General features: G+C 41.3%; 4 protein-coding genes and 1 long non-coding RNA gene across 8 annotated transcripts; 3 read left to right on the top strand and 2 right to left on the bottom strand.

The window, feature by feature from the left end:
• The first annotated feature begins 3,341 nt into the window (after nt 1-3,341).
• Nucleotides 3,342-5,829, top strand: LOC139636956 (perforin-1-like). The gene is made up of 3 exons (XM_071505403.1): nt 3,342-3,430; nt 3,639-4,174; nt 4,393-5,829. The coding sequence occupies exons 2-3, from the start codon at nt 3,639-3,641 to the stop codon at nt 5,561-5,563; spliced, it is 1,707 nt and encodes a 568-aa protein (XP_071361504.1). The 5' UTR covers nt 3,342-3,430; the 3' UTR covers nt 5,564-5,829.
• Nucleotides 5,830-8,744: 2,915 nt separating this feature from the next.
• Nucleotides 8,745-15,245, top strand: LOC139637111 (perforin-1-like). 3 transcript variants are annotated; one of them, XM_071505661.1, is made up of 5 exons: nt 8,745-9,245; nt 11,141-11,185; nt 12,888-12,979; nt 13,178-13,713; nt 13,884-15,245. In XM_071505661.1, exons 4-5 carry the CDS (start codon nt 13,178-13,180, stop codon nt 15,037-15,039), a joined length of 1,692 nt encoding a protein of 563 aa, XP_071361762.1. In that variant the 5' UTR covers nt 8,745-9,245; nt 11,141-11,185; nt 12,888-12,979; the 3' UTR covers nt 15,040-15,245. The 3 variants fall into 3 exon arrangements, with proteins under 3 accessions (XP_071361762.1, XP_071361761.1, XP_071361763.1); XM_071505660.1 differs by having other exon boundaries at nt 8,745-9,254; XM_071505662.1 differs by lacking the exons at nt 8,745-9,245; nt 11,141-11,185 and having other exon boundaries at nt 12,630-12,979.
• Nucleotides 15,246-21,415: 6,170 nt separating this feature from the next.
• On the top strand, nt 21,416-24,047 carry LOC139635868 (perforin-1-like). Its single transcript, XM_071503401.1, has 3 exons — nt 21,416-21,464; nt 21,627-22,162; nt 22,668-24,047. The coding sequence occupies exons 1-3, from the start codon at nt 21,423-21,425 to the stop codon at nt 23,854-23,856; spliced, it is 1,767 nt and encodes a 588-aa protein (XP_071359502.1). The 5' UTR covers nt 21,416-21,422; the 3' UTR covers nt 23,857-24,047.
• A 43,297-nt stretch (nt 24,048-67,344) lies between these two features.
• Nucleotides 67,345-85,028, bottom strand: LOC139636578 (axin-2-like). Of its 2 annotated transcripts, none has more exons than XM_071504781.1 (11): nt 84,467-85,028; nt 81,971-82,908; nt 79,319-79,459; nt 76,410-76,512; nt 74,417-74,557; nt 73,394-73,815; nt 73,159-73,308; nt 72,819-73,052; nt 72,585-72,689; nt 71,832-71,957; nt 67,345-69,233 (listed from the first exon to the last, which is right to left on the bottom strand). In XM_071504781.1, the coding sequence occupies exons 2-11, from the start codon at nt 82,795-82,797 to the stop codon at nt 69,107-69,109; spliced, it is 2,376 nt and encodes a 791-aa protein (XP_071360882.1). In that variant the 5' UTR covers nt 82,798-82,908; nt 84,467-85,028; the 3' UTR covers nt 67,345-69,106. The 2 variants fall into 2 exon arrangements, with proteins under 2 accessions (XP_071360882.1, XP_071360883.1); XM_071504782.1 differs by lacking the exon at nt 84,467-85,028 and adding an exon at nt 83,815-84,041.
• An 8,509-nt stretch (nt 85,029-93,537) lies between these two features.
• On the bottom strand, nt 93,538-116,641 carry LOC139636579 (uncharacterized). Its single transcript, XR_011694429.1, has 5 exons — nt 116,524-116,641; nt 116,323-116,404; nt 112,308-112,455; nt 98,784-98,841; nt 93,538-94,724 (listed from the first exon to the last, which is right to left on the bottom strand). It is a non-coding gene; the product is annotated as an uncharacterized lncRNA (long non-coding RNA).
• Between the last annotated feature and the right edge of the window lie 27,538 nt (nt 116,642-144,179).

The following is a 144,179-nucleotide window of genomic DNA, read 5'->3' as shown; positions in this document are numbered from 1 at the left end:
ATGGCCTATGACCATGCTCCTCTGGGTAAATTGTGGGCGTTAATTCGAGAATATTGAGCTCAGGGGCCCTTTGGTCCTTCTACTGCAGAGACTGTTGTGAAAGTAAAAAGGCAATTATGTTCTCAGTGGGAGCTGGACTCCATTAGAGTTGTGTCCTGTCACTGATTCTCTGTATAATGTTTACAGACATATCCTCTTGGCACACATAAAGAACAAAGACTCATGCATACAGCTTTTTGCAGATGATCTAGTTCTTCTGGCCACATGGACCATAACCTCCAGCATACACTGGGGCTGCTTTGGGCCGAGACCAGGATAAGAGACATCACCCCCAAGTTGCTGTCGTGAACAGGTAGCCAAAGCTTTTACGTGTCCCATTGATTTGTGTTACAACCCTCACCTGCAGGGAGCTTATGGAGGCTTGCTCCTATAAAGAAGCGTTCTGTTGTGTACTTCAGTCATCTGATTACTTTATGCCATTAACTTTGTTTTTATTTTTCTCTCCTGTAGTTTGTGCTTCTCCTCTCTCTCCCTCTCTCCGTCCACATTCTGCAGGTATCTCTGTTTCTGGAGCAGCGGGATCCAGATATACCATTACTCATCATTATTATTAACCACTGTTATATGTCATTATTATTGATAACACCATTACTTATACGGCTGTTCCTGGTTTCTCTCTCTCTCTCTCTCTTTTCTCCTCTGTCCTTCCCCCACCCCCTCTTTCTCCTCTTAAACCCAACCGGTCGAGGCAGACGGCCGCCCACCCTGAGCCTGGTTCTGTTGGAGGTTTCTTCCCGTTAAAAGGGAGATTTTCCTCCCCCCTGTCGCCATATGCTTGCTTTTTGCGGGAACTGTTGGGTTTTTCTCGATAACAAAGTAAGGTCTCGGCCTTACCCTGTAAAGTGCCTTGAGATAATTTATATTATGATTTGGCGCTATAAAAATAAAATTGAATTGAATTGAATTGAATTGAATTGAATTGAATTGAATTGAATTGAATTGAATTGAATGAATGAAGCATTATGTTTCCAGTTGTCTGTCTGTCTGTCCCATTGTTGTGAATGCAATATCTCAGTAATGCCTTCAAATTTGGCACAAACATTCATTTAGACTCAAGGATGAACTGATGAAACTGGTCAAAGGTCAAGATCGTGATGACCTCACAAAACATGGTTTTGGCCTTGTGGATGCAATATCTCGTGAACTTCTTGAGGGAATCCCTTGAAATTTGGCACAAATGCCCATTTGGACTCAAGGATGAACTGATTATATTTTGTTGTTGAAAGGTTATAGTTCATGTCACTGTAACCTCACAAAACATGTTGCTAATTCCGACAGAATTTAACACAAATGTCTATTAGGACATTCATGACATTTCATATCCAAAAGGTCAAAGGTCAACTTCACTGTGATATCTGCAAAAAGTATTGCTTTTTTAATATTAAGTACTAATATTCAATGCTGTGCATTTTGTTCAACTTGGCTGGTTGGCGGAGCCACAAGGTGGTATTTATAGTCTCTAAATTTATTTCATTTATTTGTTTTGTTTTTTTAATTTTTCATTACATTACATCTCATTTACATTTATTTGTCAGGGGCCATGTACACAAACATTAGTCTTATACAAACAGAAAAGTTGTAGCTACTGGTTAATTTCCATTTGCAGTCCCTGGGTAGGTACAAACACTTTCATACCAAATGCAATTCATGGCGATGACTCCTTGTGGAAGCCTTTAAGGATAGTCTGGAGACATGTACAACTGGGAGACCCAGGGGTGCAACCAGGACATACTGGAGTAATTATAAACTGGAAGAACTGGAGAATATGGTAGTGGAGAATGACATTTGGGCTACTTTCGCCAAAGTCGGCAGTGGATAGGCATGGATGGATGGATGGATGGTAACTCAAAATTACAAAATTACAAAGTGCATGAGGCAAAATTACTAATTCTTTACTGAATGGATAGAAAGTAGCATTTTGAAGTTCACTTTTGGTTAATTTTAGACCAATTTCTCTCTGTTACAATATGCAATTATGGGACACTGAGCAGTTGCACCTCATAAAGTTAACAATTTCAATTGATAATATGATGAGTTCAAATTCCAGTTTTAAAATACAGTATTGCAGCAGCATACAGTAGCCTATGTTTTAGAGGTATCATGAAAGTATCAGTGTTAAGTTTTACTGTGTCCCACATTCCATCAGTAAAAAGCACAGCGTACTATGCTACGGTAATACATAACTGTACCATTAATGATATTGTATTTTCTTGTTTAATTAGTCCATGTGTTTTGAGATTTGGGCAAGGTAATGCAATTTCATTTATATAGCATATTTAATTACAGGTAAACACAATGTGCTTTACATCAAAGCAGCAAGTGGATGGATATGTCATATCCACCCACCGTCCAAAAGATCAGCCACCCTAACCACCACTGTAGAATAGTGTGGCTCAAAGGGCAAGGAAGGTGGTAGGTAGGCAGATTCAGCAGACAAGGTTTCTCAGAGGTGAAGATTGTTTATTTACAGTGCTCCCCATTTTACATGCAACTCAAGCTTAATGGGAAAAAAACAAACAAAAAACAAACAAACAAACAAACAAACAAAAAGGGCTCTAAAATAATCTTAGAAAATGAACCCATATCAAATTAAATTTTGGGCACGTGTTTCTGGCAGCACTGCCTCACCTCCTCTCCCTGGAGCAGAAGTTGCACTGGTTATATAGACCAGTCAATTGACACCTAACCTGTGTCAGGCTGAACTGTAGCACAGCAGGGTTTCCTATACTTCCCTAATAACCTTACAAAATCAGCCTACATTCGTGGACTACTTTACAACACCTTGACATTTCTACATGGCTCTTCTCTAGTAAATAAACCCAAGGGAAACTCTGTAACTCTCCCAACGATGTCACCATGATATCACCAAGACCATAAAAATTAGGAAAAGCTGGCGGCCACCTCCCAAACACTAGACCTGCATGGTGAGTCAGAACAAAGAAAGGTAAGTAGGAACAAAGGAACCAACAATACTCAAAGCTGCAACATAATAAAAGTTAGTGAAACCAGCTTTTAATTGCGTGTTCACTCAAATCTACTCATGTGCTTGATGTAAACTGTAACATATTGCTTAACACAAACAAACCCAGCACAGTAAGTGAAGCAATGTTACAACTGCAATGGTAAATCAAAGTAAACTAAACACATGTAGAAAATGGTGAAATGAATGTGTACTAGGAGGGACAAGTGGTTTGAGTGAAAGAACGCTGACCCACTTTGTCACAACCACCCCCACCCTACAAAACTGGTTAATCATAAAAGGTGTGAGAATTACATTTACAGTCAAGATCACACCTCCACATGAAAAGTATAACAGAGCTCACATATTGTGAGCTGCTGGACGGAGTGTGCTATCAACAGTCACAGTACGGTAAGATCTCTGAGCTCTCCCCTATCTCTAACTAAGTGTGAAATGAGTAATCTTTGACATCAAATTCTTCTAATACTTTGTCATTACCTTAGTGTCATCCAGTTTATATTGAAATTATACATTCATTGTTATTATTATTATTATTATTATTACTGTTTTTTTATTTTGTACGTACTATTTATCGCCTCTCTGTAACTTTTTCATACAGATGGCACTGCTGTGGCAACTCATGCTCCTGTGCTGGGCATGGAGTCCTCTGTGTCTTACGGCCAGTGTACATTTCATTGGGACACCTGAAGAGTGTGAAAAGGCTCACTTTGTCCCTGGTTACAATCTGGGAGGAGAAGGCTTCGACATCGTCACAATGGAGCGGAAAGGTGCCTATGTTATCGACACTGAGACATGGAAGCTTGGCAATGGCACTTGCAGGCTTTACAGAAACAGCTACATGAATAAGGAACAGCAGAAGGTCCCAGTTGCTGTGGTGGACTGGAGAACCCTCCCCAAGTGCAGTTTAAAGGTCTCTGGTATAGCTTATGATTCGGTCGAAACTCTTGTCAATGACTCCACATCATCTGTGTCAAATGACTGGAAAGTCGGCCTCGATATCCCTGTAGACCCCAGTGTGACCGTGGGGGTTGGTTTGGGGGGATCCCACTCCAGAGATTCAACCTTTGGCATGCAAAAGTCAAAGAAAGACCACTACACCTTCTTTCGCCATTCTGTCTACTGTAGCTTTTATGGGTAAGTATGTGGACAAATATTTGTCTTCTTGCCTTTAAGTCTGAATTTATTTAACTTATTTGTAGATTTGATAACTACTGGCTTTGTTTTAAACTGTTTTGGATAGTTGACAATAATGATCCTAATTTTGCTTAAAACAAACAACATAAATGGTAACAAGTGAATCAAATAGGACTGTGATGCACTGTAACTTTGTATATACTTCCTGTGCTTCACAGCTACAGACTTGCGACAAATCCTCCACTGAGTCCTGAATTTGAAAAAGCCATCAACTCCCTTCCTGCCTACTCACGTAAAACTCAGCCATTGTATCTGGATCTAATTGACACCTACGGTACACATTACATCATACATGTGTATCTGGGAGGGGAGATAAAAGCAATCACTGCTGTCAGTACCTGCGAGACGACCATGAATGGACTGTCTGCTACAGAGGTGAAGGATTGTTTGTCAGTTGAGGCCTCAGCTAGCTTTGCAAATACTGCCAGTATAAATGCCATGACCAAGCACTGTCAGGAAAAAAAGAAGAAATTAAACCATAACCAAAGTTTCAGCAGCACATTCACTGAACGTAACACAGAGGTCACTGGTGGAAACATTGATGGAGCTGATATCCTGTTTGAAGGCCAATCAAATCCTTCTGTCTATAATAACTGGCTTAACTCACTGAAAAACACACCTGATGTGGTCCGATACAACTTAAAGCCCCTCCACACCATACTGCCAAGTGGTCATCCTGCAAGGGCCGGACTGAAGCAAGAGGAGGAGACGTACATCAAGAAAAATGCAGTGTTGAAGAAATGTTCAGAAACCTGTAAAATTGGGCAGAGATCCAGCAAAAGGGATCCTTGTGCTTGTGTCTGCAACAGTAATCAGAATATCAAGTCAAACTGCTGTCCTGCTGGGAAAGGTCTTGCAACATTAAAGGTGTTCAAGCTTTATGCACAGGGTCTGTATGGTGATGAGTGGACTCAGACAGATGGTTCAGTGGAGGTTAGGTATGATAACCAAGTGAAGCGCACTGCCATCATCAGTAATGATGACAATCCCAAATGGAGAGAGACCTTTGAATTTGGACCCATCACCATCAACATGAAAAACAAACTAACGTTCAGTGTTTATGATGAGGATACTTACTGGGACAGTGATCTGCTTGGCCAGTGTTCATTTGATCTGCGTAAAGGGACAGTGAGAGACAGCTGCATGTTAAACCACGGCACCTTTTTCTTCTCCTACACAGTAGAGTGTGCACCAAGTCTTGGTGGTGACCAATGTCAAGACTACATCCCTTCCCCCATGAGTCCCTCTCTGGCTGAGGTCTTCTACACCAGAAATGGGGTCCTCGCTGGAGAGTCAGGGGAGAATTATGCAAAATCAGTTAGTCAGTGAGATAGAGGTCAGCTGCTGATGTGCTATAACATGACGACAAGAAAACTGTTTTTATGATGAATATTTTGCTTGTAGTCGATAGCATTTTTTATCCCCTTAGTTTAAGCCCACTTATCTTTCTTTCTTTTGTTTGAAAAAATAATTAAACATGTTCTCAGTTTTGCAAATTTAATCCAAATATATATTGGACATATAATCCATATTATATACCCTCCTTTCTTCCTTGTTAGTTACAAGATCTGCCAATAAAGCATCAACAAAGACAACAGAGGTCTCTGTCTGATTTAATGTATTAAAAAATGGTGTGTAATTTTGTGGTAAAGGTGTAACATTAAAATGTATAATCGTAAAGGCATTACCATGTATAGAGCATAGTTTGAGAAAGTTGCCCAAGTTTGTAAAGAATATGAACCAATTTGAATATAATTTTAATTGTAACTTTTAAACATTGCATTAAATAAGATGCTATAAAGGAGTCATGCACTATTAGGATTTTTGTCCTCCAATCAATTGGATTATTTAAAGTTAAGAAGGAGGCTGATCTGTTACAATGAACCAGCTTCTACCAACCAACAACACAATATCATGGTTGGACATTTTTGTGTCTAAAAGAAACGCACATGACAACAATGGGAGTCAGAAAATGTGCTAGAACTGGAGGAACTGAAACCCAAAATAAAGGAAGAGAAACACATTTGCATAAAAGAGGGAGGGCAAAGAGTCAGGATAACAAAAGAGAAAAAAAGTCTAGAAAGATGGAGTAACGAGTACATTGTTTTTCATGGGCCTTACTCCTCATGCTGGTATCAGTGGCTGCACCATTCCAGCTCCTTAATTTAAAGTCAAATCCTGAAGACTTTTTTTTTGGTTTTTGTGTTGCTGTTGTGTTCTGATTTTGTGTCTCTCATAGTCTTGTTTTGGTGTCATGGTTGTTTTGTATATTTATTTCAATAAACTTGATGGACCTGGTTGTTTTAGAGGTGTGTCCTGTGGGCGCAACAGTGGATGATTTGAATAAGGAACAAATATAGCAAATCATGTTAAATGGAAAAATAGGTTAAGTAGGAAAAAAGTTAGGACATGATGGTTCTGAGAGTCATGTCAACTAAAAATCAAATCAAATTCAACACACTGTGGCTGCTCTCACAAAAGACGTACAGAAAAGGTTTACTCAGTATACATGTACAACAGGCCGGCGCTGCTACTGGGGGTTAGTAAAGACAGATACTACTGGAAACAACGTGTGTCATGAATTGAAATGAAATACTTTATGTGATATGTGGTAACTTGAAATATGACAGTTTTGGACAAATTATGTGGAAATGCGATTATTTTCTTAAAGCCCAAATGGGGGGAATGTTTTTTTTACAGTCACTTGTATTACAAATGATCATCTGTAAAAATGTGTCATTTCCCATCAGTTACGTTTGCTTAGACCATGGAGCCAGCAGCACCGCATAGTAGAGAAATCTGTGAATTGAAACAAACTGCGTTGCAACAACTAGTCTGTCATGCAACAGGTTTTTAAAACCACAGTGTCATATCTCTGTCCAATCTTTGATAAAACAGCACCCTGTGATCAAAAATAGGCTGTGTGAACTGTGACTCAGTCTTTCTCCCAAACTTCTTAAGAGTTAAAATATAGAACTGCATTAATGCAGACATGATTGAATTGTTTCCTATCAATTCTAGTAATGCAATTGACTTCTTTACTGATGAACTTGCTATTCAAATTGGCATAAATCCGGTTTATCCATGCATCCATTGTTTATATTTGTTTATGTTGGTCATGGTCAAAGGAGGCTGGAGCCTATCCCATCATGCACTGGTTACCCAGTTTCCAAACAGGTCACCAGTCTATCACAGTCTATCACACTTAAAGTAAATCACATTCCCATCTACATATAATGCCAATGGAACTTAACAGCTCTTGTCAATGACTAAACATTGGCTGTGTCCTGTGCAGTGACTGAATTATTGGCCTTGACATCCGTGTAGACCCCTCTGACACTGTTGGATTTGGCTTGGGTGGGTCCCACATAATGCTGTGATGGACTGTAACTTTATACATTGGTTCCAGTTGCCATGGCGCCGCGGATGGCTGCCTCGGTGTGTTGGTGCGCACTTTTTTGCCTTATTTTCTTTATAAATTCAGTTTTCTGCCTTGGTTTCCGGAGCTCTTTCACCAGAGAAGAGCTCATTAACATCAGAGAAACAATTCCAGAAGATTTTTTCCTCCTTTCTCGACTCACCTGTGGAATTATTGGACATTTTGGTCAGAGGTGCACTGACCGTTGCTCTCGCAGTGAAACGCCGGAGGAGAGGAAAACGTGCTGGTGCGCTTGCGCGTCTCCACCGGCGCGGACTCCGCACACCGCTCCCAGGTACCTTTCTCTCCAACGTGCGTTCACTGCCCAACAAGCTGGATGAACTTCATCTTCCGTCCTGTGCTTCACGGAGACGTGGCTGTGTGGATCGATCTGGACTCTATGCTGGAGCTGGCCAGCTTCCAGCTCTTCAGAGCGGATCGCGACACAGAGCTGTCCGGCAAAACGAAAGGTGGAGGAATGTGTTTTTATGCTAACAGTGGCTGGTGCAGAGACGTGACAGTGATCCTGCAGCACTGTTCTCCTGACCTGGAGACTTTCATCATAAACTGCAGGCCCTTCTACTCCCCCCGTGAGTTCACCTCATTCATCCTGGTCGGTGTTTACATCCCACCACAGGCCACAGCAGATACTGTGTGTGGAGCAGACCAACCCGGACTCCTTCGTTATCGTCCTTGGTGACTTTAACAAAGGTAACCTCAGCCACGAACTGCCCAAATACAGACAGTTTGTTCATTGCTCGACCAGAGAGGGGAACACTCTGGACCACTGTTACACCACAGTCAGTGGTGCTTATCCCGCCGTCCCCCGGGCTGCACTGGGCCACTCTGACCATGTGATGGTCCACCTGATTCCCACATACAGGCTGAAACTAAAACTGTGTAAACCTGTTGTTTACAAGAACCTCCAAGAACCTCCAATTGCACCAATCACCAAAACAAATTCCTTGTATGTGGAAACATACTTGGCAATAAAACTGATTCTGATTCTGATTCTGATTCTATATTTATATGCTCATACTTACCTGCTTGCTACCTGCTACTGCAATTATATAGCACTTTACACTACATTCACCCATTCACACGGACATTCATACAGCGCTTTCTTCTACACAGACAGGGCTTCTACCTTACTCATACTCACACGCTGATGGAACAGCCATCAGATCCAATCTGGGATTCAGCATCTTGCCCAAGGACACTTGAACATGTGGAATGGACTAGCTGTGAATCAAAACCTCCACCTTCTGATCAGTGGACGACCCACCACCACTACCTCCTGAAACATTAATGGTGCTGACACACTTGATGTGGTCTGATACAGCATAAAGCACCCTCCACACCTTCCTGCCAAGTGGTCATCCTCCTGAGGTGGAGGAGGGGAGACAACATTAACGGTATTCAGGCTTAATGCAAGGGGTCCGTTTGGTGATAGGGTGGACTCAGACAGATGGTTCAGTGGAGGTCAGATATGATAACTAGATGAAGAGTACTGTCATCATTTGTAACAATGACAATCCTAAGTGGAGACAGACCTTTGGATTTGGACCAAGGATAAGGATACTTACTTGAAAGGTAAGAAAGGTAAGTGTTCATTTCATCTGCGTAAAGAGACAGTGAGAGACAGCTGCATGTTCAATCATGGGTGCACTTAGTTTCTGTGTACACTAACACTCAGTGTATCCTCATAATTGCTGACATTGTCCAATCTACTGAGAAATAGCATACCAGTACATCTACAAGACCCTGGTGATTTATAGAGGTATTGGTGGCTAGCTAACCAGGTAAAAGGACACATTAAGACAAACATGGAGTTGCTGTTTTCCTTGTGTTATGGCAGAGAGAGAGAGAATCAAGATCAGAATTTGATTTCTATAGTCATGTCAATGACACCATCTTCTGGACAAAGTGGCACACCACAGATAGAGACATTGACATCCTACCTTCCCTTTTTAATGTGACATTCAGCTGCATTTCATCTCTGCGCATGAGCACATAACCATGTGAATGTTGCTTCCTGCATCTATGAATCTAGCAACTGACCAACATATTATTATAAAAATGATATCAGGATGTCCAAGTTAATAGTAGTCTCATGTCAGTAGTGTAAAAAAGTAGTCTAGTAATGTTCTAATAAAAAAAAAAAAAATTCTTTACTTCAGAAAGGCCTGTCCTTTAAGCCTTATCTCTAACTGAGGGTAACCGACTTAGTATGAATAATAACACACCTTAACATATGATTTTTACCTGAAAATCTAAAGAACTTTGCAGTATTTTTCACGGCTCTGCAGGTGCAGTGCCTGCAGGCCTTCCTGTCTGGGTGAGAATACAATTCCACCAATCAGAGAGTAGTAGACTGAGGCCTGGGAGGTGAATCTCTGACAGAAAAAATGGTGCATTCTCATTCGTTACTGCTTGTAAAGGTTAATTACTGTGAACTCATTGTAATCTGCCATCCCAAGGTCCCAAATAAAAATGACGCCCTTAGCTTCAGCTGCCCTCAAGTGGCCAAAAAATCAATTACCCCAAGGTCAACCTATTAATCTCATACAGTACCCAAAGACAAAAAATGTTTCAAACAAATACATGTGTTTATTGAAATGTACTAGTCAGTGGTCACATAAAAGCAAAATAACCATATATCCATAAGTATTAATGAGTAGTACAGTAATCTATATCATAAAAAAGACAGATGTAAATGTGCTTCATACGGTGGCCCTGAGAGCTCAATGCACTTAAGAAAACACATGCAAATCGTTAAAACACAAGCAAACTCAGAAAACACTTTGTGCTGCAAATACTCACAACACAACCAAATACACAAATGCGGTGCAAATACTCACAACACAACAAAATGTTTCCAGGGGACACTAAAAAAGGATGAACCTGGCTGGGGCGCACTTTGTGCTTTGTGACTTTTGAAATTAAAAGCATTGAACAAGTGTGCATGGATGTATTTAAATACATTTAGCTGGGTTCATCAATTTTTCATGTCTCCTTGTAACACTTCCATTGTGTTGTGACTATTTGCAGCACAGGTGTTGTGAAATTGATGAAGATATTTTCAGAATTTGTCAATTGTCTGTTTGCATGTGTTTTCTAAGTTGCAGTGCACTGAGCTCTCAGGGCCACCGTAGCAAACACTGAATGTCAGCAGAAACAAACCATCCTCACTATGAAGCCTGCTGGTGGCAGCAACATGTTGTTTCCTTACAACAGGCCCTGTTTGTGAAGGTAGAGAAGGGCAGAAGAAAAACCCTGTGACAACCACCTTATTTTGCAGCAAGATGTGACCAAGTCAAATTCAAGACCACAAACCAATCGCGTCAGTTGCTTGCTGTTCACTTGTGCTCTGATTAATTTTGACTTGTAGAACATGGATACCCATAATGTAATCAGTTATTTGATATTAATATATACTTACTTGATCAGATGTTTTTTTTCACTTTGAATTTATGTCTACTGATCAGTGTCAAACACCGAGGCTACATCCAGCATGTTGTAAAAGAAGAAAAGTGAGTACACTGTACAAAATACTTGCATGCAGTTGCCCACTAGACAATCTAAGTCCAACACTTCTTTGACTTAGGTCTGTTCTGGTCATGACTTTATTTGTCATGTGGTGCTCCATTTGTGTAATGATGTGTGTCCTTTTCTGTGACACATTTTTGTTCACCAACTGCAACAGTGTAATTGGTCTCTTAGCCCATGTGAAAAATGTTGTATGAAGTCTTTTCTGGCTTCTGAGGGAGTTGCATTGTAGGTAATGTTGCTCTATGATGACAGATCTTTTGAAGTGGTCCATGTTCACATTAAATATCCAATAACTGTGAGAAAAATCAGTCAGAATTTTTAAATCACATTCAATCACATTTTTACCAGATTAGTAATATCTAGTAAAATCTGTCTCAATCTCAATCTACCTAAATCTAAATGTTACATTCTCTCCAAAATGCAAGAATTTAAATTTAGATATAATTCAAAAATTATTCAAATTTCAGCAATATAATAATTTTTCAGTGAAACAGAAGGTGCACTGGACACATCTAAGTGTCACAACAATTTTACACAATTACTCATTTGTTCAGTCACTTGGTCATCTTTAAACCTGAGACTGTGACCACTCACATCCCAACGTTTGCTTGGAAAGGAAAGTTTCAGAAAATACCTTTTTGATTTGTAAAAGAACAATTGATGGTGAAACAAACTAATTTATCATTAAGAACTAAGCAAGTTACTAAAAATTCAGAAAACTAGTCTACCGTTGCTGATATGAATAGGGCAGACAAAATATTACGAAGTGCTCTCAGCATCACACAATACATTTCACCAACATCCAAAAAGGTCATTAAGTAAACTTTACAACATTCATGCTTCTTAGCATTTATTGCCAATCTATTGTAAGTGACTGCATCTGTTTTAGCTACAGTGGGTGTACCTAATAAACAGGTGCGGGATGATAGATTGTAACATGTACTTTGATTTAGGACTGATATGTACACAGATCTAACATTACATCAGATACAATCAAAAAGAAACAATTTGATTCAATACTTAGATTTAGATCAAGATTCAGTTAGATTGACAATGTAAATCTAATGTTAAAAGTTTTCAGTCATTTTGATATCATATGTTTTGCATTTTGAATTCCTAGTGTTACAGTCTGTAGATATAAAACTTAGATTTAGCATTTGCGTTACAGTTAATAATTTGTTACAAGAATAAGTAAAAAAGGACTAATTTCACTCCCAACATTGTAAAACAGTGTCATAAAACATGAAACACATTTAACATTGTCAAAGGCTGCAAAGCAACTCGACTACTTTACACTGCAAGTACTATAATACATTACTTTTGACATTTATACTTCATATATTGTAGTTATGTAAAATGAGCTCTGCTTCTCCTGCTGGAGTTGATTGCCCCTGTGGTCAGCACTGTGATCTATATATATTGTGGTATATTTATTTGTACAACTTTGCTCATCACAGGTACTGTACATTAAAGTTGTCATTTGTTCAATCAGCCTTCTTTAGTTAAATTATTTTTGGTCAAATCATTATATCATTTTGGTTACTTGTGTAATGTTAATATGCTACTGCAAAAGCCCTGTTTCCTCATTTGGCATAGAAGGTTTCATCTAGGGTGTAAAGTGAGTAAAAATGTGTGAATGATGCTGCTGAAATATAAAACTTGTTAGCATCAAATATATTACAGAAGCAAACAAGACTCCACCTCCTGGACCTCAGTACTTCAAGTTGAACTTTGTGAGCCGCTGAACAGAGCTTGCTGTTGAGGCTTTAGTTGAGGTAAGACACCTGACACCTTCCTACCGTGATACTTATAGTTTTTGTTGAGTAGTTTCTCACATCAAATTCATGGTATTCAAAATAGCTTGAAGTCAACTGTTTAGTGCCCTTCAATTTGTGCATTGTTCCACTGCATTGTAAATGATTTTTTTGTCCATACCATTTAATCTCCCCTCACTTTGTAACTTTTTCATACAGATGGCACTGCTGTGGAAATTCATGCTCCTGGTCTGGGCATGGAGTCCTCTGTGTCTTACGGCCAGAGTACATTTCATTGGAACACCACAAGAGTGTGATAAGGCTCACTTTGTCCCTGGTTACAATCTGGGTGGAGAAGGCTTCGACATCGTCACAATGGAACGGAAAGGTGCCTATGTTATCAACACTGAGACATGGAAGCTTGGCAATGGCACTTGCAGACTTTACAGAAACAGCTACATGAATAAGGAAAAACAGAAGGTCCCAGTTGCTGTGGTGGACTGGAGAACCCTCCCCAAGTGCAGTTTAACAGTTTCCAGCATACTCTATGATTCTGTTGAAACTCTTGTCAATGACTCCACATCATCTGTGTCAAATGACTGGAAAGTCGGTCTTGATATCCCTGTACACGCCAGTGTTACTGTTGGTATTGGCTTTGGTGGGTCCCACTCCAAAGAATCAATCTTTGGCATGCAAAAGTCAAAACAAGATCGCTACACCTTCTTTCGCCATTCTGTCTACTGTAACTTCTACCGGTGAGTGGACAGATATTTATCTTCTTGTCATTAAGTCTGAATTTATTTGTTCACTATATACTAATAGTAATCACAGTAACTTTGATTGATGTGAAAAACCTACTCAGAGCTATAACATATGAACACTGTTTTTAGCTGCAACTTACCCTTTTGATATCTGTGCTTCACAGCTACAGACTGGCAGCAAATCCTCCACTGAGTCATGAGTTTGGATCAGCTGTCAACTCCCTCCCTTCCTATTCATGTAAGACTAAACCATTATATCGCAATGTGATTGACACATATGGTACACATTATATCACACAAGTGCTTCTGGGAGGTGAAATGAAGGCCATCACTTCTATCAAGACCTGCGAGGCAACCATGAACGGACTGTCTGAGACAGAGGTGAGGGACTGTTTGTCAGTTGAAGCCTCAGCTGGCTTTGCAGGCACTGCCAGTATAAATGCCATGAAAAAACACTGTCAGCAGAAGAGAAAGAAGTTAGGCTCTGGCCGAGGTTTCAGCAGCATGTTTAGTGAGCGTAACACAGAGGTCATTGGTGGAAACATTAATGGAGCTGACATCCTCTTTCAAGGCCAATCAAATCCTTCTGTCTATAATAACTGGCTTAACTCACTGAAAAACATACCTGATGTGGTCCGATACAACTTAAAGCCCCTCCACACCATACTGCCAAGTGGTCACCCTGCAAGGGCTGGACTGAAGCGAGAGGTAGAGAAGTACATCAAGAAAAATGCAGTGTTGAAGAAATGTTCAGGAACCTGTAAAATTGGGCAGAGATCCAGCAAAAGGGATCCTTGTGCTTGTGTCTGCAACAGTAATCAGAATATCAAGTCAAACTGCTGTCCTGCTGGGAAAGGTCTTGCAACATTAAAGGTGTTCAAGCTTTATGCACAGGGTCTGTATGGTGATGAGTGGACTCAGACAGATGGTTCAGTGGAAGTCAGATATAATCACCAGGTGAAGCGCACTGCCATCATCAGTAACGATGACAATCCTAAATGGAGAGAGACCTTTCAATTTGGACCCATCACCATCAACATGAAAAACAAACTAATGTTCAGTGTTTATGATGAGGATACTTACTGGGACAGTGATCTGCTTGGCGAGTGTTCATTTAATCTGCGTAAAGGGAAAGTGAGAGACAGCTGCATGTTAAACCACGGCACCCTCTTCTTTTCCTACGTAGTAGAGTGTGCACCAAGTCTTGGTGGTGACCAATGTCAAGATTACATCCCTTCCCCCATGAGTCCCTCTCTGGCTGAGGTCTTCTACACCAGAAATGGGGTCCTCACGGGAGAAAAAACCCTTGTTTGCCAGTAGTTGAGCTAGAGCAGTAATAGTTGCCTCTTTTGCTTTTACAATGTTGTTTTGCGTTTTTGTCATGTGCAAACTTAATTTCTTTTTATTTCTTTTTCAAAATTGATCACAAATATGTTTGTAAAACTTTCATTATCCAGTTCTCATGTTTTTATTCTTTGTGACATGCATGTTCTGCCAGTAAAGCATTTTCAAAGACAAGTGTGGTGTCTGACTGTATGTTATAACAATCTTGCTTGATAAAACTATTGTCTGATCTTTTGGTTTACATGTACTCATAAATACCCGTAATACCCAAAAGTGGCCTGAAACTGATCATGGTATCTCTTCCTTAACACAACATGGTAACGCAGGTGTAACTTAAGGAAAGGCACATGTCAGCCAAGGAACTAGAGAGGAGGGAACTGAAACCCAAACAACATAAAGAGAAACTCTCTCTTGATTAATAGAGGAGAACAAGAGAACAATGCAAGTCAAGGTTAAACGGTCAAAATAAGAAGGAATTTTTATAAATTTTATGATTCATTGAACAATACATGATAGATAGAGCAGCACATTAAACTTTAGTTCTGTTTTTCACTTTCCACTGTATAAGTAGCTCTGGAGAGTGTGAGATTGTTTAGCTAATACCTCTGGTTTGTGTGCATCCTCAGGACCAGCCCTCCTGAGAGATGGATTGAGGGAGCAAACATTGAGCATCAGAGTTAAAGAAATAACATATTGACCAGCAGCCTGAATTTGCATGATCATGTTCAGAGTGTGCACATCATTGTGTTTGTGTGTGTCTGTGTGTGTGCGTGAGAGAGAGAGAGAGAGTGAGAGAGCAAGAGAGCGAGAGACAGAGAGAGAGGAATCTGCCAAATGTTTCAACATTGTTTTCACACCAGCATGGGTGGGGTATCAGATGACAAGTTGAAATGTGTATTCAGCATTTATTGTTTACATATTTATATGTAAATACATATGAATTCTATCGTCAGGGATTTAAGTCAGTAAGCAAACTGTTGATCCCACCTAAGAGTGAACTGTAGACCTTTGCATGACCTTTGCATGGGGCCCCCCTCGGCCTTGGGCTGGGGTCATCTGTACTATTTGCAGTGCTAGACACACAACTTTAAATTTAACTACATTTTGTAGTAGCCAGCTGGTAGTTCAGCTACATCCATATACAGTGCATCCAGAAAGTATTCACAACGCTTTACTTTTTCCACATTTTGTTATGTTACAGCCTTATTCCAAAATGGATTCAATTCATTTTTTACCTCAAAATTCTACACACAATACCCCATAATGACAAAGTGAAAAAAGTTTGCTTGAAATTTTTGCAAATTTATTCAAATTAAAAAACAAAAATAGAACATGTACATAAGTATTCACAGCCTTTGCTCAATACTTTGTTGAAGCACCTTTGACAGCAATTACAGCCTCAAGTCTTTTTGAGTATGATGCTACAAGCTACACCTATTTTTGGGCAGTTTCTCCCATTCTTCTTTGCAGAACCTCTCAAGCTCTGTCAGGCTGGATGGAGAACGTCAGTGCACAGCCATTTTCAGATTTCTCCAGAGATGTTCAATCGGGTTCAAGTCTGGGCTCTGGTTGGGCCACTCAAGGACATTCACAGAGTTGTCTCAAAGCCACTCCTTTGTTATCTTGGCTGTGTGCTTAGGGTCGATGTCCTGTTGGAAGCTGAACCTTCGCCCCAGTCCGAGGTCCAGAGTGCTCTGGAGCAGGTTATCATCGAGGATGTCTCTGTACATTGCTGCATTCATCTTTCCCTCAACCCTGACTAGTCTCCCAGATACTGCTGCCGAAAAACATCCCCACAGCATGATGCTGCCATCACTTTGCTTCACTGTAGGGATGGTATTGGCCAAGTGATGAGCGGTGCCTGGTTTCCTCCAGACATGACGCTTGGCATTCAGGACAAAGAGTTCAATCTTTGTTTCATCAGACCAGAGAATTTTTGTTTCTCATGGTCTGAGAGTCCTTTAGGTGCCTTTTGGCAAAATCCAGACGGGGTGTCATGTGCCTTTTACTGAGGAGTGGCTTCCGTCTGGCCACTCTACCATAAAGGCCTGATTGGTAGAATGCTGCAGAAATGGTTGTCCTTCTGGAAGGTTCTCCTCTCTCCACAGATCAATGCTGGAGCACTGTCAGAGTGGTTCTTGGTCACCTCCCTGACTAAGGCCCTTCTTTTTTACTTATCTTACTGTAAACAATCTGATTTTCATTTAGCAACAGGTGTTCTTCCTTTTAATATTAAATGTCAAAAGTTTTGTGGTGTTCCTTTTTGAAATTGCAGCAGTGCTTTTAGTCTCAGCTTTGATTCTAATGAAAGGCTGTTACTTTTTTTCTGTGGCACCAATAGTAACCAATATGGGTACAGGTTCATCTGACTCATGATGCATTACTTTACCACCTCTTGCCTACTTCTTCTTAACCACTTTGACCTAACTGTTGAAGGGATACAATATGGTCACAGGTTATTCTCTGAATAGTTGTTTACATGGTGTTTGAAGCTGGATGTGGTGCATTTGTGTTAAGACAAGATCTGTTGATTTGTTGACTGCTGTAGATCACGAGTGAGTGAAGTGTTGCTCATTCGATCTGTTTGTGGGCGTGGATCTGCTCTACCCTCAGGGGAGAAGAAGCTGATATTGTGAAGAGCATCTTGTCTCCCATTTCGTTTGATAACACTTAGAAACATGTTTGAGTTGCTAGAATGAAAATGAGATTGGTTATGTGTGTGGGTGCCTGCAGCAAGCTGTAAATCTTTTATTGTCTGAATGTATATGTGCTCATGCACATACATGTAGATACAGTTTTCTTCTTGTATGCATACAGGCCTGCATGTGTGCACCTACACTCTCATAAGGTTTGATGTATATGCAGTAGATCAATGCATGTGTGTATGTTTGTGTTCATGCATGTTATCACAGGGCACATGCAAGTATGTTCCCTGTGTCTGTATGTATTTACACAAGCACAAAGAGTCCTCTGAGGATCCCAGCCAATCACTTTGCCTCTGTGTATCAGCACACCTGCGTCTCTGTGTTATAAATAGACAGTGGATACATCAATTCCCTCGTGTCACACAGCTCAAGTTCAAAAACTTATGTTTTGACAGAGGGGAGAAGACGTACTCCACAAAGACGGCTGATAAACAGTGGTAGCCTGCCGTTACAGAACCATAGCCATGATGTGTTTATTGTTTGTATTCATTTGCTAACAGCTTAATAAAAGTTAAAATGTGACATAATCTGTTTATGGTTAAGGCTCATATCAGTCATCATTTCATTTTTAAATATAACAATTTCCCCACAGAATATCAGGATAATACAGTCTCTCTGGAGATGGTTTATTATAGTTTCTGAGATACAAATGTCATAAATTTGCATGTAACTGCTGCCTGTCTGTGGTAACAATACGAACTACAACTTTTCAGAGGTCCCAGATCATTTATATGTAATAAATGGAGTAGGAAGATGGAGGATTTCCCTGTAGTACTGGATGAGCTGCAGAAGAAAAGCCTGTCCGTATTAACTTAATCTAAACCTCTTTATGCTCAGAGCATTGTATATTGAAGTTGTAGCTGGATGAGGGGAAACTTATTTAACAAACAATGTACACATTGTGTAGTTTTCCTGTATATATAAGAATGCCTCATATTATATGAGGTGAGTGTGTGTTTTGTATGTAAAGCCTTAATCTGCAGTAACATGTAACAGATATCAAAGAAATGTAGTGAATTAAAAAGCAACATATTTCCCTCTGAAAAGTAATGAAATATATGTAGAAAGCAGCACAAAGTGGAAATACTCAAGCACAGCTACTTAAGTACTGTACTGTACTTCCATAAATGTATCTATTTTCTTTAACAATCAAATAGTTTGCAGTACAGATCTGATACATTATATTTTATTAGCAAGTCTTTCCTGTCAGTTTAAAATCTTGTTATTAAAATTTTGTTGATTTTCAGGTTTGGATCAACTTAACATTGAATGACAGTCAAGCTAAAAACAAGGCCGCTTCTTTTACTTCTTAATAAGTTGGTATTTTGTAAAACCAGTCATGATCACAACATTACTGTAATGTTGTGATCATGAAGAGTTAATCGGGCAAATTAAAACAAGGATTCATTCGTGTATTGCCCCATATGTGAGGGTTAACACCCTATGGCTAACACCACATTAAATGATAAGACTAATTAACTGTCAGTGCTGGCATTTTCTTTGGAATGTTGAATCACCTATGACCGTACACCTGATACAGTGTTCAGGATTTGGAGCTGTGCTTATATAGTAGTATACTGGAAATTTAAAGCTGGTGTCTATGAGAACATTCCTATGCTGGCCCACTGTTACCAATGTATTTTATGTCAACTAGCGGTGATGGAGACAGGGTAGACTACACAACTAGGAGTACGGTGAGCCTGTGGCGTAAAAACCTAGGAAACGTCCAAGAAATGTTTCTGATGCTCCAGATAAAAAAAGAAACTCAGTGTTCATAGGAGCAACAAACAGTGAACAAAAATACTTTAATGTCACTGTAAATAGGAATCTCTGCAAAATAAAATAAACAACTACAAATATAAAGCACAAATGTCACATGATGAGCACTGCTTCTTCAGGGCAGGTAGGTCGCTACAGTGGGTCAGTATCAGAAACGAGACAGGGTGACCAGACCACGGCTAGTTTGTTAGCAAGCTAAATTCAGTAGAAGAAAAGAAGCGATGGAAATAGAAGCAAAACAAGAGTTAACATTAGCATTGCTTTCCACCACTGGAGACAGCTCTTGGCAAGTACGAATGAAGTTTGATGCTGAACTTGCAACATCTCTCCTAGACTGTTAGCTGTTAATGCTAACGTTGGTTATGTAGCAATAGGTCTTACAAATACTTCCTATGAAAGGGATAAATACTTAAATAATTAATGATTTTGATGTAATGAATTTGGATTAATTTGTTTTCCCTATGACATTATTGTCTTTTCTACTGAGTAGTGCCAAAACAAAGACTCCTATTGGCATTTACAAAAATTAAATGTTGTAAAATCATAATTTTTTACATGCACTCAGATCATGACAGTTTGTGAGAACATGTCATGTCAAGCTATGGATATTTTCAGCTGAGCTTACTTATTTACTCATCAGCTTTTTAGAGCTTGGGCGTGGGACTAGCACCCTCAGCTATGGCACACTGGCACTCTGCAACCTGTGAACATAAGTATACTGCATTCACATGAATGTTTTTTTATCAACAGATGTTCAGATGTGCAAAAGGCGGTATCGCCTCTATATATAATTGTCAGAATTAGAGCAGCATCCTGTGATCGTAAAACGGGGTGTTATTGGTGTGAACTCTCACTCTTATTGCAGAACCTCCAAACGAGTAGTATATCTTTGTTTTTTTTGTTTTTTTTTCACAAACCATGTTTATGATTGTTGCATATGCAGCATATCTTCACTGCCAGCTTTAATTCTGTTAAACTCACTACATAACTACAGCTTCTTGAAAGATCTAGACATATTTAATGCATCCATTCATTTTCTTTATTAACTTACTCTGTCGAATAATGATTTAGATACAAGATAAATGATGGAATAAATCCTTGTAAAAGTGCAATAGTGTGCCCATAACACTGTAAAACGTAATATGTATACATAAAACACTCAAACAAGGCTGCTTTCATTTAAAAGATTTTACATATGAAGTTAGGTAAACATGTTTCTTCCTCCTGTAATGTGTTTTGTCATCAGTCTGACTGTAGCTAGAAAGAAGCAGTTCCAAAAACTTGTTTTGTGTGTGATAATGCTACCTGGTCTGCAGTGTCTCAGGTTGTATGTAGGGTGTTTGTTCTATTATTATCTATAGCAAAGCTAGCAGATATAACAGGTAGCACTGCTTTTGCTTGGATTATCTAAAACAGAAAAAGTTTGCTTAAATGGGGAAATCTCTCATCTTATCTCATCATGGCTACCAGCTGATTATATATTGTACTCTTTAGTAAAATATCTTCCATCATTGCATTCCTTCTTGTTGTATGGTTGTAAAATGCATGATGTATGTTGTGTTATTGGAAGGGGCCAGTTATTGTGGATTTGTAGACCTGGGGAGCATTTTGTGTATTCTGTTTATCTGTTTATCTTAGTGCTGCTAGTTTTCCTATCAATCCTGCAATCTCTTTTGGCTACATTTTCAATTATATTGCTTTATTTCATAAAATATGAATATGTCACTGCAAAAAAACCCTTTCGTCTTAGCTCTTATATTAATAAGTGGGAAGTAGGTGAATATAGTTGGTTAAATAGAAAACCTGTTAGAATAAATTAGGTTGGCAGTAAAGACTCCTCCTCCAGCACATTTATACTACAACATTAGTGAGACTATGAAAGCCAGACCAGCGCTTGCTGTCAACAGTCAAGTTAAGGTAATCCACCTGAGCCTTTTCTTCTCTGTTACCATCAGTTTGTGCTGAGTACTGTTTCATCTTCTTTATAACTGTTCAAAACTAATGGACAGTTTGTATTGAAGCTTAACATTTAAATTCTTTTTCCTTGTGTCATTTTTTATTCTTCCATCCTCCACACAGATGGCACTGCTGTGGCAACTCATGCTCCTGTGCTGGGCATGGAGTCCTCTGTGTCTTACGGCCAGTGTACATTTCATTGGAACAAATGAAGAGTGTGAAAAGGCTCACTTTGTCCCTGGTTACAATCTGGGTGGAGAAGGCTTCGACATCGTCACAATGGAGCGGAAAGGTGCCTATGTTATCGACACTGAGACATGGAAGCTTGGCAATGGCACTTGCAGACTTTACAGAAACAGCTACATGGGTAAGAAGAAGCAGAAGGTCCCAGTTGCTGTGGTGGACTGGAGAACCCTCCCCAAGTGCAGTTTACAGGTCTCCAGTATAGTCTATGACTCTGTTGAAACTCTTGTCAATGACTCCACATCATCTGTGTCAAATGATTGGAAAATTGGCCTTAATTTAACTGAAGACAACACCACAGTTTTTGTGCCAATTTATGGAGGTTCCCGGTCCATAAAATCAACCTTTGCCATGAAAAAATCAAAAGAAGACCGCTACACATTCTGTCACCATTCTGTCTACTGTAACTTCTACCGGTGAGTATCTGGACACATTTTTATCTCCTTGTCATTAAAGGACCAGAATTTAGAGGCATCTATAGTCAGAAATTAAGAATAACATTCATAATTATGTTTTTATTAGTGTATAATCAGCTGAAACTAAGTTTTCGTTCAGAATCTTGGAATCAGCCCTGCATATCTACATAGGGAGCGGGTTCTCTTCTACGGAGCCTACCATGTATCACCTCTATGTTTCTACAGTAGCCCACAATGTTCAAACCAAACACAGTCTCTATATGGCTGCTCACTTGGTTGCAATCTACAACCTCACCACTAGATGCCATTAAATCCTACACACTGGTCCTTTAAGTCTGACTTTATTTGTTCAATTCTGAGTAATGGTTACCTTTAATTATGAATTGCTGTGTTAACCTATAACCCAACACTATTCATTGTTCAGAGTACAGAAAATGAAGAGGATGACAATATTGCTGTAATTGACTTTACTATTAACTTAAGTATATGTTCCCTGTTTTCACAGATACAGACTGGCAACAAATGCCCCAATGAGTCATGAATTTGAATCAGCTGTCAAATCTCTTCCTTCCTATTCACATAAAACCGAGCTGTTATATCACAATATGATCGACACCTATGGTACACATTACATCACTCAAGTGTTTCTGGGAGGGGAGATGAAGGCAGTGACTGCTATCAAAACCTGCGAGGCAACCATGAATGGCCTGTCAGTGACAGAAGTCAACGACTGTTTGTCAGTCGAGGCCTCAGCTCAGTTTGCACATCCTGACAGTATCAAGTCAATGATGCAACACTGTGCGGCAAAGAGGAAGAAGCTATCTATCCCAAGTTTCAGCAGTGCATTTAATGAGCGTAACACAGAGACCATTGGTGGAAACATTGATGGAGCTGATATTCTCTTTCAAGGCCAATCAAATCCTTCTGTCTATAAAAACTGGCTTAACTCACTGAAAAACACAACTGATGTGGTCCGATACAACTTAAAGCCCCTCCACACCATACTGCCAAGTGGTCACCCTGCAAGGGCCGGACTGAAGCGAGAGGTAGAGAAGTACATCAAGAAAAATGCAGTGTTGAAGAAATGTTTAGAAACCTGTAAAATTGGGCAGAGATCCAGCAAAAGGGATCCTTGTGCTTGTGTCTGCAACAGTAATCAGAATATCAAGTCAAACTGCTGTCCTGCTGGGAAAGGTCTCGCAACATTAAAGGTGTTCAAGCTTTATGCACAGGGTCTGTATGGTGATAGGTTGACTCAGACAGATGGTTCAGTGGAGGTCAGGTATGGTGATCAAGCAAAGCGCACTGCCATTATTGTAAACAATGACAACCCTAAATGGAGAGAGACCTTTGAATTTGGACCCATCAAAATTGACAAGAAAAGCAAACTTATGTTCAGTGTTTATGATGAGGATACTTACTGGAACAGTGATCTGCTTGGCAAATGCTCATTTGATCTACGTCGAGGAAATGTGACAGACAGCTGCATGTTAAACCATGGTACCTTATTCTTCTCCTACACAGTAGAGTGTGCACCAAGTCTTGGTGGTCAGCAATGTCAAGATTACATACCTTCCCCCCAGAATCCCTCTCTGGTCAACGTTTTCTACACCAGAAACGGCTTTCTTGTTGGAGAGTCAGGGGAAAATCATGCAAAATCAGTCATTCAGTCAGGTGGTCAGCTGCTGGTGTGAGATGATGAAAGGTTTGATTTCACAAATGACATTGCTGTATCTGTTGCTAGTGTCTGTTTTGCTTTTAAATTGTTACTTTTTTCAATTTTTTTATCTTTGACTTTTGTGTGAAAAAATAATTACACATCTTTGTAAGTCAAAGTTATTATTCTTCTCACTTGTATGCTCTAAGATCTGCCAGTAAAGCATCAACAAAGACAAGACTGGTGTCTGTGTGATGGTTTCAAAAATAATGTGTACTTTTTTGTTTATGTCTCAAATAACTGACACTTGCAGAGCTATGCACACATTTTGTTTGAGAGGTGTACAAAAACTTGGCTAATCATAGTTAAGAATTTAGTGCTTCTAAGAGAAAACAATGCTGATGCCCTTTAATTATAACACAGAGAACACAGAAATCCAAAAATGTATTATCCATATAATGTATGGATTTTCAATATCCTACCATCTATTTTAGTTAAGAAACAACTGACTGAAAGCGATACTGATCAGAAGTGAGAAATCTTTCATCAAAAAAAGAGCAGGGTGACATCAGAGGTAAAGGTACAATAAAATAAAATAAAAAAATGAAATAATATCCAAACATCAGTACTACAGGTACCATACATGCGTACGTTTCTTCTTTTAATAAATAAAAAAAAATCTAATCTCTGGCACTCAAGTTGAAGTTATAATAATAAAAATCCATTAATGAATAAATATTATTTTTATTAATATTATTATACCCCACCCATATACCCCAGTCCATATTCACTTGGAAATAAAGTCACATTACAGAAGATAAAGATTTCTGATTTCCAACTTCTGTTTTTACTTCAAACATAGTTCTGGTCAATAAATCAATCACTGTATGTATGTGTGTGTATATATATATATATATATATATATATATATATATATATATATATATATATATGGACAGAAATGGAGTTAACCATGTGTTAAACTGGCAATAAATTGAGGTGATGATATGAACACTGCTTGTCATCATGACTGTAAGTGGTTACAGTTTAATACTGTCACTGTACACTGATACACTGATACAAGGTGTCCTGGTGTAAACAATATCACAAAGCAAAATGCTCGTCCTGATAAATAGACACACATACATACATACTGTATATATGCTGTTCTGCATAATAAACAAGGGCAAAGGAGCAACATCAAAGTATTGAGATCCATCCATTTATCCTCACTTTCCTTTTGCCTGCTATCAAACAATGACCCCCTTACCAGCACCCGTTATTTAGACTCACCCCCTCTTCCAAAACAGGTCATCTTAGTTTTTCAACTTGACAATCTCCTGCTGGCCTGGCTTATCCACACCCCATTCCTTTCTCCTTCCCTTACTCCGAGAAGAAAAGAGACAGAGACAAGGGGATTTGCCTCACGGTAGGTAGCTGTTTTATGTGAAGCATATGAGAAAAGAGAGAAGAAAGGAGAGAGGTTTTTTTGGTGAGGCTTGGCAAAGAGAGCTAGGAGCCCACTTGAGGAGCAGTGGGTCTTAGAGCTGGATGATTTGTTTGGAGAAGCCGTCTCCAGCCAAAAGGAGGATTAGCTCTACACAGGTTCCCATGGAACCTAGGAGAGGTAGAGAGGGCTTTTAGAGGTTACCACTCCCTGGCATGACTATACATTCATGCATGCATGTAAACACACATGCACAAAAGTATGTACACAGAACGCATAAACATGCACACATGCACACACAAGAATATGCAGTATATTCTCATGGATGCAGACACGTTAAGCCTACAGGTGGGTCTAGCTGAGGCTGGTTTGCACATCCAAGTCCTGTGTGGTTAAGTATTCTATTCCCACAATGATATACAGATATTTTGATGTATTGAAAAACCAAACTACAAAATATCACAGTTGGAAATAAACACCTGGGTACATTTATAAAAGCTAAAGGTAAAGTTGAAGTCATGTTTCCAATGGAAGTTCAGATTGGGAAAAAATCATGCGGAGCCAACCTCTCCACCCAGTGATATGGTAGAAAAGATCATTTTGAATACACTGGTGAGTTTTAACATTGCTCTGTATTTCAAACTGGTTCATCCAGCCTGTGAGGCCAGTTGTCCCTGTCTTATTTGAAATGCATGTCTGCAATTATTTTGATAATCAAAATATTTTTTAAGAAAAAAATTTCCTTAATCTCTTACTTCAACTTCTCAAATCTGAATAATTAGTTTACTTCCTGCTTTGAGTTTTGAACTGTTGGTCAGACAAAACTAACTATTAAAACAGGGATGGACATGTTTCACATTTTTAGATAAACTTATCAATCAATTAATTGAAAAAATACTTGGTAGATTAATCCATAATGAGAAAAATTGTTCAACCTGCATCAACTTTAGATACTTGTCTAAGTTACTGACAGAAACAGAAGTTACTCAGTCACATCACAGACAACAAACAGGTTAACTCATTAGTAGCATGATTATTACTAGTATGATTATGATTCCAATATCAATTCAATATAAATTAATAACTCAAGAATCATATTACACAAATAAATATTCTTTTCTTGTTGCCATTTCAACTTCGACAATCACTTGCTCCATTCCAACTCCAACTCCACAGTCTGCAGAGCATTATGGGGAATACCACATCAACAACCATGCCTAAGAGCATCATGGGCCCTGTCTAATATTTCACAGCTATACATTTTCAGAGCCTGAAGACACCAAGAGGATAGGGACACTGATTTGTGAGCTGTGGCTGCTGCCATCTGCTGGACCAACCAAAGAACTGTACTTTAGCGAACTGTCCCAAGTGTGAGCATTCAGCATTCTCAGTTTATAAACCGCAAACTTCTTGTGTTTTATCATTCACCAAAAGTAAAGACAAACTCTTGAAATTGAATTGAAATTTGCAATAAAAGTAAAGATTTCTCACTGTGTCAGAACTTGTTTCCCTCATCACAACTTTTATTGATTGTCTTTGTTTTCACTGAATTTGACAACTGTTCCAGTTACTGGTCTCTAATGACTTGTAGTGTATCTTCTACTTTTCTCTCTTTTTAGATATCCCCAAAGAGGCTTAGTGTGCTTGAGGACTGGCAAATCTTCAACACAACTTTAAGCTAGAATAAATGACATGCCTTTGGTCCTTGATCAGCTGATACTGTGCAAGTCCACAAACAAGAAATTGGTGAAACATCCCTCCACCATTTTCCAGGAAGTAGCTTCGGTAAATTTAAAGGTGAAAACTAACTAACACTTGTTGGTATTGTATTATTTTCAAAATCAAAAAGAAAGTGATAGAGCAGTAGTTTAAAAAAAAACAAAGTTACCCTATGCTCACCAGCAGCACTATACATTTAAAAGAACAGTCAGAGTCGGATGCACCAGTTTACAAACTGAAATAATTCAGATTATATTAGGAACATGGATGTGTTATTGTCTCATTTTGTCTAAAATACATGTAACAGAACCTCCGAACAAGTGTGATGGATGATATTCAGGTCTATGTTTTGTGTATTGTCTTTTACAACACCTGGCTTTATATCAGTTATATAAAAAAAAATGTAAGAATTTATTATATGTACTGTGGTTAGTGATTTAGGTAAATTCCACCACCTCTTTCATAAACCCATTCATCTTAGTGGCAGCTAATGTGTGAGTGAACCTTATTAAATTGCTGTGAAGAAAAGGATGGGACTCCTGTTACACACAAGCCCTTATGTTCTTAAGTATTGTACATGTGGGTATATGACTGTATAAGTGTAGCTTGCATGTCCTATGCTGGTGGACCCCCATGGTGATATCGCCATCGAAGCAGCTGCCACGACTACTGCCCCTCCCACCATCGACTCACCCAGTTGCTGTGGCTGTCCACGGCAACCTGGGAAATTTCTGGTCCCTTTCATCTTCTAGTACCACCCCAGTGGAGGATCGAACAACTGGTAGCACTACTGTCAACACCTCCCTGTACATGCCACGGACAGCTCAGCTTAGCCTTGTGGCAAACATAGAGAAGATTAGCATGCCAGCAGTTCTCTCCCCAAACATCTCTACCAGCATTAGTGCATGCTAAGTCAAGGGCGTACGTCAGAGCCAGCTGTCAAGTTGAGGGAATTCCTAGTGCTTCACTCAAGGTCGCTCCCACCATTAAAAGTAATGGTGCTCTGTCATGGCTCCCACGCTAGGTGTTAACTCGGTATCGCTAACAGTTTAGCTTGGATGTCCTGGCATGTTTGAAAGAGGGTCTTAACTGGTGCTTTACATTCACACAGCGGCGTGTGATCGTCACCTGTCACACAACACAGTGTCTTATGAGGAGGTCACAGCAAAGGCAGGGAGAGAGGAATAGCATCACTACTTTGATAAAGCTATTTAAGGAAAAAAAAAGTGGTTGCAGAGCACAGTTTAAACACAGAAGGCCTCAAGATAACCCCTCGAAGGATAAGGCTGCCAATAGTTTTATTTTCTGTTTTTGTTATTGTCCTATTAAACATTAAAACCAATGATAAATTGATTACTGAAGTATTGTTAATAAAGCTTCCTCCTCTGTGCTATAGAGTTCCACTGTCATCTAAAAACACATCAAAGACACATCAGTGAGTCACATCATTACACACATTTATTACCACGGACATGAGCACTGTAGTTTATTGTGAGTCACTCCCACAGACACCATTACACCATCCTGATGCACTGGAGCAGACACCAGAATACCAAATGCGCACTGATATGAAAAACTGAAACTATACTGTAGATCTGTGCTTTAAAGAATTACAACTTCAGCAGGAACAAATATGTGCAAAGCAATATGTAAGATATACAGAATATTTCCATTTGATGAAATTACGCAGCCATAAAACCAGTTTTGTAGTTTAGGGTTTTACTTTGCTTACGAGGGAAAAAAACGTGTTACTGTGTAAAGATTTTAACTATTGGAACTGAAGCCATATGAGTGAGCACACACATCTACAGATGCACTCACATGTGCATACTTCCACATGCATGAGCACACAATATGAAGCAGCACTGTCTTGGGCCTCTTAAATTCTTTTCAAGGGGAGTTTCTCATCTGGATTTGATCCACTCTCTGTCTTGTTCTTTTGAAAATCTTCATCTTTGTCTTTTTACTTTGCATTAACTGCTAACTTATCCAGTATGTGAGTGAGTACAAAATGTTCACTACCATACTCAGAATCATAACTAAAGGTATTTAAATGTTCTGGCTCTGTATTCACAAAGGTGAAATTCATCACTCTGCATGGAAGTCCAAACATGAAGCCTGTGCAGTAAGTAGGGCCTGAATAGAGTGGGCTGGCTTTAGACAAATTCAACAATTCATGCTGATTTTAATTACAGCCAACAGGGCGGTGCACGCAACATTAAAGGCACAAAATACACAGGCTACATTTCAGACAAGTCGTCCTCTCCCTGTTTCCCTTCTTTATCACTCTCTCAGTCCTCCCACCCTCGGTTGCCCCCTCCTTCACTTTAATCCAGTGGCGGAATTTCACTCGACAAGTGATCAAAGACCAGTCGCACGACGCCAGGTGCGGCTGCAGCTTCAACCGTTGACAGCCACCTAGCAATTCCCCCCCCCCCCCCCCTTCCTTTACTCCTCTCTGAAAAAGAGGAAACCTAAACAAAGCCGGGCGAACTGCTGGGTGTGTTTGAGTCTGTTGAAAAACTGTTTCTGCCCCCCCCCCCACACACACACACACACCCACTCTATTATTTTTTTAAGACTTTATTCTTTTTTTTTCTGGAAAGGGAAGTAGGAATGTTTTTTTTCCCCCCCTTCTTCTTGACAGTGATCTGTGTGACCAAGTCTCCCGTCCCCCTCAGTGCACTGTGTGGTGGCCGGTTTGAGGAGTTCTGTGACAGTAAATTACGGCACTCTTGAGACAGATGATCAGCAGGAGTTGGGGAACAGAGAGAGGATGCACGGCAGGGATTAGGCTTTATTAAGACTCAAGCCACCACGGATGGGCACAACAACACAGCGTGCAGGTGTGTGTGAGCGAATAAGTGAAGGATACGGCACAAAGTATCTTTCTCAACCTATAGGTGGTCCCCCAGTGAAGTAAGATACACATCAGCTCTAATAGGTACCTTGTGTCTAAAAGTATCGCTGTACTTGTTTAGAGATTGTCACCACACTATACTGCTATATACAGAACTGGTTATACAAATACAGTATATGCTGGTGATGTCTTGATGCTGTGCAGACTGACATCAGTCAGGCTGAGATGATGGTGTCATTTTTTTGTTTGATTTTCAGTTAGTCACACATAACGATCTAAAACTTTGGACATCTATGCTTTCAGTAGCACAGATTTGAAGATACTACCTAATTTATAAAACAGACACTTAAGTGCAGATCATGTTATTTACATTGAAACTGGCTGATAACACTGTTAAAATCAGGAGAGACTACTAAGATTTGAAAGTAAAATAGAATGTATGGTGAACAGGAGGAATAGATTTTTGTCCGGCAGGAAGTTGATCACCATGGGAAGGAATAAGATGCTTCCAATAACAGGAAACTTCCCAGGAGCCTTGAATCTAGTGGTGCTGTTGAGGAATGGAGCTTGGGGATGGGAATGTCTTCGTGAGAGGGACACTTCAGATCGGATGGTTTGATTGGAGATTGCTGGGTATCCACCAGTGAGGTGGTGAAGTTGAGGAGCTGGGTCAACCAAATCTTTGCAGAGCGAAAATGCCAGGTGAATGACAGCAGAGAGAGGTTGTGATTGGATGGAAACAAGAATGAGCTGGTGGCTTTTGGAAATAGCGGGAAAGAGCTGGTGACAAGGAGATCGTTTTCTTGACTGAACTTCATAAAGGAGTGTACACAGGGAGATCTGTTCTGACACAACACAGAATACAAGAGGTTGCAGTAAAGCAAATTTGTGATATGGCTGCAATTTCGGTGGGCTCCTTACACTTCTTTCTGAGTTGCCCATTGCCCTGTGTAATCAATGTGTAACTTTGCATATTGCTTCATATTAAACTTGTGTGTTGTTCATATGTAAATGTGTGGATATAGTAATTGGGAGAGCAAGTGAAGCATTGTTGGCCTCCGGCTGTCGTGAACCCCCTCCCAAACACTCTTCAATACACCAACATCAAGCCCACCATCTCCAGCCCCCCTACTCTCTCATGACTAAACTATCCTCTGTCATTCAACCACTGCTGTGTCCAGCTGGAAGCTTTGAACGAGTCCAAACACACATATTGTATCCACGCGGAAATCCACAGCCTGGAGAGAGTTCAGGAAGTAGAGATCACGAGGAGTCAAAAGAGTAACTAAAAAGACGTGTGTTTGTTTTCAATGAAGAAATCTTTCACAGCCTTTAGTCCATCTTCCCATGAACTAACTGCAGCAATAGTGGCTCCATTTTTTCCAGAATACACTCGGACTTGTTTGTGACCATACATACTGTCATTTTGTGTAAAATAGGGATGACCAGTTCGGAAGATTTTTTTTGCAGCTGATGTTGGTCGTTGAACTGAAGTCAGCTGTACATCACAGTTGGTTGCAATTTTTCAGTAGCACATACTTTTATCCGCAGGGACGGTGACGTTACATGCATCACTGCTAACATACATACTTTAGTACTGTTGCCTCTTCGTGGCATTTTGTCACTGCTCACATCTTGAATGAGGAATGAACACGTATCTCTAACCACTACATTCCCCTGCTGATGAAGTTTATGGCATTTGTTTTCTTGTGTCAGTGCAACCCTATCCCCAGACAATGCTGATGTTGTTCATTGTAATTATGGTGTGGTTAAAGGAACTATTTGTACATTTTGCTATTGCTACATAGCCAACGTTAACATTAACAGTTGCTTACATACGAAGAGCTTCATCCATCACTGCATTTAAAATACAGAAGGTTATAATACGCCCTCTGAGCCGCTACTTCTTCTGGGCAGCCTGGATGCTACAGCGACTTGGTATCGGAAGGCAATAAGAAGGGCCAGGCCGAGGCTTGCTGGTTAGCATGCTAAGTTCACTAGACAAAAAAAAGTTTCCTTTCACCGCTGGAGACACCTCTCAACGAGTAAAAGAATGAAGTGCGTTGCTTTGGATACAAGCATCTGCCAAATGAGTAAATATAAGTAAATGTAAATGTACGTTTGATGTTGAACTCAACATTTCCCCATGACTGGTAAATAAACAGCTGTTAATGCTAATGTTAGCTATATAGCAATAGCAAAGCTTACAAATACTGTAGCTCCTGTAAGGTTAAAGAAAGACTGTAGTTTTGGCAAAGATGGTTATGTAAAAACAAAAAAATAAAAAATAAAAATCCTGATTGGCCTCCTGAAAGACAGATGTGCCACAAGTGCCACTTTTCAGTTATTTATTCAATAAATAATATTTTTGGTTCTGGTCCCTCAAATGAAGTTTCATTCCTTCTCTCTGCTGTAGGATGCTGTGAAACTCCACGGACCATATTGCCTCATTTACCGATGACTGTAGCGCACATCATAAGCACTACACAAACAGAAGTACAGCAGGTGGGATGTGTAGGTCCTGGGAGCAAACGTGCTTTTCTGCAGAGTTAACATGCATCAAGATGCCAGCAGAGTGTGGGCTTTTACATAGAGAACAAGTACTGTGCTCTGATGCATATATATGCTGTTGGGCACAATAACGTCTTCAGAACCGAGTTCCTTGCAGTGTATTCAATAAGAATGAACCTCTGCAGGCCGGCGCTGTCGTTGGGCCAAAACTTCAATTAGCTCACTTTGGAAAAGCTGTTGTAATTCAAAATGATACATTTTGTTTAAAAGTGACACGTTTGCAGCCATGTGCTGCTGCATGTACTTTCCTTGCTATACAAAGGTCAAACTATTTCCTGCACTGGCTGTGAATGTTGGTAGTGGGTGAGCTGCAGCATCATCCGTTATGAGCGTTCAACATGTAGGGTAACCACAACACAGACATTACAGTGATCCTCACAATTTTAACATACCTTGTCAGTGATTGACAATTTAATAGACACCATCTATGCTGTTTGACCTGATAAAAACACTTACCTAGTGGGTTAAAAGACATACCATAAATTATTTTCAGGTGCTGTTTGACCCTGGAGTTCAGAGCAGTTAAAGGGGACATGTGCCACGAATTAAAGAAAAGGTTATAACAACCAGTTGAAAGTGAAAAGAAAATGTGATGCACAAGGACTGAGAATGTTGTTGTCCTTTTGAGAAATCACTTGTTTTTCTCTTTCAAGAATTGGTTATGAGAGTAAACCTGACAGAAAATTACCTGATTAAAAGAATATAACTCCAACATGCTGGGTGTCTGAAACAGAGATAATCACATTAAAGAGAATCAAGCAAAAATATTCAGCCAATTCCTTTCAAGTTGATATGAAAATGGATTGTTGCGAAAAAGAAAGAAGGGGGCCAAAGAAGTCTTTTCTGGCTGTTAAATTGGATGTGCATATGACAAATTTCAAAGGCTGTCAAAATAAAAAAAAAATAAAAAAAACGGGGGGAGAAGAAGAAAGGATTGGAAAAAATACATTTACATCATAAATGCACAGGTTCCCTTTCAATGGGCCTCTTCAAAACTCTGTCAGGCTTTTAATGGTAGGCAAGTTCAAAGTGGCACTAGACTCCCACTGCTTCCAGTGATAGAAGTAGAACAGTGTGTGTGTGAGTGTATGTGTGTGCACGTGTGTGTCCCCGCATGTGGTCACACACACAGTAGCATGTGAACTAATACATCTTTCCTCCTGTCCCAGGTCCTCACACCAAACCCTCCTTTCACTATTTCCCACTACTTGTCCTATTATGTGTGTGTTGGTGCATGTGTGTGAGTGCATAAGTGTATCTGATTGAAGGGTGTGTGCTGAGAGGTGATAGCAGACATTTCTTTGTCAACCTCAATTTTCCCTTTCTCTACCTCTGTAGTCACTGTTCTTTTTAACCCCTCCCTTACCACTATGTGCCGCTTTCTCCCGCTCCATCCTCTCTTATTTCTCTCTGTGATCTCTCTGCTTCTGTTTCTCGTGGGTTTCATTCTCTCCTTCCTCTCCGTTTATCCTGGACTGTTTGGTGAGGGATTGCTCGAAATGGTGTCCTGGGGAACGTCACTGCAAACATTCTGAAAGTGCTCCGGATCCCCGTACCAGCCAGCACCATCCAACCAGCCATGCCCCACGGTGATATCCCTGCATCAAAGCCAAAAATCTTCCCCTTTTTCTTTGCCTCCCTCCCCTTTCTCTGTCTCTTTTTCCACGGTGGCACTTCCAGCGGCTCCGAATGTTTAAACTTCATATATCAGCCTCATTATGGAGCCTCAAAGCCTTCCATCGATTCTAAAGGCGCTCATTTGAATTTTTAATCACACGTATGTACGAGTGCTGTGCTCAGCAACTATCCGACGCAAGCGTGCACATACACACCCTCTAATCTCCGCTCCTTCAGCTCTTTCAAAGTGCTCTGCCTCTGAAGTTTTGGAGTTCAAACTTCCACTTAGAAAAAGTCTCAGTTAATATTGCTCCAATGAGTTTGAATATGGAGTGATGAGCGACGGGCTCACAGTTCAAGCTCCACAGTGAGCACAGTGGCGTTGCTTGTGGGCGGCAGGGTGCTTGACTGGAGTTAACAGTAGCATTTGATTGCCTAGCTGAAGTGTTACTTTAGTGTTACTGTTCTCTTTGATGTCAAATATGTAGTTTGAGCGTAGAAAATATTATATATAAAATTTACAGTTATACATCACTCAGTCCCCTTGGTGGATATACTGTAGCTATGTAGGGCCTACTCACGCTCAGTTACCATGTGCATACAAAGTCCTGGCTAAGCTTTGTCACTTTGAGACTTTGTCACTCAAGCAATAACAGGGAGAGGGAGAAAGAATCCTTTAGATCTTCCTGCAAGAAGTACACCTTTGAATCTGAATTTCCTTGCAGAAAAAAGTGCTTTGAAAATCTAATGCATAAACATTATCTTCTTTCCCCCACCCTTCTACTTCTTGCTCCCTACATTCCCTCCCCTCACCTAAAGCGCACAAGCTTCTGAGCGACTTTGGAAGAACTTCCCTTTTTTAGAGTCCTCAGTAACTTAAATAAGAGGCGGTCGGGGATTTGGATATTGTTATGTCTCATCAAAGGCAGAGATCTTCAGCTATCCTCCCTTGCCTGTTCTCTTGCTGTCTGTCAACGCCCAGTCTTCAAGAAAGATGCCTCTCCTCAAGCCTGATGTACCGTAATTTGATATATCCCCCGCTCCATCTTTCCTACTCTGGGTTTTTTTTTTTTTTGAAAATTCTTTGTTAGGGCACAAGCTTGCTCAGGGGAGTGCAAGGGAAGATGTTAGTAATGGTTCAGTCAGTTAGTTATCCTGTTTTATAGTGTATTAAACATAATAACCAATGAAAAAGGTTGCCCCTGGTTACTTTAGCTGCAGCCTATTCATATGAACATACACCAGATCTATCCATTTTTCTTGCGAACACTATTGTTTAAAAGTAAAATGTATGGCATTTTTCATAGGATTTAAATGGTTCAAGACCAAACGTTCTCCGAAATGTTTGAATTCTGTGCTTGCAGAACTGGGTGTGAAAAGGTATTTCTTAATGTGTCTTTCGACAGCCACTTGCTGCTATCTCCGCTGTTTACCTACACACAGCGTGAGCCTTCCTGCTGTTGTCAGTGTTGGCTTTACTGCCTCTCGCAGTCCAGAGCATCATCTGAATGCCCAAGTTCAATGGATCATAATGAAAAGCCTCATGGTAGCGCAAAATCAAACAGGGATTTCATTTATTGGAACCCATGCAGGGACTCCATCTCATTCACTTATAGGCACTGAGTTTGATTCACTGAATACTACCCATATGTTACCCCCCCCACACATGCTCTTTTTCTCCTTTCCACAAAACCGGTGTTCCCCCCCGTAACCCTCTGCCCCCCCCCCCAACCCACTCCCCTGCACCTGCTGCTGTGAACAGCAGGATCCCAGTGTGTGTTTCTGTTCATCCCTCGCTTTTCTCCCTGCTCCCACCACTCCATCCCTCCATCCCTTTCTTTCATGTGTGCTCTGCTGTCAAGCCCAGCTGGATCAGGCCTGCCAGTCTAGTCACATGCATTCTTTGTTGGTGTGGAAACAGGCTGCAATAAACCACTGATGGTAAACTGGCAAAACTTGTCTCTTTTGCAAGGCCCTCTGTCTCTGCAAGACAGTTGCATTTATTTCAAAATGATGTTGGAAAATGTGCGTAGCATCTTTCATAATAACATTTTTTGTCATTATGCTACAGTTATTTTGTTATGCATATAAAACCTTGGTACACGGCATGGTTTTTATAGAGAAGAAATATGTTGTTATTTAGTCTCTCTCTCTCCCTGGAAAGTAACACACAGGTCACCAATGTAACAAAAACGTACCTATTTACAGTACGCAAGAAAAAACTCTCCTGCTGGTTGGGCTCAATTCTAACAATGAAGACCAAAATTGATGATATAAAACACATTTCTAGATCTTTGCATTGACCTCCGATTAGTTTCAGAATTTATTACTGAATATGTTCTTGCCTATAAAGCCTTACCTGGCTTTGCTTCACAGTACCTATATGACCTGCCTGGCCAATATAAACCTATCAGAGCTCTGGCTCCAGGTCGTTCCTAAACCTTAAGTTGATGAAGCAGCTATTGGTCGGAAGGTTACTAATGCTATTAATTATGTCTGTGCTTTTCCTGCTATAATATGCCAAAAGGTTTTCTGTGAAAATGTTTCTTAACCGATGGCTTGAGGTACAGAAGTATAATGTAAATGCACAATGTACAATCGTGATGACAATCACGACCACCTTCGGAGGCACAGAAAACTTACAAATAGCCCCATTTAAAGATTTGGAAACCTGAACTTTCTGGAAGCATTAGTAAAGTATTGGTTTTAAGGTGACTGGACACTTAATTGATGACACTTCATTCATAGCGAGCTGGTGTAGCTTTAGCCAGGCAAAAAACATAGACATGGTGTTAACCTAGCACCTTTTTGCCTGTAGTCTTTGCCATCCACTCTGCCCTCACCTGTACCAGAACTGCCATGACAGCATCTCTTCTGATAGGTCTGTAAACTAAGCTTTTTGTGTCCATTTAATGCAGTAGTGGCATGCACACAGCCATGGAAAAATACACACACATTCTTCTTCAAACCCCAACTTCATCCTAATTCCTCACAAAACATCCACCCCTTTTTGATATTTCATTTACATGCACAGAAAAAAATCAAAGATGAACACTTCAACAATCAGCTATCACTCAATTAGCGCTCAACAATTTCTCTCTCATGCACACCAGAAGAAATGTGTGGAGGGTGTTGAGGAAAGGCGGCAAAGTCTTTGAAAAATCATCTTTTTCCCTTTATCACTTCATCTCATAGCAAAACAATTTCTTCCTATTATCTTCACAGCAGGGGGTCCACTGTCCTGTAAAGGTGTACCGTAACACTTTACAGGCAGAGAGGAGAAGACTCTTTCATTCTTTGCACCTTGTACCCCGGATACATTAAACAGAATCAAAGAGGACATTTACATACCATTTGCGTTTCATGTTTGAGGAGTTGAGACAGAAACAGCGTTCATCCTGTGCAAAAGTAGGGATGCTTTGACTTTCTGAACTTTTGCAAAAAGAGAGACGGGAGGGAGAGGTGACTGAAGGATGGAAAGAGAGGGAGGGAGATGAGAAGTGTTTTTCAATACAATTTTCTTTTGTCATCTTGTCACCACTTCTCCTTCTTCTCATCCAACTTTACAGTGAACATGTCATAAATTAGTGACAAAAGCCTTTGAATAACCCCCCCAATCATTGTCTGTAATCCGGCAGCACGAAACAATGTTCATGTCTGGAGCACTTCATCAGATACTTGTCGAGGCACATTAGCAGTTACCCTTGCCTGACTAATGCATGAGATAATCTTAAGTCCTAGAAAATGAGATCAACATATTGAATTTATCACTTTTTGTTTGTAACACTTAGCAAACATCTTTCTATATATGCATCAGCTCTCAAGCTGTCTTTTAGTCAACGTGTGAATGTGATACATCTGTCTCCGTGTAAAACATGCTCATTGTCATCACCACTTCATTTCATTAATTTGGCTGCTCATGAAGCAAGTCTTCGGATTCCCTATGATCAAATACAGCTACACATCATTCAGCAGAAGACATCCGGGTGATTCTTTTGTGATACGATCATGCTTCGTCCCATGTTGCTCCCCAGTGGCCTTGGTGTTATTTTAAAGGCTGTCATGTATGAGTTGGTGCTCTACGTTCTCCATACGGTGCATACTGTTATGCTTACATCCCTCCAACGGCGATCAACACAGGGGTTCCCTTCGGTCCTGCATTTACCTTATAAGAATAAGACATTTGAATAGGTGGTGCTGAGATGTCTCTCCTTTGAACTTTCAGATGAGAAAATGGGATTCATACATGTGTTTTATATGATTTAAATGAGAACATCGGACAGGGATATAATGTGGACATAGTTTACAGTTTCAGTGAAGCAGAAGACTGCAGAGACACAGCAGCAGAGTAATTCACTCACTCACGGTCTTTAGAGTTTGCTTTTAAGTTTCGTTCAATTGTCAACAGTCTGGTTTCAACTTTATTTGACAGTCTGTTGTTTTATCAGAGGAGTCCATGTTTGCACATCCAAATGTCTTAGTGTTGTGGAAAGTGTCATTTCAGTGTGGAAAAGAAGAATATCCCACACATTGCTCTTACTTAGCATCACGGTTTATTGATCACCCTAATGTTTTAGCCTGTCTAGACGTATGTCAGAAAGATTTTTTAAACAGTTCTTACAACCATGAGCTTAAATAGATATTTCAACCACCCGTCTTGTGTGCCCAGGTGTGGGACAATTATTCTCCTGGGGGAGTGATCTTTCAATAACTGACAGCGATTTGTGTGTATAGGCTACTCTATCATGTTATATCCCACAAATACATACAAGTAAGAGAGAAAAAAAAAAGACATAAATTACAACCTACTGAATAAAAACATTGGCCTTGCACCATAAGTCATCCCAATTCAATCCGCTGTTTTGACTGCAGAAATAAAGAAATGAAGCGTTATGTTCACTGTAATGGTTGAGCTAACTGAAACAAATGTCAAGTCCCTGCAGGTTCATGGTAATAAACTGATGTTAACTTAAGTTCACAGCAGACATTTTGATCTGTCATAGCAGGAACAGTGCAGGTGTTACCAATAACGCTAATGATGGCGTCTCAAGAAGCAAGAACAGTGAACCAACTGACACCAGGTGGGAAGTGATTATAATTAATGCTGTTAATTACACCTGTGCTTTTCCTGCCACAACATCAAAATGTCTCTATAGAGATATTTCAAATGGACTCAACCCAGTGGCTGCCTGGATACAACACGTCCTCCAACCTGGACGGCCATATAAGTCTGATACGACTCATAGGAGTGTCCCAATAGCAGAAATACAAGATATTTGTTATCATTGTAATAATAATACCACCTGCAGGAGTGGCCTAGTAGCTGGCATACCGGTCCTTCACTATTATGGTAACAATAGACACACAAATGACACATGGAATCATTTTTTACAATCTCCTTAGGTAATAGGAAAAATGCTTTTGTTTTCTGCCTTGCAAAGTATGAATGATTGATGTAGTGAATGCAGCAAACCATGATATAACACATGTATGTTTGTAAATTTAACCTTCCAATGCTCTGGTTTCCACCTCCTACTCCAAACAAGCTACCAGTCTCTATCTTCAAGATTCTCTTGAGGACTTATCTCTTCCGAGAGCACCTCCTCTCCTGACACCTAATACCCTAAAATGCCTAACTAGCACGTAGCATGCACGTTCAGTGCACCTCTCTACCTGATCTCTTTCCACTTACTGAATTGCTGTAGATGTAGATGAATAGAGATGATCTTGCCCTCCCAGACTTTGAGTTGGCTCCTGGGAGCTGCACTGTGGCCTTTGCTTCTAAATAGTTGAGACCTAATAGTTGAGATACGTCAAATGTGAATTTCCATAGATGTGGAAAATGTGAAGTATCAAAATATTACTTTATAACATTGTTTGATCCCTCACTGGCTAGTTTTTCATTGTTGATTGCTTGGCAAGCTTCAAAAAGGCAGGTGTTACCTAACATGAACGTATCCACAACTCATTGTACTGCCCCCAGGTGTCCAGAGAAATGAATTAATGAAAGTTTAAAGAAGCAGTGGACATCTGAACTCATCTGAAAAACAGCTGTTGTTCATCATGTTGAGGATGTAGTTTGTATCATCATGTATCCCATCATGCCATGCACACAGAGCTGCATGCCATGGGAATTTGCACCTGCTGTGTATCCACAGTAACCTTGACTCCTCTGTCCTCATATTCTCACATTAGTTTTCTTTCAACATTCAGCACTCTTTGAGACACTAACCCTCTACCCTCCTTTTCCACTTTTCGCAGTCCCCCCACTCCTCCTGTATTTAGCCCCCTGTCTCTCCCTTCACGTTCCTCTCTCCTCCCATCCATTCCTCCATGTTCCCTCCTCTCCCCACCACCCCCTCAGGTTTAATGAAGTCTGCTCTTGTGTAATCTTCCTGCGATCGGGCCCTCTCACCTCCCCTCTCTGACTCAGGTGTGTCCTCCAACAGAGAGCCATTGTTCTCCGGATCCTCCACTGAAGTCTGCCTGGCACAAGCACACACCTGCAAACAACAATGATACCTTTATTCACCTTACACACACATGAACACACACACACACACACACACACACCTCAATGCTCACACAACACATGCAAAGGGGCACACGGCAACTGAATACAGAGAGTTTGAAATCACCTCTAGTTATCTTCAGTGGAGGAATGAAAAAAGAAGAAGTAGCCGGTTGAGGGAAGAAAAGAAGGGGAGTTAGGCGAGGAAAACAGCACAGATAATATTGCCAAGTTGTTGTTTGCACAAGCTGGTGTCATATTTGATTCCATTGGACAGAGGATCAGCTGGGTTAGTGCACAGAGGAGGAGGGAGGGTGGAGCAATGGTACACTCCGGAGCTATGACACCACTGACAACGCGCAGTTCATGTTTAGCATGTATCAGTGACAGACACATAACTCTATTTGCATTCCCTGGCTCATACTTTGGTTTTGTGTGCTCTCAGGCGATGTGTCTCAAAAATCAAAGGTGATCTTTGCTGCACAAAAGCAAGACTGGGGGATTTCCAATACACCTGCTGCAGTTTATGTTTAGGGAAATGGCCAACTAATCCTCTTTTTCCTGTGTCTGCCACTGAAACCTGAAGTCACTTTGTACCTTAGGGCAGAAAGGGGGGGAAGGGACGATGATAACAGGGACAGAAAGGAAAGAAAAGACGGGCAGAATAAGGGGAAAAGCAAAAAAAAGAGGGGGGAAAAGGACAAGGAGCAAAGACAAGATAAAGGGGAAGATAAGGGGTAATAGAAGAAGAGAAAGGAGAGCAAAGGAAGGGGCTCTGTCTCGTTGCTGAGATGTCACGACGGCATCACCTGTTAACGGGTGCAGGCCTGCAGGCAGGGGTTTTAAGGTCTCAGATATCAGTGTGTGTGTGTGCGTGTGTGTGAGAGAAAGACAAAGTCAGCCCTCGTTATGATAGAATTTCAGCTCACCATGTACAGTAAACACACTGTCTTGCCAGAGGATGATGCAGTCACCAAGCAGAGTTTCTCCACCCATCCCTTAGGTAGATGGTGAGTGTGAGTGTGTAGATCCTTCAAATTATAGCTGCACTGATGTTCATATATTTACCATAACAGCCTTGAAGAAAGTAGGTGGATTCAAAACAAGGCAAGAAAACATCTCATGACCCCGTGTACATTGCATATGGCACAGTGTAACTACAGTACACAGGAGTGCTATCATTTCTCTCTATGAGCAAAGGACTGGAGTGAAATTAGGAGAACTGCTTTTAAAAGAAGTTCACAACCTCAGGTTTCCAGATCCAGTTTTTTGCCTGAGCTCCAATTTGCAGTGGGAACACTGTAAAGTTGTATTTTGAGAATAATCTAAGTGGGTTATATGCCTCTCTGACGTTGGAACATGGGGAAAAGGGGTGGGATATGAGTGAAGAGGAGGGGTATAGGTGGGGGGGTGGGGGGTATAGGAGGCCTTTTGTAATTTTACATGTGACAGGAGCGAAGCGAGGGATGGAAATAGAACAATGGAAGAAATGCTGAGCTTCTGAGAAGGCTCTCAAAGACTTCCAACTCAGACGCTGATAAAAGCCCTTCTACTTCATATCCCAGCACCCCCTCTTCTGTCTCTCATGCACACACACACACACACACACACAAATACATGCAGCTCTCTGAAGAGAATATCTTCAAGCTTTGTGCGTGTGCAGCTGAGCGACAGATCGCCAGGGTGTGACAACGATGATGGTTTCAAGCTGGGGAAACGTCTTGAAACAGAGTCACGGCAGTGTCAGATCCTGAACGTGATGTGATGAAAGTAGAGTAAACATGGTAAACATGCCAGGAAATTTTGGTCAAAACTCCGAAAGTGAGCAATACAATAGGAGGATGTGAGTTTCCACACTTGAGCTGACAGTGGACTAACTGTACACTCTCTCTAGAGGAACAGTTGATGAACAGGTGTGGGTCTTTTGGACTGCAATGTGTAGGGAAACAAACAAAAAACACCTGTTATTAGTGCTGAAGTATAAACTTGTAAGTTAAAAAAAGACAGTTCTTTACTGACATATAGTGAGAAGCCAAAAACCTGAAGGAAAAAAAAGATTTTTTCAGAAATCTCACAAGATTTTGTCCTAAAATGTGAACATTTGCTACTTACAAAATTAAATCAAGAAAATACTTTTCTATGCCATGTATTGTGCACATGGTGAAAACTAGAGTGTGACTCAGGTCACATATTTCTGTCTGAACCCGACCAGAGTTCGAGACAGTGGTAACTGAGCCCGACGGTTGAAGTCCCATTGAGCCTGAGTTGGGTATCCACCCTCTAGTGAAGACACAGGTGGAGACAGGCACTAGATCGACATTAAAATGGTGCTTTGGTGAATAAGTGTGTGGTGAAAGGTTGTGCACATATTTGTTTCCATAAAAACAGTTCACAGCTTATTTTAAAGGCTTTTCTTAGAACAAGTCCACTACTGTTTGCTTCCATTGTCTTGATCACATCTTAAACTTTTGCAACAGCCCACTTAAAGTATTGTGTTGATTTTGAGCATAACATTATATGATCTCATGGGGCTGTGTGTTTTCTCATTATTTGCAATTTTTGAGGAAATAACTTGCAAAATATAGTCAATTTCCCATTACATATACATACATATACATATATTACTTTAATAATTTCTCAAGTGTAAATGCATTTAGTTACATAACTTTCAGTTACTCAGCACTGCTTTGTCAAGCTGCCACACCCACATGACCTATCTCTCTTCAACAGTTGCAGAAATGTAAAACCAGCAGTGTCTTTAAATGAGTGCGTCACTTTGCTCCTTTATACCAGACAGAACTGTATGGGTGGGCTTCATCGCTGGTCCCTGTTGGTCATACAAGGTCAGCAACAGAGGATATGGAGACATCCACATCTCCTGGAAATCCCTGCAGTCAAAAATGATGCCTTCTAGTTAAGCCTGCAGTGTTATTGCCAACATGGTGTCAGAGCAGTCTACAATCCCGACACCAGCGCACATGATCAACACTACGTACTGTCTGATATGTTTTATTGTTTATTTTTGATATACTGCATGTACCCAAGACTCGCACTGAACCTGAGTGGATTATCCTGCTGAAATAAACTAAACTACAGTTCAGAGATATTCAATGGCTTTCAACAAATTCATACTTCAGTGCACACAGGTCTACACACAGTAAAACTGCAGAGCTCAAACACCCTTCAACTTTGCTGAATGTAGTCTTACCAGTTGTTAGTGTGGCTAGCTAGCAACCAAGAGGACACAACAGGTAGAAAAGACAGTATAGGAACTAACCAGGAAGATCATAACTCTTTTTAGCAGGCATGTTGCTTCAATCCAGCCTAACATGACCATCGGAGTGGACAAAAGATTTTCACAGAGGCTCCATTTTCCTCTGAAAGTGTGATGTGTTACTTGTTAGTGTGTTTCATGTATCTGGTGCCTGAGAGTGTATTTAGTGTCTTCACTTCATGCTGTTGCTGAAGAATTTTTTTCTCTTCATTTCTTTCTTGGTTCCCTCCTTCTGAACCATGTTGAGAGAGGGAAGCTAATTAGAGTTGCGCAGCCTTGGAAGTTGAGGAGTAGGGGGGATAGTTAGCTGGCGGACTCATGGCGGCTCCCTGTGACATGATTGATTTGGACTGTCACAGTGCTCAGCTGGGTGTCATTGCATGGCGTCAAATAAAGGATTACATCTTCTCACGGTAACGCCCCCCCCCCCCCCCTCGCCAATGCCGCCACCATTGTTCCTCCCACATCAAAGCACAAAGGAAGCACATTAGCATTTTTAATCAGAGGCGAGGCTGGGCACTGTGCAGGCACCCAGTGCTGGATTTTTACTTTAATCTCTGGGCGATCGCTCACCCAAAACACTAGGTGCACACGCACACACATATAGACCATCACTACACACACTACACATTCACTCATATGAAGGACCATGCCGGAGGTTACAGTGTGACCCAGTGGTGGAAAATTAACGAGACCCATCTGCAGTCAGACTTCAATTAGCACTTGAGAGTTTGCCCTCATTTCGCTGGACAAAAGTCTGCACTTTTTTTTCTAAACCTTTTTTTCAGCTCAGCAAACGAGGGCCGTCAGAAGGGCCAGAATGCAATTGTCCTCCTCTGCCTTGTGTATGGCCTCCCTTGGAACATGCAGATGGATAATTAGGGCTATACTCCTGGTGAGAGGACAAAGATGATGCTAATTCCATTCATAAAGGGGCCTTCCGCTAATTACACACAGAGTTGCTCTCTCTACTTAGTGAACAATTGCACAGCTGAGTGGTTAAGGTTAAAGGGAGCAGCGTTCATGTTTGGAATCAAACGAGATTAGCTCTGATTGGTGTGTCCCTTCAGCCCTCTCAGGAATAATTTACCTAATAAAGTACCTGAACTACCTCTCTTTTTTTCAGTCAGTCTGAAAGCAAAAAAAATGAAGTTATACTCTCTGTCACGACTTGGGAGAATAAAAGAGACGAACACAGAGCAAAGGAGAAAGAGTGTGTGAGAAGAAAAATGTTCAAACAACCTTGCTCTCTCTAAACTGTGGTTTTTACGTTTAACCCACTAACTACAAATAATGTACACTACACCGTGCTGTATGTTACTAGTGTTTTCCTGGTCACAGCATGGTTTGGAGACTGTTAAAGTGGCACCAATTAATTCATTTTAGTGAAGTGTAGAGTGTAAAAATTGCTTGAGATAAGTCATATGACACATGGCATTGTTGTGTTAATAAAGATGGACGTAGCCTCTGTGATGTTACCCATAGGTTTCTGAAGAGCAGTTTTGGAGCTCAGAGTGAGCTGTTCCACTGTCACCATCTTGGCAGTGCCTTACTCCACCTAACTCAAGGCTAATCCAAAAATGGGCAAAGAGGTGGGGCGTGTGTTGAGACGAGACCTTGGTGCATACAGGTTTGTGCCAAGAACAAGCTCACCCACCTGTCACTCAAAGCAGCGCATCCTGAATTATGCAGAACTTAAAATTTTAACAAGATTTAAACAGGTGAGTTATATTCAAATTTACCCCTGTACAGTTACATGTTAGCTTCATTTTTCAGCCCTGGAGATTGCCACTTGGTTATGATATGACTGTAAACATCATGTTTAAATTCCTCTTGGTGTTGCATTCAAGGACACTCTGACATCCAAGAATCACTATGGTACAAGCTGTGTTTTCATGAGTGACATTGTCACAGACATACAACAAGCAAACATGGAAGTTGTCAAAAGTACACAAAGAATTTTATTGTTTCTTGCCTTTCACAGGTGATTATTTTGTCTTTGAAGGTACTGACAAAATAATTTTCAAATTACAGTAGAGTACTGCAGAGTATAACAAGAAATAAACAGACATTATTTAACTTTTACTTAGCCTGAAGGTCTCTAGGGACACATTATCTCTTTTACATGAGAGACCTGAGGACAACATGTGGTCAATTTCCAACATTTACAGTTAGTACAATAAAGCAGGGCCTGACAAAAATGAAAGCAATAACATCCTTGTCTGTGCAAAACAATTATATTCATTATGAAACCTTTTTTTGAATGTGGTGTTTGAATAACACAAAGAGTGTTTTCAAATGAAATTTATCTTGTAGACTATTCCCAGGGTGCATAATATAAAAAGACAACTTTGCTAAGTTCTAAATAGACTCTGGGGACATTGAAGATTATCCATCTAGATCATCTGGAATGAAAACACATGATTCATCGGTAAATTGTGATTGATTACGTCTCTCAATAAAGTTCCAAATGCCTGTCAATTGATTGTACTATCTCAGAAAACCAATGGCCAGTGTCAGGGGGTAGGTATTTGACATTACACATAATCAGCAAGCTAATATCAGCACAAATGCTCACACACGCATTAGCTGGGCTGCTCACATTCAGATACCTGATACCTGACGGCTCATCATGGGAGTTTGCAGTTTTACACATTGCTTTACTTATTGACGTATTGCTACCTAATGACCTAGAGTGTCAACTTCCTTTGGGAACATGTCGTACTTGAAAAATCACCACTTTGGCTCATAAAAACACTTGCGAGAGAGGCAAAAGCGTAGATCCCAAAACAATAAAAGCAAAGGAGTTTAGAGGGGCAGCTGGAAGAAACAGGCCTAATCTGCATGATCATCACTCTGGCACGCGCTAGTGATCAAATACGGAAGGGGCTAAATAATAGATCACAATGGGGCTGTCACTGGCTTTTGTTTTGATGTGTGCACTGTGATGAGGCAGAGAATGTGCCTTGCAGTTTAACTTACACACTACTGCTCATCTACAGTAGTGTGGCACATTTGCCCTGTCACCCACCGCACATGACTCGATCTGGGAAGAGAAAGGAGTGGGATAAGAGAGAGCTGTCACACTGAGAGATGATATGATCGCTACTAAAATTAGACAGTGGTAACATTTTCTGCAGAGAGACTGAATGAAAGTGAGCAAACTGAGGCAAAGGTTGTCTCACCCCACCGCAACTGGTAAGACGACTTTGAAACAGTGACTATCATATGTGTGGAAACGAACGAGATAAAAATACAGGAGGGAGCAAACGGGTGCTGATTACAATGATGAGGAAGAGAGAGGGATGATGGGAGGGGAGAAAACAAACTCGAGTCATCGTAGCTAATCGTGTTATCACACTTTGATGTGTCACTAGCGAACACAATGTACTTCTATCATTTATGACTTTTAGTGAACACATGATGGCAGAGGATTACATTTACATTTGTCAGTGTGTGTGCGGTGGGGGGGTGGGGGGGCTTTGAAAAAGATATGCTAATTTAGCCAAGGAGCAAAGAACAACATCAAATATGTACCAGTGAATAGCCAAACGACTTTCAAGTCTTAATATCCTTCAGAAGTGCTTTATCTTTGCACCACAACCTGCATTTACAGCACAAACAGGAAAAGAGCCAGTTGTAGCTTCAAAGCGCTGCTGGTCCATGAGTTTAATTCCAGATCAGGCTTAATAAAGGTTATCAGCTGGACCACTAATGAAACAAAGGCGAGTGCACATATGCAAACAGTGTTAGCATGTTTCGCATCGCCCCCTCTTTCTCTTCTCCTTTCCCTCTCTTCTCCTTTTCCTCTCTCCTTCTTTCATGGTAGGCGTTTGATTTTTTTTTTTTTGCCAGCGTTTTAAGTTCTGCATCAAAGTGACTGGAAACAATACGCGACCCGCCTGACTCTGACTCTCTTCTCGCTCTCCCGCAGTCAGCGTTTGGAATCATAGCAGGGTGGTGCTTGTTTGATAGTTTGATAGTCATTTGTTTTGATCTGCGACTCCTTTGTCTCTGTTTGGGTCTGAAACAATAAGAGATTAGAACCCTAGACTGAGGGTGCAAGCGCAGAGAAAGAACAAATGCTTTCTTTGTTGTTTTCCTTTCAAGTTTTGTTCTTTCTCGCCACAAATCTTGCAATCTTTTTTCGCCTCCGAGTGACTTGCTGTGCTCTTAAAGCCCCCCAAAAAGCCTCTCTCAGAGGGTTGTTATGAGCTCCAGCAATAATGATTTTGAACTGTTGCATACGCAAAAGGTTGCCTCGCTAACCTTCTAGCACACACTGACAACAGGCAAAATTGGTTCCTGTGGTTCAGTGATGGTATCCCAATTACGAAACCATGAACACATGGAGAAGAGATGCAAGATATGAGTATCACAGTGAGGAGAGTGGTAATCGAATGGGGACCATATTAAAAGATCTTTTTCTCTGTCTTCACCATCAAACATCAAGGCAAGAGACAAAGAAGAACAGAAAGAGAGAAAGTGCAGTCTACCAGTGGAGGCCTCGACTGAAGATGAAAGCTTTCTAGGAATCAAAGAAGCCCCATCACTCATTATACCTTGGTGGGATGCCTCAATCCCCATTCCCCATAGTCATGGCGCAGGATGCCACATGATAGACAGAGGACTCCAGGTGAAGGTCAAAACTTTTCACAGTCCTTTTTTAGACTGACAGTGGTCAAACGCAAAGCTGGGGAATCTCAAATATTATGCTTTTCCAGGTTAAAATACCAAGAATTCAAGTCTCACTGGAAAGGAAATGGTAAAAATGGGATTGCAATGTTCTAAAGTGCCCGAAAGTCACTAAAAAACTGCTCAAAAGACAATAGAGCTGAGATTGGTGGCTACAGCAAGGCCTCCTATGAAAGAATCCAGACACAGATATCTCTGTCTCTTCACTCAGAAAGCCCCAAGATAAGGACGTATGGAAAGACAGAGAGCTACAGTGAAGAGAGCAGGAGTTATGGCAGGGTTGGCAGGGAGGTCAGCGGTTTTAATAAGCAGGACACAGAATCTGATAAGGATGTGACTCCACATTGACACACATTGTCTCTCTGGCAATGTGAGGTTTGTCCCGGACAGTCACCTACCCTCCCTCATTTCCTCTCATCATGCCTTCTCCCTCCTCCCCCCACCTCCTCCCCGCTTGTCCCCTCCCATCCCTCTGTTCTTTCGTTTTATCTCTGTGAAAAATAATGAAAGCAAGCACTTGCAACCGCGTCTCTATTGATGTTTGAATACACAACCAGCAGATTCAAAAACAAATTCTAGGATCAAAGTAAAAAAAAAAAAAAAAAAAGGGTGGTGAGGGGGGGTATTCCTTCTTCCTCCCAATGAAATTATGAGTGCAGTGGAGTCTGGGGTGCAGAGCTCATTTGCTAAGACTGTGAGGCAAATAGTCGTTAAAGAATGGCCTATAAGTAGGCATTAAATGGAAATGCCTGCGATTTCTGTGGATTAGCATAAGAACCTTTTCTTGCCAGGCCAGCTAATAATATTCATTTAAAATAAATACATGGGAAACGAATCTGTTTGAAAAGCGGGGCGATTGCACATATTTACTGAAGGGGCCGTCGAAATGAAAGAATGGAGTGCTCGGAGGGATGTGGACTTGCAAATCGTCAGTTCTTTGAAGTTCCAGAGACTGGAAAATTAAAGTCTTTACAAAAAATTAGAGGAGGAGAAAGGTTTTATGATGAAGTGGACTTGTGAGGGAACAGAAGGCTGAAGATGTCAAGCACTTGCAGTTATGTTAAATTAATTTATTAATTTTATTTGCCATAATCATGCCACACCACAGATGATAACCTTTCATCTTTTACCTATGGCAGCAGCGACTTCCTGGTGAACTATGAGGAACTTAACTCTACTGCAATGAGTTTTTGTGCCTGATTCAGCATGTAACGCTAACAAGAGATGTTAAAGTTTTATTTTGTTAGCAAAGTCTTAAATTTTGACATGAAAAAGCGAGTTCTCAGTAGTCCAAACACACGAGGCCTCTGTTGCTCATAGGTTCTCTGTTGCTCATGAGTTCGTTGGCCAAGCCAATTAAAATGACCCCCGTACCCCCTTATAAACAAACACACTCACACATACACACTTCCACAGGGCCTTGTTTATATACCCTGTGTCAGCAAATGTGTCAATGTGTGCCCTGTATGCGCCGGCTTCTAATGATGCTGGCCCATCAGGATGGCCCAGTCAGACACTGACAGCCAAGCGCTAAAGTGGAGGAACTCCAGCCGTTTCTATAGCTACTGTGGAGTTCAAAGGCAGCCATCTTTTTCTGAGCATAACAAGAGAAGAAAGAGGCCATCACAGAGCAGGAGACCAAAGACGACCTCCAGGGTTACACGTCAAACCTAGCCCCCTCGACCCACAGACCCTCACAGCCCCCCTCACTCCATGGTGTGAAGGCATGGTCCCAGGATCTGTGGTTGGACTGTCAGAAACCTCAGATGAGGTCAACAGAGCCAGGTAAAGATTCTCATATCAGTATTATATTAGCCCACTTTCTTAAAGTCAAGGCTTTGAAGTGACACCAAAGTCTGTTGCAAGTATCTCTCATCTTATGTCCTTTTTTCTAAAACACTGCAGTGTCGACATTTCAAGCATCTTTCAGTGTTTAATGTTGAGCCTTTGATTTTTTTTTAAGACACTAATTTTAACATCTTCAAGGGAGAAGTGAAGCCTCTGCATTTGGGTTCTTTTGTCTGTTGTCTTCTGCCCTTTCTCTCTCTTTATGATATGAAAAGATCTTAAAAGGAGAACTTGTTAAAAGGCGGATCTCCATCAAAAGTAATGCAGAATGTGCTTTTTGGTGACATTTTTGCTACTTGGCCATTTTAACACGATGCCTGTCATCCTGGGGCTACTTCTGCTGCTCTCAAAAAGATTTTTTTTACAAAGCACACAGACAAAGACTACATTTCAAGAGGCAACAACTTAGATTGGGAAACCTTTGATATATTAGTTGAACAGATACCAATGCAGACAAAGGCCAAAATACTCAATTGTGTTGTGAAATTTGGGTATTCAGTGTTGAGTGTGGAGGCACACGCCAAACATCTGGTAGTGAAATCATGTCAGTATCAGCTGGGTGAAACTGAAGACATATGGATTTACAAATGATTATTGACGAGGGAGAGGGATAGAGGAGTGAATGTTGAAAGAAAGAAAACAACATTAATTTTCATAGTGAACTTTAAAATCACTCAATCCAATTACAGTATGAAGAATGGGTGCTTAAAGGACAGGTTCTGTCTTTTTTCAGGTTTGTGCACATGGGCTGTGAAAAGAGCCATCCTAATTGGTGTAATAATATACAATGGAAATGGCAGGGATTTTTGAATGCACTTTGTAATTGTACAGACACAAGATGTACACATAGTTAGCATGTTCTAGGTAGCTATAATCTATAGTCTCTACAGTTGGTAGAATGGCTGTTTGTTGTAGTTAAAAACAGACTGCACAAATGTTCCTGCTTTTAAAGGAGCTATTTGTAAAGCTACTGCTGCACATCCAGCAGTCGCATTCACAGCTGTTTACTTACCAGTCTAGAAGAAACATTGCAAGTTCAGCATCAAACTTCATTCCAGACCAAGAGTCTGCGCATGTGTATTATAATGCATGTAATATCATAACTGATCTCAGAATGGTGAAACCTGAGTCGACAACCACACTTCTCTATAGGTAGCTATAGTCAAAGCTACCTATAGCTACCTATAGGCAGCAATAGTCAAAGATCCCAGGATTATCCATAATGCGCAAGTGCGAACATCCGAAAAATGCTGCACCCCACTCTGCTTGACTCGCCCCAGTCTTTGTCAACAGGACATACTCGAGCCCACAGATATGACAGAACTGAAAGATGCAATGGCTGGAAGTCAAGCTAGCTTCCAGAGATAATAGCCAACTGCGACCACAAGAGGAATTACAAGATGAATGCAAACGGGCAATATCAGATCCTTTATGGGACAGAATGCTGTTCTGAGTTGTGAAGAGAGATATTGCTTCCACTTCGGAATCATTCTAATTGACAGTGGCACTAGCAGGATTATAATTTATACTTCACACAAAAAACGCTTTATCACTGCAGGCTACCTCTAGGTTTCCCACTAGGGTTGCCACCCGTCCCGTATCATATGAGATCATCCCATATTTGAAGATAAAATGCTGCATCATGAATTGAATTGATATGGGACACCATTCGTCTCATATCCCGTGCTGTGAATAATGTGACATCAAGTAAAATCAAACTAGTTATAGCCTATAAGTGGATTGGAGAAGTTTATCACATAGCAGTGAACTGACAAGCTCTGTGTGCTGTGAGGAAATACATGTATGGTTGCCCTTTATACATAAAAGTAACCAGACACTGCTGCACCAAAGGCTCACCAGGTAAAGCACAGGTCTTAAAGGTTTAATGACCTGAGGCCATTTGTTGCATTTTTTGTTACCCCCTTGATATTTTTGGGTTATGGACACATAAAAGAGAATTTGTCAGCATTTTGGAATCTTAAAATATGATTGAAAAAGTTAGTATTAAGCAGGCAAGGGATTCCCTCATTTAGCTAAATAAACAAACAAAATCATAAAAACAAAAATTGTATGCACAATGCGTACGGGATTACGACTGCCAGCACCACTGCTAATTGATGTCTATTTTTATCTTTAACTAAGATCAAGCACTGCTCGTCTTGCTTGTCCTAATGGCATGCCACTAATTGACAGTCTTTCCTTTCTGAGCCATAGCAAAGGAATTTCCTCATAGTTGGGTGTAGGTTTGTTGCAATAAACTACACACAATGATGATACCCACTTGATTTATCTAAGTCAAACTCCTGAAGCCACGTATTAGCTTCAGCTAGCTTTTATGCATTCAACAAGGACTGTGAATTTTTTTGCATTTCTTGGAGTGTAGCCAGTTTATGATTGTCTGAAGGTCAATATGGAAAGAATGACTACTTGTTGACACTGATAACTCTCATACAGACATGCATACCAGTATGTCATCTGAGTTATATTTTCAGTCAGACTTGAAAATAATCAAAGTCTTTCCTTTAAATCTTATTTGCCTTCCTTTCTTGGTTCAACCTCAACAACACCCTCTGTAACGGGTGTAGTGCAGCTATAATGTCAGTCTTGTCCCTTTCCCATCTTCCCTTGCCCTCTCTGCTCCTTTTCTCACTCTTTTCCAGCCAAGGATACCAGTTTGTATCTATGTATGGAATCATCAAACAAAAGTGAGCTTCACATCACATCAGGTAAAGAAGGCATGCCTGGGCACTTCTAACAGCCTCCCAAAGATGCCTGTTTCAAGTCCTCACAAGAAGGCTGCCTCTCATTGAAGTTCAAATGGATAGCTCTTGGGCACAAGCTTTCCAGGGGGGAGGGAGGGAAGCTTGCTCACCTCTGTACCAAACTCACACATCCTACCAGGGAGCTACGTGACAGGAAAAAAATTAAAAGTGCAGCTCATGGGCAAAGTAACTGACTCCTTCTTTTCTTTCTTTCAAGTAGCCCCCCATCCCCTTTTATCACCCAACCGCCCTGTGCCGCCCCCATCCCCGCGAGCTGCTATTGCAATGTCAACAAAATTGGGGCTGGGAATGTGGCCGTCTGATGAAAATCAGCTTGCCCAATTGGATTGTCATATTAAAAGAGCAGTGCCTCAGCACAGATTTCCGTATCTATCATTATGAGGACCATTTAAAGTGAAAATGAACTAATCGTCTAGTTATTGGTGCCTTGTTATGCACAGTATGCCCCAGCTGAATGGTGTTTTGCCATGAGGACCTGCCATTGAATAAAGACAATTAAACTACAAAGGGCTCGATTACAACTCTGCCACTTTGATGAGGGAACAATAATTCCACCAATACCAATCCTTATGAGTTCCTCAGGGTTAAACATTTGGGGGAAACAGTGTTAAGCTGTATCAAATTAAGTCAGAAGGGGGAAGTTCATTTAATAGCTTGGAACCCCCGATCTCAGACTAAATATCTTTTCCCATGAGCCTTTGCTGGCTCTGCCCCTCCTCCCTCCCTGCAGTGAGGCCTAATTTTCCTGTTTTTACCGAGAAGATTTCACGGTTCACAAGATCAAAAGCTTGCATAAGCTCTGCGTTTGTTTACATCAGCCTACACCCAGGAAAATAAAGCAATATTGACTATCTTTCTCTTTCCTGGCTCGCACTCATCCGCCATCTCACATGACCTCCCACCTCTGCTCTCTGTATGTGTTGATTCACTCCCAACACTCCCAGATGGAGGACAGGATCAGGAAAATGAATCCCTTTTCTTTTCTCAACTCGGTCCATATTTATGAAGTGATTCCAAAAAGTTTACAGTTAAAGCTAAAGCTACTTGTATCCTCTGAAACTTCCGTCTCCATCCACAAGAGCAGTGACAACTACTTCTCTGTCGCCATGTGGTGCATTTTGACACAGCCCAAATGAGGTCCTTTGACATTTGAAATGAAAAGTGTGACAAGAGGGACAAAAACAACCACCAAATCAACACATGAATAAATAATCTGTTTGCCTTTTCAGTGTCCCATTTCGACAAACCACAGGCCGTCCTTCCTGAAAGATGTCTGTGACTCATTTTGCTGAACTGTTTTGAATGAACATGTCTCTTTGATGTTTGGCTGAGTGTCGGCATGTCTTTATAGTCCTGTTGTTTTATAATTTTCCAGTAATTGGATGCCCTTAAACAATAAATACCAAATATCATTTGAGCAAACATCCTAAACAAACTTACTGAGTATTACATATTGCAAAAATAGTTGTTATGGAAAGTTTTTAAAATGCAGTTGCAAGTGAAAATTACTAAGCTTCACAAAAAGATTTGTTAGGCTACTGCAGTTGCCAAAATAATACTTTAAAACAATTGTATAAAACTGTGCTAACACAACAAACAGAGAACCAAAGAGTATAGTAGTAAATGTGATCTACTTACACAGTACATACAACAAAAAAGACTTTTCCTGTTCCCTCCTAAACCAGACAAATAAATCTCATTGCTGCATTACGTGTTAATGAGAGCTGGAGCAGATGGTTATGACTTTCCAGGGGCAGCTGCTGGGAAATTACCAAAAATGCCAAATAAATTTGACTCAAGAAATTCTCAAGAATCAAACTGCTCTCTTATTCCTGTTTGAACTGGTTGTTTTCTTTGGCAATTTTGGAAAATAGGCTGTATTTTCACTTTCATTTCATTTATCTCCAAGGCAGTGTATTAGCCACAAAATGTCTTGTCCTTTGACATGAATTTGAAGAAATTTAAAGTTCCTCTCCAGACATGTTTTAAACTATGTAAAAATCATCTGCTATGATTGATATTTTGTTTAACATGGTTTTCCCAAATAAAAAGTTTTAGAAAAATAAAAACTGTAAGAACACTTACAATCTGGATCGGGCCTTATGGCCTGCCCACCGCCACTGCTTGCACTAGGTTGACCAGTGAAACAGCAGAGCGTATCCAGATGATTAGCAAAGGACATATCAGAGAGACTCGGCTACATGTTTGAGCCTCAGTCAGGCCAAGACTCAGATGAGGGGTCTGTTCCTCATCAAAATCAGTATCTAGCAGATGTATCAGCATGGTAGCGCAATTAGCATTTTTCATTTGTTAATGTTCTTTGTTAGCTTCTAACTGGCAATGGCTGACACAGTGTTAATGTTTTTTATGAGACTATCATTATTTCACTGCAGTTCTAAGCTGGTAATACTTAGCCATAGCATTGACTACTTTTGCCATGATATGTCTTGTATTATATAAAGAACATCATATGAAATATGAAACATCATATACTCAAAAGGTTAAAAACTTTATTTTCATCTGAGGGGATCTTTGATACTGTAAGCAAAGCTAATGATTATTGGTATAGTATTGGTGAAGCCAAATATTATCAGTGAGAAGTTCAAGATCCAGATTTTTTTTTATAACTGTAGGTACCACATCTATTAGCACAAGATGTGCTCATCTGTTATCACTGTTATTAGTGGTTCATAGTTCTAGCCCACGTTTCTCCTGCTCTGCAGGCTATGTATTTAGCCTGGCTGGAGGCCCAAAACCAAATAATCACATAAAAACTCCAATCTGCGGCAGCATCATGTTTCACAAATGACTGATGAATGCAAATTGAAGCTACATTTGTGAACTTAGGATCACAAAGACGGTGTTTGTTCTGATCTGTGGAATGTGTGAAAATGAGCAAGAGGAAATTATCTCATGTAGAAAATTTGTTGAATGGGCCCCATATTGATTCCCCATCTGCTTCATACCATTTCACCATTATAGAAAAAACACCGTCAAAGCTATTGTACATTTACTGGTTATTGAAATTGTTGATTCTACAAAGAGCTAAATAATCATAAAAATACTGTAATTATACAGATTACAGGATGGAGGACCCAGATGCTGAAACTCAGGCAAGCAGATCCAGTTGGATGACTTGTCAAGGAGAGGAGAAGGTAACATCTCACATGTAGCACATACAAAAAGTATCCAAAAAGGAAAGGCAGGCAGGTCTGAGATGGGCAGTGTGTCAGAAACAGAGGCGGCCTGAACAGGACAAAGGAACCAAAACCAGAGCATGCCACAGGCAGGCTGGCTAAAGTGCTGTAACAAGCTTGGGACTATGTCACTTTTAAATGTACAAGAAGTTAATTCTGTCTCAATAAAATGTATGTTAGATTTTCAAGTAATAAACAGGCCATACCAACTCTGCTGTTACTGTTGCTTAGGTTAATCTACATACTAGCTGCCACCACACTGTAATTTCTGTGGTGTGTGAAGATGATATGGATGGTAACATTAGAGGAAAATATTCACAAGTTGTGTAACTCACTAAATGCCTGTTTCTGTGGTATAAGACGTCACCCCTGCCGACCTCTCTCTATAGCGGCACACATTAGCAGCTGTGGGTTCTGATATTTTCAGTCTTTTGCTTTATAAGATGACATGTTTCCTGTCATCTCCATTCCAGTACTCTTCACCTCTCTGAGCCCTATAGAATATAATGCACCAGTGTCCTGTTGCAGAGCCCCCTTTGCTCAGCAAAAGTTGCATAGTCCTGCTTTAAGCAACACCGATGATCTGGCAGAGGACAAGTAGAAATGAGCTGGTAGTAATACTGACAGAGCTAATGGTGAAATTGTAATGTGGCTGAACAAAGGGACAGAGAGGCAGCAAGGACATATGAGGACTGAGGCAGATATTGTGACAGAAACACAGCTACTGTGTGGAAGGCTCGCACTGATTTTAAATGCAATGCAAAACTTCTACCAGGAAGCAAAATTTTGTGCTTATGCTTCATTTCAGATAATGAAATACATCACTTAAAAGATTGCTGGCTCTCCTTTGAACAGTGTTTAGTGACACTGTCAACAAGGACAGATGCAACCTGACATGCCAGGACATGCCAATCAGTAATTCTCCACAGAACAACTGGGAGAGTCCCAATACAGTTAATGAACCACCACATTGTGTTTTCAAATCCTCCACCACACTGATGCCCTATTTTTTCTTGAGTCCAAAACCATGACATAACAACCCATTGTACACGTTTGTACTTCATTTAAAAGCGAGTTGCATAACTGAAAGCTTTTCAGACATCAAGACCATCTGCAGTAAAATTATTTGAAGTCAGGCCCTCCAGAGCGTTTTGACCTGGTGATTTGTACTTTGATGTTTAATAATCACACAGGGAGAAATCAACCAATAGTGAGATAGAGATATTGAAATAACACTTCAAAACAGCCACAGGAGAAGTTACATTTTAACTAAGAGGTTTAGTTTAGTCCATGAAACTTAAACCGTTAATCAAAGTATTATTGGTGAAGTACAGTAGCTGAAGGGAAAGTGGGTAAAAAGTAAATCAAGTTGCATCACAAAATAACATCTGGAATCACTGACTGATGATATTTTACAGTGTAAGAGTATCTAAGGGTGTAGTTTTCCTCCATTATAAAATCAGGCCCACAGGTTCAATAAATTCACACACAACCTTTACCTCCCACAACCTGTGGAAATTACTAGGATCTCAGACGGTAATACTTCCCACAGTGTATGTAAAGTCTGGTTTTGAGCAGATTACAAGCCAAAGGTGCGTGAAACAGAATGAAATCCCCCCTCCCCTTACGCCCACTACCAACCCTACGAGGTAATTGGACAACCACCGACTCATGTGGGTAGGTGCTGGCACACCTCGGAGACAGAAGAGGAGGAAGGGGGAGCAAAGTACTTGGTTTTGGTTCTCATGAAGGCTTTATAATGGTGAAACCAGTGCCAGCAGTTGAGGTGCCCAAGGCGTACAGAGTTAAAGAGTTACAGCAGGGGAGTGTGCACCTTTGAGCCTTGGCCAGAGACACGGAGAATGTGAAAGAGTTTATTACTTTATAGTGAGCAACTATACTCACTTTACAATCAAACATAATCACATTAAGTAAACGTCGTTCAAAGGAGCAAAATTACAACTTTTCTGTTTCAAACATGAGAAAGTTGAGTTCTTGTTTTTATGTACAGTATAACTGTGTACATAAAAACAATATATATTAATGTAAATATCTGATTTTAAGGAGAAGCCTCACCACTGCCTGGGGAGGAGTCAAATTTGAAGATGATTACAAGAACGTATTTCCCTCTGCTCATCACAGGAAACAAACAGTCCAGCTCTGAATTTAACTCAACAAACAAGAACCATATGCCTGTCTTTCTTCTCCCGTCATCCTCTTCCACCACCCTCTTTTCCATGAGAAACATGTAAATACAAAGACCCAGAAACACATGTGGTTAGTCATAAAGCTGCAAGCCCCCCCCCCCCCCCCCCCCCCCCCCCCCCCTCATTTTTATTCTTCTCTCTGTTCCGCCCCCAGCCTCAACCTCCTCACCCGAGAAACAAACCCGCAAGACGATGGAGAGAGGGAGAAAACCTAAGGAACAGGAAAACAAAAAAAAAAAGAATGTTAGAGAGGATCACAGCGTTGGGAAACTGACTTAATTGCCTGTGTGTGAAAAGCAAAGGAGAAGAGGGACAAGCTGGCGACAGGGAGGCAGCAGAAAAAAAAGACAGAACTGCTGTGGGCTCCTGCAGACTGCAAAGCCATTTCCTCACAATGGTGGCCTCTTGTCGTGCCAGGGGGGCCATGTTGGCCCATCAGTAAGTGGCATGTGAGATAAAGAACACAAACAAGGAAAGACAGTGCCACTACAGTACTCATTAAGACATGACTGAGTTGTCCATTAGCTTGTCGGAGGCAAGCAGATTCCCTCGGAGGCTGCCATTTTGCACTCACAACTTTCTACCTTCTTATCCGACTTAGTCCCTTCCCATCATGATGGCCGATTAGCCTAATCGTTTGTGCTACAGGGATGGTTATCTTCTTGGGTGTAAGATGAAAATGGCTTGCAGCTGGGTTGTGTACAGCTCAATCTCTAACAGGTGCTGGGCTCTGTGGGTAAAGAGTAAACAATGGTGGCTAAGCCCCGAGCTTTGCCAGGCAGAGCATCTACGATGGGAAACAGTCGTGCTTGAGGGCTCATGCACCCACAATCCAGGTGGTTTTCAGAGGTTCATTTAGGCATGTGTAAACTCTTGGTGTGGTTTAACTTGCTTTGGATGGTTAAAATCTGTGAGGAAAAAAAGGAATGTTTAGATCATTTTAGCCACTAAAGGGTGATCTGGTTTCCATCTTAGCTGCAGGGTAAAAGACCAGCGATAGAAAACTGTTTCTTCATAGGATCATGAAATAAGATATAATATAAATGCATACTGCTCATATATCACTATATTCACGAAGTTGATGAAAATCCTCTTCCCTCTTTGCCTCTCCTCTTTATAGGACTCCAGTTCTGCGAGAGTCACGTGACCACATCACATGACAGAGACTAGTTTTTATCCCAGTGGTTCCTGGGAAGCCTCCAAACCAAGAGTGGCCTCACCACTTTTCCCACAGCCGTCTGGGGAATGGACTGCGGACCTGAAGGTATGTGTGAGGCACAACACTGAAGCACTATGGCTGTCTTAGGATAAAAGCACAAAGAAATTCCCCAGTTTCTAAAAAAGAGCCCAGTTCAATATTGTCAGTGGCAGCCACACCCAAGCTTGAAATGTATGGATGACAATGTCTGGTTGCTGCTGCAGGTTCTTTGTGGTTTATGTCGGGGTTTAAGTCTTGGAGCATTTTTGAATCAGCTTGAGCTGTGATTTGGGACATATCTTGTGTACATAAATATGTGAGTTAATCACCGCTCAGTTTGTAGCATGCTACATTCTGTTCATCTTAAATTAGTAAAAATGTTATAATATGCAGCGTCAGAATGTGTAGGTGCACATGTGCACAGCTAAACTAAAACAATTTCAATGTGCACCTTTGCTTTATGGGTTGAGTTGAGCTAAACTAAAGTGATAATTTTATGATTGTAAAACAGACTAAACAGCCAGCTCCATATTGCAGGGTATATCCACACCCAAAATCAAACAAATCTGATTATTCCTGTATTTGAATGGTTTCTTGATACTTGATTGAGACTTGTGTTTTTATCTTGACCCCTGTTGTCTTTTACACTACTGACAGCAAAGCAATATTTTTAAAAGGGCTTATTGAGCAACTAAACCAAAAAGACAACCAGAATCACAGAAGCAGCCTTTATCTGTGGTGGATTTTAGTTTTCCCTCTTGTCCATGCCACCAACTTATGACTAGACTTCCAGGGCTTCAGCGTGGTGCTGGTTTATTGGTCTCATCTGTCCCAGATATAACTTTATGACAGGAGTATGTTTAGCTTCAAAGCCTTTTCTGACCCCAAACTCCAAACCAGTTCTCTGTTTGCATACCAAGCTGCCCGCAATGTAATGTGGGCCGACGTGTTAACAACACTCAAGGTTGCCATATCTTGACACATTAACATACTTTCTGTATGTACAATGGCCCAGAGGGAGTTTGGTTGAAGCATTCAAGTGAAAGAAGACAACGCCTTAATCATATTTTTAGAAACGCCGCTCCCAATATTCAGGATGGTACAAGAAAAGACAGGAGTTTGATGGATTCAAAATACACCACACACCCTCCAAACTGAGGCCACAGGCGAAGCCTTTCGAGGGACTGCATTCCAATGGGTCACTAAGGAATGTGGACAAAATTGTGTTCCATGACAAACTTGTGTTATCAGATCATTTGGCTTTTCTGAGGTTCTAAACAATGGCGGTCCGAGTGGTGGTCAGCGTAGACCAACTTTGGGCTGCATGGCATAATTCTATCTCTGTTTCTCCTCTTGAGATCTGAGAAAGATACCGTCCTGTGGTGTTTACTGACGAAAGAAGACTGCTAAATGGAGCTGTGGTTCACCGATCTGTAAATATGGCCCTTGCCAGCCAAATTGTTCCCCTTGTTGACAGTGGTTTGGGCCCAAAGCTCTATCTTGCCCAAAGAACACAGGCTTCCCTTGGGGGTGGTTTGAGACCCGACAGGGGGTAGTTAGACAAAATAGACAATGCTTATCCACCACTGACACCGAGTTGGCAGAGGAAGAGAGAAAGAAAAAGAGACGGATGGATGCGCCCAAAATAAATGAACAAAAGTTGTCCAAAAAGAGTACTCTTAAATCAGAGCAGAGAGGGCCAGAAAGCTACTTGATACTTTTTCTCTTCTGACTTCTTATGGACAGTGTCTGATCACTGTAGCACAGAACTGTTAGTCATGAGATAATCAGTGTTATCTGCAGTTTCTCAAGAAATCTGCTCAAAATTTGAGCGGGAAAGTTCATTTTACAGCTTTTTAAAGGTGTAGAAGACATTCTTATTAAATATAGACAGGGGATTTGATATCTCCCCTAAGGTTCAAGATTTAGGGCACATGAATTCCATAATAGATAGTCGCTCTCTGTACATTCAGACTGAAAGCAATCAGAACGTCAAAGTGACTGGAAGTCATTCATTTTCTATGTGAGCCGGCGTCTCTTGGCAGCAAACCGCTGCATACCGGTAGGTGGCGCATCTTGAGCAGTGGAGGCGTCAGAAAAAGTTGAAGTCCAGGCAACACTGTGGTAATGAGCTATGACATACTTTAGTGGAATGTCGAAGTGCTCCGGTCTGGAGAACACTAGAAAACACAACCCCATAAACTTTTGTTCCCATCGAATGTTTGTTCCCAAGCACAATGGAGCAGATTTTGATAAATACAGCGGTGGGTTTTCGATGTGCCCCTGTTTGCTCACAGAAAAAACAATGCATGGACAAAAGTGTTTCAGGTGACTTGATGAAGTGTAGCCTATAGTATATTTTGTGAAAAAAGGAGGGAATTTAGCACTAAAGTAACTAGCACTGAACAAACTTGCTAGCTGTCTCTTTCATCTACATCATGCACATCAGCTATGTCAGAGCACCCACGAACTTAAACAGCATCCTTGACAGCCAGCTTTTGACCTGAACGTATGGTCAGTATCGAGATCTATCTATCTATCTATCTATCTATCTATCTATCTATCTATCTATCTGTTATTATCCTCATATCTTGTGCACATCATCTCAGAATGTCAAATTTCTTTAGGGTAACGTCAGTAAAAGGAGGAGAGTTATGTACTTGCTCAACAGGCATAGATCATGCTAGTCAGGGTTATGTTGAATCTAGATATTCCCTCCAGATAGCAGATACCCCCTCAACACCCTCATACACATCACCCTCACAGCAGAATGACAGAGAAACAAGATAGTTCAGGGAAGCTGGAAAGATGAATAAACTTGACAATACAAGAGAAGGGGAGAGTGGGTGAGAGAGACAGACAACCAGACTGGAGTAGAGAGAGAGAGAGGTAGAGACAGAGAGAGAGAAGGAGGGATCTCCAGCAGTGCCAGCCGAAAAGAGGATCAAGGTGGTTTTGGATGAGTTTCAGAGGTAAGCTGTGGTTAAAACCCCTAGCTTGGACTGTTCACACGCAAATGCCAAGCCCCACCACACACATCATGAAAAAACATTCAGGTGTGTTTTGTTCAGGTGGTGACAGGAGAGAGGATGACATCCACTGTTTGGGGTTCGCTTCAAGAATGAAAATGCAAAATTATTTCCAGTATCCTTCCATCATGTGGAGAAAATATTCTCACATTGCACTTTCTGCGATTCCCATATACTTGAATTTAAAATCCACTAATTCATGTGCAAGTTAACAGATCATTTGCATTGCATAAATGTTTCTTTCAGTTCAGCTCAGCTTCTTCAAGTCCAAACTGTATAGTTTAATGAATAATAATAGATTTAAATAAAAAAACATCCATTTGAGGATCAGATACCAGACACCAGTCGTAATGCAAACACTCTTGAACTCTAGAGCAACAACTTTGTTTGCCCCAACTAAAGCAGCGAGCAAATACAGTGTTGTGTTGCCCATTTTGTAATCATTTTCTCTGAGCCGTGAGTGGTTTGCTTCTTAAGTCAGTGTGGCCAACAGTGTCTGATGTGTGTCAGAACACCCACACCTGTTGTTTTCTTCATGAAGTCTTCGGCTACTGTAGCCTGGCTACTTCTGTCAGTATCATGTGTGCTATGTGTGATGCCTGCTATCCTCAAGTGTAGCAGAGGGAGGGACATGAGTGACAGAGGATGAAAGAGTGTCATGAAAGAGGTATATGGCTAAGCAGAGACAACATGTGCTTGAAATTTTTATGCAGGCTTAAAGACAGAAAGAATGATTAGGGCTGTGTGGCACCTTCTCCTATCCACTTGAGTCTGCAGTTATAAATAGGCAATAGGGTGCAGAATATCATTTTTATAAGGTGATGATATGTCAGTGCTGTGTTTACAGCTTGTTATCCTTCACACGAATGGCCGAAACAAATCAGTTTAAGGGGCTAAGTTTTCTCTGCCACCGAACGAGGATACTTGCTGGGAGTGGGTGGTGGTGATTGTTGCTTGACATGAGCTTCAGCTATCATTGCGTTTACAATTCCCTCTCTGAACAGTGCTATGTCTTCAGGGCTGATCACAGGCTACAGTGAGTCACTATTGGAAAGTGACGAGATGGGTCAGTAACACATGATAGAGACAAGACATAGCATTGGTGGTGATGTCCACTGCTGAAGACAGCTCTTGATAGGTAAAAGGAATAAAGTTTGATGCTGAACTCACAATGTTTCTTTCATACTTACCAGTCTGGATGTAAACAGCTGTTAATGCTAATGCTGGCTATGTAATGATAGCAAAACCCAGCTCCTTTAATGGACTTTTAGCTTGTTAACAGCAACTGTCAAATGTGAACTGGATTACTTGAGTCAGTCTAATGTTTGTAGCAGGTTTTAGTCATTTGACTAGCTTTTATTTAGCTTTATATGCTAAATCAAGCATGGACAACATGCTTTGAATAACAGATTGCATTTAGGATTCATTGTAACCTCAATTATCATCCATCCAATATTTGGATAAAATTCTGCACAACATTTTCTTAGAAAACCAACAGTCTCAGTCGTGAGGATGAGGCACCACCTAATGTATTGTACTTTGAAGTGCTTGTGACTTAGAATGACACTGATTTAAATCATCTGGTCTTTTAACCTAAAGGTTTAACACTGCAGTGGCCTCCTAATCACTGCCAGCTTCCAGTCAGTCAATTTGCCCATCCTCTCCATTACTCACCCTTTGGTCAGTACAGGAAATAAAAAGTGAACAGTCCAACAAGCTTTTCTCATTCTCACTTTCCTTGTCTCTGTTCAACCCCTCTATCTGGCACCGGGTTCCAATGTTTATGCATTTACTGAGATTGCTGGCGGGATTGTCAGAGAAAAAGGAGGGTTTATTTATTTTTTTTCTTTTCTCTCTTTCTTTTTTTTCCTGTGCAATCTCTTGCCTTCAGAAACCATTAATGCCCATTCAACATCAACATCAAGGCACAGCTTTGATGTCTATTCTGGCAACAGACCTCTTTCTTTCTCCGCTGCCTGCTGCTCTCTCTCTCTCAGTCTCTCTCCTTCTCTCTATCCCCCTTTATCCCTTCCTCTTCCCTTCGCTCACTCTTTACGGTTACTGTACAATCAAATAATTAAACGGATTGTCGACAAAATGATTTTACCTGGCAATTAAATATGCAAAGCGAGTCGGTAGGATGTGTATGAGAAGGCGATTAAAAGGGGCCCGCTGCAAATCTACAAAGGCTTCACCAGCACAATAGGCAGCAGCCCCTGCCTGCCTCGCACACTAGCTTAGCCTGGGGAGTGACTGGTGCCTCTTTATACCAGTCTCACACAGCCATGTTTACAATAGCCTCAACCATGCTATGCCAATTACCACAATACAAGGAGAAATGAATGCCACTGTTTGGAGAAATGACAAGGATGAAGGTAGTGGGATATGGGACATATAAGGCATATGCAGTGGTGGGAAACAAAAGCGTACACTGCCAAAAAAAAATCAAAGTTACACCATAGAAATGTTCTCCATTGATGAAAAGGCACTGTGAAAGAATTGTGTGCGTCAAATTAAAATTTAAGTTTAAGGAGCCAAAAGCATCAAATGGGAAGTTAAGTTTCTGTGAAAACAGGAACTTATATGTAACCTGCAATGTACTTCAACAAAGCACCTACTAGGACTGGAATGCCACAGAAAGGCTGAGGGAAGATAGTGAGTGAAGGGGTGAGGGTGGGCTACTGATGTGCAAGAGAGGGAATGCGACAGTCAATGTCCATCTATCAACACTTTGCTGGGGAAAAATGCAAGCAATTTTCCTGGATAGGTTTCCCTTCAAAGCCAGAGCCCCAAGAGGCTGTAAAAATAGAGTTGGGGGTAGAGGAAGGGAGGGCAGTGGTGGAGGGGTGGAGGGGTGGATGGTTACACCTGCCCCATTCCAAAGAGTTCAGCAGAAACTAGCTGGTTCAGCCTGATTAAACCCTACTCTTTGTAAAGTTAAGACCATGAGGGAAGTGATTTCAAGGTGTGGGGACTATGTTATGCATTGAATATATGTTGAAATTTTACCACTCTGCGCCTTTGATGAAGAAAAGCTGGGAATTCTGCTAATTGTGGTGTTAAAATACAAATGGTTCTGCTGCAGTAATAATTTGTATGTAAAAAAAAATGAGTATATAGACAGTACATGTACTGTAAGAAAGAGAAAAACCTACAGTATCTCATAGATGGGACAAGCATTGGCAACCTGTCTGTTTTTCTTCCCTTTTTGCCATATTGCCAGGAACAGCTATCAGGGGAGAAAGAAATGAGAAAATCATTTTGTGGGAAGTGAAGGCTTGTCAGTAATGACTGTTGTTATCTTTGTTACGTGGTTACCTCTGCTTTTTGCCAATTGCAAGTCTCTTTTTATGTCAACAGTTTGAACTGAGCTGTACAAGTGAGAGAGCCTGCATGCGGCAGACAGCATCGCGCTCCCCCACCACCGAATTATTTCCTGGTATTAAACGATTTTCTCCCCCCACTGCTGAAATAAAGCCAGATAATTGAGGCAAACATGGCTGAGCCCTCTGATGGGGAATGCAGGGTGCTTCATTAATGTTTTTGTTGACTGTCAGTAGTGCTGGTCCTCATTGCTCTTTAATAGGACCAATTAGCCCATGCCCCCATTTCCATGCTTAATGTCTCCCATTTAAGTGTTGAATACAGAACCTGCACATTTAACCACTGAGGGGCTGTAATGCATCAAAAGGTTGCATGCTTTAAGTGATTTCTGTTTACACTGTGAATTAACAGCTCACATTGGATTTAAACTGGAATTATTTTTTCAGGTTCTTGCTCCAGCTGTTGCAAATTTTTATTCATCATAAATAAAGAGTCACCTCACCTCTATCATTAGTCGTCATTGCACTGTGATCACAGCACTACACTACTGTACTTCTTTAATGGTGATGACAAGAACAACATTTGACGTTCTTTATTACTGACAAAGACATGAAGGTCATAGAGAAGGCAGCAAACTGTCAAGAATAATTCTTGTGAATATGTAACAACAGTTCCATACACCTTTCCTACTTTGCAAATTCTGTCACTTTCATTATAAATCACCTTACTATAGTGTGGTATTGTTTCCATGATCCAATATGTCTTATTGTTATTGTTTAAGTTTCACATTACTGAACAGCTGATGTCTCTTACTGCGTTTTAACTAGCAACACACTTGTTTAGCTGACTTTTACAGTATTCCTTAAAAAGGAATGTTAACCTGAACCCAAGCATGATATCATTAAGATTATTTTTAATAACCTTTTTGTCCAGCATGTAAGGTCGATCTGAGAACATTGTAATTATATGGTATGCATCTTAAAGCCATGAGGACACTGTGAGGCTTGATGTTAAACACCAAACTGGCTAACACAGGTACTCAATCCATAAGCTTTGCTTTGTTTGATTTGTTCTACTATAAAAATCTTTGTATCTAACATAATATGTTTATACATTACTAGGTGTCCCAGACTAATCCATCTTTATGGATTTCTTCCTATTTAAAATTTTTTTGTGGGCAGTATGAACTGGAGGTAATATGAAGTATCTTTGTATCATGAAAGAGACAATTCCAGGCACAGCAGCTTTCATTTGAAAAATATAAAACTTTAATAAAGGCTACATCTCTCAATAATTACAATAATTATAGGTCCATGTAAATCTTTAAATGAAACTCTTTATATAATGTATAATTTACAGTTTAGAATGAAACAAAACAAAAAAGGCCGTGGTGTAAAAACAAAAACAAAAAAAATCATGATTACAGGATATTATTAAAAGCATAAAAATATCTTTTCAACATAAAACCCTTCTGAGAATCAAGGGATATATATTAAAACCCTGAAACAGGGTAGCACATGGTATGGCATCCATGTAGGCACAGGTGCTGTACTCATAAAACACCAGCGATGTGTGTTTGATGTATGTATTGTTTGTGAGTGTGTGTACTCTATGTGTGCATCACATGTGTCAGTATCCATACTTCAGAATGCATAATTACAATGTGTACAGGAACTCTGCTATATACGATGTTACTGTAACAACATTCAAGGGATATCGGAGCCATAATTCTTCAATGTTCACTTTTTTTTTTTTCCTTTTTTGTGTTTTTTGACACGCTAGCTGACTTCCTTGAGAAGTCATCCTCAATGACCCAAACTGGTTCTTGTTAGCACAAGTTATTTCGGTGTGCGGGCTGTAAACACTGCCATTATTAGATGGTACAACCTGTGCTTCAGGTCTCCTCTGTGTGTATCTGTAACTATTTTCACCCCCCTCCCCCCTGTGCAATGTCTGGTTTACAAACAAAGGCACAACAAAAAAGATTGAGCTCTGTCGCCGGACTGAGAGAAAAGAGAGGGAGGAGGAAGAGAACGAGGGAATGGAAACGCTAGTGTGACAAACTTAACATTACAAACTATCAGCAGCATTTAAGACTGGGATTGCCCATAAGGATAGTGGAGGGAGTGCGCCTCGGACAAGACCACTGCTAAGGTTGTTATTTTGGGTCAGACGGGGCTACAAGGCTATGGGAGGTGCTAGGCTAGTGTCACATCCTTTTGTGTAAAGTAAAAACAAACAAAAACAAACACTAAACAATATCACCACAGTATTCTCCCAACATTCAAAGCAGCTTGCCCATTGGCTGGAAATAGGGAGAGGGAGGAACACAGGTTTAAGAAGACTTGGGAAGGGAAAACAGGGAAAGAAGTGGGTTGTTTCAATAAATACTTAATAAAAACTTTCAAATCATAACAAAAAGCATCTATATATATAATACATGTATATATACATATACGCATGTATGTATATGCACACGTACAGACGTTTTTGTAACGATGTTGGAGTGTAACGTTAAGAGCAGGTTGGTGGCACTGCATCTTCGGCGCCTGCTAGTCCACTGCACACGGCCAGGGAGCCGGTGTGAATGCACCAGTCTCTCATCACATCACAACAAAACAGTCATCTACTTCTTCAGTGGTTATATTCAAGAAGAGGCTGGGTCCTCCTCTTGATCATCATCATCATCCTTGCATTGGCCTTTAAAAGTCCATCATTTCATTCCCTTGTGTTTCTAAGGCTGATTGGTTGAGAAAGTCAGGGAGGGGCGGCCCTCCTCTGGATTCGGTTTACTTCATTGGCTCGTCTTCCTTCAATCACTCCTCTTGTGCTGGATATATTAACTCTGTTTAGCTTAATATTAAGAAATAGAAAAAAAAAACAACAACAAAGGAGTCCAGAGTGTTTTCTGTTAATTACATAGAGTCTCTTGCTCAAGTTTTTTAGGGACAGTTTAGCTTTTGGTTGGGCAGGGAAGGGCATCAGTTGGCTGGCAACAAAGTGGCTTCTAGTCCATCCTTTCCACCTTGCCCAGGACCTTGCCCTCATACATTGGCAACACTGTGGCATCCTCCCACACCTCCTCGAACACAGCACCACACTCAAACTCATCACTCGCCTTCTTGAAGTAGTACCTGAGGAAGAAAGACAAAGAGAAATGTCTGTGATTAGAAAATGTTGAACGTAGGTGTAAAAAAAAAAAAAAAAAAAAAAAACACACACACAAAAAAAAAATTGAACTCAAACGAAACTTGACAGAGTGGCAGCAGGAGTGCATCTGATATATTTCATCGTGTTTTAAACCGCTTTGAGGCACCTACACAACTACTTCCATATACATGCTTGCGCACAACTCCCTTTAGTCCAAATCAAACACAAACACACACACTCTGAGAGCCAGAAATGGATCCTGCTCAAAACAACTTAGTCATAGCCTTCAATGCCATCCCTGCACACTTCAAAGGCAGAGCCTGACTCCACATCACACCGCTGCACAAACAGAGCTGAACCCTCCGTTTAAACACTCCCTGTGATAATTCAAGCTGCTAGAAACAGCCTGTATGTGTGTGTATGTGTGTGTGTGTGTGTGTGTTCATCCATGTGTGCTTGTCTCCTCATCCACTTGTTCATCTTGACTGCTGGCCATTCTACAGATGCCTATCTGTCCTGCAAGGTCTTATTAAAGTTGAAGGGTTAATTAGAGGTTGTCTTAAGCCCCCGCCCCCTGCTCTCTCTCTCTTCAATAGTGCCCCCCCCCCCCCCCCCCCCCACCTCTCTCTCTCTCTCTGTGTCTCCATGGCTTCTAATTGGGCTGGCTGTCAAATGAAGGGCCTTTCTGTCACAAAGGTTGACATTTCAGGTGCCTGAGAGTCTGCCTGTAACTGCAAGACCACACTCCGCTACTTGCACATAAACACACACGTCGCATGTTTCTCTCCTATACACACTCTCACCATCACAGACACATGTGCACTTTGGGCAGTTTTCCAATCACCAGCCGAGAACAGAGGGGAAAAAGAGGGAGCAGGAAGAGAAGAAAGCGGATGCAGAGTGGAGGCCCTCCCTGGCTTGGTGACTGGGTGTGATAGGTTGGATGCAGGCCGAGCCTGAGGGGGTTTACCCTGGGAAGGGGGGGGGGGGGGACTGCTTAGACAGTCTCCTGGAGGTCACGGGTCACCTAGCCAGCCCACTCTTCTTCTTCTCTCAAGCAGAGATAACTGCCAGGGTTAGCTTGGTCCCAGTGACTGTGAAGTCTCCTGGAGCTCCTAATGATTTCTCCTCTCTACTTTAAACCCAGCAAAAGATCAGCGGGAGGGGATTTAATGATAAGCTTTGTAATGGAAAAATGCCTCATTTTGCCCATGTGTGCCTGCGTTCAGAATACAAAAAAGGGGGGAAAAAAGCTCTGTTTTATTGCTCAGCTCAGAGTCATTCAAACAACAGAGGGGCATACAAAAATGTACACATACTGTTTTATTTTCCATGTTGATTGAAATTACACACAAACAAAGGAGGAGGCTGCGTTACCACGGCTGCAAGACTTTCTACTCAAGTGTGCAGGGATGTGACTTGTTTAGTGATATGGCATTTCACCAAACTTCTCCCCTGTTGTCTATGCTTTTCTGTGCAGGATTTTGTCGTTTAACTTCATTAATATTAGATAAATAAATGCATTACCCTCCTTAATTTAACTGGCTGGATTTTTTTTCTTCAAAATACTACATTTTCACTCACAAATAGTTCAAAGTCATCACTTTGTTTCAGAGAGTGAGACAGAGAGAGACCGGGGGAGTCTTTCCATTGGAACATGTTTTATGTGGCAGGATTTTTCTCTCTTCGCAACATCTGGCACCAATATCATCTGGCAGAGCCACAGCATACTGTTCTCTGCTGTACCGCTGCCATGTCCAAATTAACCAACTCCACACATTCTGCTGCCATTGAAGCCAGACGCTTCATCCACCTCCTCCTCCTCTCTTGCTTACTGAAGAGTTATGGGATAGCAGGGGTGCAATGACTTGTTTGCAGGCCGCCTTCTCTCTCTTGCCTAACAAGCAGATGTGGCTGTAACCTAATGTTGATGTCATGGGCATGCAGGCTTTATGCCTTTTCAGTGGCATACAACCTACGCAGTACTGGAACAGTTACTTGATAAAGCAAGCCTGGACTTCCTGGACAGTGGTGCTCCCAATTTGAATTTAAACTTATTGGCCATTACATTTTAAATTTCCTTACAATTCCTTTCTTTCTTTCTTCTGACATTGATTGGAGGTATTTTCACTGTGTTGACTGCTATTGGTCATCAACAGAAGAAGGTGCTTGCAGCATTTGATTTTAATGTCTGATGCAATAGTGTGGAGGCCTCGCAATGGTCTTTGTGCACAAAATAAAATGGCCCAGGCATCAAAGCCATATTTATTAAGGCTGCCTTACCATGGAAATCAGTACCAGATGTGAGAACCCCCCCCACCCCCCACCCATACTCCCTCTGTAAGCTCTGAATACAGTGGATCAGCCCAGTTTCTTTTCAACTATCGGGCTCCAGGATTTCACACTCCCACTCAGCAGACAAGGATATACAGTACAATAACAAATGCACATACACACACATTAATACATATATACAGGCTGCTACAGCACCAATCTCATCCAAGCAGGTGTGTATAAACATCTACCTGAGTATGTGATGGTGCACTGTGATCTGTGTGCTGTTGTCAGTGGGTCATATTTACCGGTAGTTGCCTTTCTTGCTAAGCTGCTCCTTGAAGTGTCCCAGGGTGAGGCAGTGGGTCTTCATCATGCTGCGATAAGGTATCTCTTCACCACAGAAGAAGTAGGTGACCACTAGTTCCTTAGACCTGAAAATGCAAAATGAAAAATGGTGTTCAACAGCTGAACTTGTAGGAGGCAGAAGTCAGGGTGTTGAATGTAGACAAAGAATCTTTTGGAGTATTATTAATTAAGGATGCCAACAGACAGCTGGCTCACCGAGGGTCATCCAATTAAAACTAAAAGAGGCCTCACAGTCAGGTGGTTGCAGCTTAACATCAAACACCAACCCCTTTCAACAACACATGTATGAAGGGGGCTGATAAATTTGAGTTACCAGGGGCTACTTAACACATCTTTGTTGGGTTCCAGTGGTGAGTGTGTGTGTTGGGAGACTGGTGGGTAGTTAGGATTCTGTATTAAAGCATGTTTAATCTTAAATGATTAAAAAGCAAGAGAAGAGGAGTTCAAAGACATAGCTATGCTGACTCACAACATCTCTCTTTGAAGGGAAGAGCAAGAAAAATCTGTGAGGAAGAGGGCGAAAACACAAGCTCGGAGAGAGAGGGAACATTAAAAAAAAAGTGTCTGAGGAATGCAATCTGGAAAGCTAGAAAGCTAGAGAGCAGTTGAGAAAGAAAAAAATGAGCAATAGAAAGAAAGACAGGATTGTGTTATAGAATCAAGAAGAGAGAAGTAAAAGAAGACCCCCGTACTCGTCTGCTTGGAGTCCAGGGCTGGCAAGAGGGCTTCCTACAGTGGGGAAGGCAGCTGCTGGATGGCTCCTGTCTCTCTGAAGGCTGCTGGCTGCTGTTGAATGCCTGTCAAAATCAAAGATCAATCACTAATCAGTACACACATCAATCTGAAGAGAAACCGCTAATGTGGTCAGTAAAGTGAAAGATGGGGAAGATGTATGATTGGCAGTTTTGGTGTTTGAATTCACCTACCTCTGTTTTGGCGGCTTGGAAACCTCTTCTAGTCTGCGGCAGGCCTCCTCTAGCTGTGCCAAGGTGTTGGGCGGGGGCAGGGGAGGCATTGCTGGGTCCTGGATGAAAGGGTGGCCAGGGTGGTGACCACGGAGGTGAGCCCCACTGCCGATGCCGCCTCCACCCCAAGTGTAGTGAGTCCGACCGGGCAGGGTCTTGGAGTCAAGTGGGCTGGACTTCTTCAGGCCTTGAGTGCTGTTAGGATAAAAAAAAATGGTCAATATATAAAATGAGCTGTGGCCTCAAGACTCAAGAGTTTTTTTTGGTGTAAATGATGTGGTGATTCCTGGAAGACACCTACCTGTGTGGCTTGTGCTTGCCCTGCCTCTCACTCTCCAAGATCCACTGCCAAACATTCTGAGAGCGATCAGTGGCGTCAAGGGGAAGGCGTGGAGAAGAGACACCCTCATCTGTGGCCTTGACTGGCTGTCTGGACGAAGTGCTGCAGCGACTGGAAGGAGAAGGAGAGGGGGGTTAGGACCAGAAATGGACCAGTTTTACCAGTGAAAAAAACTGATGTCAGCAGTAATACTCACGCAGGGGTGAAGTCAGAGTAATTGGTGCCCCCTGGAGGGCAGAGGCACTGCACGCGCTGAGCCGCCTCGGCCTCGATCTGCTCCTTGGTCTTTGGCCCAGCATGGTGATGGTGGATGTAGTGATGGTGGATGTGCTTTGTGGACTGCTTGCCTGTCATCAGAACCTTGGCGGCCCCAGGATAAGCACCGAAGAAGGGCCCGTGGCCAGAAGGCACCACAGCACCCGTCCGATCTGGGGAGTGCGAGCGCGGTGAGTGCCGAACCACGCCTGGTGACTGGCAGCCAGGTGTCTTCAGAACACGGGATAAGTGCTCGTCCAGAATAGCCTGTGGGTCTTCCTCACACTGACTGCCAGATGGGAGAAGAGGGTGATGGAGGGAGGTGTTGCTGGCAAGGTCACTGCTCTCCTCTCTTTCCTCCTCCTGGACAACAAAGAAAACAAAACAAAAGTTATAGCAATTGACAAAAAATTCACACAAAGTCACATTTGGGAAGAGGAGGAATTTATGTCTCAACTTACACCAACTTATATCTATCGTACTCTGAAGTCAGTGAGAGCAAACGCCTGGATAACTTGATTTGAGTTTCCTTTTTGCCGCACTGTTATCTTCACTAACAGGCTTTGGGTGCACTTCATCTATAATGCAGAGTGTGCCTGTGCTTCACAAAGAGACTGGCAGTACACATACTCAGTAAACGTGCCACTGGAGAGTAGCTAAGTGCTAACTATTTGAAGGAACTTCAAGTGTGTCTAGAAACATAAGTTTGAAAGTTCCTCCAGATGAAATAATGGAGGACAGAGAGGAAAAGGGAAGATGTAGCTAAACCATGACAGACTTTCAAATCCCTTGGTCTTTTCCCTGTTCTTCGACATGCTAAAGCTGGCATACGGGCTTTTGTAGTGCAATATGGAACCATCGTCCCAAGCTAACTTGGTTACGAGTTAGACTTTCCAAGTGGCAGCCGTGCTTACTGTAGGTGGAGGTATTGGGCTGTGTGGAACACATTTGTGTGCATGCGTACCTCCTGAATCTGCTGCAGCCTCTCCTCCAGTGAGCTCATGGTGTCCTGCTCTCGCTTCAGCTTCTCCAGCCTGGCTATGAGTTGGGCAGCAAAGGCTGAGGGCTCAACAGGGGTCATCTCCTTAGGCAGCCGGTATGTCCTCTGCAGGGTAAGCAACACAAGGGGAAGGACACTTTAGAGTGTGTGTGTGAGTGTAACTGCTTAGTGTTTCTGACAGATGCAATATGGCGCATTAATCCACTGCCCTTGCCCTAATCCTATCTTGTTCCAAAAAGCCTGCTACTATTCCAAAAGGCCTAATCCAGATGCCCTTGCCCTCGAGCTAACCCAAACCTTCTCCGCCGCCCATCCCTCCCCAGATCTTCTCATGCCCAGTGCCCTTGGCAGTGCCAGGCTGTTGGGCGAGGGGGAGAGAAGGGGGTAGTGATGGTGGGGTAGCAGTTGGTCTCGCTCGGAGGGGAGGCCCCCTGCCTGCACCCTCTGTAGCCCGACCAAGCCATCAGCTAGGCAGCCTCTGAAGTCAGCACACTTCAAAGGGCCCTTGTCAAACATCAAACGCACACTAGGGGTGGGAGGGACACGCAGCTTTAAATCTCCGAATAAAAGCCAGATATCGACAGAGAAGAGAGAGTGAGGAGAGGAGTAGAAAAGGGGAGAGGGGGACAAAATTAACAGCATGAAGAAAGAGGAAGAGGATTGAGATGTGCGTTTGTGAAGTGGCAATAGTGGCAGGGAGAGAAGGAGGGAAAAGAGGGAGGGAGAGGATAGACGAGTCAAATACTGAGAAGATCTGAGGGGAAGTAGTAATTTATTTCCTGGCTGCATGCAGGGCAGCTCAGAGGTACTCTGGTCACATTATCCTCCTTTTTCTTTAACTATATGCGCTGGTTTCTCTCTCTCCCTTTCTTACTTTTTTGTTATTTGGCACACTGGCTTTCTTGATTTTGACTCTTTTTTTGTTGTTCCTCTCATCTCTTTGTAGACACGATGAAGGGAAGAAGAAGAAAGGCAAGCGGAGCTGCTGGCAAAGGAGCGCCAGCCCTGCACGGGGCCCCTGCTGCCTGGGGCTGGTGCATCATGGGAGACAGAGCCATCTCCAAATCAGGAGGGAGACATTAAAGGAGTGCAAGTGGGAAAGGAAAAGAGGGAGCGATTGAGAGAGAGAGAAAAGACACAGAAGAAGAGAGAAAAAAGGGGGAACAGACAACACTGTCAAATACATGCACAAACACACACATACAACTCTGCCACATACACATACCTGTGTTTGGATGTGTAGACAAAAGAATTTATTTCTCTTTTCTTGCCTCAAACAGACCCACCTCCTAACCTGTGCCAGTCTGTTCTAACCCAGTTCCTTAAACCTTCAGCAGGTCAACAAAATCTTGAATTCAGCGCACATACACTGTCTGACCCAAATACTAATAGCACCAGATATCAGGGTGGCAGTAGAGGAAAGCGGAATTTAATAGTGATGTGCCTCTTATTCAACCTCTAGGATGTAAACAGTAGTTTTGGTAATAATTAAGCCAATTCAAAGAGTAATCTTAAAGGTGGATTCACCATCATGTCTATTACCTCTGCCATTACCACAGCAATCACTGATGCACAAAAACCTATGAAGTTATGACACTTTGTGACACACTACAGTTGCTGAGACAGAATACAGAGATGACTACACAAGTTTATATTTACAGCCCTACAGAAGCGACTGGGACAGGGGAAAGGAGGGGCTTGAAACAGCTGAAGAAGAAGTGAAGTGGTATGCAAATCCTGCCTTTCATTTACCCTGACTTTTATATGAAAACGAGCGGGGGAATGAAATATAGTATTCTGTCACAACATGAGCTCTGAAAAAAAAAAAAAAAAAAAGCGCAACTCCTCGAGGGAATCAGGACCCAGTTGTCTGTCAGCGTGTAAAAGTTTGAGTTCAGCAGATTACAAAAAGGGAAACACTAAGACAGGAAGTAGAACTTAAGGAAGTAGGACTCACAGGAAAGTGGGGTAGTGTAACCTGGCCATTGATCTTGACACTGCGATGTATCTCTCTCTGGATCTGCTTCTTGGTGCCCAGTTTGTATGGAGGGATTCCATCTCTGTGAAAACCAAAAAGGTATTACACGATTACAATTGGTTACAATAAAATAAAGAAGTGAAAGATCACTCAAAAGATCATTATTTATAATTAACTGATCTGTTATAACCAACTATCTAGTGGATGTTATTTTTGATGATTTTCTGCCACTCATCAAGCAGGTCACAACACTTCCACACCAACAGTTGGTGCATTAGCACCAGTAGTCAATCCCTTTGGAGGCAGTTTATCATTGAAGTGACCGGCAAAGCACCACCGAGTAACCACCCACTAACCACCCACTAGGCACATTACAGCTAAATCAAAAGGCCGGGAGCCCTTGAAGCCAAGGCAACAAAAACACACATAACAAAACACACCAGGACAATGGGAGAGATATGCTAAACATCCCTGTGGGCTTCAAAAGAAGAGCCCCACTGATAACATTACATCAGTCCTTGTCAACTCTGATAGTGCTTGTTTAAAAAGCAGAAGAATCGGCGCTAACCACAGTAGCTGATTAGGGTCAGAAACTACAACAGGTTAAAGCAGTCTAGCAAATGTGATGTAAGTTTTGCTGGCTTTGTTGCTCTGATATATTAATATGAAAATAGAGATGAAGCTAGGAATACTAGTAGTCTCCGCACAATTAAGCATTTATTCTGGGAATCTTATTCTCCATTTTTCATTCTGTGTCTGCTAGCTTTTCCAGTCAGCTGCCACTTAAGCTGGGCCAATTATCTTGGCCGTTTTGGCTGCTCAGAAGTGTCTGACCTAGCCCAAACGCTACTTTTTCTGCTGCCTCTTTGAAATCTCACACTCATGCACATATGCACCCGCTGCCATCTTCGTTTGGCAAGCGCTCTGCTGTGAGCCTCTGATCTCAGCAACATCAAAAGGCTGGTTTGTAAGATAAGGTAATGTTTGAAGTTGGTGCAGCAGCATTCCCCAGCGTCCAAGTAAATCCATAAATAAGATATAAGCAAAAAGAGAAAAAAATACCCCCACCCTTTCTTCCACCCCCCCTTCCCAAATCCTCCTCTTCTTGTTCTTTATCTGGGAAATGAGATTCAAATTTGCTGTGTGCCTGTTAACCACTATAAAAGGACACACTAATCAAATTGTTCCCTTAAATGGGAGAGGAAGAAGCTGTGTTTTTTATTTTTTATTTATTTTATGTTTTTTTATTAAAATCAGTTCAGGGTAGAGAGCAATGAGAGCTGGGGACAAGGACAGGAGAGATCTCTGTGTCAAAGACCTTGGTGATAACTGTTAAAAGATGACTTTGACACATCATGCTTTTCAACAATGAACCCTTTTTTTTTTCTTTATTCATCTGGGTGAGTTCTGCAACTAACATTTGACAGTGATATTGTCAAAAAGAATCAGATTCAGTGCAGTCACACTGCTGATATCACCCGAGTTGCAGCTAGCCTCTTGCAGGCCATACTACCAAAATCGATGTTTCACAAACTGTACCCTTGAGACTACAAGCCATCATCCCTCAAGGCGCAGGAAGAAACACAGGAAACTCTTCAAAAGTAAAACTCAACAGCCCAGAGGAGCTTGTGCAGAAACAAGAACCTCAAAATTAGTGGCAAAACATCATTAACAAACAAAGCTTGCCAACTTCCCTCTCACTAACTATGTTTTATCATGTCCCAACTGTTCCCATCCTGGTGAACCATGTGACGGCTGGATGCTTTGTCCAGGTTGGGGAAGAGAAAACAGCCGTGGACTCTTTCATGGCTTCATGGGCCCTTACTTTATGGGGATCTCCTATTCAGTTGTGCAAGTCATTTTCAAAGCAGCCAGCCACCCTCTTATCCCCCTAAGCTCCCCTCACCTAACAATAGGCTGAAAGCGATTCAGTTAAGCCCTTTATACTCCATGCACTTTATTTTCTCACTCCCTAGTACTTTGAGCCTCACCACTCCTGCTATTGGCTCTGGAGGCTGGAGGAGAGAAGCTGTGGAGGGCTGGGTGGGTGGAGGTGATTTTTTTGGGGGTGTCTTAGTGTGGTCAGGGGGAGTTCCTTATGCCTTGTCCCAAGGTCTAGAAATGAGTAACCCCTGTGAAAGCCTCGCAGACACATGATCTCAGCACGCTGCAGAGGCCAGTGGCAGGAAACCGACCCACCATGTGAGTAAGCCTCCTTTCATTTGGTGCCAACATTTTTCAATGAGTTTGTCTTGAGGCCCGAATGGCCATTTTCCTCCCCCTCTCCTCCAGCTCTTCAAAGGGAAAAAGCGATTAGATAATATGAAAAAAAAAAAAACAAGTCTGTTGTGGCAGAGGGGTGGGATGGATACATTTCAACTTTGAGGAAAATGAGGCAACGCCCCCACCCACATCAAGACGTTCTCATTTTTTCTCCCTTCTCTCCAGCCTGTAACGCATCAGAATATACTTCAAAAGGTCTTCAGACATAATGACTTTCCCAGAGTTATCTCCCTGGAGGCCACAGCAACAACTACACTTTAATAGAATTACCTGGAGTCAATCATAGAGGATAATTAAAATACATTACAGGCCATTATTTTGCAACACTGCAGTCCCCTGGCCCCAAGAAAAGCTGAGTCTGTAAAACTAAGAGGCCAAATATTTTTCTTCACACCCCTCGCCTTTTTCCTGGAAAGGTGTTGACTGAACTCTAGTCCGGGCACGTTTACATACTATGGAAATAATAAAATTCACAGAGCTTCGGCCAGGATCAGCTGAATGGAAATTAACCTTTTGGAGTTGCTACATTATCTCCAGAGCAAACTGGGTACAAATTAAACCGACCAGCAAACTTTTCATCTCAATGAAAAACTAAAAACACTTACACACTACTGTCCGTCATGGACATAGAATCATCTGTCGTTGCATCGCTGGAGATCTCACTGTCGTTGGCACTGGTGGCGGGGGCAAAAATGTAGCCAGAGTTGACAAAGTAGGGGCTGGCAGGGTCTCCTCGGCGATGGGACCTGTAAAAGACCCAGGAAGACATGGTTTACCGTGATGTTTGCTTGCAGTGACACAGTTGGGTTAAGTTTATTTGCTTCGGTTTTCTCTTTCTATCATATCTTAAAAGCAAACGTGACAGCTTAGAGTTTGTTTAGCTGGTGTTCTCTGCAGATTTCTGTAATTAAGAGTCAATTTTATGAGACTTTGGGGCCTGAAGAATGTGACAAGTGTTGGAGATGGAGCCATGTTTTTTTTTTTCTTTATCTTTCTTTCTTTATCTTTTTCTTTTCTTTTTTTTCTTTCACCTTCCCTTTTATGTTTGTGTGTGGACGGGGGGGGAGTTCAGTTGTGATCATGGTGAAGTGGGTGAAGTGAGCAGCCTTGTTGTGTGATTGAACAACAGCATTTCCTTTCCTTCTCTCTTCTTCTATCTATATACCATTACTCCTGCACTTTTCCTCTCTGCAACCCCACTCACTCTCTTTCGTTGGAGTGTTTTCTCCTTCACATTCTCCCACTTCTATCTCTCTTTCTCTCTATCGTCCAGTCTGGGGCCCCTCCTTTACCACTCTCGCCTGCTTTCCTTTCTAAAGTCTCTCTCTCTCTGTCTTTCTACTCTCTCCTGCTGTGTTGCATTCCTGTTCCAGTAGTGAAGGGGGTGGACAAGGAAGAGGGAGGGAAGAAGAGGAAGGGGGAACTTGAGCTTTGGAGAGGGAGGGAGAGATGGAAAGGGGGAAGGAGGGCCCCTTTCTTTATGAGAATGCCTTCTGCCGGGAGTGCTGAGAGGAGAACCCCAGCATGACTAAAGCCGTAGGCCCCAAGCACAAACCTGACCTTTGGAAGGTCCGCGCAAAGAGTCAGGTATTTAGCACAGCTGGGCTCTCTGCACCCCCTGCTCTCTTTCTCCATCTCCTTTCTTCCTTTCTGTCTTTCTTCCCCCTTCCCCTCCTCTTGTCTCTCCCCGTCTCCCTCCAAAGCATGCTTAGTCTGTGTCAGACAGATTTTCTTTTTCAAAAAGGAGAGATAAAAGCGCTGGACAGAGGAGAAAGAGGAAGGAAAACACTGACACACACACACACACACACACACACAATCTAAGGCAAAGTGGTTTCGGTGGTTGAAGCTGCAGAACTGAGCTGTGGATGTTTTGTTGTTGTGTTTTTCTATCACTTTGGAGTTGAGTATTGGAGGTTTCTCAAAAAGAGGAGAAAAAAAGGAATCTGTGCAGTGGTAAAATTAGTTCCACATGTTTGAGATGGAAATTGGTTGACCTAAAGAGATGGTGAGGGGCAGGGGGAAAGGGGGAGAGCGCGGGTGATGGAACGGAGAAAGAGGGGGCTCTCTCCCTCCTGCTTTTCTTTCAGTGAAAAACAAGAATGCAGGGGATCACACCAGGAAACCAGGAGATGCCCACATGTCAACAAACCCTGTGCTTATTGGTCCCGAACTCAATGTGATCACTTTGAAGCACGAGTTAACTGTGCTATCGTGTTATCTGACATCTGCTCACATGAAGAATAAAGGATCCTCAAGGGAGTGTTTAAGTTGAGTTACTAGATTTAATCAATTAGTTTTTACGCTGTCATTAAAAAGTCATGCTGGAGACCATTTTAAACCCTAGTCTCCCTAAATGTTTAGTTAGCTTGACAAGGAAAGTATGGATTATCTAAAAATTGCTCCTTTCCTACCAAAACCAAATATCAAGACATTGTCAAACCTCTAAGTAATAATTGCGTCCAGATGTGAGGACAAAGCAGTTGAGTGAAAAACTTTTAAGTGCCCTTTGATGCAGGCTCGTGCATAAAATCCAGTTTTTGAAAATGTTCCTGGCTTGAAAAGATTTCAGCTGTTGGACAATGTGTGGGATGAGCTCTTAAGATAAAAGCCCAAATGATTTCCACAAACAGTTCTTCTTTCATCTCCGACCAAGAGAACAATATCTCCGCTTGGCATGAAACTGACTGCACAAGTTCTTTTAACTCTGTACTAGCATTAATCTGTGTTAGGGAGATTTCTGATGGTATACAATAACTATATGGCATAGTGAGCAGAATGAATGAAAATACAGCGTAACTTTACAACAGCATCAGACTGTTTCATGTAGCTGCAACAGTCATGAGACTTGGTGTCTGAATTTGTGCCTGAACCGGAGGAAGGGTTTCAAAGCACAGGAAACTTGAGCAAGCCAGCAGAGGGCTGCCTGCAAGACACCATTTACTTAAAAGGAAGGCTCAGATCCATTGATGTTTTGTACGCACCCCGCCCCTCCACCCCTCCAACCCCATGGCTAAGTGCAAGGCAGGAGGGCACAAATATACAGGCATGTTCCTCTGAGACCCTTTGATTAAGTGCCTTTATCTCTCTCTTCGGCATTTGTGAAATAACTTCCAAATGCCACATATTCACGGTAGTTTAACTAATGAAGGAATGGTGATCATGAGAACAGCAGTCTAATCAGTACTCAAAAAAATCAACATGCACTAAGATGCACTAACACAGCCATGCACTGTTGAGGTGAGCGCTGCTCCTACCTGCAGCTGTTTTCCAGGACTTCGGTTGCTGTCCGGATGGTAGCGGTAGCCCTCAGGGTTTTCGCAGACAGTCCAACCACAGACCCTAACGTTTTTGCCTTCAGGTCATTACAACTCCATTCCTCTTCCTCCATGAGAGGAGGAAGGTATCCGCACATCAGCTTGAGACTGCCGAGACCTCCGTGGTTCATGTACGCTGCGTTCTCGCAACCGGTGCGCACGTATTCGAGGTATATGTCAGAGGTCAAGAACATCTGGTACGCATTCTCTTCCATGTTGGACTGAATTTCCGTCTGTGCCTGGTCAAACATTGCAGAATCTATTAGTTGTTTCTTAATACTATCCCTTATGAAGGTCTTGGTGGCGGGTTTCAGCTGCTTGGCGACAATGCTGTTGTTCTCGATGTACCGCTTGAAAATAACTTTGGCAACTCGCAACGTTTTGGTATCCTTTAAGTCCATTTGCCTGAAGCCGTTGCAGGCGAACCAAAAGTCCAAAGTGTCCACGCAATTCTCCCGCTCCAAAAAGGTCCTGAAGAGGTGAGCGCCGTCTTGGTCGCCCAGGAGAAAATGCAGAGACTTTGTCCACCGGACTAGCGGCGAGTCCGGGGACGCGCTGCCCTCTGGCTCCCCGAGTCCATCCTCGTTCCTCCGCGGTGTGGAGCCGGAAGGCGCGGCGGCGGTATCTTTAACCTTGCTCTGGGCTCTCATTTTGGCAGATCTGCTGGGGTTGTAGCATGACGCCTCTCCCTCCTCCCCCGGTACCGGAGGACGAGGAGCATCTTCTCGGAAGCTACTGTTGATGTGCTCCGTAAGCGCCCTGCTCATGGCTCCAGCTCCGGTTGCCGTGTGAGAGTGCCGTCGTGCCTCCACTGAGCTCCAGCCTAATCCTCCTCACTCTCTAAAAGCAGCGGGGGAGCTTCTTAGCTCCTCTTCACTCTGAAACACAAAGTATTGATCTAATCAAAGCCAGATCCTGCTGAACTTCAAAGAAAGACATCAAGTAAACAGTCCCCTTCAAAAACCCTCGCCGGGTTCACAGAGAAAGGAAATATGAAAGGCTTTTTTCGTTTCATTTATCTATTTATAATCTAAATGAGAGATCAACTGCAGCCCACATTCTCAGCGTGCATTGATCTGTCACATCAAAAAACATTTTACAAGAATAATCATCTCGCACAGCCTCACTCCTCTCCAAAACCGTATTCTCACAACTGTGGCTTACACGTGTTTTCCTAACGAGTCCATGTCACAGGCTTCAACTCCAATTAATTCCCAATCTGTTTCGGACGCCCGTACCCTACCCCTGTCTGCATCATACACACACGCAGACTCGTTTCCACTCGGAGCCTACACTTGTCCTCACCGTCCCAGAAATGCACAGACGAGTGGAAAAGCATCTGATCTTCACCACAATGACCTTAAACGTTGCGATGTACGAGGGGTAAAAAGCCCCGCGGGAAAAGCTAGCCGCTCATGCGTAAATGTAAGTGATCAATCGTCTTAATATCTGCCCAAGAAGGCTATTACAGCACATTAATGAAGTCACAGCCCCGGCAACGTGTCTGAGCTGCCGGAGCGGCAGAAAGACTTGATATATTTGTGGTAAAACCTCATCCAGTGCCTTTGTGATTTTAATCGGAGCCTCAGCGTCAAACCACAGAGACTGCAAACGTTGTCGCAATGATGTGCAACTAAAACGGCATAAACTGTGTGGTTGGCACTTATAAATTCGACATCATAATTCATACAGTCTCAACAGACAGTGTAACTCCACAGCATTATACAACCGGTGCTGAAATACAATGTGTGAAGGCTGGAGAAACGTGCGTAAAACAACATTACCATCGCAGGGCAGATCGAACCAGAGTGAAACCTGTTAAAAAGTTGAACTGTTACTCCATTTTCAGTAGAGCCGAATACACTCCAAAACTCTCCAAACAGTAATCCAGCATAATAAAAAAAAAAACCGACGACGGACTAATTCAAGCCTGTGCCGTGCCACATGTGTCCAATCTCGCTGCAAAACAACCACTGTAGTTTAATGTACCCTGTCCCATTCAACAACTGACCTCAGAGTAGGCAGGCTCAGTCCCTATGTAGATCACTGGGGGTGTCAAAATCTGGAGGAGGTAAAAGAGGAGGTGGAGGAGGAGAAGGGGGGGGGGTCTGACTGAAGAATACATCCCACTTTTTTCCCAGCTAGAAGACTCACCACCCGACAAATATTCGTTTTTTTTTTTTTATCTGGGCTACACATTCATACATTCATACGCGCACAACACACACACTCACTCACTCACTCTCCGTCTCTCTCTCTCTCACACACACACACACACACGCGCGCGCACACACACATAAGCTTCTTATCTATCTCACCGTATTTCTCGCCCACAAACAAGAAACATAGCCCGCATTTCTCAACTTCAAAGCTCAGCAGCAGCACATCAAAGCGGCCAAGAGAGGGGGCCTGTGGAACAGCTTTCCTACAACTTACCATCCATGTACCGGGGTAGCCTCACTGATTAGAAGACGTGAAAGTAAAGTGGTCCAACAACAGGCTGCGCCTTAAACCGCCCCGGCGCTCTTCTCCGTCCTGTAATGTCCTATCACATCGGACGATTTGAATGCAGCCGCGAATAAAAGAGAGAAGCCTTTCGCTGTCGACTTTTCTCCTCAGGTAGTGTCTCAAGAAGTCATGGCAGGCGGTAGGAATCCTCCGGGCTGTTCGTACACCAACTGGGCTAAGGGTTTAACTGTGGACTTCAAAGTAAGGAACCGCTGGTCTGGTCCCGGAAGATGCATAAAAAACACAGCGTTTCATATCCGCAATAACCGACGAAATAAAACAAAATAAAACACGCTAGAACACAGATGAAGGAATAGAAATGGGCTCAAATTGCAGCCAGTGTTTTGTTTAACAGTTCCTCACACGCACACTCACGCGTTTAGACGTGCAGTAATGTTTAATAAACTCTTCTCGACAGGGAAAAGATTTACTTGTGTGCCAGGACCTTATCAAAGACAGGCCATCTAGAGCCAACTCCCTGAGGCTTTGGAGCGTCAGAAGTAAGTGATCTGCCGCGCCAATAGCGTTATTCTTACAGTCCGTCTGTTACTACACAAAGTTTCAACAGGAACACAAAGCAAACAAAAGCGATACTTTTGTTGCCTGTGGCTTTACCGAGTGACAGGAGTGAGTTAAGTCTGTCTTCCTAGCTGAAGAGAAGCTATTATAACAGGATTTACAAAAAAATGTTGCTCTGTATTTATCTCGAGTTGTACAGCAAGATATTTCGTTAATATTTCTGTACTGGTATACAATGTGTAGAGAGCTTTATCTGTATGTCTTCCCTGTAATATTCCTACCTAATTACAGACTTATCAGAACGAGGGGAGTGGCAGTGATGACTTTGTGGCAAAATATAATTTTAAACAATGTCCATAATTTTTTTTTTTTTTTAAGTTATAGCCCTGATTTGGTAATCCTATATAGAGTGTAACTGTCAAATAATTTACATATTAGTCACAGGGTTTTAGCAACAAAGATGTCAACCTTACACACTTGCCAGTTCCACATTCGGGGAAAATGGCACAGCATGACATTATGATTGAAATTGGACAGAGAGCAAAGGCAAGAGCTGTTCTCTAGTCTTTTAATTCACATGACTTCCCTAATGTCATTGTGACAGAATCTTAAAGAGTGGGTTAGACGGTGATCCAATCCCATGGTACTTCAAAGGCTATATTGTCCCTTTGATGTTGAAAATCAACTTTAAAGGAGAATATAATTATATAAGTCAGAGGATTCAAATTCACAAAACTCTCATGATGGTACAGGACAAGGGAACTAATGAAATCCAACTTCTCTGAGGTCCCCAAGTGGTGATTAATTCATGTCGAGTTATACATTGAGAAATAAGCATGCTATGTAGCAGTTCCCATGTGGATTTATAGTTGTGTCAGCAACTTTAGTCCACATCTTTACACTAGGCCACATGGTTTATCATGGCATGCAATTTCATCCAGTATCATCTGGATTGACACTGTTGACTGCTGAGTAAGATTGTTCAGTGACTTATTATTTTCAATATACATGTTAAATACTAAAATAGATAGATGCAGGTTTCCAACTTGTACATTTTAGTTCTGACATATTTTGCTAGGCAGTTCTTGCGTGGTGCAGCTTGCTTACAAATGTATGTGCAGTAGCATACATATTCTTGTTTTCTTTGTAGCCTATAGCAGAGGAGTCCAGTTGATTACATTGACATCCTGCCAACCACTTCCTGCATGCTGTGAGCTTGTCTGATGATTTAGTCCAGCTTATTTCAAATCCCATCTTTCAAGACATTTTCACTGCAAGGTGTCACAAACCCATATGACAGCAGACGGTACAGTCGTCTGTCTGTCTGTTTGTGTGCATATGTGTGTGTGTGTGTGTGACAGTGTGAATATGAAGAGGTCATTCATAGCCACTGTTTATACTGGAGCGTTCTGTAAGACAAACATCGTTGCCACAAATCCAAACAATCCAGCACCCAAGATGCACAAAAAGCCTCCATAGCTTTGCGAAAGGGAAGTGCCAGCTGTCTGTGAGACAGAACACAAAGTGACAAAATAGGTCAGCACCATTGGCACCGTGATGTTCAAGGGGCACTCGCCTGATCAGCAAGGCCCAAATTAAAGCAATGAAATATGTAGCCATACTGTTATCTGTGCACTAACTTCTTTAAAGTCTGCTTTGAAAGGGGAACTGAGATATAGAGGGGTTATAAAATGTAATTTTTGAAGTGCAGGACAATCTTAAAAGCAGGATATTTCACATTCAGGATAAGATGTTATCTTCACTCAAATTAAATTAGGCCGCACATATTACTGCAAAAGAAAAAAAAAAAGAGTCCACAGACAATTCAAGTTTTGCTGACAGGCAGGGAGCTTCCTTCATGCTTTGCTCCGTCTGCTTTTAATGACATGTAAATTTGGGGCTATTCAACTATTCAGGATGTGTTTGTTTCTAATCCATTTTCTGCAACCAAAACTTCTGTGATCACCAAAGATATAGAAAAGTACAAGTTGTTGTGTTTTTCAATTCATTGGAAAGTGTCATAAGATCCTAAACCCATGAGACCACACCTGTTGACCCTTGAATGCCCACTCTTGTGTTTAGTAGTGACAAAAAGGAGAGGGGGCTGTAAAGTAGCCCCAAGAAGCCCCCTTTTTGATGTTGACCCTGCCCTGACCCCTTTGTTGGGGCCCTAACCATTTCACAGGAAGATCCAAATGTTTTAAAAGCACAATACAGGACGAGAGTACCGCCACTGACTTGCTATGAAGCCCCAATAAAACGGGGTGACCTGGAGGCTAATTGAGAGCTTGTGGTTGGGAAGAAATTAAAGGCATCTGGTGTATCACTGCAGACTGGAAATGAAGCTTCTCTTTAATTAGAGCCTACATTAAAGGCCCAGAGAAAGTATGCATTTCACTGCTGTCAGTACAGGTGTCACATCAGGATACATGGAAAGAGAACTTTGATTATGGGGCTATGAAGGAGAAAAACTCTTTTTTCTTTCTTTCTTTCTTTCTTTCTTTTTTTCTTTCTTTCTTTCTTTCTTTCTTTCTTTCTTTCTCTCTTAGTATTGTACTGCAGAAGTCTTTGATGGTGTATCATTAGTTTCATCAGTCAAACAGTAAGGCTGTGTTCTCCCTTTTTTGTTGCTTTTTTGTAAGAACTTTTGGATTTGCATCATATCACAACCCACTGTATATGATTCCACAATGCGAACAATAAATTCTGTACAGCCCGTTTTATCGACCTTTCATCCGCTCAAATCCTACACTTGTGCTGAAATAGCACAGAAAAAAAAGAGGAGAGGGTGGATAATTGCAAATAACCCAATATTTGGGAGTTCAAAGGCTGCGGTGGGTTTGAGTGATAATTTTGGCTGAAGCATCACCATAAACACTAATAAAATTAAGTGCGTCGGAGGGAGGAGGGGGCGTGGCCAGGCGTCCCTTTGAACAGACCCTGTGATCAGTTCCCCCTCTCAATTAGCGTATTGTCCACTTCTCCTTTCAGCTGGGAGGGAGGGGGCAGTCTACCCCGTAGCTTCCCTTTGAAGTGATTATCCCTTTATCTCAAGCCTGAGCGAGGAATATCTTGGGGGACAATGGCAAATTAAAGCCCATATGGAGAGAAGCGTGAATGTCTGTTTGTAGGCTCAGAGAGAAATAGAAAAAAAGGAGTGACAGAGAAATAAATAGTGGGGAAAGAGAGGAAAAAAGGGACAAATAGCATCATTCTGTTTGCATGAGCTGAAGGGTGAGTGGTAGATGTCAACACTCATCCAAAAAATAATTTAGGGCTCGTGCCTGAGTTGACACTTGTAGCAGAGTGACTTTAGAAAAGCTAAAAGAAAAAAGAAGGGAGGGGGAGTGTATCTGTCATGACAGATGGAGAAAGACGGAGAGGGAGGAATAGAGAGATAGACAGATGAGCATGAAGAAGAGAGAGGAGTGCAGTTGTCAGCAGAATCAGATGGCGGTCAGGCAGACAGGCTTGAAGAAGATACAATTAAAGTGTGGAGTTAAGACGGGCTTTGAAGTCGGACATGGTGCATAACACCCTTAAAGTTTGAGAAGCCAGCCATTCATCCGCTTGTTATGGCTTATTAAGACCATTCCTTATAAAAGGCCCAATTTGAGAAAATAAACTTTAATTTCAACTTTGGAAAAAGTCTTAATAAACCAAGAGTGACAACAATCAAGTTAGGTTTTCAACAAGGTTAAAAGAAAAAAACAAAGAAAATTGAATGGTCATCTTTTGAAACTTGAGAGAGGGATTTGCGAAAGAAGGTGTGGGGGTGTGTGTGAGTACTGAAGATGAATAATTACTTTCTCTTCCCACTCTCCCTCTTTTTTCTTACAATCCTGTTTTTCGGTGGCTTAAAAGTTTAATAATGTATAGAAACAATGTCTGTGATGCTTGGCCTAATCCGTTTTGGCTTGGCAAACCTTTGTGGTAACTGAAACCCTATCTGATGTGAGCAAATGTTTGCCAAGCCAGTCCACACAGACAGACAAAGTGTGTGTCTGTTTGTCCGGCTGTTATTCAGTTTTTCTAAGCTGCAGGACAATATGTACAGCTGAAAAAAACAACCTCTGTACACTGCAGAACCATAGAAAAATTACAGTATATCTATAGTGTAAAGACTATTGTTATACGCACTATACTATACTATACTATACTATACTATACATACTTTCATGTGCGTTGTCCTCCAGCAGTGAATTCTCTGTGTAATTATGTCAGTTGTCGCTGCAGTAATTCCACTGAAACAATTTCATGTGTATTAAATATGTTTGTCAATTTATCATGCTCAACAAATCAAGTGATTCTCATTGTGATTGTGAAAGCGAGAGAAATGTGTGAGTGTTCACTTTGAGCTCAGTTAACCGTCCTTAATGAGGATCAGACAAATGATGTAGAAAAATGCTTGATATGAAGTAACAGTCAGGCCTATTAGAGGCTGAACAACACTTGTTACAGTCCAGCGGTTTAAACTGGCAACAGCTAACTGGCTGAGGCGCAGCCTGACAGCAAATCCATGCACTGATAAGGGAAACGAATTGGCCCTATTGATCAAATGTTTCAGTGTTCAACTGTTAACTTCTGGAGAAGTCAGCAGCAAGAGACACCATAAAACCAACAGGCAGACCTGACAATGGTTCATTGTTTGAAATGCAGTCTTTACAACCAGCCCTTGTGATATCAACATATCCACATCCTGCCAGTGCTAACCCGCTCCAACAGAAAAATGTGGGGGACTGCTGCATCCACACACACTGTCAAAATCTGTGGATCACTGTGTGGTTAGCATCAACTGGACAACTTTTTCATCACCTGTTTGCATTAATGCATGGAATTTGCTTTTATTGTCACTCCAAAGCCCCCTTTTCCAATCATACAGTCTTGCACTTGAGTATTTCACAGGGCACAACAAAAAAACTCACAATCGCAGGATTTGAGGTGAGCATAACTACCAAAGGGGGACAAAAAATGCAAACACCACATGAAAAAGGACCTTAACTTTGAAGAAAGTGGACCACCATTAAAAGGCAGCTATGCTTGCAAAATAAAGCTGAATGCCAATTAGCAGTTTGTGTCAGCTTTAAAAGCTTAAAAAGAACTGATGGGTAACACTTTTATATAGAAATTTCCAAAGCAATTATAATTTCTTCAGGGGGAAAAATTGTTGATTTATTGATTATAAATGCAACAGTTACAATAGTAAAACTCCAAAAAACCAACCCTCCCTGCAGGCACATGGCTGGCCGCAAACATCATTACTTTGATATTTGGTTCAATGTAGTTGACACATTAGGGTGACCGAAATTCAACTTCAGGACGTCTAGCATCAATTTTACATAGAATACTGACGACAGCTGACGTTGATATTTTGTTGCTTTTAAGTTGTGTTGTTAAGTAACCAAAATCCAATATCTTCCAAATGTCTCAGGCCAACTCAATCTTGACGTGTAAAATTCAGATGTTCTAGCCCTGAGCAAAACCTAACTTATGCGAAATGTCACAATGTCAGTTAGCCAACGTTGGGTTTTGACATCAACCCGATATTCATTTCCAACCAAAATTTAACATCTGTCCAATGTTAGAGTTGTTAGAGTCCAACTTATTTCTGACGTTACATTGACATCCAGTGCCTGCTGCTGCCAGACAAGAATCTAAATCTACAAACCCTAGATCACAATTGGTGACATAGTTTTTTTGTCCATTGCCATTTTCTTTTTTTTTTTTTTTCTCACTTTCTACAATATGTGCACATGGTGCTATGGTTGAAGGTCCTAAATGAAAGAAGATATATTTGAGGTTTTAAGTGGCATACAAAGACCAGTTTTACATGTCTTCTCCTAGGCTTCTCTCTGGAGCTCTAATAACAGCAGAAGAGAGGCTCTATTGTGACATCACAAAGTTACAGAAGTCCTGACAGCTTGTTTTAAGGCACACTTTCACAGCTGTGTTAATTTCTCCTTGGACTGAATGCTTTGATACTTTCACAATATTAATATAGAACCTGCTTTATAATAAAAAAACGACATGAAAATCTTGCTTTATACAATATGGGACCTTTAAGGTTCAAATAGGATCATGGATATAACAAATAATAAAACACGTAAGGTTAGGAAAAGATATTGGTTGCAGTTTTAAAAACAAACATTTTTGCAGGTCTTTGTCGGGAGATGAATTCTAGTCTCCTACATGAAAGTCAGGCTTGCTGTACACCCATATACCACCCTGACCTTCTTTTTTTAAAGAGCACACTGCTTCCTGCATTGGCACTGAATGTTGGCATTGGTCATAAATGATGTGGTGCAGAATCCTCCACTATGGACAAAACACCGACACCGCAAACTGAAACTGTTCTGAAGTTAAAAAAGTCCAGTTCTCTGTATTTTCCACACCACCTTTTTTCACGGCAGTGTCATGACTGATAAAGCAGGAAACAAAAGAATGAGTGATGCACTTCTATCTCCTGCAACTGTTGTTGGGTCCTTGAGCATGGCATCCATTCCCTAATTTTTCCTGAAAATTTGATCAGTGGCTGAACTCTGTAATTTTACTAGGCAAGTCTTTTTGTTTCTGAAAGTTCAGCAAAAATTGTTTTGGGATACAAAAGAGAAAATTTGAAAAAAAAGAAAAAATAAATAAATGTATCAGACCTGAGAAATGTAGAACCATGAGCCTCTGATTGTCATGCTACAGATGCAAATTATCTCATTGAAACAAGGGGGAACAAATGTGCTCATCATAAAAATCATTATTTCTTTATTGTAGCTGTCAGATGGCACATGAGCTGATTACCTCCCAGTCATGTGTGATGATGGTGCGTCATGTTTAGTTACCCTAACATGTGTACGGCCTGCTCCACCAGCTCCTAACTGTTTAGATTTGGGAGCAGCTCTCCTATTGATTATTTGAAATATGATTCATTTACAGAAACATGCTCATTCATAAACATTACACATGCACTCTTTCTCATTTTTTCCTCATACTGTTGCTGAATGCTTCTGTTCATGCTAATATGCATGAAACAGCATGTGCATGTCTAAAAGATGGTGACTTTTTGCAGTGTTTTATGAACGTACAGTCTGCAGTAAACCATATGTTACCTTAACAGACCTAACAGCAAATTCAAAGGAACACATCAACAACAACAAAAGTGCTGAATTTTGCAAGGAAGTTAATGAGTACTCATGCAGACTCTCAGGGTTTTGTGTGAGTCATAGGCTACACTTTTAAGGCTGACACTCTTGACAGTCCCCAAAAGCATCTCATACTAAATCAGAAACTGCAATTACAAAGAGAAGCAGTCTCAAAGCTTAATTTGTAGCATTCTACAGTTTTCGGTCAGAAGCCACAATGACTGGTGGGTATACACAAAATGTGATAAGGAAAACTTCCTGGTTTTAAAATGAAATTGTGATTTTAATGTTGTGCAAATGTTGCAGTGAAAAACAAACACTATTAGGAGCTATGAAACAAAACAAAAAAACTGCAACTATAGACAGGGCTACTGTTTCTCTTAAGGGTGTGCATGCACAAGGTAGTGTACATACATTGCATGCACATACATTGTGTGCATGCATGCATATAACCTACTTCTGGTGACTTTTATGAAGTCCTAAACTCATGTTTGTGTTCTTTCTTGCTCTTGATTGGGACAAAGGGTTCAAAATAGCCACTGTATGGTTAAAATCCTTGACTTTATTCTTTGTGGTTATGATATTTTTACAAGATGAAGAGTTAAACCCACCCACTGTGAATAAAGGAAGTTCTGGATACAGCAAAAGAGAGCAATCATCCAGGACCTCAGCTCAGGCCAGCTGCATATTGTTCGTTTATTCCTGAGAGAGTTTCTAAATCCATAACTAAAACTAAGATAAAAGTGTTTTGACCCTATTGTGGGATGTTTCCCAGTGTCATGCAGCTACTCAGCAGGTGTGCAGAGGGAGGGTGAGTTTCAAAACACACTGCACAGCAGATAGGCAAAGAGGAACATGGCAACAAAGCACTGCTGCTCTGCACTTCACTGACTGTACTGACAAACGATAGGGAAAACATTCCCACAGAGAAAAAAAAAAGATGGAGAGACGGTGTAGAGCAAGCAAAGAGAGATGTACACTGAAAGATGGAGAGAGAGAAGAGAGGGGAGGAGGGTCAAAGATGAGAGGAAAACAAGGAAAGACAAAAAAGATGGATGAAAGGAGAAAAAGAGGAAATATCCTTCTTTAACTCATGCATTATGTCTTGTCTATATGTTTTAACAACAGGGAATCTGGGATCAGAATTTACTTGTGCCAAAAAACAAGTGAAATTTGAGCAGAACACCAGAAAAGGGAGAACAGAGACAGGTACAGACATAATGATGCTGGGGGTGGAACAGTAATGGAAACACCTGTAGAATCAGTTGTTAACAAGTACACAGCCATACAACACTACATTTATGAAGCCAATAATTTTGCTAAGCCAATGTCAGCAGTGGCGATTTAGCTAGTTTAGTTATCTGTTTTTGACTCTGAAGTTTGTGCCTTCGATTTGGATTCTGAGTCTGAAAAGTGTTGTCCCCACCACACAGTACATATTGATATGGTAACACAACTTAAATACAAAAATACTGCAACGTAAAGTTTAATCATCGAGTCTAACACACTTTGGTATGGAAAGGTATGGAAAGTTCCAGTTCACACATATGGACTCAAACACTGGAGATGTGACAGGACTTATTGTGAACTGAAGCTGAAAAAACTTGCAACATGCAACACACAATTACTCAAAGATTTGAAAGTCGAAAGAAGTGAATGCAGTGACAACAGGGCGACAGACCCATAGCACTTGTTAAACAGAGGCACATTGCTGTTTTATTTACTCAACACTAACTGTGTTTAAACAGAAATGAAGAAAAGCTGATCATTGTAGTCAGTGATGTAACAATTCTAAGTTTTGGGGACTTGAATAGGGAAAATTATGAATAAAAACACAACACTCCTGGAATTAAGCACTAAGCAAATAACTACAGAGCTGAGCGCCCTTTCCTGTTCACTTCTGTTGAAGCCCGAACAACAGACAAACTCAAGCTAGTGTTTCCTGTTTCATTAGGGTTAGGGTGATCTTTACAATTCACTCAAATCACTCAGGTCAAGATTTATTTATTACCCACATCAGAGACGCAACCTCACGTCCTTTATTGAGGCAGAGTGAGGATAAATTTTAAATATAAAACATGATGTGACACTACCTTAATTAGAGACTCCCTGTCTTAGGTTCTGTATTTGTGAAGGTAAGGGACTGAATTGAACTACCGTATATATCTATTTCCATTATTTTGTCCACCACCTGTAAAGAAACAAAAACTAAAAAAAAATCCAAAAATGACAGAACAGGGGAAGGAAAGAGAAAAACTGCAATCAGAAAATAGTTTTCAGTTCCAATTGAAAACTAAATCCATTGTCACTGTCCAGTACATTTAGAAACACTACAAGACCATTCAGCCAAATGATTCCTCGAAACATGCAAGTATTTCAACTACTGGGGAGTCCTGAACAGTAGGGCAGGAGAATAACAAAGACTGTGGGAGTGAAAAGGTCAACATAGTTCATCAGGCCTTGTATTAACGAGTAGCACCACCTTGGAGTTGAGCAGGGAAAGGCCGCCAATCATCACTGCTCCTCGAGTGCTGCTGAAATGTGTCAACAAAGCAGTGTGAGAGGAGCATGCTCCACTGTTTGCCCTCCACCACCTTAAGATGATGGAAGGAAGGAGTGCAGAAAGAGAATGGTGAGAGAAAGCAAGTCCCCAACCCCCCCCCCATCACCCCCCCCCCCCACCCCAATCCTCCCTCTCAGAATAAAATCCGGTGCCATAAAATGTAAGAGTGGGCAAACAGCTCCTCCCCAGCTTGTCGGGGAGTTTGTTTTAAAGTGGAAATGAGGCTGATGGCGCACTTGGCGATTAGCCCTGCGGCTAACATGAAAGGAGAGGAAAAGACAGCTGCTAATTTTCTCCTTTGACCTTTGGCTCCCGCTGGTATTTCATACAAACGCTGATTTATGGAGGAGCCTAACAGCTCACTGCTACTGGAGGGATTACCGTAAAAGAAAGAGAGGGAGGGGGTGGTAACCTCTAGCACTCACAGTATCTGGATTCATTCATTTCATCTTTTTGTTCCTATCTCCGTCCTTTTTACTTCATATGTCCTTCTCCTCTCTCCCATATCTCTGTCGATTTTACGTTGTTTCTCTGTCTGTATGCCTTAGTGGATTTCAAACTCTTTATCTTTTTCCATCTTTATTTGTAGTCTGTTTCTGTCTGCATGTGTCCCTCATCCTGTCTATCCTCTCATCCTCCTTCTTGTGCTCCCACTTTCTCTATATTTCCATTGTGAAATAACCATTTACAGCACATTAGGTATATGTGTGAATCTCTTCTTTGTTGTCACACTTGTCATAGATTATCATTACAAACTAGCCATCTAAAAACAAACCCAGACATCCTGACGCCCTGTGGTGCAAAAATGAGAAAGATGACACCCATTTCTGAGCGGAAGCTCTTTCTCATGTGCTGTGCAGTGCCCAGTTGTGAATATGAATACAAGTTGTGTCCCAGCACTTTAGCTGCAGGGAGATCCCATCACAGTCAGTTTCATGCAAATTCCATGTCTGGATGGATCCTGTGTAAGGGGGCCCTGAAAATGGCCTCTGGGGCTACAGAACCCAGGAAGTATAGATCTGCCTGCACATTCCCTTCCTCCCCTCCTCTCTATTATTGCCTCCCTGTTGTCCCTCTATTGTTCCCTAAGTTTGTCAAAGGGGGACAAAGGTGCAGTGAACAACTTAAAAAAGACAATCACTGGAAAACCCCACTTCAAACATTCATTTTGGATTAGCTAGCAAATCACAGCATGATTGTTGTGGTTATGCATTCAGTGGAGTTCTTCAGTCCCAATAAGATAAACAGTTATATTAAACTAAAACTGTGTTTATATGAAGATCGACTGCTCCAGATACATATAAATGTTTCACTTGTAGCAGTGTGCTTAAAATAATCTTAACAACTTATTTAGCCCTCAAGGCTGATTTGTCTTAAAGTGAGGAAAAAGTTTGATAATGCAGTAAAAGTGGTTAAAATGGTTCTTGCTGCTTCCCCTTTTTTGGCTCATAGTGTCCCTCTGGACCCAAGAATAAATAATATTTATTGCTGTAATTATTGTTAGTAACACTTATAACAGATATGCTTCATTTTCAACCAATACAAATTTTTCAGTGTATTGACTTGACTGTTAGATTGTGATAAATGTCTTATCCCTCTGCACATAATATTCATAATTTTATAAATGAAGTGTTGACTTAAAGGATGTACACTGATTACAGTGACAGTGCCCTCTAAAGAGAAACATCAGAATGACTGAAACACCCAGGAACCAGCTGCTGCACACTTTATCTCCAATAGGTTTTTTTTTGGCAGATGCTATTTGCACCCAGGTGGATAGCCACTGTGGCTATTCACACTTGCCGTTTCATTGGACAAGTTCTGGCAGAATGGCTTTCTAACAGTTGAGTAATGTTATCAAAGGGTCTATTTTAAAATAAGTAAGTACCAAATTTTGGGGGCTTTGTTTAAGAGACACTGCCCTTAAAATATTTATGTACGTATCTCTGCATGTCAATGCAGTTTTGGTTCTATTAGACAATTTCTAAATAAATAGGCATGGGACAAGACCTGAACTAACATGAATTAACATGAAATAAGTTTTAATAATCTCAAGCTGTTGTTAAGTTACTCACTTGCTTTAGGAAAACAACATTTTTGGACTCATTAACAGACAAACTATAGGAGCACCCCAGCAGCTCACCTGGTGGAGTGCATACCATTCAAATTGAGTCCTTATCATGGTGGCCTGGGTTCTAGTCATCACCATAACTTTACTGTCTCTCTCTCTCACTTTGTAGTAAAGGCAAGATGCTAAAACAATAAAACATAAGCGATACTCTAGGAGGAATAGACAATATGAGTTGTTAAGATTGATGCATGCTTGTGTTAACAATGGTTTATTGCTCTCATACAAGGAAATTCCTTAACATTAAAATACATTACAAAGCCCAGTTTTTCAGGGCAAAACATGTCAGTAACATACAAAATGAATAATAACTAGGAAGTGTAACAGTCACAACAAGAGCTGCTTGTCACCAGTCAGACGCAACAACCATGACAAAACTTGAAGGCAGATGTGCAGCACGCTGAATGGAAGCAACTGAGGATTTCTATAATCATGCCACAGCTCTTCCAGCTAAAAGAAAGAAAACTGTATTTTTGGGCTTTTGGACTAGAAATGTGAACATGAAGGATATGCACAACTTTCCAAAGCTGGATAAAAGAGAGCCCTGGCTGTCTAAGTGATGAGCTTTAACTTTGTCATATTCACTGAGCAAGACAAACATTTGATGGACTGTGGCCAGGGTTATTCTGCATTGATATGCAACATTTCCTGGTTCTTGACTGTGACATTGCAAGGCAGTAACACTTATTAGCATGTTTAGGTTTCCATCTCTCGGTGTAATTACAAATAAAAGACTTGGCTATCTGGTTTGCAGCTCCCAAACATCAACTAAACCATCAAATATTATGACAACCATAGTCAATATAGTATTATGGTGGGATTTGTTTCTTAAAGAGAAAACTAGCAAATGCAAATGAATAAAGTAGAAACAGTTTAAATCAATTATAAAGCCACTTACCATGACCAGTACTCCTATTATTACCTATTATAATGTATATATTAGGATAAAGCAGTTGCCAAAATGAAACTTTGCAGCCATGTTCACACACTGCTTGGTTTTAACTGTATGTCTCTCCACCCTTTGTTCTCATCTTCTCGGTTTCATTCAGAGGTTCAAGCAGGTTCATTAACAGAGCAATTACAGTGGGAAAGAGGACATCCATTAAGAAAATGCCAGTCTCTGTGTGTGTATCTGAGCATGTGTGTCTGTCATCATCATGTAAATGTGTGCATGCACGTGTTTGCCTAACCGCAATCACAATGCATGTGTATCAATCACTCCACTGTGGGTGACGACGAGGAGCTGTTTGTCTTTCTCATAAAAGAGAAAGGGATCAAAAGGGCTGGTCTACCAGCTGGACCTTCAATCACACTGGGACAACGTGACTTTTGAGCCCCGGGCAGCTGGAGCTCTGGGGACTAATGGTGTGCCTGTGTGTGTTGCACCCATTTAATCAGGGTCCCTGCACAATATCTCTTTCCAAATTCCATGTTTATCCTACACTTAAAAAGCTAATTGTGGTTTATTACAACATGAATCTTATATTCATTAATATTATCAGTTATCAGTTATCTTAAGCAAAGTCTGAATCAAGAAATATGTCTAGAAACAGGGAATAGAAAGCCAGATTAGCCAGATTATATAAACTACTTTACATGGAGATTTATTTTCGCTATCCATTTATCTGCCAATTATTATTCCATTAACTCAATTAACAGATTAATTGTTCATTCTATAAAATGTCAAAATATATTGAAACAAACTCATCATAATTTCTCAGAACTTTTCTCAGAGTCTTCAAATGGTTTGTTAAATCTGACCAACAGTCCAAAACCCAAAGACATTTGACTTACTAACAGAGATGTGGGGGGCTTGAGTATTAAATCCTCACATGAGAAGTTGAAACAAGCCAATTTTTGGCTTTTGTGAAAAGCACATTAGAGGCATAAACATGAACTTACCCTTTTCTTGATATGAGCTCTATTCGCATGATGTTTCCTCCAAAACATGGGCTGACACCTTTGAGAAATAAACACAAAAGCTAAATTATTTCCATGTAAACAAAATCAAATTACAAATCTTATGATTTATAACTTTTAGCCATTATCATTTACTGAAGCAAACACAGGTTGTTCCCACACTGACGCTCATTTGTAGTTGGCTGTGTAACCCAGTGAGGCTGTGGGATCATCTGTGATATGGCACAGATGAAAATACTGGCTGCATGTTGTCAAATGAACAGGAATGCACGAGGTTGTGCAACCCGAGTTCAGCAGCTACTCAAATGAGATGAGAGTTCAAAATCTTTGCACATTCTTGCTCAGGCTTTACCAAGACATAACTTAGCTTGTTTCCTCCGTATTTTCAAAATGTCACCCTACTTGCTTTTCTGCCTGATATAAATCACCTCTCTGCTTCACAAAGGAGGGTGGATTTTACCTTGGTGTGTGTGAGCGCAAACATGTGCATATGTGGGACAGTACAGATGTGTGTGTGTGGGTGTGGGTGTGGGTGTGTGTGCGCGCGCGTGCATGCAAATGTTGAGATCAAGGCTGCCGCGAAACATGACTGCAGAGTTTTAAGATCTTTGCACGCCTGTCAACCCTGCCATGACAGTTTTTGTCAGTGAGCCTTGTTCGCACTGTCCCTTGTTCTGAGAAGATCGATTTCTGCTTTTGAAACACAATGATTTCCTCATCAAGTAGAGACAAAGATGATCAAGAGCAGTGCTTTCCATGGTGCCACCGTAATAGATGACCATTCATTTGTAACTCTGGGAGCACATAGGCTGGTTTCACACAGAGTTGTTAGCTGATCTGTCATCTGTCCACATACATAAAAAACGTAATATATGACATATATGTTCCTGTATCAAGAGTGATGTTGCCATATATATCACCTATAAGTGGGTTATATTATTATCACATATATCAATATATGAAGATATAACTTTATAACATATATGAAATATCCATAGTAAAATTTGTACATGTATATATATATGATATATATAAGTATGATTTTTATCATATATGACGTTGCAAACATGTATGTTAACAATTTATATTTAATTTATATATGTAAGTTTATTAAAACAACATACATATCAAAATTCTTTTTTTTAAATTAAATTATTTAATTAATTTTTAATTAAATTCTTATAAAAGTTTAAACATGTCTATCTTCCCATGCTGGGAAAGACTTTTGGAGCCCACTATATATAATATCAACATATACTGACAGGCTTTGGGATGGATATATATTTATGTAATATATGTCTACAATATAAGGACAAATACATAAACATACATATTTGTATGGGCTACACATATATGTCAATATCTGAAATTATTCCAGTTTCCAATAATAGGTTTCATATATAATTTTCATATATGTTGTATGTGCTTTTATTTTATATGTACATATATTTCATATATAGACATTCAATAATCACTTTACATATAGGCTATTACATTAATGCATGGGTCACTGGCCATCATCACTCCAACCGGACCGAGGAAAGAAAGACAGTCAACACTTGTTTGTATAACAGTGAACAAACATGACATTAAGTGTTTGGGAGCTGCTGATGACAACATCAATCTGGTAGGAATCAGTGTTAACATTAGCAAGCTAGGTTAACTAGCTTCCACTTTCTGATTATAATATATACTTATAACACAATGGGGTCGCCCAAATGTTGAATGTTGTTAAAGCACAGATGTCCTACTGGTATAAAATGGTATATAACCAATGGTATGTGGGCTTGTTAAACAAAAGGGGGAAATGTCTTGTATTGGTGTTCATAGGCTATGACCTGCTCCTGTTAGTAGAACACCATGCGGAGTGGACAGTGCATCTTCCGAACCAGTAATGCTGGCCCACAGCAGTCAACTGCTGGCATGAGAAATGCCCACAAGCTTAAATCCTGTTTCCACATACTGTATATGTCCCAAAAAGTGTTTATCATCTTTTGAAAAATGGAGAAAAAAATACACAGAAGCAGTGAGAATAATTCACATTTTTGCTTGACTTTAATTTAATAAACTGTATCAAATATTACCCTAAAATCTGAACTGATAACCACCCATATTTAAATGTTTCAACATGAAGACATTACTGAGCTGAACTTGAACCTGGTTGAATGCAGTGTGCCTGGGGAGAGATGTTACAAAGATGAAACCAACAACTCTTTGACACATATGTGTCTGTTTGTTAATGTCTGTGACATGCTGTAAGTAATATAACCTGTTGAGGATGCTAAGAGTGGGTGTAACTCACTCAACATCACCCAATCTGCTCCTGGTCTTTTCTAGGAATCAGTGGGTAAACGGGTTGTGAGACAAGGTTTCGAAACCACAGATCAAAGGAAGAGGTGTGTTACAAATGAAGTGAATTACAGTGTAGGAAAGAGATAACCGGTGTGGCAACTGCAACCCTGCCAAAAACCTTCTTATAAACTCCTTCAAAGGGAGAGGAGAAGTTGACGCAACATCTAAATATATCCCACTGTGTGTTTAAGAGTTCTGCCGTTACCTTGTATGTCCAGTTTTAGTGGAGGACTGAAGGATTATAATATGTCTTCTATGGATTTAGAACATTTTTGAAGCCAACACTCAGGCAAACCTTTCAAAGCCTGTTGTGTAATTTCAAAAACGCATGGTCACCAAAGTAAAACTTAGAATAGTGAGAAGTTGGTGGAAGGTTTGTGACCCTGCAGCAGTGATATCTAAATGCATGGAAACAGCTTGGGAATGGTTTCAGACACATTCCTTAGGCAACCTCAAAAAAGGTTGCTTTTTTTTAGTCTCTTTGGAATCTGAATGATATTTCAGTCAAAAGGCAAGAGCAAAAGCCTGTGGTTGTGTGGGTGAAATTCGGATACCATCCAACGTTCAAAGCCTTGAAATACATATGCCACACAATGTTAAAGCATTCCTTTTCACAATTTACAATGCATAAACATGATGGTTTACAGAGGCCCAGGGTGATTATTTGCACTGAGGTCTAGTTTCAGCTATTTCAGGCTTTCTTGAGGCCACCCCACAAAGTGGTTCTTGAAAGTGTTAAACCACTGGCCCCCCAACCTTGGTGAAAACAGTACACTGACTGTTTAGACTTCAAATATCCAACACAGATTGTCCAGACGGCACAAGCTACAAAGAGCAACTCACGCCTATATGAGACAAAAATAAACTGTTTGGGCTTTAATGTTGTTTAACTGCCTTCAGTGTTTCACATGTTTCATATTTTTATGAATGAGACAGGTCTGCGTAACATTTAAATGTAAGCACCATTTTTGTGACAGCAATATATTGTTTCTGATAAAAGACGTGACATATGAATCACAATACTCTTTAAGATAAAGTCTGACAAGTTGCACCTTAAAACTCAACCTTGCTCCGGGTCATGTATTCATGGCATCGTCTTTCTGCATATACAGAACATGAACTTACTGTCAGCAGCTCTGATAACACAAGAGAGAATGTACCAATTTCTCATTTTTCAAAAGTTGTGAAAAACCTAAGCAGAGCAGCATCTCCACAAGGGCCCCACTGATCTTGAAAGACTGTGACTTCTCAGTTTGCATTTGATACGGTGTCTTTTTAGCAGCCACACGAGAAAGCCAGTTACGGGAAAACTGCAAAAGGGAGAGACAGGACGAGCTCCTGGGCCTTCAGAAGTCTTGTCAAAAGCTTTTCCTTTCTATGCTTTGTCCCACCGATATTCATCTTGCCAGTTGAAAAGTGAAGACGGCAAAAACTTCGGGCTTGAAAAGAACTTTTCAACTTCTAAGAGGCACCTCGCAACAGGATTGAGTATTTGAAAAAAGAATAGAAAAAAAGCCTGAAACAGTAGGAATGGAAGGGACTTCCAGACTGAGAGGCATGTTAAAGAATCAGATACCGCATTTGGAAAATGGAGCGAAGATGAATATGGCATTGTCCTCTGGTGAAAAGAGAAACCAGACACATACAGAGTGTGTTGATTCTGGCGTGCTTTGTGTGCCCACATCCCTAAAATTAATGTGACATATCCCAATAAATATATACTTAAGCTTTCTATATATCCTCAGTCTAAATGTGTCTGAGTATGTTTGTGTGTATGTGTGTGTGTGTCTGTGTCTGTGTGTGTGTGCACGCAGGAGTCCAATGTAGACAGATGTAATAGAAAGAGAGAGATTGCGTGTATGTGTGTGTTGTGATGTGCATATGTTTATGTATTAGTGACAACCATCAGTAACACCTTGTTAGACAGAATTCTTCTCAGAACTGCCGTCCTGCAAACGTGCCGTTGAAAGAAAAGTTTAATAAAGTCTGAACACCGTTTATTTTATCTCAAAGATCAGTGAGGCCTTTCAAAATTTGCCGAGCAAAAACTTTCACTCCACATCTTTTTACCTAAACTCTACTCGTCTCTCAAAAGAAAGCTGACTTCATCACCACACCTCGAGAGTTTGACGAAAATGAATGCTAAGCTCTTGAATTCTTTCTTTCTTTCGCTCAACGGAAAATGAATAAATGATATTCCTCCCTTTAATCGACGCACTCAGCGATAACAAAGAGACTTTGAGACACTTTGAGGACACCTAACGATCAGAAGCATCAGGAGGTGCTCTTCGTTTTCGTTGACGGACAGGCAGATCAAAAAGCAAGCCCCTTAAATGCTTCTACCCACTTTAGAATAATCTTGCTTTTTCCCTCTTTCAAGCACAAAGTGGGAAGAGAGAATAATCGTTTCATCTTTACTCTCTTTTCCAGTTTCAAAGTTATTTTGCCAGTGATAAAGCGCTCTGTATTGACGACTTCGAAGGTGCCTTGTCTCTTGAAAGAAGTGACATTTTATCTATATATAGTGTTAGAGTGTGCTTCAATTTAACTTTGTCTGGCACAGAGCGCGTCTAGTGTTGATGTGGCTGACAGCTGCTGGTTGAAAGACACGGGGAAAGAACTGAAGATTCAAATGAAGTTTTGCCATGACGACAGGGGCTTGATGTATGCTAATCAATCGATGGGGTAGAAAATATGCTTGCTGGTGGAGAGAGAAAAGGGAAAAAGTGTGAGTGACAGAAACTTGTCAGACAGCACTCACCGAGATATCAAAAAGTCGCAAAGTTTGCGTCGCCACACAAGAGCCCAAATCGCATGTGGTATATGCTACAAAAGCTTTGAGTTGAAACACGTTGCATTTGATATAAAGGAAGAGAAATTGGGACAATTCTCCATATGGTGTGGCAGCAAGAAAGATTCTTCTTTTTTTGACAAGAGAGGGGGGCAAGCTTTTTGTCTCTGTGACACCTATGGTGAATTCCTGAGAAAATTCTCCATCTTGGTCTCTCTGAATTTCTTCCACCCTTCAAAGGACACGGGCCATAGGATGTTAAATTTACATCACGAAAGACCCTGAACTGTCCCAGGAAGTAAAGGTATGATGGATGATCAAACAGGCCCATCAGAATAAATATATTAATATCTAATAAAACAGATTGTGGGAGACAGACAGGACATCTGCTTTACAAAATACTCCACTGAGGCTAAAAATATTCCTTTATATAGTTTATCAGACTTGTTTAGAGGCTCGGTAATCTCGTAGCCAGATGCATACAAGTTTACCACCTTGAGGCTGCTCTCCAGACTACCTGACATGCAGTGTTTGGGTAAAACCACAACATCAGAGCTGCTGTTCATTTCAGCTTTCAGCTCAGAAGCCGGAGCTTTCATAATGCAGTAAAGAAAAAATCCATTCCAGATGTGGATCCCTGTGGAATTCCAGGAAACGCACACCATCTCCACTGATCTGTTCATCCCCATGTATGTCTCATATGTGTCAAAAACAACAGGTTAAGACAACCAAGACAGTGAATAATGGCAGAAACATGCCACTCTGGACTTGTCATGTTCCATGTCTTAAATGTGGAATTATCAAAGTATTTCTGGGCTCCACTCTATATGGAGGGTCTTAATTGCATGCTGTTAAGCTGCTACATTTGAAGATTTAATCATGTGCCTTTCTGTTAACCAAAACAGACCCACATCATTAAGACAAAACAAACATGGGAGTGTCATAAAATTTTTAAAGCCTGTAGAGGAGAGTGAGGAGACTCAGCTTTCTTTTCCTTGAATGTCAGGGCCACAAATGTTCTTCAAAACTTAATATTAGAGCAATAAATCCTCACGTACTAACAATCTCGCTCATGTATAGAATCTCTGACTCATATTTACTCATACAGAATAGATGTGCTCACGTGCTCATGCACACACACACACACACACACACACACACACACACACAAGGAGCTGTGTTATCACCAAATGTGATTAACACTGTAAAACGATTAGCATCAGGGTATTTATTCAAATCTAGACATCAAACGCATTCTTTCTACTGTTTTATCTCCACAGATCACAGAAGTTGCTGTCAGGGGAGAAAGGCGCCTTCCGATCAGCTCAGCGTCCAGCGCGGTCGGCCAAACAAGGCCTGCGCTTTCAGCACAACTCTCTCGCTCTCTTTCATCATTTACAGAGGGAGCGTGCCATGCCAGCACTGGCCTCCTCTAGAACAAGGTCGCTCACTGTCAGGCGGACAATGGACAGTAGAGCCGGAGGTGGCAGTGGACTCATTGTGATGGGTGATGTCACCAGCATCAGACCCTGACACTGCCAGACACCGAGCAGAGGGTTGACGGGTCAAGAGTGAGGGCAGATGGTAACAGTGACACGAGGCTGGGGACATGAAGGGAGGGTGTGTGTGTCTGTGTGTGCCCATGGTACAGCTGAAAGCAATATGCCCTCTAGATAAGCAAAATATACACAGTCATGCACAGAAACAGAAGGAATGAGGGAGATCCAGAGACAAAAGATGAGCTGTTGAGCCGCTGCAGTGGTGATGCCATCTGATAAAACAATCATGTGGATTGTAAACTTCACTCAGTGCACAATCCTGAAAACACGACAACAGTTTTGTCACCCTATTCAACTCTCACTGCAGAGAAAAGCAGTTCACAGTTTTTCCAGGTGTTATAATAGTCACTTCACTAATATTCTATCTAAGAGCAACTTAGCATAATAATTAATACAAAATATTTAAACACTTTCATTTACTGATAAATCATCAGGCCTAAAACATGATCTATTATAACCATTATTTATATTCACTATGAGGCAGGATGGGTTCAAAATGTATTTTTCCTCTTTCCACTTTGTCTCATATAATACAAATAAATCATGATTCTGAGAGTTTATTTTCATAGTTATGTAGATTTCAACCACAAACAGAGCAGTGTGAAAATGCCAGATACTCTTGAGGACCACTAAAAGCATTTTAAATCAGCTGTTAGGGGCCTTGCATCAGATTCAGGCCCCCTAGTGGTAATTTACTGTATTATTACAATTCTGAGAGTTTAAAAGTCAGTCATGTTGCTTTGACTTGAGGGAAATTTTTACAAAAGTGTGTTCTTATTCTGCTACATTTGATTTTAACTGAATACAAATGATGTTGGTTTTCCATTTTTAGAGGAGAACATGTGTAAACTGCTCACCTGAAGAGAAATTTTCTCAGTGAGGACAAGAATCATTTGGCCTTGTTGTGTTGTATCTCAAACACCTGTTAAAACTCCATGGGAACAATCACATCTAGCATTGGTCTGGTGAGTTAAAAAAAAACAGTGTAACATTAGGTTAAAGTAGCTACTTTGTTCTTTTACTTAATGGGACATTCCACTGATTTTACAGAACGGAATTTGATGATGTCATACCGATGTCATCAGAGGTTATTTCACTTTGAGGCTAGAGACAATTAGCTGTTAATATGTCATGGTTTCCATGACCACAGAGAGAGAGGAGGGGAAAAGAATCAAGACATATTATCAGAGGTTCATTCATTCATTCATTAGCCATCCTTTTAGGGTCCGGGGGGGCTGGAGTCAATCCCAGCTGAGATTGGGTGAGGGTGTGGTGCACCCTGGACAGGTTGCCAGTCTATCACAGGGCTGACAGAAACAAACAACCATTCACGCTCACATTCACGAGGAGAACATACTAACTCCTCACAGAAAGGCCCCGGCCGGCTGGCAGGTTCGAACCCTTGACTTTAGATGTACTTTTTAGACTAAGTGAATAGGAAACAGTTAAACTAGATGAAAAAGACTTGGACGAGCTTTATATTGGGACTTTATTCCATCAGTTGTGTCCACAGACGCATTACACTGGGATGATCCACTGTCAGGCTGACACTTTTTTTTCATGTCTGACTCCCCACGTCTGTTTACTGGGTTTATATTTACCTGTGCTCCTGCTTAAATCAAATATCAGCTAAGTCCAGTGTTTCTACTACTTTCCATCAGTAGCAACATTTAGTGGACAAGGTTTCTGCAGTATTGTAGACACCCTCAAGAATGTGAAACAATCTTTTTATTCTGTCTGCTGATTCGCAAATAGAAAAAGAGAACAAGCGACACACTAACAAGAACACTGTCAATATTACAACCATAACAAACAGTGTTTCTGCAGTCTATACCTGTCTGGAAGAAGCAGTCTAAAACACATCCTCCTACCTATTCATCCTACACCACAGTCCCTCCAGCCCACTCCATACCCACTTTCTCTTTCATAATGTGTTGTTTTAGTCATTACAGACACTACTTTCATTCTTCTAATGTTATAATGTTACAATAATGCAAGAGGGAGTAAGATGGGTGGGGGTTTATTTTTATCTTAAGTCAACCACTGTGTTAGTACAAGTTCAAAATGTGGTTTGCAGTGGATACTGACAATGACATTTAAGTTTTGTTGGCAGGCATCATAACATACGAACCTGAGAGAAACAGTTCCTTAGAGGACTGGTTTGGCATTTTGGAAAATATGTGTATATATGTTTTTGATACCACTTTCATGTCTCTTCATCAAGTATAACTTAAACCAGGAGACATGTTAGCTTAGCTTAGCATAATGATGGAAGCGGGAACAATTCCAATACATAACCCCCCACACACTCACACACACATAACACCACAACTTATCCGTTTTTGTACAGAGAGCAAAAATGAAACCCAGTTATTTACCCAGTCAAGAGGAAAAGATGTTACTGCTTTTTCAGATTGTATCTGCTAGTGGATCGGAACGCAAACTATTGCCCAGAACAGTAACCACTTTTATATTTGTGCACCAGCTAGGTATTTTCACCTTTAAGACTGGGGCCAGAGTTTTTCAATGAATTATTTTGTCCTTTCTGATACATTTAACTGGAGAAAGATCTTGTAAAACAATGGCTCTCTACATCTGGCATGTATACATATACATCTGACATCAGTTGTTCAGCAAATATACCCCAAAAACATATGTTTACGTTCAAATGAAAAAACGAATGAAGTGGTTGTAGGAATGATGACCATCAGGAGTAAAAAAAGGAAGTAATGTGATGTTGTTACAGAGTCACAAAGTCTGCAGAGGAGGAAGTTGGCGTTGGTCGAATGGGTAAACAATACACTGGACTTTAACATGGGAGATCACTATTTTGCTTCCTGTTTCCTACCAACAGTCAACTTTGGTTTCTTTTAACCATGACCACAATCATTCCCTAACCAAGTCGTTTTTGTGCCTAATCCCAACCAAACCGTAACCACAGTGGTGTTAAATTTGAAAACAGGTTTATTTTTCCTTGGTTTTGGAAGGCACTGACAGATGATGTTGTCCTGCCAGTAAGGGGGCCAGATCAGAGTTGAGGGGGCAACAGTGTATTGAGTCAGTTTTCAGTACAGTTTCTGTATATAAGGTAAAGATAAGATGATAAGACAGAGTACGGTGTGATCCAGTCGATGAGTGGAGCTGACTGGAGGATTTCCTCTGTCAGAAAGTCTAATAACCAACAAATAAAAAAAGGAAAGACATGACAAAAAAAATGAAAGAGTATGATGTTAAATGCGTGAGAGATTGATGCATAAAAACCAAGCATGGGACTACCATTTATATCATTTATCTATATATGACATTTCTCAGTTTGTTAAATCTGTTAAAAGAGACTGAAACCATTTAACATTTTCAATGTTTATGATGCTGCAGACAAATAAAAGCAAAGATGCGGGATGTCTGCTATGTAAGTCTTCAATCTTTCATCTTATTTTTATACAGTTGCTTCAGCTGTATAAGCTTTCCCAACTATGGAAACACTACTTGTGTGTATGTGTGGGAACATCAAAACAGTTTTAATTGTGGCTAATCCTGGACTAAGATTATTTCTAATGGGAAATCTTCAGTGGAGATGCTTCAGCTCAACCTCCATCTGGGATTATTGTACTCTTTCATTCACAGTCTTATATCTCAGTGTGCATAATCAGCCTTTCGTGTCTTGGACTGCCATTAAAAAAATTTAAAAAAATAAATAAATAAATATGATATATATGGTTTAAACACTGTTTCTGGTGTACCTCCCCACACGCACACACACGCATGCACTTGTTTATCTACTGTAATGTGGTGATACTGTAACCTTCCTGGATGTAGCCTAGTGTGAATTTGAGATGTGTTCTTTGCTTTTTTTTTTGCTTTTTTGGAAGGGAACATGAGGCCTAGGACGCCCATGTAGGTCAAAAACAAATCCTGCGCCTCAAGCTGGGAAGCCAGAAACTTCTTTGAGCATCTGAGGGAAAGGAGCAGGAGCACTGAGTTTCTTCCAGGTGCTGCTTTTCACAGTGGTAATCCTGCCACGGCGTGACTGTGATTTTTACAGAAAATCTCTCCAAACAGGGCCCAGATGGTGGGAGGTAGAGGCACACACATACACAGAAAGCACATTCATTCACAGACGCACACACATACACACACATGCACACACACACACACACACACACAAGACAGACACAGGCGTACACTTATAAAGTACAAAGCTCACACACACACACACACTCAGACTAAAGGTGAGAACTGACTTGTTGCTCCTGGGTGGTCTCTGTGTAAAGATAAGGGCAGGCAGGAATAAAGCCTGTTGGTTACATTGAGGCACAAGTTTGGGACTGTTTCATTATGTTCCTCTTTTATACACATGTGGAATTTCTGTGGCAAAAATATGAGCTTGTTCCTTTCTAAGTTTAGCTGCGATTACAGAGGGCTTTCTTAATGACAATGAGTCAGGACTGAAGCTGTGTAAACCTCCTCCTCGGCTCTATTTCTCCTCTCATCAGCTCTGTTTGTGGAGGAGTTATACGTGTCCTAATACGAGAGACACCTCTGCTTTGTAGCGGCGTTGGTCAGGCATAAAGATCCTGACAGTGGTTAGCATGTGGAGGATGTGGATATGGAGGACGTTTGAAATGAAGAGATAAAAGAGTTAATCTTCTACCGTTCCTAAACCGATTCCCTCCATAGCTCCCTATTTATGTACAAGGAAAGAAAGAAAAAAAAAAACTTGCTCCATCTCTCCCAGCCTCTCTCCATCTCTCCCTTTCTGTTTCATGTGGTTACTGGAACAACAATGTACATTCTGAGTGCTAGGCCTTTGATGTTGTTGCATTCACCGAGCCGTCTTAAACCGGAGGAGAAAAAGACGCAGGAGAGATTCTGTGGTGTGCTTTTGCTCTCTCTCCCTCTTTCCATCTCTCTCTCTCTCTCTCTCTCTCTCTCACTGGCAAGGCATCTGACATCTCCCGGCAAAAGACAAATTCGGTTTCGCCTGTTAAGTCGTCAGTCAAAGCTGTGCAAGATTTTTTTTTTCTTTCTTGCTCTCTCTCTCTCTCTCTGCCTCTTTCTCTTCCTCTCTCTCTCTGTCTTTGCTTCATTTCCGTGGATGCGGTGTTGTGAAGGCCGCTTACATGCTTTTCAAACAATAACAGTTCAGCCCCCTCCACCCCACCCCCCCCCACCGCAAGTTTCCTCTCTGCCAGAACCCTACACATGCCAGCACATCCTTTAGAGAGCCTTGAACCGACAACAAACGCTAAGCATTTTCACTGCCGAGAGAAAAGAGGGGCCCATCTGCAAGCCCCTGTGTAATTAAACTAGATCTAATACTGTTATATGTTTCTCTTAGTGAGGAGGAGCCTTTCAGGGGCCTCTTTCGCACAGCAGTGAATAGCTGTTTCCCAGTCAGCACAAAGCCCTGCACAGAGAGGAATAAGGCTATAGGAAAAGGACACTGCAGGTTTTTTAAACTTGCTTTTGCAGGCCTCAGAGAGTGTGACGTGCTGACCTCAAAGAGCCCACAAAACTGTGATGATGAATTTTATCCTGTCTCTGAGCATCATCATGTCTCGTCACAGTCACTGAAGCTTTTAGCAAACATTACTCAAACAGGAGTGAATACAGCGTTTGTAGGGGACTAGTTTCATCTGCAGATTTGGTGCTAGTGAGAATTTAAGACACCTAAACAGTGTATTTCAGACTGACTCAAAATAAAGTGCAGTGTGCACAGGGTAAGGAAGGAGCCAGTTCAATAATGTGGCTCATTTAAAGTTATAATGTAACTTTTACCACATTAAAATGTCTAAAAACAACTAGACCTATCTTTTATGTTTGTACGTACATTATCACAAATGTTTCTATTAATTGTTCTCATCATATCTCAAGTGCTCCTGCATCAGTGTTGCCAAAAGCATCAAAAGTGACTTTTTATTCAGTTTTAAGCCACATTTTTAAGATACGCTTGTTACACCTTGGTCATTTTCAACTATATATTTTAACCGGATGAAAGATTTTAGTTGTCTGGATCTAAAGTTTAAGGGAAACAATGTAAACAAAGGTTTGCAGTCTCCGCTCTCAGCCCCTCTGAGACGCACTGTGTCCACTGAACTGTGTTAGTGAATCATTGATTTTTAACATGAAACTGCTTTATTTGGGGTTTCTACCAGTTTTAATCCCCAGTCCCTTTCTTATGAGGAGGACAACTAATTCAGCTGCTTCTAAAAATCTCCTGAGCATCTGGATCATAAGTTATCAGAGGAACAATCCAAACAAAGGTTAGCAGTCACAGCTCCCTGACGTCCTGTGTCCGTCGTAAAGCGTTGCTGAAACACTGACATTCAGTGTTTTTAATGGTTATAATCACCTGGTCTGTTTTGGAGAGGAGGTGACAGCTCCTGGTAAAAACCTCCTGAGGGCAATGGTGGTGAAGACAACTCCCATGATCCCATGCTACATCACAACAACACCAAACGCCATCTTTTGTTATTGTTTTGATTGAGAGAGTCCTAGCTGCACAAGTTACATGCTGTGCATTCAAATGTTTCTAAGGGATTTGTTGACAATAACAAAAATATAGTCATTCATCAGACTAATCCTTTAAGTAATCTGATGATTCCAGGAAAGCAGTAACCTGATTTCTGAAACATCATCAAAACAAGAAACAGGCCTCCTCTAATAGGCTGATGGTTTAAAACTGGCCTCATAGCGAGCCAACTCTTTTCTACGACATAACAGCATCACTCTGTTGTTCGCAGTTTAACATTCATGTCGTGATGTTAATTGTATTTTTTACCACTACAACCTTTTCCAACTCACTGTTCCATATAAGAGAGAGCATGAAAACCGACATCCTTCCAGTGCCTCTGTCCATCACCTTGGCAGAAACACATCACATCTCAATCTCCCTCCACTGCGGTAGTCCGCTCGTCATCGGTTCACCTCCACCCTGGCGTGGCTGCGTATACTGAAGGCAGGAGGAAAACATGAAAGAGACAATCAAACGCAAGGCATCAGAGCTGTCATTGGTGCCTGCAGAATGCAAAGTGTTATCAGAAATACAGCTGAACCTGATCCTCTGGTGCTCTGTCCTTCCCACAGGCAAAGTTATCCTCTCAACTCACTGCGGCTTTCAATAACACACAAACAACAAAACAAGGCTGGAGTCGTTAGCTTCAGAGGTGGCTGCATGTTTGAATATTCAGACAACATGAGTCTGCTAATGGCGTGATACATATACCTGTTCTAAGGAAAGCTGCTGAGGGACAAGAAACACAGGACCAAATGCTGATAAAATGATGTGTATGATTTTGTGTTTTTACTTTAAAGCGTCCCTGCAGGCTTGTATTTTTAGTGTAGCCTTTTTAATTTCATGGCATAGAAGTGTAACGTCAGGGTTCCATTTGTGGTGGTTTGGATCATTCTTGGTAAAAGAAACAGCAGGATGGAGACATATTAACTTTTTAAGCAGCAGTTGACTTTACTTTACATCAAAACCATAACCCTTCCTGTCTGTAAGTCACATGTTGCTAAACTAACCAATCAGAAGCAAGAAGGACTTAGACTGAGGTAAATAGGAGGAAAACTACAGCGATAGATTCAGGAGGTTATTGTCACTGTTTTTAAAGATGCACATATAAATAGTTGGAATTGGAAATATAATAATTGTGTAAACATAAATATTTAAATAATTAACTGTATAAACACTGTAAATATATTTTTAGTAAAATAACTCGAATATAGAACATGAATTAGCATGTAAACCTTAAAGAGGCATCAAAGTCATGACAATCAACTGAGCTGAAGTTGCTCACAGTGCAGTAGGCCTGTAGCCCCTTTGAAACGCTGAACACAGTGGCACTATTGTCACAATAAAGGGGAGGTGTGAGGATGTGCAGATAGAATGCCCAGAAGCCGCAAATACCCCAACGTCGGTGCAGATGAAAGGGCCCCACCAAGCCAAATCATTTTATCAGCCCAAACAGCCTCTCGTATTGTGGAATGCCTCTTAGACACCGGGTGTTGAGATGTCACACCACTAATTGAGAGTCACAACAAGCACCGTTGTTTGGCCCGCTCCTCCGCTTGTGTACAGCTACTGTAATCACCACAATAATTTGGCTCCCCAAAACATCAAATGGTGGTGTGGAAGCTGCAGGAATTTGCATTGCACCCTTTGATCTAGGAAATTTAAACAAAGCTAGCTCTCACTCTGTGAGCGGCGTGAAGGTTGCAATGTCCTGCCCTCCTTTGTCTGCCTGTCACTCCTGCCTCTGCCTAAACCACCTCTATTTTTGTAATTATTTTGGCTACAAGAGCAACACAGCGATAAAAATCACACATTAGAGATAAATATAACCCAGTGTTGACCTGGGGGCTTGTTTCTGTATTACACACAAATGGAGACAGACATCGTTTTGGCGATATACCAACAACAGTCATGATGATGGTGGTTTACGCTTCACAGGAGTAGCATCTTCTGGCTCCGTGAGTTAGTGTGGACGTCTGAACTACAGTGCATAAAGTCACTTAAGATGTCTTGTTTCTAGGATGGGCAAAGTTGGATTTACACAAACTCATAACACAACTATTTAACACTTATCCTGATCATGGATTCGTCACAAATGCTTTTAGGTTCAAATGGACAAGATTAGTGGATTTTCTCTGCTGAAATAATCACTATAAATTTGGACCAGTAAAAATAAATAGTCTAATAAAGTGATTGTATATCATTTACCAACTCAAGAAAGTAGGTGTAGTTATTCTGTAGTTAGTTACTTTTTAAACGAGTAAAATTGACCATGTTTAACATCTCAGCATGTTAGCATGCTAACATTAGCTAATTAGCACTAAACACAAAATACAGCTGAGGCTGATAGAGATGTCATAGGTTTGCAGGTATTTGGACAAATTAAAAACTTGACTTGCTGATGCTATAAAGGTCAGGGAATCTCCAAAGTTATTACAATTCATCCTGAGGGAAACACAAATGTTTCAGCAAATGTCACGGTAATCCATCCAATAGTTGTTCAGACATTTCATTTAAAACCACAAATGTCAGCTTTGTGTTGGCAGTAGATGAAAAGTCATTGGTTCACCAAAGTCATTATGATCAATCCACTGGGGACTATAATTGTTTGCACAATATTTTGTGCCATAATGTTGTCAGAGATAGACAAAGTATAAAACTTCATTATTTGATTCAAAGTATAGATACCCAGCTCAAATATTACTTGAATACAAGTGAAGGTTTTTCAGCCACATCTTTACTAGAGTACTTACTTTTAAAATACTTAAGTATTTAAAAGTACATTTTTTATGTAAACGCATTGTTGTATTGTACCACATTTACACAACTTAATGACCCTGAAACAACCTACTAACTGACTGTTGAAGCTGTAGAATAAAAAGTGATAGAATATGATACAAGGACTGTAGAAAATTGTCCCAAAAACAAAATTGTATCAACAAAAGACAGCTATTGTTATTTGTCATATTTCTTTTTTTATTGGCGGTGATGACGTTTTTCATAGTAAACATGGACTTAAGATAAGGCCAACTGTAATCTGGTGAAGAATTTTCTGCCCCATCTTTATTTAATGTAACCACTGTTAGGCCTCTGCCAGGTTCAAACTGAGCTGGTCAAAATGCAGCTAGAACAACATGACTGTGATTGTTTTTTTTCTAGTGACAAACATAGTGTATGGTCTATAACATTTTCAAAATAAAAGAAAATGTATTCCGCTGACTGAAAGCTCTGCTTAAAAGTAATGAATACTTCATGCTACTTGCTGCAATGTTTTTTTGCTTTTAAGTGTAGTGGAGTAAAAGTCATTTGTTTCCAAAAATATATACTCAAGTAAAGTACAGACACTCAAAAAAGTAAGTACAGTACTCAAATAAATGTATTTTGTTACTGCCCACCCCTGACTGTTGTAGCCATTTGACAGGACAACAAAAAACTTTGACCTTTTGATGGTGTTAAATGAAAAGTAGTCAACGGGATTCATCCTCTGGGCACCATGAATGTCTCTATAAAATGTCACAGTGATCCATCCAATAATACCTGAGATATTTCAGTGTGGACCTAAGTGGTGGACCAACAGACCAACAATGCCAAACATAAAAAGCTACAGATACAGTAATAAATGATTAACTGAGCTTCATCATACAAGAGAATTCAATATGGTCACCAAAGTTACTTCCTTTTCTTCGTGACATAATATTTTTTTAATCTCAGTTGTGAGCACAGCTCCTCATTTGCTCCCCAGAACAACAAGCACACAGGGCTACAGTAATCAAACACAGACAGATAAAACACGTGTACCTGTTACCTCAGCTTCTACTAAACCCACTGAAGGGGAACACTTGACTCTGATTTCATATCACTGTGAGTCTGTGAATGACCTCACAGACCCCCCTCCTTCCCTCTGTGGCCCGCTCAGTAAGACATGCAAGCTTACTCAGCCAGGCGTACTGACGTTTAATCAACAGCAATTAACCCTAGCCCCGTTCACAGGCAGCAGATCGAGGAGATAATGAAGACGCCACTGTGTTTTTTTGGTTTTTTTTTTCACACCCTGCTTTTGTCACCTACACACTTCTCTCATGGCTGACTGACAACAGAATGCGATCGAATGGCTCAAGGAACGCGTACCCTCGATGTCACTGTGGCTGCTGGGTCAGCGCAAGTGAGGCTGTGATGTCGGAAATAAGATAAGTGAACAAAGTGGGAGGCTGTGGAGTTAGATTTTATATACATCAGAGGACAGGAGCCAGTGGTGCTGATGTGCAACAGATCTTGTTTTGTGTGTTTTGATTCCATTTCTCTTACCTTATCGGCGAGATAATGGAGTTCCTGGACCAGTCCCTCTGCTGCATCTTGCTCCAATCTCACTGTCAGCCTGCAGACTGACCTAGAAAACAAATAGGCACAAGACACATCCACACAGTGTTACGGCCTTCAAGCTTGAGACAAATGTATTTTGCATAACAGAGCTAGCAGGCAGATCTCAGATGGAGTTTTGGAAACCACCTTGTAATCTTGATCAGAAGGACGATTCAAGTGTCAGTCAATCTCCCCTGTGAAAAGCAGGCAAGCTTGTTGGAGCCTTCAGCGTAAAAATAGCATGGGAGATAGGACACCCCTGCTCTACCCCCACAAATGACCTTTTTGCCCCTTGAAGAGAAAATGTCTACATCAAATGCTCTGAATTATCTATTCAAATGCCTGGAAACAATCTTTGGACAATGACACATCAATCAAATGTTCCCTGAACCGGGGGTGGTTGTTTATATAAATGCTGTCCATCTGGGGCAGAGATCTCAGCAACGTTACAGCTCTTTTTCTGTGGGGAGATGGCAGAAAAAAGAGAGAAGGAAGTTCATAGAAAAACTTAAAATTCTGCTTTTTTTCTCTCTCTCTCTCCTTCTTTCTTTTTTCAAATCCCAGCGTGAATGTGTCGGCGAGCTCGTGGTATGCACCAAGATGAAAAGTAGAGGCCATCCCTTTGAAATCCTCCTCAAGTCAAAATTACCATTTCATTTCAACTCCAGCCAGGAAACGGAGAGCGGGGCCACTGCTAACTGCTTTGGGCATATCGTTATTTATTGTGTGTAAACTTTGGAGGAACATTGTTGCCTGGGAAAATGTGTTGTGTGGGTGGTGGAAGTGAGCAGTTGGAGCAACCACAAAGGGAGAGATCAGGCCTATTTTCTCTGTAGGAGGAACACATAAAAGTGAAAATAATGCCCATTATTACAGAAAAACAACATCAGACTTCTTCTGCACATAATTTTCTAACAGCCAAGAAGTTACCACTGAAGCTAAACAACCAACCAGTTGACCCTATTTAGATGCATTATCCTTTTTTTCTGCTCTTTTAATTAGTAAGACTCCTGTGTTACGTGGATCGTTGTCTGAGCTGGAACTAACTGCTTTTTCCAAAGTGGTCACATTAACTCTGTCATGTTGTTTTATTTAGTTGGCTTTATTTACCTCTCCACAGCAGGGGTTTGCATCACTTGGAATGTATACAATGGACCTGCTTACAGAAACCTATGCTTTTTAACATTGCTACACTTTGGTTAATCTTTACAAAGCAGCTGGAAATCAAATCATTTTCAAGTGCATGTGCTTGGATTGAGCCAGATAATAGATCAGGAAACATGGAATCTTTCCAAATCTTTGCATTCCCCTTCTGTGATCACTGATTGCTTATGATTTCCTGTTTTTTCACATTTACTTTATGAATTGTGAAAATGAAATGAAAATATGTGTTTGTTGCAGTGGTGCAGCATAATAACGATCAGATTGTATCAAAAATGGTTATATTATATATATATATATATATATATATATATATATATATATATATATATATATATATACTTTGGTTGCAGCCATACATCATTAGGCAGTTGCAGTGATGCACTATCCAATACCAGTCACACCTTGTTGGCTTGAGAAGTGGCAGTATTACGTTTTTAAATGACTCCTCCAACAAGCACAGAGGCTGTAGTCAGCTGTGACTCATGTTCGTTAAAACCTTAGACTGCATGTAAAAATGGACGTAGACTCCGGGTCTGAAAAGTGAAGCCAATGCAAAGTGGCTTAAACCTCCGTTCTATCTAATGACCATCAGGGGGCGACTCCACTGGTTTCAAAAGGAAGTCAGATTGTATTTCTATGTTGTAAGTCTATGGGAAAATAGCCCTACTTCTGACTTGATCTATTACCTCTGTAAACGTTTTATTAATACTGTAAGTTCATCACTAGTTCAAGTTTTCTTCAATACAACATGATGTTTGTTTTTTTTAATTATGGTCCCATTTAGAGGAAAATAGACCATAAAGCATGCAGGGTATGCATTAGGGTGTGATTCACAGACTGTTCTCCACTCGGCAACCTGCCTGACAATCAGGATAGAGTACAGAGCAGGTCAGATCCACCCCTTACTCCTCCTCAGCTCCACCTTCTCGTCCAAATATTGAAAACGGCAGTTCACGAACCAGTGGGTGATGTCACTTTGGGTTGCCACTGGTTAAAACAAATTCTAATGATGATAGGTTTTTCACAATTGGAAAAAAATCATTGGTTGAATGATCAATGAGGAAACTAGAAAGGGAAGTTTTTGACCAGTAGAACAGCAGAGGATCAGTGTTTCTAATGTGCCAAGCAAGGGTCATGCCTGTACCTAACCCTAACTCTAATACCTAACTCAGTTGCTGGTATGATGTCATTATGACTATCTACAGGTCTTTTCCCTGTCTGTTTTTGCTGGGAGCTGCGGAAGTTGCATGAAAAATAGGCAGTGTGTCTGCGTGAACCCGTTAAGATGGGCACCGCAATGAAAACCAAGACGTTCTGCCTTGCACACTCCACGCAGCCAATGTGTTCCTGGCCTAACCCTAATTTATCCCTACTGTGGTTTGACAAGTTTTGTTTTGGACGTTTATACATGAGATAAAACCGCTGCCTGTATTCTCTATGATGGCAGACTACAAACTTTCACAGGCAGGTTTATCATGGTTATCAGCTTATGAGATCAACATGAAAAGTTTTATCTGTACCTAAAACTGCACGAATTGCAACAGTGATGAATGGAGAATATTCATTATTGTAAAAAACTTGATTATTTTAGAAATCCTCTCTGTTAGCTCAGAATGCAAAATTAGCTGTTAGCGCCAGTGATCTGGTCAGAGCTTTGGATTTAATGAAGGCTGTGGATGGTTTAACACTGAAGCTGCAGGGATAAACACCAGTTTTAAGGTAAGACAGCTCACACTGTTACTGTACGTTTAAGGACATTTAATGGACATTTTTTTTAGGCTTCTGTGTTTGACAAAAGTTTAGATTTTCAGTTTGGTAAATCAGTGACAGCTGACAGAGGAGCAGACTAGTGGCTCTGGATGGAAACTGTGTCACATTGTTATGCTTATAAATTTTCAGAGAATGATAAACAGGTGGGCACAGTCTGTTTTTGTGATCCTGTGAAGCTGATCAGTGATTGTGATTAAATCCTGCTCTGACACAGTTTGTCAGGAGTGAAGCTCTGCCTGTTTACATTGCAGTCAACTCCAGTATGAGTTTTTGCATTGTCTGGCAGATTATTCAGTGCCAGGTACATTTTGAAACAACATGAGAATGTGAGTTTTTTTTTTATACTAACGCTGTGAACATGCAGAGGTCATGTCTCTCTACCTGCTGACTTGTCTATGTGTATCGTCTCATTTAGCATTATCACTGCTGCTACCTGCTGTTTCTCACTGGTATATGTATCGCGTAATTTTTTCTGAATAGTGACAATGTCCATGTGTAAGCTGTTAGGAAACGTGCACTCTACCCTGATGCTGCACATTTCCTTGATTGTTTTTAAATAGGGAAACTCCTCTGTAGAGTCAAATGTCAAGTGTGCAGAGGGTGAGTGTTTGATTCGAGGTGAAGTATCACTTTGATGCTGAATAAATCAATATTTTCACATAAGCAATGAATCAAGTGATCATTAGTGATGTAAAAGGTATCACTCTCACTAATGAGCCCACACAGATTTGTCTCTCCAGTCACTGTGCTCCTCAGCGCTATTGACTTCTGTGTCTTTTGGTTCAGTGTTTTGGTTTTCTGACCCAGATGCTGTAGAAAAACTAACTGTACACCACCTGCCACACCAAACAGCAGAACTAAAAAGTTAGCAGCTGTATCAGGTGAATAGAGCATTTAGCAGGTTACAAGTCAGATAACCAGACCTAAACAGAGAGTGAACATTGGATCATTCATCCAATGATTTATCACTCTGAGTCATTAGTAATCACTGTTCAAAGAACTGTTATACTAAACAAAAATCTCAGTGCTAGCACTAGTGCTGCATTAGCATAGAGCAAGAGCTCAATGTAAACTCACACATCTGCATAATACACATTAGTGATAATTCTGTCTCATCATGTTGTTTATCACACATATATCACATGTCTAAACATGAACACACACAGTTAACATAAATGAAAATATGATTCACACCAGTCATCATTTATACTGTAAATATTGTGTAGTTTTTCACATGTGTGATGGCTGTTATCATAGTGTTTAATAGAATGAAGACAACAAGGAAAGGGTGTGGACAGAGCCGAGTTGATTCACGGCCGGCGAGGAACCAGCAGAACTTTGTTGACTGTGTTCTCGTCTAACAGAAGAGTACGTCTAATCTTAAACATATGGCCGAAGCCGGGGATACATGCATGACAGCATGCAGAGTGTGGAAAAATACTGCTGTTGTCTTTTTTTTCTCTCCTGAAAATTTACATCCGCTCCTTTACGCCCGGGATGTTTTTGCTGGTTTCAGATGGTCATGTCTCTTAAACTTATCTAAAAAAAATACAGCAGTAGTTGTAATGCAGGGTAGTTGGTTGATTCCCTTAAAGCAAGGGATGATAAAAGGAAATGCTGGTATGTCATAGCAGTGTGGCTCAGGCTGTATGAGTACAGTGTGTATTTCTATGCCAGTAAATTGTAATTGTATTACAAATGAAAACTGTATTGGAAAAAAGAAAAGCTCCTATAGAGAGTTTTTTTTACATGCTCTGCAAGCAAAGACTTTTCTCACTGTGGTCTTTACACATTACTTGTTACGACTTTAGTGAAGTGAATCATAAAAAGGTCTGTAATTCAAGAGTCCAGCCATCCTGCTCCAGCTCAGTAACATCATCCTGGCTGTCCTCAGAGAAATTCTGCAAACGTGTCAGTTGAAGGAGTTGAAAAGCAAGCTGGGTGTTGCATATATATTTGGACTAGAGGGGCTTGTTCATTTGTTTTATCTATCCCACTTTTTGTGTCCTCCACCTCCATTTATTTGTATTGGCCTCAGCCACATCAGACTTGGCTGTAGCACTTATATATTTAAACAGGCACTGTTGAGGGTAGGGGAAGTGTTCGACTAAACTAGCCGGGTTGTCTCAAACATTTAAACACTATTCTGTCCATGGGGGCAAGATGTTTACCTCAGCTGGTTCTGTTCCCGCTGCACAGGCCGCCAGTCCCTCTCAGATCTGCACTCTGAAAGAGCAAAGGACACAGAGAGTCAGTGAAGAAGAGTGTGCAATAGGTGTAGAAAGAAACAAAGGACAGGGCAGTTGCAGGAAGTAAACAAACTGACCGAGAGAAACACAAGCACAAGGAAAAGACAGATGGAAAGGGAGTCAGTCGCACAAGACTAGATCATCTTACAGGAAGCACACCCTGATACTTTAGCCACTGACCTCTTGCATACAGGAGTGGGGGTGGAGGTGACAAGGGTGCCGCAGGCCCCATCTGCATGGCTTGTCCCCGGCTATGTGGCCATGTGCAGCACCTGGCCCCATGCCAGCGCCCAACGCCCCTTTGTGATGGCCAGAGTGGCCGGTTGGGGTCTGCCTTTGATCCCGGGCCAACTATTCATCTCTAAAGGAAGAGGAAGAGCAACAAAAAAAAAAGGAGAGAGAGAGAAAGATAAACAGAAAAATGGGGGGTGGGGGAGGGTGGGGGTGGAGAAAAGAAAGTCAACCTCTGCTGCCAATTATTGGAAAAACATCAAGGTCTTTTTCTGTCTGTGTAAAGAGAAAGAAGAGAAAAGAGGGAAGGGGAGGGAGAAGAAGAGCCGGTCATTTGATGGCTCAGCTCAGTGTTAGTTGGAGGATTGTGGCGAGTTGAGGCAGAAGCTGACCTGCAGGAGGTGATTACAGGTGGAGAGAGGCATTTGTCTGGCTGCTAAGACTCTCTTTCACTTTTTGGTGTGTTTTCTTTTTTTTTTTCCTGTATGCCCTTTTTTTAATCTTTGCCTCTTACACTATCTCTCTCAGACTCCCTCTCTTTCTTTTGTTGTCACCATCCTTATCAGTGGCTTTTTTTCTGTTAGCACCATGTGCTGTTAAACCAGTTCACAAGGACAAATAAAGGTCATTTCTTTGTCTCTGTTGAGGGTGTTTCTGTCACTGTCCGTCAGTCTGTCAGCTTCTCTCCTCCCCACTACACATACACATACACATACTGTATATGCACACAAATTAACCGTGTCACCAAAGCAAGAAGCAACCGTGAATGACAGGCTGTATACAGATGAAGCATGTCAGACAAATGATGAGGATGTCATGACAACAAACAGAGGGAAGGATTACAGTGTTGTCAGTAAGCAAGACACATTTTAAAGCCCGTGAAGAGCAGAAATAATCACATAAATGATGCAGGTTACACCACCACAGTAACTCTAACTCGGCCTAACAGGCTCAAGGCTCTGTCTTTTTATTCCTCTTTTTTTCTTATTCAGGCAAGAGTTTGGCTCCATGTACATGTTCTTTTTCAGAATAAATTCTGCTTCACATCACTACTCAATGCTCATCATAACTTTACAAATAATGGGGTTAACAGACTTGTTCTGTGTAGTGTTACTTCTGTCACCACCTTTTAACCTTTTTAAGGTGTTGTCATGTTCAGTCGTCACAGTGTTACACAGCCTAAACTCTTTACAGGATCATCTTAGTTTTTTTTTTTTTTTATGTATGTATGTGTTTAATCCTTTTAATCACCATCCCTGCACATTTCAATCTCAAAATTCTTTGCTTATCCCATTTAGTGGCACCAGCAGGATTATATTTCATAGTGTGCACAAGACCGGCCTGTCCGCTTGTGGGCTACCTTTAGGTTTCCCACACATGCACAAAGCAAGAGAGAGAGAGAGAGAGATTGATTCATGTTTTTAGCACTGAGTTATGATGCAACACCCTAATTAGCCTGCCACATGCATTTAAAAGACCAAGGCCTGAAAAACTGCGTCAGCCAGCTGAATAATAGGCTAAAGGTGTCCTATTATATACCATATTGAATATCCCAGAGAAAAGTGCAGTAATAGTCGGCATTAAGCAGGAAATGGATCCCCTCATTTAGCTAAATAAACAAACAAAATCATAACAAAGTGTACACACAAGTGTTTACAGGATTAAGGCCGCCAGTGCTACTGATCCTATATATATATATATTAAAAGATAATTCAAGTTTTATTAAAATTGGCTACTGTTATTTTGATAGTTCTGGCCATTATTCCCACAGGTTTGGATCATACTGGAGTCACCAAAGTAGTTTGATGTGATATGGTAACAAAGGTATATAAAGAACCCTTAACATAACAGCACCTGAAATTTTTTTTTTTTTTTCTGATCTCCTGTGGTATAAAATCGCACGTCACTGCTGTGATGTAGCAGGTGTATTCCAGGACCTGGTGACATCACCGTTGGTGTCTGCCCACACCTAACCACACCCATCAGTGGAGCTGGGTGTAGTCAGAGGTTTAACAGGCTTGAAGCTAAGTTACTCTTTATTTCTTGATTTGTTGTCCTTATCCTGAAACATGTGTTGAGCAGGATAGTTAACAAAACTGTAAGTGCATTTATGGTGACATGCGGTTATATTACTGCAAATACAGAAATATAATCAGCTGACATATTCACTTCTAGTAATATATTTATCATAAACTAACACTGGCTGATCCTATGGGACGACCTAATTATCCTCTAATCTAAACTGCTTCATCTGGGAGTAAAACCCGACAGTGGGTTCATCTGAAATGTTAGTTGTGCAAAACTACTACAGGTACAGTACAGTACATGTTCAACCTAAACCTTCATTCTTTATTTCAAAGACATTTGACTAACCTGCCAGTTTCTTGCTCCACCTCTTTTTGGTGATGTTGCTGTGTTCCCAGATCTCATCTGTTCACCTGGTGAGTACAAGTTTTGTCGAAATATCCAATAAAGCTGTGTTTTATTTGATATTTGTCAGTAGAACAGTATTTAATTAAGGTTAAGGATTTTTATCACAATGGTTCCAACATATTAAAACACAGAGTCTTTGTTCTCTGTGTGTTTGACAGCAGCTGGACAGTTACTTTACATCCAGCTAGTTGATGTAAGGGCCCTAAACACTGTTCATGTGCATCACTTGCCTCCTCTCCTCTGCCTTCGTCCTTGTGGACAAAGAGCCAGAACAGACAATAGCACATGCATTGATCACCAAGGACGACTTTCTATTGCTCTCTCTCCCTCAGCCTCTCCCTCTCCCTCCGTCTGTCTCTGTAATTTTCCTTTCATGGCTGTTTTTCTCCCGAGACCTTCTCAGTCGACAAGAGAAAACACAAACCGAACATTAAAACGCCCTGCAGCCCTTTAAACACTTGTCATTTGTCCTTTGTACAAATCATGGCAAGAGTTGCTATAGACTTTTTTTTTTTTTTAACAATTTTTGTTTCATTAAGTTTGCTGGTGAGACGGAGAGAGAAAGAGAAAGAAGAAAACAGACAGAGAGGGAGAAAACCACAGTCAATTATGAGTATGGGGGAATGATCAAAAACGAGCCGTTTAAAAATCCAATTTGCCACGGGGGTGTAAGATAAGAGATGATTGAAGGACAGTCAATGTACTGTGGTTCTCTGTGGACATATTGACCAACGTAAAGACTTTTTTTGAGAGAAGACAGATGAAAGGGATGAGAGTTTGCTTGGATTTTAAGTCCACAGTTTAATCATCAGGGATGAATATGATTTTTCTATAATTAGCCTGTGAGTATTTTCTTTGCGGCATGTTCTCTCTGTGTTTGCAACATGTGAGTGCATGTACTGTGTCATGTTTCTGCATCACTTCTCATTGTTTAAGTGTATGTACTGTGTGTGAATGTGTGTGTGAGGGTGTTCATTAGATTCCCAGTACCTGCGTCCAGCCATGGGCGTTTAATTCACTGAGCAGGCCGGGGCATTATCACACACTACCATCACTAATCCCCATGGAATGAAACACCGACACTTTGATGTCTGCCAAAGAACACTGCTGTAGTATTTGGAGGCGAGACCGCGCATCACGTAGAAACCGTAATTAACAATCTATAGCTGGACTGGAGCCAGGCGGAGCGTTGGAGGTACAGGGAGGGCGGGAGAAGAGAAAACAGGAGAAAGAGAGAAAGACACTGGTGGTATATCGCCAGAGGCAGGATGGTAAAGCTTGAAAGAAGGGGCTATATGTGTGAGTCTCTAAGTATGTGTGTTTGTATATATATATATATATATATATATATATATATATAATGTACATATATAGGGGTTGAAGTAGCTGGAAGACATACCATCAGACCCTACCAATGTGGAAGTGTTTCTGCAGTGATCAATGCTGGACACACACAGTGACACACACACACACACACACACACACACACACACACACACACACACACACTGTAACAATGTTGTTGTCTCAGTAACAACCTGCTCAGATCTCACAGAAGACAGGATGGTGAAGTCAGTCCTGGACAACAAAATGAAGCTGAATGGCTGATGGGCAGGAAGAATTCAGGTCCTCCAACACCTACTGGCACTCAAACAAACACACACACACACACAAAGCAAGATTACTCATGCCACCTACACGCATTCTGGTGAGAAAATTATATCAGTGCCTGCCAGTGTTCATCACAACACATGAGTGCGTGTGTGCCTCACACACACACACACACACACACACACACACACACACACACACACACACACAGAGAGAGAGAGAGAGAGAGACTATAATACATATACCTCATGTAAGAGGATAAAACACCAAAAAACCAAAGACTTTCATCAAAGCAAGTGAGAAAGGATGTCAGAGATTTTTTCTAAAGATGAAAGTGAGGGATATTCTCTCATTTCGGCTCATCTCTTCCTCTCTCTCTCTCACTCTCTCTCTCGCTCTCTCTTTCAAAATCCTTAAAGTATCATCCATGTTTCTATGACGAAGACAGAGACAGAGAGAGAGAGTGACAGAGAGAGAGAGAGAGAGACAGAAAGGGGGGTAAAAGTTATTTACGTCCCACGCTGTGTTATGTGGTCTGTCACTTCTCATTTTCTCCCAGGGCTGTCCAACTGGAAGACTTCAGTCAACTCTCTCCAAGCCTGTATTTGCTGAGGTAATTACAAAGTGACAGCTTCAAATCCTGTTCCACACAGACACACACACACACACACACACACACACCAAACATGGGTTAATATGTGAATGTGGTTGTGTGGCCTTTCAAATTCTGAGCTGACTTGGGTAAAACCTGAGATGCACATCTCTTATTTCATTCAGTCAACAACTAACTGCACAGATGACCTTTAAATGTTCCAGTCTACACTCATCAGAATCCCAAAGTCTTCAGTGATTAATAATGCTGATAATTATATAATGTTGGCAGGAAACTGAGCTGGAGAAAAAGGTTGGTTTTTTTTTTTTGGCTATCTGCATTCCCCATAAACCATATGTGGGATGAAAACACACACTCACATACACACACAAACACGTCCACCTCCCATATCCACTGAGAGGTGATTGTAAGAACATCTTTGATCTTTTTTTTTTCTTTTCTTCTTCAAGGAGATGCATTGCCTGTACACATAATCCATGACAGGCATAATGTGATTTGGTAGTATCTCTAAATGGCAGGGAAAACCAGTTGACAGAAATTAATAAGTTACTGCTGCAATGAAGGAACAGGAGGAGGAGGGGTTGGGAGGAAATGGTGGAGGTGGTGGGGTAACCTGGCAGCAAAACACACAGATCATCAAATTATCTTTTGAGGCATATCGTCATGGTAAAAGTCACATGCACGCTGAGCTCAACCTGCCCTATCTGCAGCCGTGCATGATGCTGGTCTGTCGTCTCCAGTTTGGATCATTACTCCCAAAAAAAAATGAAGGTGGGAGATGTCACAGGCTCGGTGTTATGAGCATGCTGTAGACCTGTGGGGACCCTGGTGCCTAGTTTCTGTCAGTTCAGTCCAGATCCACAGAAGGAAGGCTCACACATTGCTCATTGAGATCAGCATGATCACTTCACTAAAGGAATCACAGCAATCACACTGGATTCACTTGCAAAAGTAACACACACAGAGATCTTGCATGAACTGTTTGAAGAAACAGGTGTAGATATGACAAATACATGCCCTTCAACTGACTGCGTTAAAGCTAATGCTAAGATAAACAAATGCAACACTATTACACTAACTATTAGTGACTAAATAAGCAACAATTACAGCCACACCTTGCACTCGAAAACACATCTGTGACTAATCTGCTTCGTCAGAGCTTTGTGGGTGTGATTCGATCAGATTTGATTGACAGCGACAGCAGCAACGGATTGGACATGACATCATCTTTTTCCAACTGAGCTTAGCCAACTTAACACCTGTGAGACAAAAGAGAGGAAAGTCACAAATACAAATCTCTGCTGTGAATTTCCAACTTTAGTAAAACTGTTCAATCCATAAAAACAAACTAACTAAATATTACTATTACTATTACTACTACGACTACTACTAATAATAATAATAATTCTAGTCTGATCAGGCCGTAGATCTCATATTTTGTGCTTTTCCCAAACCTGAATCCAGACTGGAGAATCATACCCAAACCTATCTGAACTAAATGAGTCTGAGATCAGTTCCACTCAAACTGTTACAGTCGGTGCAGTCACACTGTATTCCTCACTCCCACTGGAAGAAATCTATTTTGCCCATGTCACTACTACATCGTTAGGGATAAGCAGAGGACAACTTTCAAGCCTGACTTGATGCCTTATTGCCCTTTTTGCTTGGACGTTAGATGATTCTTTGCGGGCCAGACGGATGGTCACAGTCATGCTTGTGTGGCTCCACCCACCCTTACATTGCTTTCCATTTTCCCCATGTAGGCCTACATTGTTTCCTAGCAACAGCAGTAAACAGCTACACTTTGATGAGTAAAGCATTACGTAAATGTACCACAGATCGGAACAACAGTAAACAAGTGTGAAAACAGAGCAGAAGGGGTGTGTGTGTATGTGTGTGTGTGTGTACACGCATACTTTGTCCGCATGTGTGTGCAACATACACAAGTATGTTTGAATGTTGGTGTGTGGCTGTGGGATGCCTGCACTCATCAAGTCTCAACATCTGGATTAGATTTTCTGTCTGATATCTATAAAGACACAAATAAATAAACCAATAATATGCCAAACTTTATCTCACTGTAGAAAAATTCAAAGGGAAAAAAAAAATACCAGGATCCAGAGCATTTCACAGAAATAAACGAGTCAACCGTCAAAGGGATTTTCAAGGTGGCAGTGTTGTTCATGTCCAGTGTGGGGAACTGGGCCAGATGTGGCTTTATGGGTTGCTGTTGGCTTGAATATGAGTGTGTGTGTCTGTGTGTCTGTGTGTACAAGGGAGAGAGCATGAAAGAGAGCCTGACAGACACAGAGACAGAGAGAGAGGGATGGAGAGGAGAAAGAGAGTGTGAGTGAGTGATTGAGGGAGGTATGTCATGCTCGCCAAACCACTCAGCAAGAACCTGATTTATTTGGCAACTGCTAGCTGGTGGTCCGAGTACAAGAGGCCACCTACACCAGTCTCTGACCTCCGACCCACTTCACCTTCTGAAATGAACTCAGCTGTCCTTCCTAAATCTACACCCAGACAGGAGGGATGAGCTGTTATTGGGGAGCACACACTCACAAAAACCTGCCCAAAAACACACACATGCTTGTAGCAAACGCATGCACAGGTGTGTGTGCATGTACCAGCAACACATAGAAATACACATATTAAAGGAGCACGTACATAATACTCAAAGTATTTAGAAGAGAAATACAGGCATCTTTACATTGTCTCTGTTGTTTTAAAGGGACGTCTTAGATCCAAAATCATACTTCCTCACTTAACCGTAGTTTTATTTATTTATCTGCATTTTATTTTTTTATATTTTGAGATATGTCCTTTTGTCTCCACCCCTCCACCTAAAAGTGAATTTAATTTAATTTCTGGTGCTAACAACAAAATCAACGGCAGCTTGTTTTTTCAGGAACAATTTCCCCGTTTCTCTGGATAATCCACAGACATCGGTGTGGGCAGTTTTCTTTGAAACCACTTCCTGGTTCTGATCTGTGACCTTGAACACACACACTTACAAACACACACACTCTTAACTCCATCTGCTTACACATAGATTGACCCCTCTCTCTCTCTCTCTCTCTCCCCTATCGTTGTTTCCATGCATTTAAAACTTAAAAATATCCCAGCCGATTGTATTCTGTACATTTTGTTACCATGGTGATTGCCATGTGGAGCAAAATGAGTGTGTGCACATGTCTGCGTTCGTGTGCCAGTAGCGGTGCTATCAGCCAAGCACAGAGTCTAAAGCTAGTCTAAGAAAACAAAAATAAAAGGAGGAACATCCACTATCCCCTCTCTCTGGTTTCCCTTTCCTCCTGCCCTCTTCTTCTCATCTTTCTCATTCTCCATCTTCTCATTCATTTCTGTCCCTCCCGTCTCCTTCATCCATATCTTTCTCCACTGCCCCATTCCTTTTTCTCCTGTTTGCCTTCCCATCTTCCAGCTCCTCCCTCTCTGCACCAGCCTAACGTATGCCCACCGTTGCCCTCCAGCACCCCATGGCAACAGCCAGGAGAGGGAGCGAGGAGGAGAAAAATGAAGATTGACAGGAGGCGTCTCAGAGGGTCTGGATGGGGGAGTTTGACTGCATGTAGTGATACTGAATGAAGAGCCAGCCTCATCTGGTCTGCACACTGCAGCATCACGACACCAAGATGTCAGCTCACACCCCACTACCACCAGCAGCTTGAGAAACCAACACACACCACACTGGACCTGACTTTAATGAGGGGTGCTCCTCTGTATGTGTGTCTGTTGCTGTCTTCCTTACTTCAGTTTTTGGCTTTTTATGTGTGTTTATTTGTGTGGTGGCGTTTGTGATGAAGGAGGATTCATGTTTTATGTTTGATGGCATCCTTCCTTGAAATATGTGCATGTGTAAAAATATGCCGTTGTTCGCACACCTCAGTAAATGTGTGCATACATTCTGCGATGGATAGATATTTCAATTTGTGCGCATTCTTGTGTGTCATCAAATTAGATTCATATTATTCTGCCATATGATGTTCCCTCCTGTTCTGTGTACACACATAATCACACACATATGCCATTCTCTGTGTGTGTGTTTGTTTATGTTTAAAGCCATGCAAGAGTTCATTCCCACTGATCAAGGGAGCAAAAGGCTCTTTTATTCCAGGGGTGGTCCCCATGTGCAGCCACCACTCTGGGCTGATCAAGGGCAGAGCAGCAAGGGAGGAGCAGCCAGCAGGGCCTGGTGAGTCTCCTCATCCAACTGAGTCAGCTTGTAGAAACAGTGGATCTCAGCAGCCTTTTACACAAAGGTAGGGATTACCAAAGCCACAGAATGATATTGATTGATACATTTCTTCCTGGTTTCATTCTGTTAGGTGATAATATACAGCCTCAGGGAGTTATTTGAGACAGATAACAAAGTGCTGAAACAGATAGGGAGAGAGAAGCATCTGCCAAAATACAGGATCTGAACACCGATGTAGACACCTGGCTTGGGTGTTAAAAGATGATTTTGGTTTATTAAAGCTTGGGTCTGATTTTAGTCATTTTTGTCAGTTCACTGTGCTGACTGAAGTAATTGCTTAGATTTAGCAACTCAGCAACAGTTTAACAGGGTAAAAAGACAGTGGTGAATGGTGAGATAACAAGACTTGATAACAAGCCAACAGTTAAAACATGTTTATTTGGAGGTAAAACGGAAACTGAAACTGTGATAAATGTTTACAATGAAGAGCTTGAGTAATAATTTCACAATTTTAATGATGACTCCTCATTAGCCTTCATTTTCTCTTCCAATTAAGTTTTGCTATCCTGGGGGTCTGATTAAAATGTATGACTGTTGAACTTCTTTTAATCTCAGTATTTTATCTTAGTATTTCAGAGAATAAGACCCAGGTTATTAGAAATTGTAATCATTCCTTAACATGTAAATTGATGTTTTGTCCATTTGGTGCCACTGCAGCTTAGCAGCTAAATGTTCTACTGTGATCACCAGATACACTTTATGGGATGGCCATTCTATCCTCTTGGCTTTTATTTTGAAATATTTGGTGCCACCTGACTACCTTTCTTTATTATTCAATTCAACATGGAAAAGTGAAAAAAGGAATTTGCAAACACACAAAAAAAAAAGTTTCTTCCAATTTTATGTTCATGTTGTTTGTTCTTTTTTCTGACCACAAAAATGGAAAAACACCTGTTTTTTTTCATTTTCTGGTTTTTGGTTTAAAACCAAAATATGAACTGCAAAACATACCCTTTTCACTGAAACAAGGTTGATGTGAGCAGTGAGAATCAACCAAAACAGTAAAGTGCTGTAAAACCAAAGCAATAGGCTTAAAGACACTAAAATGCTCTATAGAGCTGAGGGGAACAGGATTTGTCCCTTGAAGCATCTTTCATTATAAACATAGACATTTTTCTCACTGTTAAAGTAAAAGTATTGATTAATCCGGCTTAAAGAGAAAAGGCAGGACAAGATGAGAAAAAGAAACTTGTGTGGTCATGTCTTTGTGGTGTATGTAAAGAGAGAAAACCAGGTATCCCAACTGTAGAGGGATAGAGAGGGATAATGTGGCTCTGTGTTGTCAGTCCCAGCTTGACAGTCACATTGAAGACAGTGGATGGTGTGTGTATTCCGATAAGCTTCTTCCAGGAAGTCCTGTGTTTCCTTGGTTGGTAATTACCTCTCCTGGAGACTGACCAGGGTGAGAAATAAATCTAGACATGTGTGGACTGGATACTGGGAGATCTAGAGGGATGATGGCTTTAGCTAGTAGTAGAGGTGACACACACGCACACATGAACGCACATACACATAGAAACCTTATTCGTCAGTCTACCTGGTGACAAGCAGAAAAACAGGGATTTGAGACAGGAGCTTTCTCCTTAGCCATCTGATAAATTCCATCTGAGCAAGTCCTGCAGCAACATGAAGTCTCCAGCCTGCATACGTGTCTACACCTCATGTAATGTATCCTCATTCTCTGCTGTTCTAATACTTGTAGCACAGTGCAGCCATTGAGCTATTTGGTCTGATCACTTCTGATACTCCATCTCTCTCCTCCAACTTCCCAATCCCTTCAAACTTGTTTTAATGAAAATACATTCCTGAGTTTGGCAGATTTAGCGGATTTTCCTCCCACTCTCATCTCTCCTTCTCTCTCCAGGATTTTGGTGGGGTAGGGGGGGGGGAGTGCTCAAGCTCCAGCTCTAACAGTGGCGGCAGCAGCCCATTTTAAGAAGTGCTGACGCCAGAGCACTGAGCATTTGTGTGCATTCAAGGAATGAGGAATGCATCTCCAACCAGCTTAGAGAGAGGCAAAAAGAGGTGGAGAGTCAGGGATTGGAGAAGTACAGTAGCTATGATGGGGGGATAAGGAGAAAGGTATAAATTAATGTAAATAGAGGATGTGGCAAGAAATAAACTAGTGCACATCCACACTAAAATGTTTTCATTTTAAAAGCAGCATTAAAACAAAAACAAAGAAACCTGTTTCAGCCCTTTACCAGAAATGATAACACACCTGAAAACACGAGCATATATGACCATTCATGTACACTGGCCATGCACAAGCTGGTGGAAACATTAAGTAGATTGTCTACTCTGCAGTTGCTTAGTTGCACAAAATACTACAAACAAGGAACAGTGAAGACAGTTGTAGTGTTAAAATGCGGAATTTCACTGCACAACAGCAACTAGCAAAGACAGCAAGGTCAATAACACTTAACGCATAACGCAGTAACACATTATCCATGTTTCTTTCACCGCTGTTAGTTGAGGCTGATAAGACCCAATCTGGGGGTTTTCAAACTAAAACGGGGCCAGCAGCATTTCCAAAAGCTTTTTTTTGTAGGTGCTCAAAATCTCCAGCTCAAAATGGATGGCGGGCATAAACGTACCGAAGAGATGTGTTTTAAAACTAAAATGTATTAGTGTGTTAGTTTTACCATTGCTAAATAGCATTAGCATTGATAGCTATTTACTTGCCAGTCAAGAAGAAACGTCTCAAGTCCAGCACATTCCTTGATTCACCAAGAGCTGTCTATAGCAGTGGAAAGCAGCCCTCTTGTTTAGCTTCTATTTCTATGTCTTCTTTTCTTCTTTTTCTAGACAGTCTTGTCATTTTTCAAATAACCGAGTCACTGTAGCATTTATAATCTGTTGTCTTGTAAATGCAACAATGGCTGAAGCTCTTGCCAAGACTCGGTAAACAGTTTTGAGAAAAGGAAGTTGAGATGAGAAAGAAGTGAGGGACATATGCAACTGTAATGCACCTTTACCATCAATGCAGTTTTGCCCAGGTAAACAGTATTCTTCTGTTTCTGGACACTGGTATTGAAACCTGGTTAAACCTGGTTTAATTGTTCAGCTCAACGTGGATTTAGAGGTCCAATTACTGCAAGCATGCTGGATGGCAGGTCATATTTTTTGTTATGCTCTATCGAGGCTCCTAATCCTAATTTTGTTTCAGGATGATATGCAGAAAGAAAGAGTTCAAATTCATATTTGGTGCTAGGCAGGGTTATGCTCTGCAGCATACAGAATATATCACAGTTATTCAAAAGGGTATGACGGGTGACATATGGTGACAAAGTGGTGGGGGCCAGATCAACCCACAGACATTCCCAGACCACAGTAATCCACAGCAGATGATGCCTGACACACACGTGTGCTCCATGAGGACAGTGGCTTTGTTGGAAACCATTGTGGCTTCACAGCCATGATCATTATTTCCTGCACACTGATTTGCCATACGTGCATCTGTAATGTATTTGTAATTCCTGATATCAAGGACTGTGGTTGAATTTCTCCCATATCTGCTTTAAGATCATGTGAATGTGCATACACAACTGAGAAAAACAAAATGTCACATGATCAGCCACCTGCCAACGATATTCCCTCTGTTCAACTGATGTGAGGAGTGACAGCTATCTCCTTCTCCTTTTAAACTCGTTCCCTCACCCTCTACAAACTCCACAGGATCCATCCATCCATGCATTCATCCATCTATGCATTCATCCATCCATGCATCTGCATGTGCCAATCCTCAAAACCTCATTCACGGGAATCAAAGTGTTTAAGTGTTCACCTCCTGCACTGCTGGGAGTGGTAGTGGAATCAGTTTCCAAGGAGGCTTGGGTTAAGCCTCACAAGCCTTAAGTCTGTTCACAACCACTGGCATGAGGATACGACAGGAGGAGCTGTCACTGATAAGACTGGTCGCACTAATAGAAAACTGAAAAAAGGTTCATGGAGAATAGAGAACTGTGGAATCAATACAACAAATGAACAAATTAAATTAAATCATGAGCATGTACAAAATGACATCAACAATTGGAATGAAATAAAAATAATAATAATAAAAAATCATTGAACAAATGAGGAGATACACAAACTAACAACACAGTTTACACCTCACACATTCAAAACAAATGCAAAACAAACTTGCAATGAGTCCTGTGGGGGCTTGGTAACTGAACAAATGGGAAAGGAGAGGACACTGAAGATCACTTGGTGTCTCTCACTGTTGACTGTGGTCCATTGTGTCTGCTCAGACTGAACAGTCCTCCGCTTCTCCAGCTGTCCCTTGTCATCCTTCAGCGTCCTTGTCTCTCCACTTCAGACAACTCTGGGCCCTGCAGGAGCCCTGGGTGCTGCCGGCTGAACCATCTCGCCGACAGCTCTTTCCCATGGCTGGCCACCGACGCCTCACTTTGTATCCTGGAACAGACAGGAAGAAGACATCACCCCTGAAGGTAAGCATGGGAACATTTCATCATAGGGAGCACAAGTGACAACGGTGGTCCAAAACAGATAGATATATTCTATTATTCACAGCCCAGCAAGGGCGTCAGATCTCCCCTGGCGATCGCTACAGAGACTGGTGTCAGAGGTGACATCAAACAGACAAGGGCTCGGTGACAGCCGCCGACAACGCCATCGTTGAGGTAATTCCCAGGTGCCCAGGCAAGGGTTCCTACTCTGGAGGCACCAGTGGGATAAGGAAAGGTCACTCGGCAACACAGGTCAAAGCTTTGATCCAATCAGAGGAAAAGGGAAGGGCTTTTATGAGTGAGGGGTAGAGGGAAATGGTTTGCTGTCATTTTCTGTTTCAGAAGCAAAGCATAGAGCCAAAGGGAAGCAGGCAGTAGCAGCAGCAGCCCAATCATTATTTAATACACAGCTTGCTTTGGATGCTTCTGGACCAAAACACAGGATGGAAGCAAAACAGGACCCATGATAACCATGATTATTAAACTGCATTTTTTATGAGGCCCCTCCCGATTAGAAAGTCAATTGCCGGTTATGTATTCACGCAGGCAGTGAAAAGGCACTGAGAGAGTGACCCTCAAGCTTGACCTCGCATGCTTTGAACTTTTTCTCCTCTGCCCCCCTCCCGTCTCTCTCTTTCTCTCTTTCTCCCACTCTTTCTGCCTGCACTTGGTCCCCGGGAATGAATGCTTTGATTTGGGCCGTCCAGCTGCATAAGTAAACCACATTACATTTTAGGAATGTAAATAGCAGAAAGTGCTTTTGTGAAAAATTCATTGGATGCTCCCGGCTGGACCACATAATTATTTAGAGAGCATATGTAAATACCTCTTACGATTATGGAGGAATGCATGCAATTTCCCTTTCAATGTCCTACCCGGTCATTTGGTCCGGAGATAGGAGGTCACAGAGACAAAGTGGGAAACTATAGAAACGCTTCGCAGCACGGCAATGAACCACAGTGAGGGAGGTGAGCTGTTCAAGAGATCCAAGTGCTCTTTGGACCCCATACAAGACCCAGTGTCTATTACTGCAGTATTATATACATCCACAGAGGACCCAACGGGTGCTCCAGGCTGACACAGCTGCAGACACACTATGATATCATTGCAACTTAATACCATTCATCAGGGATTTAAGAAATAATTTGTCAGGACTGTCAGCAGAATGCTTCATCATCCCGTTCTCTGGCTAAACAGACATGTAAAGCTAGAAAACATACATGTGTTTGTGCACGTCAGATACAATTCCAGACAAGATAACTCTGATGCACGCATGATGTGCTGAGCTGTGTGTATTTTTTGAAAAGATCAAATGTATACTTTACACTGCACACTACATCTGCCATATGAAGAAACATGGCTATACTCAGATTGGCTGCCATCGCTCATCACTTCCTCCTCTTTGCGAACTTCACACACAGACAGGGCTGACTTCCTGTCTGTCTGGAAGATTGCCTGTCTCTGGGGAAGGGGACATGTCTCTGGAATGACAGGACTGCTGTGTGTGTGTATGTGTGTGTGTGTGTGTGTGTGTGTGTGTGTGTGCGCGCGCGCACACATACATGTATATTCATCTATCTACAGTAAAATATACAATGATCCTGCTTTGCCAAATGCAATCATTTTTGAATCTCTTCATGCCCTTCCCATGTCCTCCACCATATATTGCGTTGTTATGCAGACCAACAAAGGTACTGACTCTGAATCCTCCCCCCATGATCAAATGCAACAACACTGACAACCAAACATCTCCTTAGCCAACACACAACATCCCCAAAGGTAGGCTGATATGATATGTGCGAATATGTGGATAGTCTATGATCTCTTTCTCTGTCAAACATCAGTGTCTTCTCCCAAGACAAGAGATAGGTGACAAGACACAAAAACACACTCAAACAATAAACAGTGTTATTGAGGGGGTGATTGAGGAATAATAATTAATGACGAGCATGCAGCAGGAAAAAGATGCTCTCTAAAGACTAGCCTGCTGTCCCCCAGGGGAGAGAATGGGGCTTCAATTAACTGACAGGCAGATGTATTAGAATTTCTATCATGGGCCTTGGTGGGCAAGTGAGATGCAGGACTACAGTGCTTTGAAAACCAGTGTGGTTTCCCCATTAAACATGTCCTCTAGGTCCTTTGATCTGCTGGGTGGTATGTGTCCTTGGAGATACGTGTCTGCTTCCTCAAAGCTCTTTGTTGCCAGCACCTCATTTTCCTGCACTGAGTTTTAGTGCTACAGCAACAACAAGCTCAGCTGCATTCACTGTCAGACAACAGAAACAGCACATCCACATCATGTGACACCAGGTGATTTTAAACATGCATGTTGCTAAGCACAGTAGTGATGCATGTGTGCACACTGCAAGAGCATGAATACAGGTGATATGACCATCTCCGTACTGAACATATAGTCTTATTTTACTATGTTTGTTACAGCTTATATGTATTTTTTGATGTACACACAAATGCAAAATGTCATTTAAATAAGACACACTGAAATGAAAATACAGTTCATAATATTTCCTTGCTTTCCTGGTTACCTCTTTAGCTTTGCTAATACCACAAACCTAGCCTGGCTCCAGACCACTGAATCGCCACCCATATCTCTTTTTATGTCTCATGTTGTAACCACTGACAGCTTTTCAGTCCAAATTCTTGACCAATCAATGCTTTGTATGGGGGGGGTTAAGAAGGGTGATGTCATCTTTCCTCATAGATAGCTGTTTCTTCTCCCAACAAGAAACTGGCTAACATGAACACCACATCAAACTGAATAAATTCAGTGAAACCGTCTGTTTATTGGACTACTATTAACCCTGCTTTCACACCAAAAGGTTAGTCCTACAGGACCTTGCATGGAGCAAGACTAGTATTTTTAAAGGGGCTTTCATTTTTACATGTGAAGTTACAGTTTACTTGTCACAAGAGGTACTACTCAGCTTGAGAAAACATGTGTATAATGTCTCCAATAACCCGGGAGGGTCTACTAAAAGACACTATTGAGCTGCATCACATGAAATATATGTTCCTGAAATATATGTTCCTGGCTGAAGAAACAGCCTGGCCAATACCAGCCATTCAAATTCCTGGTATCTCAGCTTCTACTTTTTCACTTTTGACCATTTTGACTCCCTCAACTTTATATAAGTGCAACACTAACTCTAACTGCATGCTGGGGTATCTCTTACACAGATAGCAAAATAAATCCAGCCCATACTTGGCCCACATGCTGGCCCTGTCAATACCATAGGATAACAGCCGGACTCTGCCCAGATGTGCAAGTATATGGGCCAGACTTGGGCTGAGGATCCAGGCATATGTTGGGCCAGAGGTTTCAATTTGCTATCTGGGTAAAAGATGATAATAAATAGTGTGGCTGCACTTTTTGTCCCAAAGATGCTGCTATGTATGACTTGAATCCAATGGCACTGATGGGAGGTGAAAGTTGTGGTGCTGATTTGGTAAATGGACTGCACTTATATAGCACTTTTCCAGTATTATCAACCACTCAAAGCGCTTTACAACATTCACTCACACATTCATAAATCACACCCATACACAAGGAACAGCCATCAGGGGGAATTTGGGGTTCAGTATCTTGCCCAAGGACAATTCAACATGCGGACTGGAGAAGCTGGGGATCAAACCACTGACCTTCTGATTAGTGAACGACCCGCTCTACCACCTGAGTGAAACAGCCGTCCCTTTCTGTCAAGAGCTCAATGGTGACTGATGAATGTTATTTTTGCCGCTTTGAACTTCCAAGGAAAAAAAAGAAAAAAAAACATATGATGATGGAAATAACAGATTACAAAATTAATTTGTGATTGTTCATAATGTTATCCACAGAATAGTTTACTGCCTTGTAAGGTGGGCATGCTTTATGCGTGGAGCTTCATTCTATGCTCTAAAACCCATCCATGCTTATGTATGTGATGTAAAACCTGCTATAATCACCTATAAAGTCTCAGGAATGATAGCTCATGGGGCAAAGCCAAGCAGCCTCTTTGCCTCTGCCAGAAACCCCTCACATGATCACTGACGTCAGCAGGCGTTCTCACCAGCCGGTTCTCCCTTGAACTGCTGGGTCAGTTTCCTGTTAGGCCCTGACACAATATGCATGAATGCTCCATCTCGCAGCACTGCCTCCCTGTGAAGTGGTGTTCAGGTTACATTCCTCCCAGCTAAAGCCCTTGGCCCTCCCCAGCCACAGCAGATCTGTAAACTGTTTACACTTCACTTCCCACACCTGGAAGAGTTCCAAGGCAAACCTGGAACGGGGCCCACAAGAAGGAACCAACAGATAGGCCCTTAGATTTCAGCAGGAGAGGAATGATTGTGTCTTGGGCTGGAGTGGAGTATTGACTCACCAACACCACCAGACTCTCTTTTTCTCTCTCCTAAAGGGAAAGTACAAGAGGAAGTTTGAACTGGAAACAGATCCATGTGCTCAACAGTCTGCTGGCCCACAAAACTAAGGTTCAGTGTGCTCTCATCATATAAATATCTCCTCACATAAAGTCTCCTCATAAATTAGTTTTCTGATGTATGATGACTAAACACAGGTTAGATGGGTGTGCTCCATTCACGCTTACTTTTTGGTGTTTATTTGGATGCTTTAAAAATGTTACAAATAAAAAAAACGTATGGGTTGCATTTATATTTGATGGTTATTTCCCCTACTCGCCTCCCTCTCTGAATGTGATAAATGTTTCCTTGAAATCACAGTAGCAAATCCACCACTGATGCACCAGGTGCTCTAGCGTACGTCACTGCCTGGGTCCCAGTGAGGATATCACAGCTAACTTGTGCTTAAGCCACACACCACTTCTGCCATGTCAGTTTTCATGCAGGCTACACCTCATGCAAATGCAAGTCCAATCCCTGACATATTCTGCAAGTGTGATGTAAGTCTAAGACAGAAAGAAATCCTCCATTCCCCTGGTGCTCACAGCAAGGCTCACAGGAACAAGAGAAAACAGACAACTGAGAGAATGAGGGAGGACCCTCTGTGTGTACTTTATGATTAAAAAAAAAACTTAAGCACTTAGTTTAAAATGGGTGGGGGATTTCAGAGAGCAAGAAGCAGATATACAGATATACACTGTAACACTTGAACAGCAACTATATGATAATGTGCAAAAGTGTGCCATGTGAATAGCAATTATCATGTTGGATGAATATATTTACCACTGAAATAATGACGTTTAACATGCACTAAAGGCGCCGAGGGAGCGAGATCTACATTTTTGTGTTACCATGTACAATAAAGATTCCAGAGGGAATAAGAGACAGGCCTCTTTCTATAAAGTCTGCTGTAACCCTTTACCAAGCAGTGAGGGGAGGGGATACATCCAAATGTAGTGGACTGTCTGAAAGCCATGCTACTTAATACAACAAAAACTGAAAAATATGTCAACCACATTTACAGTAAGCCTGGCCCAGCCTATTAATTGCCCCTGTGTCTAATTTGCTGTCTTCTTTTTAAGTGACAGTGGCAAAGAAAGGCATTTGTTATGGCTGGAATTAGGAGGGGATGAGAGAGGGAGACATAGAGAGAGAGAGAGAAAGAGAGAGAGAGAGAGAGAGAGAGAGAGAGAGTAAACCCATAGCCCCAAACTAGCATGTCCTGCAGTGACATGTATATTGAATACCAATCAGAGGCATGAGGTTTGCCAGCCCCAGCGCAGCACTCATTTCCAATGCACACACTGTAGCTCAATCAGTTGGGCCCTGGCGGATAAAAAGGGATCGCTTGCCTGGCTCTCTGAATATTAGCTAATGCCACATTTGCAAGTCTTCAAGAGCAAACGAGGGGGGGGGGGGGGTCAAAGAGAGAGATGAGGGAGATATGGAGGGATGGAGAAACAGAGGGATGTGAGATGGGGAAGATAAAGACAGAAATATAGTGAAAGCAAGAGAAGGAGAGACAGTTTAAAAAAAATGTGTTCTGTTTGGGACGCTAGAAAAAAAAAGATTATTTCTTGCAATAAAAAAAGCTGTGAATGGCTTTGTAGTGCACAAGTGATGGAAGTGATGCCTGGATGGGGATTATGGTCTTTTCATCATAAAGCCCCATCTGGTATACTAGCAAGACCACGTCTGTCCAGGCCTCTCGCCCTTTAAAGTGCCGGCTTGGGTTACACATCAATGCAGTCCTATTGCAGCTGTGCCGAGAAAATAAGGCAAACCAATTCTGCACATAGATGGCGAAACACACTCTGACGTGCACACACAAAGAAATGCTCCACAATTACAAAAAGTGTAGACATGCAAAGAGACAGATGGATGAACAGGGAGGGAGACTGAGGGACAGACAGAAAGATTTCACACACACATACACGCACACACACACACACACATATGGACCCTTGCCCCCATGTGCAAAGTCCCACTGAAACAATGGTAAAACACAAAAAGGCCAGCTCTGTTTTTGAAGCATGCCTATTTCTAACTTGAAAGAACCGACCATAATTAAAACCAATGGGCAGCAATGCGAGATAAATGAATAGCAGAGTGTTCACCAGACCCCTCCTCATCTTTTAACTAAACCACTGGTCCGGTGTCTGACAGATGTTCCAGTTCCATTTGATGTGTGCATGTGCATGCCCAAGTGTGTGTGCGTATGTGTGTGTGTGTGTGTATGTGTTTCTCTGTGACTCTGTGTGTCTGCACTGACTGGCAGGACATTATCATTTGTCATTTCCTTCTACTCCGTCTTTGGCCATTTACAAACATAAACCCATCACGGGCTCAAATTCTTATTAGTACCAGATTTGCCTTGGCTACAGTGGCTGCATGTGCAACACGTACTGACAGCACAGAAATGGTACAGTAACATATCCTCTATTATATTATAGGCAGGCATTTTGTGTGATGATATCATATAGAGTTATGGCATCTACTATCTAGGGATCTAATTAAAATAGACACTTATATTTCAGTGTTTTATCATCTGAACAGTTGCCAATACAATTTGCTCTACACTACTTGTACAAACAAATTTTTTAAGCTGCGGGTGCATGAAACATTACACGTGTTTTGGGAAAATCTGTGAATTGGAATCATTAAATATTCAAACACTGAGAATGTTTAAGGAGCAATTATATTATTCTACAGTAATGAATGCGATGTAGGGAGCTGAAAACTGAAATAAATCATTAAAATAGTTTCATAGCTAAATTCCAGACAATAATGAGAATGAATTCATATCACACTGCACCAAAAAATCCTCTTTTTTACACACTCATTCTTCAAAGGAGATGATATTTAACTGATCGGTCACATTCCTCCTGCAGATGTACAGTAACTCTTTACTCTTTTAGAAGAGACATCTGCCTTTTAGCCACAAATGATATAAGATGTCACACATTAACTTGAAGGACATGATTCACTTTCTAGCTATGCTGGACCTTTAATTCTCCTGTCTAAATTGGCTGGGGAGGACGGTGCTTCATCTTCAGACCGTGTCATCCTCACATTGGGCCTCATCACTGGAAGAAAGGCCCAGCATCATTATCTCATGATCTGCCTATCCCTACTTGTTCCTAGACCAATAGGATAGGAACAAAGAGGATAATATTACAACTGGATAAAGATAAATGAAACTCAATTTCATTGGAATTAAAATAAGCTTTTGATTCATTTGAAAAGCAAAATGATAATAATGAATTCAATTTGATTTGTTTGGCATTAAAGGTAGTTTGGGTTCTCCTTTGACCATTCTGGATGAAGAAATTAGTTAAGCTTCTCATTCAGTTCCTTCAAAATAATGAACAATGGAGAAAGACAAAACAGGGTGAAATTGAGATGGGGGGAGAGGGGGTTTACATTATCGAAAATTGTACTGTTAATAAATTGGTGGGTCTCAGCTGTTTTCCAAGACTTCAGCCTCCAGGTGCATTTGTCTGTGTGTTTGTCTGTCTCATTGTAGTGCTTCTATCAATGCTGGACTTTCAGTTGTATCCGGACAGCCCAAATGACAACGCTGCCGGCAAGAGAGAGGTAGTTGACGGGCAAGGAGTGAATAAAAGGAGCCCAAATCACCGCTCCCCCGCCTCCTCCCACTTCCCCGCCTCCCCTGTCAGCAAGTCTGGACAGCCCCAAGGAGATCAAACCTGTTTGTAATCCCACTCTTCCTCTTCATGTCTATGTGTTTACAACCTGACCACATTGCTGCTGTATGCTCTCTCACAGCTCTGTCTGTGGTCCATGTCTTTCTCCATTAAATCAGATGTAGGAAGGTGGGGTAGAAATGGGATGCATTCATTGTCCTTGGCTGACAGCTTCTCAGAGACAGTTGCACAGTGCTAGTTTTTCTACACTGCACTGACAAATGATGGCAATTAATTCACGCGAACTGCTCCCCTTGTCTTCACATGGTCATCATAGACATTTCCAGCCCGGGGTCTGAGTGAAATGTGAAGTGTCTGCTGTATGACTGTCATCAGATGGTTTGCTCTGTTTCTGGTTCCTTGTTGTGAGGAATGCAGGCTAACTGTTAGGAATGACATTTTCCTCTAGAGCAGTCTGGGGGCCTTGTTTCTCTTTCGTCCATGCTCGGGTTCTTTTCAAACACAGTAATTAGCGGAAGGGGACCCCAGCCATAGATCACAGGACCTGGATCTGCGGGGTTGGTGGGCAGGGGGAACGGCCTTTGGGGTGCAATCCTGGAACTTCTTCAATGGAAACCGCATGGCTGTTAATGGGCAACCTCTGGGTGGTCCAATCAACCTCAAGATGACATTTACTGACACATGTGTCTCTGGTGATTGATTTCAGCCCATGAAACATCAGCCTATTATCCCTCCGTCTTAGGATGTTGCAAATTGTGATTTATCTGGATGGCAGCAGCAGCTGATTACATCATGCCATGAATGACTTCCAAGCAGGTTTCATTGGGTTTCCCAGGGGCCTTTGTGGCTTCTTTGACATCTTCATCAAGCTTTTACAGCATTTTGGATCTTTGGGAAAAGATA

This window comes from Trachinotus anak, unplaced genomic scaffold (assembly GCF_046630095.1).
Source record: "Trachinotus anak isolate AG129_WGS33_773 ecotype Australia unplaced genomic scaffold, CSIRO_AGI_Tana_v1 ptg000019l, whole genome shotgun sequence".
Lineage (NCBI taxonomy): Eukaryota > Metazoa > Chordata > Actinopteri > Carangiformes > Carangidae > Trachinotus > Trachinotus anak.
This window is presented reverse-complemented; position numbering and strand designations above follow the sequence as displayed.

What these genes read in the sequence shown, in the direction of transcription:
- LOC139636956 (XM_071505403.1), top strand. Translation starts at nt 3,639, where the DNA reads ATGGCACTGCTGTGGCAACTCATGCTCCTGTGCTGGGCATGGAGTCCT. An exon ending in GTCTACTGTAGCTTTTATGG is followed by an intron (nt 4,175 to 4,392) that starts GTAAGTATGTGG and finishes TGTGCTTCACAG; the next exon opens with CTACAGACTTGCGACAAATC.
- LOC139637111 (XM_071505661.1), top strand. Translation starts at nt 13,178, where the DNA reads ATGGCACTGCTGTGGAAATTCATGCTCCTGGTCTGGGCATGGAGTCCT. An exon ending in GTCTACTGTAACTTCTACCG is followed by an intron (nt 13,714 to 13,883) that starts GTGAGTGGACAG and finishes TGTGCTTCACAG; the next exon opens with CTACAGACTGGCAGCAAATC.
- LOC139635868 (XM_071503401.1), top strand. Translation starts at nt 21,423, where the DNA reads ATGAAAGCCAGACCAGCGCTTGCTGTCAACAGTCAAGTTAAG. An exon ending in CTGTCAACAGTCAAGTTAAG is followed by an intron (nt 21,465 to 21,626) that starts GTAATCCACCTG and finishes TCCTCCACACAG; the next exon opens with ATGGCACTGCTGTGGCAACT. An exon ending in GTCTACTGTAACTTCTACCG is followed by an intron (nt 22,163 to 22,667) that starts GTGAGTATCTGG and finishes CTGTTTTCACAG; the next exon opens with ATACAGACTGGCAACAAATG.
- LOC139636578 (XM_071504781.1), bottom strand. Translation starts at nt 82,797, where the DNA reads ATGAGCAGGGCGCTTACGGAGCACATCAACAGTAGCTTCCGAGAAGAT. An exon ending in TCCATGACGGACAGTAGTGT is followed by an intron (nt 76,513 to 79,318) that starts GTAAGTGTTTTT and finishes TGGTTTTCACAG; the next exon opens with AGATGGAATCCCTCCATACA. An exon ending in TTACACTACCCCACTTTCCT is followed by an intron (nt 74,558 to 76,409) that starts GTGAGTCCTACT and finishes CTTACCCTGCAG; the next exon opens with AGGACATACCGGCTGCCTAA.